General features: G+C 42.1%; 1 protein-coding gene across 1 annotated transcript; it reads left to right on the top strand.

Moving 5' to 3' along the window:
• The first annotated feature begins 40,135 nt into the window (after nt 1-40,135).
• On the top strand, nt 40,136-141,474 carry LOC8032439 (potassium voltage-gated channel subfamily KQT member 1). The gene is made up of 16 exons (XM_042291554.1): nt 40,136-40,248; nt 40,678-40,804; nt 44,991-45,117; nt 49,031-49,206; nt 59,209-59,337; nt 61,579-61,689; nt 70,347-70,531; nt 86,576-86,650; nt 89,964-90,187; nt 92,489-92,605; nt 112,942-113,015; nt 113,829-113,956; nt 121,947-122,043; nt 140,752-141,192; nt 141,241-141,301; nt 141,386-141,474. The coding sequence occupies exons 1-16, from the start codon at nt 40,136-40,138 to the stop codon at nt 141,472-141,474; spliced, it is 2,274 nt and encodes a 757-aa protein (XP_042147488.1).
• The last annotated feature ends 2,705 nt before the right edge of the window (nt 141,475-144,179 follow it).

Here is a 144,179-nt window from a genome sequence, read left to right as displayed (position 1 = left end):
GTATACTATAACATCATATGAGGCATACCATAATCCCAAAGCAGTTTGTAACTGCGATCATCACGCATAAACATTTCCATGTGCTGCTTGATTCAGTCAGGATTTTCTATACAGATTTTTTTTTTTTATGTTCTTCATAAAGGTTTTTTTTATTGATAGGGTGATCAACATTTTAAAGTTACAGCGCACCACAAGAGAAACACTCACAAGCATAGACACACTACAAAAATATACACTCACTCGCACTGACTCACAACACGTCGGTTGTATTGTCTTCTTCTATGCGCAAAGAACAACCTCCTCTTTTTCTATGTTCTAAGATCGAGATGACGACGTCAAATGCAATTACAAAAAAAACATAAACAAAAAGAAATAAAAAAGTAATATTAAAAATAAAGAATAATAAAGGATTCTCACTGCTGGTGCCTAAGAGACCTTTCGGTCGAATACTCAAGCTCCCTCTGTGAGAGAGTTAAAGAAGGCCTGCTGACGCACTTGTCATTGTGTCCCTCGATACTTGCTGCCTCAATGATCTCCTTGGTGAGCTGATTGGGGCTCCTCCTTCCCAGCACAGTGCAGTTGCTCAAAAGCGCAGAACAACCACAGTCCCTACAGTGTAGTCCCAAATGTCCAGAGTTGGCGTTGACGACGTTGTTGGCATGCTCACGAAGACGGTCATTCAGACACCGACCAGTCTGTCCTATGTACACTTCCCCAAAAGAAAGTGGGAAGGAATAAAGTTCCCCTTCTACACAGGAAAAAAAGTTTGATCTTTGTTCCCTGTTCTTTGTTTTTTGTGCATAGAAGGTTTTTCTTTTTGCATAGAAGAAGAAGACAATATAAGCCATGAGTTGTGAGTCAGCGCCGAGTGAGTGTATGTATTTTGTGGTGCGCTGTAACGTTAATCGACATGAACTACCAACTCACCCAGTCAGGAGTATAATCAAATTACTCACAAATGTCAGTATGAGCTAAGCCTAAGAAAGAGGGTAGGGTAGGTGTGTGATTCTGGTTTGTTTAGAAAGTTTCTGGCTGAGGTATGAAAGACTGCAGGACTTCTGCCTTTTTAGCAGATTTTATGATAACGCGTGTACTGATGAGCGAAGTTTCACGGGTCTGACTTTTTGCTTTTCATTTCATTTCATTTCGTTTATTATTCCCTCAGGGCCCGAAGGCATTACAGAGGGGAGTGGGCGGTCGACACATAAAGTAACATAGTTGAACGAGGCAAAAAATACAAACACACACACACACACACACACACACACACACACACACACACACACACACAGCAAAAAAACACGCGCTACGCATCATCTGTTAAAACGTTGGTAATAACATTTTTAAAATCAACAGTGTTAGTTATTGAGACTATATGTGCGGGAAGGCGATTCCAATCAATGGAGGTTTGGGGTAGAAAAGAAGCATTAAAAGTGGATGTGCTACAATGGGGAATCCCTACCTTTAGGGCATGGTCTACACGTGATGATATGTACGATGGTTCTAAAAACAATGCTTGACGGAGAGCGGGGTTAGAGTAATAAATCTTGTGAAATAAACATAGACGAGATATTTGTCTTCGTAAAGAGAGATCAGGTAAGGAGAGGGACGATTTCATGGAAGTTGCACTGGCTGTACGATGATAGTTTGAGAGTATGAAACGGGCAGAACGATTCTGAATAGATTCGACAGCTGACGCAAGGGTGATACCGGGGCTCCAGATAGAAGCTGCATATTCCAGTTTAGGACGAACTAGGGTTTTATAGAGAAGTTTTAACGAAAGAGGAGCAAGCGAAAAGTTACGTTTGAGATAGCCCAAAAGCCTATTTGCGTTGTTAGTGACATATTGGGTGGATAATCCTGGAGAGGTCGTTGGTTAGCTGAATGCCGAGATATTTATAGGAGGACACAGAAACTAGAGTAGAATTGTTGATAGAGTAGGAAAGACAAGTGTTGTTATGACGAGATACTCTCATAGATGTACATTTAGTGATGTTAAGCTCCATGAGCGATTCCTTGCACCATTTGCAGATGTTGTTAATATCAACCTGAAGGGTGGAAATGTTCAAAGTCGTTAACTATCTCTTTATAAAAAACACAATCGTCAGCGAATAAACTAATAGAGGAAGAAACATGCACAGGAAGGTCATTGATATAAATAAGAAATAAGAGTGGTCCGAGTACGGGGCCCTGAGGGACACCGGAGTTAGCAGGTGAGGGCGAAGAATTAGTGTCATTAGTTCGAACAAATTGGAAGCGATTCGTTAGGAATGATTTTATCCATGTGAGGACATTGGGATCTATATTAAGGTTACTAAGTTTATGAAGAAGTAGCTGGTGAGAAACCTTGTCAAAAGCTTTTGAGAAATCCAGGAATATGCAGTCAGTCGTAGAACCCCGGTCTAGAGTGAGGTGAAGATGATGAGTTAATGTTAGCAGTTGGGTATCACAGGAATAAAACTTTCGAAAACCATGTTGAGCTGTGTTGAAAAAAGAGTTGGAGTCAAGAAAATTAACAAGATGTGAATATATTACGTGTTCAAGAATTTTGCAAGGGATGCTCGTTAGAGAGATCGGGCGGAAATTAATAGGATTATGTTTATCGCCGCCTTTATGAATTGGAATCACCTTCCCCACCTTCCGGTCACTGGGTAATATTCCTTGTTCGAGAGACTGGAAAAAACGATAAGATAGAATAATGCTTGAATACGTTTTAGTGTTCTTTAGAAACTTAACAGTTACATTGTCGATGCCGGCTGCCGAAGAGGTTTTAAGATTTTCAATTATGTTAGCAATCCCTTCAGATTCTATAATGACAGGATACATTAGCAAAAAGTTACAAACTGGAGCTGCGGTAAAGTTGGAGGTAACAGGGCACGAAAACGCTTTGACAAAAACATCATTTAAAACAAAAGAACACTGATCATTTGGTACATCTACTCCGTCAGCTATTCTAAGCGCAACATCGGAGCTGTCAGTGGGGTTAACAACTTTCCAAAATTGACGGGGGTTGTTTATTGGCATATATGGTAACAGAATATCAAAAAATGAGCTTTTTGCCTCTACAACAGCATTTTTGTACACGCCCGCAGCTAGATGATACACTGCCCAATGCTGTACGTCATCCTTCAGCTTGGCAGCACGAAACAAACGCTTCTTTTTATTTGAGAGCCTTTTCAAAGTCACGGTATACCATGGCGATTTAGGTGACGACGTTATGTTGCGAAGAGGTACATGTGCCTTCATCAGTGATACCACCTTATCTTTGAATAAACGCCAGTTGTCTGCGACTGAGCGCTCGGCCAAACAGTGCATATAACGATCTAAAAAGAGACTCATTTCATTGTTAATCACATCAAAGTCCGCTCTAGCATAATCGTGTATTTGCTTTATTTGTTTTGATTTGCGGGAACTCGGAATGTTTAATATAAAATGCAACAAGGAATGATCACTAATGCCAGGCATGTAAGTCAATGAAGTAATAAGCTCGGGCGATGTTGTTAATATAAGGTCTAAAACAGAGGCAGTTGTAGTTGTAATACGAGTCGGTTGCGTAACAATTTGTGAAAAGCTAAAGTCCAAGCACAAGTTCAAAAATTCACTACTCTCTGAAGAAAAGGGACTCAGGCTAGCACCCATATCTGACCATACTATGGCGGGGTAGTTAAAATCACCCAGCAGCATTATTGGCGTATTGGGAAAACGGACCATGACTCCGTTAATGGCGTCGTGTAGGCTTGTAACAAAAGTGGCACTTTTAGAAGGAGGACGATAACAAACGCCTAAAATATATTTTTTTGTTTTTAACCGAAGTCAAACCCATAGAAGCTCCAGTTCAGAAACAATACTGATTTGAAATGATAATACGTTTTCCGCCACCGCGAGCAATACGCCACCGCCATTTTTTTTCGCCTCTGTCATGACGGTAAAAATTGAAACGTTTATGACAGTTTAAGATTTCATCGTTACGTATTTTGCTTCACAACCAGGTCTCGGTGAGAACAACAACATCCGCGTCTGACGAGTCCACAATGGACGTCAAGTCATCGCGGTTACGCATAACGCTTCTAATGTTAGTAAAAATAACAGAAATTTTTGCAAGGGGTGACTCACTAATGTCATCCGAACGCTATGACAGAGCAGGTGCTAGGTTAGTACGCCGGTTTTTCTGAGCACCATGACGGGGTCATGAAGTCCGGAAGGAGTCCCGTCTGGCTCCAAGTTCATCTCAGGTGGGTTTAGTTCGCGAACGGAGTCTGTGCCAGGCGTGTAGATGTAACATTTGTTGTCAACAAGTAGTTTGTCGAAACGCAATTTGATGGGCTTTCCATGCGACCTGGCGAACTCTATCAGTTTCCGCCTAGCAAGGCGGACAGACGGTATATAATCTTGGCTAACGGAAAAAGTGGTGCCCTTAAGCTTGAAAGCGTTTGAAAGCACCGTCTCCTTTTCTTTATAGACCATTTTTACAATAATGGGGCGATGCTTTTGGTGACTGAACCTGCCAAGACGATGCGCTCTTTCGATAGCTGATGTTGAAAGTTGGATGCCCAATTTTTCGCGACACACGTCCAGAACAGCTTTTTCCGATTGTGCCCAAGTTTCCCTTTCCCCGTCGGGGACGCCAAAAAAAAGAAGATTCGACCTGCGCGCTCTGCTTTCTGTGTCATCGCAGCGCGTCCTAAGTTCTGATATCTCGGAAACCGTGGATGTTATCTGGGGATCCGATATTATGCAGTTACTTGCACTTGCTTCTTTTATTGTGGAAAGTTCGTTTTCTAAGTGGCAAACTCGTGTGGTGAGGGCATTCAACGATTCATCAGTACTGCTCTGTTTTTCTTTTAACTCTCTAACCTCCTGAAGTATGCTAGTCTGGCCAGTCTGCAATGACGTGACGATGGTGAAAACTTGGTTAAGTAGGTCCTCTTGCGCTTTCGTCATAGGACCAGGGTTAGTCTCAATGTCGCCTCCGAGGAGTAAAAGTGACATATATCTAACACTTTCGACGTAGGCAGCCACACAAGCACTACCAACGCCGACACAGTTCACAACATTCAAGGTACAACACTGAGCGTGCCTTGGGGCCCGGCAGCAAAAAAAGACACACATTGTTGCTCTTTAAACCAAGGTGTTTGAAACTACTGACCTGTAACGATATGACGAAAAACTTAATCATCCTGCTCGGATGGAAGCTGTCGGGCCCACTGGCGATGTTGAATGATGCCGCCGCTTGTCTACCCAGTGGCGCTGAGCTCGCGGAGGTGGCTGATGGTGACTGGTTGGGGCCAAGCAGGGGCAGAACCGTAGGAAACACGTGCTCAAGACCGATCCACAAAGAATAGGCCGGCTATGACGGGTGCAGTTTAGTTGTATCTGTAGATATCGCTGATGTGAAGTTGCCTCCGATGATGATTTTGCCGTTCCCAGATAGTAGTGACCAGACTTGTACGTACGCATTACAAGTAATCAAATTACCTGTAATCAATTACTTTTTGGAGTAATTTTGTAATCAGTTGATTACTTTTATTAGGCAGTAATGGCAAGAGTAATCTGATTACTATTTGAAGTAATAAAATTACTTGTAACCATTACAATTTTTCCACAGGACACCCCCCCCCCCCCCCCCCCCCCGGGCACACGCCTTTTTTTTTTATGAAATGACAAAAATAAAATTTGCTTTTTTTTTTTCGAACGGAAAAATGAAAGATTTTTGCGGCGCTGTAGGAAGCGAGGTCAATCTCTTTCTATGTACAGTTTCTGTGGAATGTCCGTTTTTTTTTTTCGAGCTGGGACTGGGAGTGGGAAGCCCCAGGGAGGCCACAGTGCGTGACAAAGGCCATTTAGGGCGAAGTTTGAGGAAGCAGCATTTAGCTTTGTGAGTCCTTCGTTCAAACTAGCCCCCTCACGTACACACGCACACAAATAAAAAACCTACTCGCAGCCCGTAGGAGAACCAGAACCGAAGAATGCCTAAAGAGGATGCAAAATATAACAAAGGCAGTTGAAATATTTACCCATTTCCCCCCCGTGGACTTTGTGACAAGCAATGGTTCGAGTTGAGAAGTGGTCGGGGCGACCTCTTCCGCTAACGGATACTACACGTGATCCGTTTCAAATCCTGGAGCTGCTGCTCTTTTGTACAACATGCGAGCTCACCCACGTGTGAATAATAAAATGAGTGGCACAAACTTTGAGCGACAACCCTTGCTCAAGCTTAACAAGATCTAGAACCCCCTCCGCCCCCCCCCCCCCCCCCCCCACACACACACACTGGCGAACGCCCAAATCATTAAACGTCTTCAAACGAATTTTATGCTTGTGTTCGCATTCGGAAGGTACAACGACCACGAAGAGGGAGCCAGTTTTTCTTCTTCAATACTTGTGCAAATGTGACATATAGGTTGGAAGTAGTTCATTGTTATGAGCGCTAAAGATGTGTCTTCACACAATAAAGTAATCGGAAAAGTAACGATTACTTCTTTAAGTAATGTCCAATTACGTTTGCCGTCGAGTAATCAAGTAATCTAATCGAATACTTTTTAGCCAAGAGTAATAGTAATTGTAATCGATTACTCTTTGTTAGTAACGTGTACAAGACTGGTAGTGACCATGACGGTACCAGGACGATAGACAGCAACTGTAACGATATGACAAAAAACTTAAGCATCCTGCTCGGATGGCAGCTGTCGGGCCCACTTAATGCAGTATGGATTATCGAACCTGGGGCTTCGTGCTTGTCTTTTGTCTGCAGCTTCTGTGACTGTATCAGGAATGAAAAGCTATTTTAAACAGCTGATTCCTGATTTAATTTGTGTTTATTTTCAGCGATACAAAGTGTCATACTATACGTAAATAATTGTTGAAATAAATGTTAACTACCGTTTTATACTAAAAGATACAATGAGTGCTTTAAACAAACATTGAAAACACCCGGAAATTACACACTTTAGGAGAGCCGGGAAATATCGGTCCATGGAATTGGCTCTACTCGTAAAATGTGGTACCACAAAATAATTCCTTGAAGTGGTCATTCCTGCCGCGCCCATGAATCTGCAGCGAATGCCAATAGCAACGCTCTCTTTTCTCTGCGATTTGCTTACAGGATCGAGTTCTCTAAATCCGACACCACTTTTACAACCGCAACTCGAATAAAGCACGAAAAAAAAATGAAGAGCGGGAAAACAACGGAACTCCCCTCCTCACCGAAAAAAAAATATATGAAAGAAAGCTTCACAGCGGTGTACGAATGCAAACGGTGAAGTTAAGATGCTAAACGAACAGAGAAAAAGTAAGGCAGGACGACAGCAACGTCGGCGGATCAATTTAGTTAAGTGCAGGAGGGCAACTTTCCAGGGCACGCGTTTGAGTGCACTTTTATTCGGTCAGTTCCGTGTTTCCATGGGGTAGCGCGGAAGCCACCGTCGAAATTCTACGCACATGGCCCCCCTCTATGCACCAGCATAACCTTATTCGTAGCGGATGCCACTCTTAAACTTCGTGCTCTGAGCGTCGACCGTGACCGCTCCGTGGTGTCCAGGCGAAGATTGCTGACAAGAGGGTGAGACAAAAAACGGCACGACGCTCCTAGGTCAGGGTGAAAGGGAATAGAGAACACATCCTGAAGATCTTTTGCTATTGATGAAAGGCCCGTTGCGAATGTGGATGATTTGTGCAAGATCAGCCGCGTTTCTTGCACCGATCGGATGATTTGTCCAAAAAACGCGACTGCGCCCTTTGCACAAACAACTCTAGGTAGGCCAAAAGAAACATCGGACCACTAGTTTCTGCTTTTAAATACTTTACTTTAAACAGGCAAGAAGCTTTAAACGAATGGCGTAGCCGGCGCTATATGCAGCGCTCGACAACCATCTATAATCCGTTGCAACTCAAGAAGGTAGGGAGAGTGAAAAGAAGGCCGGAGAGAAGGAAGCAGGCGGAACGCTAGATAGAAGAGGAAGTTTCCCCCTCTCCTCTCCTGCGTTCCGTCTGCTACCTCCTCCTCGGCCTTCCTTTCTCTCGCCCTACCTTCTTGAGTTGCAACGGACTATAGATTCTAGATGGTTGTTGAGCGTTGCTTATAGCGCCGGCTACACAATTAGTTCTAAACTTCGTTACATCAGTAATGTACTTGCCTGAAACTAACAGTATTTAAAAGCATAAACTAATAGTCCGATGTTCCTTTTGGCCAAGAGTTGTACGTACAGAAGCGCAGTCGCGAAAAAGCACGTTTCTTGCATTACAGATAATCAAACGATAGCTTTCTAATGTTTACAAGCTACAAAATCTACTGACGTCCTCAATCGCTAAAATATTCCTCTTGAAAATGAGGGCTCAGAGCTTGCAGTCATGTTCTCGCGCGACGAAAACGATTCGCAATTTCACGGGCCATGATTTCTCCTTGTTTATCTGTCGCGGTTATATCTGTATGCATTGAAGCGTGAATTGAAGAATGGTGCGCCATCAAAGCTTTCACCAAATAGAAACACGCAAGGCCCAGTGGTAGTAAGAGCGGATATTTAATTTTAGCGCAAGCATAAGCTTCCTGCGCTGGAACATTTATCTAACTGTGGCGCCCTCTCTTTGGATAGCACAAACTTACTGGATCGGGCTTGGCCAGCACCTCCTAGAATGGGAAGGCCTCAGCGCTCTTTACGCATGGCCGAAAGAGAAGGGCATCGGGGCTGCTCGAGAGCGCGAAACAGAAGGCAACGCGTGTGGCTTTACCGTCATAGCAACGAGTTATTATTGACGCAAGTGTGTTAATTTCCTTAAATGCCAACTGCGCCCTACTTTTGGGTTAGAAAGCTGATTATTTTTAAACTGGCAAACTATTGTAGCATAAAATCATAGATTAAAAACTTAAGAACAGAGTAGGTGTCTAACGCGGTTTCGAGATAGGTACGAAATTCTACGCACATGACGTAATTATCACCGGAACATTGATAGTATATAAAAATACTGGACAAAATTACATGATCAAGAAATACTGAAAACGGCATTACACATTACAGTACCAACATGATTCATATAGTGAATCATTGTAATAACTGCATTCTTACCTGATACTAACACAGTAGTGTATTTAAAGGCAGAAACTAGTGGTCCGTGGTTCCTTTTCGCCAAGAGTGTTTTTTTGTGGAAGAAAGTTTGACAGTGTTCGTGATTTATTTTGAAGGCGAGTTTACCTTTTTTGTTTGCAGGTAGATATACTCAAAATCTACTCATATCTTCCAAGTTAAGGGTAGGATATTTATGTTCCAATCAACATTTTTGAGCTTACACGTCAACATTAACATGATAAAACTGTTGTGCCCTTCGTCCCATGCCTGCAACAAAGTCTGAAGATTCCTGATAAGCCAGTAATGTAGTCATGACAAAACTGCGTCGTAGATACATTAGCGTGGCAAATTAATTCCGTTTGCTTTATACAGGTCACATCACATCAAGTTATCTGTCTGGCAGCAATCAGTTCAACGAAGACAATAAGCATATCTCCTAGTACAAAACATAGTGATCTCCAATGGCATCTGCTTTAAGTAAATACGGGAAACAACGCAACCTCTGAAATAAACTTTCAGTGTGAATACAAGCAGGTTGGAGGACTTCTTTTGAAGAGGTATTTGCATTTACAGCATAAATCAAGCTGAAATTATGGTATACTGTATCTCACCTATGAATGCTACGAATGAAATCATCCTGTGTATCGATACAGAACAATCTTGACACGAAGACACACCACGTGCACGGCACGTCGACTTGATGTTAAAGCACAAACATAGCAATTACCAGACGGTACAAATGCTTCCGATGAAATCTACCACATATCCCGGCACGTGCACACTCGTGTGTTCATCTTTACAAGCGTCGAGAAGCCATTCTTAACGAATAGATCCACCCTAAGAACCTCCATCGGTGAACGAAATTCGCCGATGCGGGCGCCGGTGTCTTTGTCGGCCACCACCACCGGCCGGGGAGATTTTGCTGATGCAAAAAAAAAAAAAAAAAAGAAAAGGCGGAGAGGGAAAGCCATGGCCTTCCCTCTTTGCCATCTTTGCATCCCGACTCGCAAGGGCTGAGGCCTTCCATTCTAGGTGTTGGCTTGGCACCGCTGCTGGTGCCCTTGTTGGGGTCGCACTTTTAGGAGGCGCAATGGGGGACAGCGGGGTTTTAGCCGCCGGAGGGGCGCCGCGAAACGCCGTGCGCGGGTGGGCCAGTTGGGCTAATATCTTTTAATGAGCCATCCGCAGACTGCCACCGCGAAGCGGCGTAAAAAAGAGGGGAGGGGGGGGGGGGAGTTAACACGCGAACCAGTGATACAAACGCTGTCCCCCATTGCGCCTCAAAAAGTGCGACCTCCTCCCCCTGTTAGGGTAGTACAAGCTCAGTTTATTCGGCTACATGAAACCTTCGCATACCGACCCCATCGCTTAGTGTTCCTTTCTCCGTCGAAGTGCTGAAGAACAGTAAAACTAATTTCACGACAAAATCAGCTAGATTTCAAGTGGAAAAACACTCGAAAGTGCGGGACTCATGGCACCACCACTAGGGTACGCGTCTCCCATCTTTGGGTGGTGACGTGAGCCCACCTGACGTCGCGCTGCTTTTGTTGTCCTTTTTGCCTGGAGCCCGTGAAACGACATCTCCCGACTTGGACCCTGCCGCATTTCCCACTAGCGGCTAAATGGCATTCGAAGAGGGGTTGCGAACGCGGTGGCTTAAAGATGAAAGGGCCCATGAAACGAATTTTAGGTTGGAGTAAATCAATTTATATTGGGATTTTACTAATAGCACATCGTTCAGTGGGCCAAAAGAAAAAAGGTAGAAAGTCAAAAGCCTGACTTTCGGTACGAACATTTTGAAAACACAGCGGACTATTTCGTACCTCCTTCCCTCCGTAATCTCTCTGCCTTATTACTGTGATACATCCGCGGACCCCGCAGCGCGTCACCGGGCCCAAACGCACGTCACACGGCACCGGACCTCACTTATTCCCTTCACCCCTAAACTGACATTGTGGTGGAAGCTACGCGCTTGCCGGACCTATCAGCCGCCTCCCTCTCATCACCTGACCTCATTCTCTGCGCGTCGGTATGCGCGAGAAAGCGTGATTACGTGGCAAAAGTGTGGCTGGCCCAACGAGTACGTAGCTTCCACCGTACTGCCAGCTTCAGGGTGAACGGGGTGTGGAAAGCTACTTTTGTCTGAATTTTGAGCAACGGGATTATCTTCTATACCCGTTTTCACCTCAAGAATCGAAGTAAAAAAAGTCCGGCTCCTCGCAGAGCATTACTAATTTTTCCTTTTACGAGGAGAATTAATATATATGCAGGTGCATTTTAGATTATATATATGTTATCTAATCAAGACGTATACGTTTCAAACGCCAAAAAGATCGCTTCTTCCTCCGACAACCAAATTTTGTAAGAACTACTTCGCCCGGCGTAAGAACAATGCGCAAAACGTCATTTTTTTCTTGAGGTGAAAACGAGTATAGGGGTAGGATAGCTGTGTCCGGCTACAAAAACGAGATTCCGAGCAAGAGGGACTTCCCCTTTCCGTCTTGTTGAACTGTTTGGTAGAATGCGCGATTTATGAGTTGAGGAGGAAAGCTAAAACAGAAAAAATTTGGAAAAGCCTTTCATGACTCCTTTAAGTACAAATTCACGCTCATTTGATGGTGAAAACGAGTAGATCCGGTTCGGGGTTGCGACTCAAACGCCAGTGTGGATGCAGCTTTAGCGTCTTTGCTCTCGCCTGTATTTGGGCGGCCTTTTTGTTTTCTTTTGTGAGTTTTTTATAATGGCGTGCGGCTTTGGAGCCCGTACTACGCTTCTCATGCGCTGAAAGTCTTTTTGAAAATGACTGATTCAGTGGTTTTCGATAACGCTGAGCAAGTTTTTATTTGGAACCATATGTCTATTTTCACTAATAAAAAAGTTAATCAACGAATTTTAATTAATTAGCCGGCTTATCGCAAAGATTAGCCGCTTACATAATGTTCCCCTGGGTGTATAACTCACTCGCACAAACCGCATAAGTGTAGCTTTCATGACTTTTTTAAAACAAATATCTGAAAAATAAAACAAAACACACTGTATATATACATAGATATACAGGTCCAAGATTCATACTTTCGGAGTTGCTATACTAGGAAGTTTATTGTATATATTACGACGATTTCGCCGAGAGGCTCGGCTTCGTCAGGAGATTGCATACATGCGAGGACATCAAACTGCGCAGAGTTGTAAGCGGACAATTGGGCGAGAAGGACGTGACGTCAGAAAAAAATAAAAAGTAAATATATATATACAAAAAAGCAAACATATAGAAGCAGAATCAAGTGTCCAGCATAAAAAAAAGACAACTTGATTTGAGCGCGTTTCTATGGTAGGGTGGCGGGTTTCAAAGCTAAAGAGACATCGAGGAGATCCATTTTATTCCACGTAATTTGAGCCAAGGTTTAAAAATGTTTGATGTGTTTTTGGAAGACGAAACCAAGCGAATAAGCTTGTTCATTGCTTGGAGCAAGTCAGGTTATTTTTTCTAAAATTTGCCCAATTATTAGTTAATTAAAATTAATGAATTAACTTTTGAAATATTCAATTTTGAGCTGAAGTTCCGGAGGCAAAGTTGTACAGCGTCCCCGGAAACATCGAATTCAGTGGTATTTATCAAGACACTTTAACACCTTTTTTATTTTGTGGGGTTCGAAAAATGTTTGCGAATTATGAACAAAACGTGTGACTTTGCTCATACGGACCTTCTATTGCAGCGCTCTCAGCCGTGGCTTGAATAAACTAGGCCTGCATGCTAACAGAACACTCTTGACTGGGTGCTGACAAGTTTGCGTGTCTTTTTTTTTTTTTTTTTTTTGCGTGTTTTCGCATAATTCGGGCACTTTTTTTTAAGTCCGGAAAAACAAACCGTGTTAAAAGTTTCTCTATAAAAACCACTGAATTTGATGTTTCTGAGGCCGCTCTACCACTTTGCCGTTGGAAATTTTTTCTCTAAATTGAATATTTGAAAAGTTAATTAAATAATTTGTATTAATTAGGTAATTGGGCAAAATACAAACATATAAAGTCCCAACACAGGGTCATACACACTTCGATCGATTATCGCATGCACATGTGGGACACTAGAGGGGATAAGGTCCCACTGAATTAAGCCACCATCAACGTAACTCGAAAATGGACTTTTTTTAATGAAATCTTATGGGGAAACGCGTATAATTATTTAGGTATTACACCTCTGCCAAAAAGGGCGTTCGAAATTTCAATTAGTAGACACTCATTTTCGAGTGGTTAAGGGTATAATTAAGAGTCCGTCAGACATTCTCAAAACAAAAATAATTTGGCGCCAGTCAAACTCGTGTCAACAAAGAAGCCGTACTGTAATGAGATTACCTCACACCGTGACTTCACGCGGTGGAAGGTCAAAGATCAAGCGAGACGTTACATTTCTCTTCAGATTGTCCTTCCGGCACAAAAAAAAAACAACATAATTACCGTAAAAAGTCCGAACGATCATTATTGTTTGTCACAGTAGCCCTGTTGCCCAATATTTTTGTGTCCAGTGAAATGCGAAGTTTCTGAATAAGAAGCAACCCAAACAATATGGAACATGTGATCGACAGACCAGAAATCCATATATATGGACTGACTATATTTTTGCGAGCTCTGGAGGCCTGTCAACCCCACCCACATACACTAAAAAGTGAACTCTGATCAGAAAGTCCGTTTAACGACGAAAGATCACCCCAATTAGCGGCACATCCTTTACAGTCACTGAACCACATCACCATCAAATGTAGATCTACGAAGAGTACACCCAACTTCAGCAACACGGCAAGATGAAAGGCAAACCCATCAGGCCTATCCGGAAGTCAACAATTAGCGCACCCCCTTGTTGAACAAGCAGGGTAAGACTGATCTGGTGTCCATCTACCGAGCGTGTCTAACAAGGTCCACACAAGTGGAACGACGATAATTCGTCAAGGAAGCCAGTAAACAGACGGGTTCCATCCCCGTGTCGCAGAGAGGTCTACGAGCAGAGTTCATTTGGCCATCCCCGCGGGAGCACGATCATTACCGAATCGTCTGCCGTCTCAACCTCATTGCCCGCTCCTCGAGCGGTCAATCAGAGAGAGCTCTCCTCGATTGAATTCAGCTGGATCGCGTGACCCAAATGACCGTCCTGGGAGTGGAAGCCAAGTTTTTGTGCCTCGGATTGGTTCCCGTCTTAAGAGATGCGCTTTGGGAATGCACGCGGAGATCAGCGTCTTGTAGAGTGACCCGCGCTTCCCAGAACGCTTGACGTCTACAGACCGACGTTCCGGTGGCTTATTGAGGATGCTGTCACGTGGTTCTTTTACTTTCTGCACTAATGATCGGAAGTTCAATGTCTGTTTGCGGAAGAAATAAGTCATGCCTAATAAAAGCAACAGCATTTTTTGTGATGTAACGATGTTTCGTTTTACAGAAATCAGCGAAGTCTGGTAAACAAAATAAATGTTGAAATTTTGTTGTACTTCAACCTAGTCGGCAGTCAAGCCCCACAGAAACAGCGCCGTTCTTTATGGATATGTAGCTCCAAGGTTCCCATCATACAAAAAGTAACTACGTGAATTTCGGGTGGCCGACAACTAAAATAACGTGTTTGGGATTTTAAATTTAAGCTATCGGTGGGATATTTGCATATTTCAATTATATATTTCTCGCTTTTCAAGCATAGCCGAAAATTGCAGCGGCATGCGTTACGAAATAGCGTGGGAATAAGTGTGAAACGACTTCACACGCAAACTTGACAAAATTCTCCAGGCAATTGCGCATAAAGCCAATATAGCTCCGACCAACATGCATAACCAGCAGTACGTGGAGATATAAATTACAAGTTTTGCTCGCCTAACTTGGGTCATTCTATCCCTATTAGATATCACAACGTTATCCGACACTGCCGGAAACACACACTTTAGCGATTTGAGGCATTAACTCGCCTTTTATGGTCAAGCTCCACAATTCGGAAGAGAAAGGGGTAGATTTCATTAGTACGGCATAAATCGCCCTATCAACAACAAAAAAAGAAAAAACGCGTTCGATTATAATACTTAAGCTTCGTACCGAAATTATGATGACTAAACAGGCCGAAAGGTCCTATTATATATATATACATATTATATACGTATAAAGAACACATGGGAGTGCGCATTGCATTATCTTAGATCTTCTTGGTTCTTGTTATTTTCCGGGCTTTATATATTTTAATTTATTGTTGCGTCCCCACTACAGCACGCTCTAAGTCACGAAATTTAGTGTGCTTTAGCGTCGTGCGAAAGGATAATCGAGCGGCACGAGGCACAACAGCTCGGTTCATAGGCAAAGCCTGGCAGTTCGACGACGGAGCCATAGAGCACCCGGTCGCAGACTTGGAGAGCAAGGATCTGGAAGCACAGAGCATCAAAGAGCCATTTCTCAGGAAAGCTGGACGTCAGCGCAAAGCTTTTGCAACGGCGATGACCCGAAACACACTTGTTCGCTCGGGAGAAGTGTGTTTCGGTGTCTCGCCGCAGCGGGGCGCCAGTCACGTGGCTCTCCTCTCATCGGTTGTCTGCCGCTCCACCTTTTCCATTTCGGCGGCCGCTTTTGGTGGTGATCTGCCAGGCAATGTCAGTATTTAGGAGGCTATGCTCGTGTATTCGGCCACTCAACGGCCAACGCTGGCCGGCTCCTTCCCCAACGCTTCGTGCTTTGTAAATCGTATTTATAAATATGTGATTTGCCAATGAACTGGCCCCCACACTATATGCAATCTATTCCAGTTAACACTTCTTCGGTCGGAAAATACCATTGAAGTGGCTACGGCGTTTTGGTTCAATATTGTGCGGTCTAGAAATCACCTAAATTTGGTATACTTTCTCGTCAACATACTTTGTAAAGCGGGGTTTTTCTACTCAAACATATTGAGCCAGGCTGTTGCTGTTGCGTGTGACATAAAATCTCGTACATACCCCTATCAAATTGAGATACTTTCGTGGGCAAGGATATTGACATTGATAATAACATTCTTTCTCGGCGGTTAGCTCCGTAAATTAGGCTAAGAATCGGATAGTGAACAGTTCTATACTTATCTCGTAAGAATTTAACACCTCCTCTTTTATATATTAAATGGTGTGTGATGAATCAGGTATTAGTGCGAGTGACAAAATGCTGTATGAGGAGAAGGGGAAGAGGAGGCCCCAGCAAAATGGAAGATTTCGGGGGTAGGGGGGGCCGGGAGTCACCCCTTTCCCCCCCCCCCCCCCCCCCCCCGCCCCCCTGCATACGTGCTCGGAACGGAGTGTCTATTATCGCTCTAGCGCGGCGTCCAGCACACCTCCTGAACAGCTCAGAGTGTGCAGTCGAGACTATAATAAAGTGATTTGCTCGCTATAGCGTAATGCAGTGGTTCTTTAATGGGGGTTCGCGAGTGCATTCTAGGCTCCGTGAAGCCCTGCCTCATCAGTCAAGCCCGGCAATAAAAGTTGTCTTTTTTCAGTTTGAGAAGAATCGTTCTAATTTTCGGGTGACTTTTCTCGTGCGTATGTTAATGAGAGAAATCTACTTCACACAGCCCTTAGTTACATTTATTTATGAAATAATTAACATAATTAACCTCTACCTGTCCCTTCCCTTCACCACGAACGGGGTCCTCCAGCATCTCCGCCGATCCACAAGGGGTCCGCGAAACATCAGTGGGTGAAAACCACCGGCGTAATATATAACTTGTGGCGCTGCTTTCGAGGAAGATATGGTACTCGTTCAGTAGGCTGAATCGGAGGGACCCACTGTCACCCGTTGAAGAAGCGAGTGATTGTCATAGTTCATGGACAGGTCATGTCAAGTTACGTGGTCATTGATCTCACATAAGTAAAAACCGTCATAACTGGTTTATAACATCACGAGACTTTCGCGATGATTGTGGTGGCCTTACTTAAAAAAATGGGACCTCGGAGGTCGTCAAGCGCTATAAAAATTACCGACATTGGCGATTACCTCTTCCTAAGGTACTAACTGCACCACAGAGAGAAAATGTCCCTGGTATAATCAAGCGGGGTGCAGAAGTCAGCTTAAATAAGCGCGGTACGCACGAGCTGAAAAAGAGTGGCGTGCGTTTTCAGAGAAAGCCTCGAGGCATGCCGGAAGGCGTTGCGCTTGATGTACGAATCAATAATCCTATTTTAATGAGCGTAGCAAGTCATGTGAGCGACCTTTATTATGTCAGAATAACAATGATAAACGTCGTTTATCCGCTTTTTAAGCTTGGCTATTAGAGTTCATTAGCGTACACGCACCTCAACGTTTAAGCCGATTAAATAAAAATTAACGATTAGTGCCACGAGCACGTCGCTGGGAAGTACCTGTTCAAGCATTTTAAAGAAATTTGATTGCTCGTTAGGTATAATCGTGTTGTCTGGAAGGCGCATAACTTGATGATTGAATTCGCGCCATAATATTCACGAAGGCATGCATTTTACAGTATCAAAACCTGAACGCTTGGCGCTTCACTGCCATAGGTTGATTTTGCCTGCGTATACTTTCTGCGATGTTCTGAAGCTCAAATAAATATTCTATCATTTATCAGGTTGCACAGTCTGGATGTAAAGCTTTATCGCATGTCTGGTGTGAAAGGGTCTAAGTGTCCCAGAGGACGGACGACTTCCAGCAGATGGTTCGGCATCAAAATTCATAGGTAAAACCGCTATCTTTTTCGTGACATAGTTGCTTGTGGGAGTGAAAATATTTGGTTTTCGGGCAGCAGCACTATGCTGCGTTCCTGCAGATACGTTGATAAATGTTATAGATGGTGGCAGACTCTAAGATCCGCCTTTGACTACAGCCAGCAGAGTAGTTTCGAAAAAAATTAAAGCAATGCAGAGAGAGAACAGTCAAAACCGCCGACCGCTAACAGTGAAGAATAAAAATTAAGTTTTTATTGTCACATTAAGTGAGGGTCTTTACATAATTACGAAAACTCCCATGGCTATGATACTTTTTCTTATAGAGCCTTCATATCTATACGTCCCGCTCAAGGTCACATCACAGACTTCATTTTTTGACTCAAAGCTTTTTTTTTTTTTTGCTAAGTCATTTACCGTATATTTCAGTAATCGTATCTTCTTGTGATGTGCAAGGGAGTATATAAACTAGCATTTTCCGAGTGCATATCATCTAATGGCGCTTCACATTCGCATGCACATTTGCACTGCTACCACAACTTATGGGCTAATTTCTCAGATGCATCATTATATAAATCTTACGTGCAGCTTTCAGAGGCGCCTATGTGTTCCCATATTTGTCTTTGCACAAGCAGTCGAGAAAGGAAATGACTTTGTAAGTCAAGTGAACGAGTCTGTACCCTCTGCAACGCTGCCTGCAACTTTTGAGAGGGAGTATATTGAGATGGCCCGGAGGGGGGGGAGACGGAATGCCCGATGACGACATTCTCGCAAACAGAATCCAAACATGAGTTTACCAAATACGCCTCCGAGCATACGAACGTTGCGATCTGTCAGCTCCAGATGCACAAAACTTATCGATTGGTTGACTAGCTCAACGTTTGTAAATATCCACATTTCTGAAATGCAAACTTGTTCCTTCTGCCCTTCAAATGTTTGCTTTCAAGTGAATATCAGCATCAAAATCTTGGACTGCAGTGAACTCAGAAATCTTTTAAGATATCTTGTACCGTATTTTCGAAGCGCTAGTATTGAAATTCTACACAAAAAAAATAAAATAACATCGCTTCATTGCTATGCGTGTGAGCATTGCGTCATGCTTTTTACTCAATTAGAGCGACTAGTGCTTTATAAAAAACATTTGACTAGGTGTCCTTCCTTCTGTAAGCATAGATTAATTTAATTTCGGCTAGAAACTTCATCAGAATCTTTGGAAAACAAAGTGCAATAGTTCGGTTTTAGGACCAGCCTAACTGGAAAAGGGTAGGAGTCTTCTGAACGAAAGTCCTGCATGAAAGAATAACGTTTTCAGTGGCGAATTTATAGATCAGGCTGGGCCGGGAAGGGGGGGGGGGGGGGGGGGGGAGGTTGCAGAGATTTGCGCACGATGAGGAGAAGAGCTGCGGAAGTATGTTTCGTGGATTTAACATTTTCCACTTCACCGAAAACTGAGACTTTACTTCTAAATGCATCTGGTGCAGATTCTTTTTTTCATAAAAACGTTGCCCTCAAAGACTCAGGTGGGATCTCGCCCCCTCTACCCCCCCCCCCCCCCCCTCCCACTCCCACAAACACAGATACACAGACCTAGCGCCCCTTTGAATCCACCCCTGGATATTTATGCATTTGTCCACAGCACAATTGGCTCCGCAAAATTACTCCTAATAAAGCACACTAAGAAAACATATGAATCGGGGTTGAATGCCAAAGTGATCAGGTTTCATATGTGCGTATCCCACAAGGAAACTCATTTAGGCACCTACAAATGTTCACACCGGAAGCTACAAAATTTTTCTAATCTTGATATATTTTATATTTTTTTCACAAATGTAAAGCAGCTAGAGCTACGGCTAATCGAAGCACTTGTTGAACATTATATGCACCTTGGACCTCTTTTCTGAATATGTTTTTCACTTATTAAAGTCACAGCATTAACCAATGAATTACTTAGTGTGAAAGTGCGAACAAGCGAAACAAAATATCTTATATCTGTAGTTCCACGAGTTTAGCGTATATTACGTGCGCATCAAGAGTTCAATATGTGTGCTTCTTTCAGAGCTATTTATTGGTTGTGTACTACACAGAAGCCCGTGAGCTGTTTCTGAACACGTAAACTAAATATTATTATTCAGCGTCTCACGCCGGTAGCTACATTGCAGAAAGATTTTCAACAGTTTAGCTCTCCAAAATACACCAGCTTCTTGACGCGTTAAATGTTAAGCTGATGTAAATATATTTCATACAGCTGAAAGTTGAAATTTACGCTTAAAATTAAATATTTATCAAGTGCTGAGCAACTTTTAAGCTGGAGTCTCTAACTTGCCTCACTCTGAGTGATACGCAATCGCACTGTGTTACGATGATCATCTATATCGAAGCGGGCAGTGCAAACTTTCGTTTCAGGTACGCTCTAGCATACGCGTCCACCGGGCTCACCCGTCTTTTTTTTTTCGACGTGTGTTGGCCTAAAAGCCGTTTCGGTGAGGTTTCATTTTCGTTTTTTGGTTGTAGATAAAGAGCACTTTTTTTAATCATAAGCGGGAACTGTGTTTAGAACAGAAGGGGAAGCGATCCTTTTGTTCAAGTTTAAAGGAGGATGGATGTTGCCTTATCGCGTCGACCTGTGAGGTTGTTAACATTTTTTTATTGTGCAATGGAGACTGTAGCGCTTGAACTTTATAGACTTTGCACTTTTGAGTTGGTGGAGATGAACTTGGGACTGAGACTATATAAGGAGGTGGACTAAATACACGAGTTAGCTGAGTTTGAGACATCGTTCTGTCTATTTCCTGTCTCTTCTACGTTTCGTTGTTTTTTCTCTACACTAGTCTCAGGTTAATTCAACATGGCTAATATTCACCAGCCCGCCTGCACCATTACGATGTTTTCTCTGATCACCTGAGGCGTTAACAAAAGTTAATTATTTGAAATTGCGAAATAATGGTTTATCCGGCATGATATATTCTAAATCATAAACCAATATATATATATATATATATATATATATATATATATATATAATGTTTTTTTACGAAAATGTTGAGATCTTAGTTAAGATACACTATGCGCCACAGTACTAACAAACAAAACAAAACACCTCCCACTTCAAATTATTCTTGATCTGTATGCGCAGTTCTTCCTTACTGCCCGGTCATACTCCTTAACGGATATCACACACTTCGTCGGCATTTCACGAGAAAGCACCGGGACACCAGCAAAGCTCTCTTCCCCAAAGCTGTCATACATTTCGTAACTGTCTATGGTTCCCCCGCTTATGCATTCAGCAGCAGTCCCAGTTACTGTCCCATTCAGGGGCAGGATGCAACGGCAGCTCAATCGAGCCCCTTTGTTATACCCGGCGCGTATTTTGTGCATTTTCTGTTTTATCACTGTGCTTTCCACACGGATCGACGGCTCCCCTTCCTTATTATGTTCAGTTGAACCTTACGATGAGCAGCGACAGACAGTACCAGCCAGGGCCGTACCCAGAAAAAAATTTCGGGGGGGGGTTTCGGGGACAACGGCGGCCATTTTGTCTTATCTTATTTTCGCCTATGAATCATGTGCATCGGTGGCATATAATGGAGAGTTATAGCAAACCGAAGAACCGGTCCCGGTTTGGTACCCGGTAGCCGACCGGTGCCACTGCGCGTGCGCAGAGGTGGAGATTAAAATCGGCTGGCTGTAAGTGCACCGACCAGGGCCGTACCCAGAAAAAAATTTCGGGGGGGCGCATCGGCGCATGGGGCGCCTAGTCACGTGATATTTTTGCAATGCTGGATTGCCTAGGATGGTTCATAGCGTCCAACTGCGGTCCCTCGTGAGGCAAGTTGAAGTTCGTGTCCCTGGGCACGTCTCGGATGTCCGCGTCATCAGCACTCCGTGTGGCTGTCCCCGAGCGTCGGCATATCGCTTTCGGAGGGAATCCTTAGGTACATAAACACGCAGAGGAGAGCGGATAGAAGCAAGGGCCGGGCTTCGATTGCAGTTCCGTACCACAAAACGTGCACGCTACGTTTCCTTTTTCTTTTTTTTTTTTTTCGTTTTTTGGGCCAGCCTTTTGAGATATCTTTTTTTGTCGCACGTTCGGGAGAAGGAAGACTGGGTCGAACGTTACTGGTTAGCTAGTCATGTTTAAAAGGTTTTGCAATGTGCGAGAGTATACATGTTTGTTTTAAAAGAGCTCCTAGATCTACGTGGGAAGAAACAAGTGCCCGTTTTAATAGCTTCAAATATACTACAATGTGCGTTTTTTATGTAGATTATTTTTTAAAGGGTCACTCGTAAGGTGCTCTTGATAAGTTTGGAGGACATTTAATTAAACGTATTCGCCATTATATGAAGACTAAATAAGATGTGCTTATTAACATAAGTAATAGTTTTCTAGCCGTTATGCGATTTCATCATTGAAGACAGTTTTTTTAGAGGTTAAAGCAGGCGTCTCTAAACATTTTTTCTTAGTGGCTGGATCAGGGATATGTCACTGTCTCTAGGACCGGTAAATAAATTAGTAAATATAAACAAGTAAAATAATAGAAATAATTTTACACGGATTTAAACAAATCAATTAAAGTTAGAGTAAAAATAATGAAGTATATAAAATAGATGAATATATCTAAATTCAAGCAAGTGTGCAGGCGAGCTGTGTAATTACTGACGTGGTAACCCAGGAACGTGGGAAAACGGGACGCAAAACACAAAGCTCAAAAAACTTGGGGTTGTCTGTTCTGTTTTTCCCCGCTCCTGGTTTACCGCGTTAGGAATGTAACTACTTTATTTTGAAATTTCATATTTAGGGACCCAGAAAGATTACCGGGCATAAATAAAAGTACATAGGAACTTTGTGATGTTACAAAAGGGCAGAATACTAATGAGAATGAACGTACTGGTGCAGACAATATTCAATAGACAAGTCATAGGACATTGAGCTGAATATACACGGCAACGCAAAGTAATTTTAACATACGTATTTATACAGATGTGAAACAAGGGGCAAAGCAGAATAATGCTGTTGATGACATTGATGACAATGTCTAGTGAATAATATAACCAGAAGATGCTCCTTTCATGGTATCTTCGCTTACGCGATTGGTGCGCGTTGCGGCGCAGTTTCATTATGCGTGCTGATTTTTCGCACCGCTAGCAGCGGGCCTGCTGGAAGTAGGCCGCGTGCCCGGTTTCAATTGAAAGGACCGCGGCCAACCATTGGCCGATCGGAAGACCTCCAGAAGCCTCATCTGGCCCGCGGGTCGGGGTCCGGAGTCCCCGGGCTAAAGTAATTACCAAAATGGCCAACTGGCTTAAGGAATTCAGTCGATCAATTGTTACGTTTTTGTTACCTGACTGTAATTGGGAGAAGGAGAGGCGCAGGCTTGTCGTAAGTGTTCGGGAAATGGGAGAGAGGATCGGATTACACTCAGAGATACCAATAATGTGTCATCGGATATGGTGACGCACTTCGCTGTCTTAAGAAATCAGTTGAGGACGACCAGAAAAAAAAAACACGGAGTAAGCAAACCATATATCGACAGCTTAAGAGCAAAAGATTCGGCAGATCCAGTAAAAGACGATGGCTCGCGAGACGCTTACCTTGGATACAGCGAGTGCTGCACCCCCCATTCCGAGCTGCTACATTTTATTTTCCTAGGTCCTCGTCACTTATAGTAATTGCCCTAAACTTTCAGAAAATGCGTTTGGGATAATGACGCACATTTAACACCACAGGTGCAGCAAGGAATTAAGGCATTCACCCAAGATGCGAACAGCGATACGGTGGGAGTGTCTAACGGTTATTGTTTGATAAGGAATTACGCCAGGGTGACAAATTATTTTCACTCAAAACCGCCTTATCAAAGAGGAGCTGTTGTCCACATTTCTCAACAGACGTACAGGAGAACCAAATCGAATTGAACTAATGAGCAAAAACGAAATGAGGGCAAACTTGCGCATACTTGTTGCAAAATCATTGCCGTTCGAGCCAGTTCTGGTTTTCGCAGCACTATCACCGTGCTGCGATTAGAGTTCACGTAATGTTATATGAGCTGGGATCAAAAGGCCGGGCTTTTTTATGTCATGACTTTGTTTTCAGGTTGATGCAATTTTAAGTTTTCTGCTGTTAGGTATTATTTGCATGTTTCGAATTTCGCGTCTTCAAACATAATATACTCTACGAACATGTGGCTCACATGGCCATTAACTTCCTGCCAATTTCTATGAACTTCAGGGTGTGTCAGTGTTAATATAAACAGCATAAATATGTTCAGAAAAGGAAAAGTGCAACGGTTAGGATGCTTGGTCAAGTAACTTTTTTTTTACTCAACAAAATATTGACTCGAGCGCGGTCGCAGTTTTTTTTCATATAACTTTTTGTAAATTTTGTTTTTCTAAACTGATCAGCACTCTGCTGCGGTCGTAGTTTCCGAACCTTGCTGTTACACTCTCCCGAAAATAATAAAATATAAAACAAAAGTAACGTTGGTCATTTTCAAGAGCCACCTACTGAGAGTACGTCCGTGGACGCAGGCAAGTCTTTGAAGTTCACCATGACAGCGCTCTATTTCCGGCAGGACAGAAAGCTTATTTATACGGAAAGGAATAAACGTGCCCGTTAAAGAAGGCTCTGATCTAAAATGACAGACACACTAAAACAATAAACGTTAGAATTCATATAACACCACGTCTGCACTTACTACATGGGAACACCGTATACATAAATTGCTAATGTAACACTTAAAACATCCCTAGAGCATCGGTGTTTATTTACAACGTGGTTGTCTGAAATTAGGTACACAGCGCGGCAGCGTTAGCGCAAACAAGTAGTCATATGCTTTTTTTTTTAAGTAAAAGGTTGTCATGGAGAGAAGTACATTTTACTAGTAAAGTGCGTCTCGAGGGAGCAAATCCTTGCAGCAAAATTATGTTGCTCGTAATTACCCTGTATTAGTAAAACATTTATTCCAATAAATTGCTAGACAATTGTCTTGAATATACATGAAATGTTCTCAGCATCACCAACATTTAGATATGCCCTGAGTTTCCAGACGCCAGACGCCTACGTACACGGAGCTCTTCATCGAATAGTTCAACCCGTACTATGTGTACACTTGATTGATCTGTTCCTAGAATGAAGCGATACCACCGCATATCGGACTGATAAACATTGCGATCTTCCAGAACCTTCCATACTCTCGAGCTCCTCTCGCTCAGTGCTCACAGGTGGTCGAGCTCTTGCTCTTCTACCTTATTGCTCCGCGCCCATTCCTCTGGTCACATGACCTCACCGTTAACCTGTCAGCGTCGAGCACCTAACTGCTCCTCTCCCAGCCGTCTACCAATCATTGTCGAGTCTCACGGTCACGCTTTTATCCAGCCTTCCCTTCTTCCTGGGCTTCACGAAATTACGAAAACCTGGGAAAGGAACGTTTTACGTTAATAAGAAAAGGCGTGGATTTTGTTTTGCGCTAAAATTGTAGCGAGGTGTTTGCACTTGATTTATGCTAAGCAATTGCAGTCGGGGCTTATAAGTGCATCAGGCGATTACATATTTTAAAAGCACATCGCACATAATTGAGCGAATATCACTGCCTAATAAAACATTCTGAAATTTCTAAGTGCATCTTTGTATGATTTTTGTTGCTAACATTAAAATTTCCGAAGCTTGTCAATAAAAGAGATTGATAGCCGAAAATCAGTAAATTATGTTGTAAAACTCGGCGAATGACGTGGAGCGAATGACTATATGATCAAACACTGGGATTCGGTTTTAAAGAGAACAATATTCTTCCATGTGCCATGAGGCTGTAAATGAAATCTTCGGGTGACCCTTGTAGTTCGTCTCAAAAGGGAAGGTCGTTAGTCTTTGTGGGCTTCATAACTCCACGAAAGGTTAGCCGCTTTCGTGAAAGGCGGTCTATCAACAGAAATGTCAAAACTGTTTGTTGAACTCTGTCTAATTATTTTATGACACATTGGATCAAAAAGGACAATAAGATGCTCAGGTGTCACTCCGCGACCTCGGAAATTTCCTGCATGCTTAAATATATACTTTATTTTCCCGGGTAATAGCCGCGCTGTTCATAAACATTGCCTCTAGGTCTGCTCTCTCTCGCGGATTACGAAGATAGGCAATCCTTACGATCGGTAGGAAAATTGCAGCGATTCACCGGAGAGAGATGATACCTTCACGCGCAAATGCTATCTGCTCAGATAGCAGTTCTCGACCCTGTTATTCGCTAAATGTTTTATGCAGAACGCAATAACTGGCTGCGTGGGAGCTCTGCAGGAAAGTAGACTCAAAGAGTTGAACATAAGAAGTGCGGCTATTGCATGAGGTTTTTTTTAAGCTCTCAATGGAAGCTTGAACTAGACAAGGTTCGTCATTAAATGCACCCCTATCTGTTTGGGGTTATTTGTGCCCTGACAATAGATTCGACAAGTGTTCTCCCGACATATATTCCGTTAGAGCGATATATTGTTATCTGTCTAATAGCTGCTGCAAGGCAATAGTTAATAAGACGAAGCTCTGTCGGCGTAGGTGGGTTCAATAGAGTTAAAATAATTTTTCTCGTGCTCCCCCTCCACCCTCCACCCCCTTCCCCCCCCCCCCCCCCCCCAAACAAAAAAGGAAAAAAAAAGGGTCCCTTGTTGCGTGTCTTATCATACACCCGCGAATTTTATAATCAATCCGTGTTATGTAAAAACAGATAATAAAACACACGCTTTATTTTGATTGTTTACTTCTGATTACCACTGAATGTGACACAGAGGGGAGTAAGAAGTCAATTTATAAGGTAAGCCGCACCATGAACTTCAGTAAGGAATGTGTTATGGCCAACTAAACTATGTTAACTTGTGTCCGGCTTATTTGGATCAGCTTTTCACCGAATCCCCTCAAAGCCTAGATTATATAACGTTACGATTTGAACGACGTTGACGAACACCTGTTTTTCCAATCGAGTTATTCAAGAACGAACGAGACGCTTTCAATGATAATGACTGTATTTAAAAAAAAAAAAACTATCGTTTCGCACAGCCTTAAAAAAAGGGAGGGGGGAAGGCGGGGCCCGGATTATTTTGACGACGCATCTTCCTTCGTACTTGGTTGTTTGCCGGTATCATCAGCTGATTCTGCGATCTCATAGGCTGCAAAGGGACGAAACTTTATCGGGGGCTCGCCACCCCCTACGTGTCAGCTGACGGTGGCTGTGAAAGGCTGTCGTGTTCCGCTACGTCGGAAGGAAGGACGCCTGTCCGGAACGGCAAAACACGCAGGGGGAGCGATCGACAAATGTCCGACGGAGGGAAGGCCGCCACCATGAGCGCCGGCGCTGGCCTCCGAACGGGAGCGGCGCTAGACGGCGCGACACCGGAGAAAGCATTCCGCTGTCGGGGACGACGGTGAAACATTCGACGACTACGGAAGCCCCTTGCCCTGCCGTCGCAGTGTCTGCACTCGCCCCCGCTTTGCTCACGACGGCCGCTGCTAAGCCGGATATATTGGAGACAAGCGGCAGTCAGTCTGACATGTCCTGTCGGAACGCTCCAACCTAATCGTGTCGAGGTAAAAAGATATTAATAATAATAATAATAAAAATGGTACATGAGGAAAACCAAAAAGCAAAAATACGAGACGCAATACATGTGCACACACCTTCTACTTTGTTGTGTGGGATTTCTATCTGATATATGTATTATTGACAAGAGTGAGTTTCTGAACGTATGAAATACTTCAGTAAATAAAAGTGTCGCTTAGTATAACTTAAATATGTTTAGTACGTAGCAGTTTCACTAAGAGGACACGAGTAAAGGGACGAGAGTATTTACAGTATATAGGTAAATATTAAAATACAATTATAAGTACGCCAATATGTTAAAAAAGTTGCAGGACTGAGCGATGACGGTTCCTCCCTTTACTAGCTTCGCTTTATGTAATATTTCAACAGTTTCTTTTTTTTTTTTTTTTTTCTTCGCGTCACGACAAGTTTTGCTACGTGTCATGTCTACGTGTCGTAGTCATAGCACGTTTTGCGATTGAAATATGCCTGCAAAGGTTTCCAAAAAACAGTAGAATTGAATTCGAAGAATTCGAAACTAAAATACAGACTTAATATTGGATTCCCAGATACCGGCATGTTTTAGGTTTTACACTGGTGAGTGCACTAGATTCATGTTTCAGCTTGGCAGGTTTTAAATTCTTGGAAGCGAATATCGATACCCATTTAAAAAAATAATTAGGTTTTTCATAAACCAATCAAGTAAACCACCGGTTGCTAAGGTATATATGTCGATCAGCAAATGTTCTTAATATTTATATAATAAATGCAATCATTTTTAATCTGGAACAAAAGAAAATTGTGAAAACTCTTCCTAGTGGGAGAACGTAAAATACGGATTCTTAACGTGACTTCTGATATTCATAATATTACCGTGATATGAAGCGCGAGACGGATATACAAGTGGCCTCCAGTTGTTTGATTCTCTCCTACTTAATGAACCTCTTGAAAACAATTTACGTGGTAAAATTTGCTGATCTCGAACACCACTTTGGGCTGGAGCTCAGTTCGTAGAAACAAAACGAATAACGCATACAATTTGTCTCAGGTAAATATCGTTTCATAATTTCGAAAGTAAAGAATGAGGTGATGTATTAATTACTGCTAGAAAAGCGATAGTATAGTTTCATTCATTCTTATATTTATTTATTTATTTTATGTGGTGAAGAACAGCCGAATCCTTGATAATGATGCACAGCCAATAAATAAAGTAGAGCTAAAGAACGACCTAAACGGCACAAAATGTGGGCAAAAAACATCAAATTCTGCAACACGAAGGTTATTCAAGCGTCGGAGAAGATCACAAAGCTCGCCTCGGAAGTCGGATATTGATATATAATCTGAGATGACAGGAATCAATTATCCCATGCAAGCACTTATAAAGAAAAAAAAAATCGGTTACAGCACCCGGAGTGCGAAGGAATGTAACCGCATTTGTTCAAGAGTCTTCAATATTTATAGTACTCACAAACTCAACTATGTTACGTCACGGCGCGGTGGTGGCGCGTCGATCGCACTTCCGGTCTGGGGCTGTGGGCGGAAGTAACCATGCGAGAAGTGCATCCCTGCGTTTGTTTTGAAAGAAACCAGACAAAAACCTGCCTTCTCGTCAAAACGCCGCAACTGGGGCTGTACTAAAAGAATCGAGAATGGTTTGAAGGTCAGTATTCATGTGCTCAGTTCGTCCGAGAACGTGGATATTTGCCGTGAAAAGGAAAAACCAGTCGCCGTTGGACCACGTTTGCTCGGGCGGGAAGCATTTTGGGTTGAATTTGCCGATACTTGTGGTCATCATATTTATTTTTTTTGTTCCAACATGAGCGCGAGAAAACCGTCAATTTTTCCGGACTAGCTGCGGACTACGTTCAGCGCGTCTTCAAGCTCAAACGGCCACCTGATCGTTCGAACTGTCGACCGCTCTTTCAAACGTTTCTGCTTGTCGTCTGCTCTTTAAGACGACACCGTCCTGTAGACCGAACGTTGGCCTGGTAATTGCGATAAGAAGTAAGTGCAGGCCTCAAGAGACTTTTAAGTTAGCAAGCTTAGTTCGCGTAAGCAGGCTCGGCGTTAACATTAGATACAAGGAAATGATCATTGTTACCGGTGGCCATAATCGACTTGTTATTCCTGCTTCATTTGGTCCGATCCTGCTTGCGATTTTCAGTATCGACGTTGACCATCTCAGCTAAGGTTCACGCTTTTGCAGCCCGAGCGACGTCGCGACTGAAAATTGCGAGCGGAATCTCATCACGCGAATCAGGCTTTGGCGTCCATTCTACGGCGTACACGCGGAATGAATCACCGCATTTCACATTATTTTCGCGAAGCTTTGCGGTGTAGCGACCCTCGGAAATTTTGCTGAGGCCGCTCAAGTAGTCAGACATTGCCAGGAAGACATAGAATGAATAATTACTACGCAAACACGAGCACGGAGACTCATACCGACATGAGTTGCTGGCGAGTTGGGCGAGTTTCGTCCTTTCTTACCTTAATTGCGCTTTTTAAGTCTACTTGTACCGAGGCCGACAACTTCACCTTTAAATGGTTCATTTATGGGCGATGGCAAGCTTGTTGCGCCTCACTCCATCGCGCATGCGCCGCGCTGGTGGCGTCCGGTAAAAGCGATCCGTTTTTTTTTTTTGTAAACATGAATTGGTCAATAATATATAACCAATAACACGAACGTAAAATATACGAAAGAAGCGCTTCTGAATATTTTATTTCCTCTCTTGCCTCGTACGCCCTCAACTATTCGATACAACAGAGGAACACTTTTGCCTGTTTCGTATTAGCGAAGAATATAGCCGAAATATACAGGAGGACGTAGAAAAAAATACCGTATTTTTTCTAGAGATGATTTCTAATGTACGGAATGAGACATTGATAATGTTATTAACATATCGATTGAAAGACAAAGCAGCGCTCAGGCACGTAGCCAAGGGGGGAGGCATGCCCGCCCCCCCCCCCCCCCGAAATCTTCCATTTTGCTGGGGCCTCCTCTCCCCCTCCCCCTCATACAGCATTTTGTCATGGGCGCCACCCCCCCCCCCCCCCCCCCCTCCCCCCGAAAGAAAATCATGGCTACGTGCCCTGGCAACGTTCATATACGCACCAATGTTACGCGTACTCTCGACTCGTAGCAACGGATCATCGTCAAGCTTATAACAAAAAGGAATGGGTGCTTTTTTTTAGGCGGTGTGCTTTGCAGACAAGACACCTTCCTGCTTTCGTCGTACTCTATGGGCAGGATTATGGCGGTAGCTTGAAAAGGTGGTGTGCCGTCTCCGTAATATGCCTCCTTCCGAATTCCACCTTCCGCTTTAGGTCATGAAATAAGCCACTGAAGCCTCTGTTGCGAACCGTCACTGCGAAGTGTGCAGTCTCCTCGAATATTTCCACACGGAAGTTGTGTATCCTTGCGTCTGCACATCTGCACGATTTCAAGAAACGTCCATATTGAACGATGGTGCAGTCCTAACGTTAATATGACAACAGAAAGGAGAGTGGCTGTAGAGAAGGAAAAGCCCTTGGAAATCTCGGGTAACGTCGGCAATCATCAACGAGGAAACAATAATCTGCAGCAAGGAAACGCCTAAAAACCCGAGAAATCTGGTAGGCACTGATTCGCATATATACTGTAAAAATAAAAATGATTTCCCCTGTTATGAAGGCCCGGGTGCATGTTTTTCGAACATCATTCTAAAACAGAATGGAAATGTCAGTTTTATCATTCAAAAATTGTGGGTAAAAATGTAGAGCCTTTCCACTTCACGTGAAGACGGAGGACCAGCGAAGCTGTTATCTTTACAACGTCTAGGACGATCCCTAGAGGACGACTCTAGGACTACCTCAAGGACGACTTCTAGAACGATCTCAAGGACGACTTCTAGGCCAACCTTAAGGACAATGTCTGGGATGACCTGAAGAACGACGTCTATGACGACCTCAAAGACGACTTCTAGGACAACCTCGAGAACGACGCTTAGAGAAATTAGCCTTTCCACTCTGGTGAAAACCAGAGTAGAAAAGCTGGAAACGTTGCCGCCATCTATGAGCGACGGCGACAAACAGACACCCGGCAGACCATTGTCTGTTTGCCGTTGGCGCTAATACATGGCGGTAGCTGTGTGGAGTTTTGTGTCGACAGGCCGCTTGTCCGCGGACACGAAACTGGGGAAACTAGCCCTGGATAGCCCCGCTGTAAAAAAAAATAATATTGGTACGTGTGTGGGGGAGGGGGAAGAAGGGTGGGGGCTATTTCATTTCGCTCCCGCCCCTTTATCCTTGGAAAGAAAATTTGCCTTCGCCGCTGTTTTGATTGCCCTGAAAAGGGGATAACAACAATTTTAAAAGTATTAAGTTTCAACATGACGGCACAATTACACACAGAATCGACATCATTCATTAGCTTTACACAGTCCTCCAAAGATGAGATCTGACTAAACAGCTCAATATCGTCGCATATATCAGGATAACTAAATTGCAAGCACAGAATATTAAAACATTTTTGAACATGTTAAAAAGAACCGGTCCAGGCATGGACCCTCCGGCAAACCTGAAGATGAAGTATGAGGTGGATAGTGGTGCCCAAGAAATCGTACTAAAAGAAGTCTATTAGATGTGTAATAAAGCAGCAAGGTGCAATATGGAGTGCTCATGCCGTAAGACTGTAATATATGTAGAAGTAGCGAATGATCGACTAAATCAAAGGCTTTGGATGTATAGAATTATACGCTGTTCATTTGTCCCTTCTTACACACAGTAAGTAAAATATAATAAACGAAAAAACTTTTCGAAATGAGCCTCAACAAGCCTACCGCGCACAAATACACGTCGATAAACGCATCGTTTCAATTTGCATGGTATAAATGCATACGAGGGGGTTCCTTCTTTGTGGAAAAAACGACGTAGAAATATTTTATCGCGTTCGATCCTTCGTGCGATTTTCAGGTAGCTTCCAAATTGTGCGCCTCATTTATGATGCTGTAAATTTGGAAGCATGCCAATTTCATTCGAAAGTAAGGCTCAATAGCGTTCAAGCCCTGTTTATTTTAACAATGCCGTGTGGTGTGCAGGTTCCAAATTATCGGAAATTGTTTGATAACTTAGGGAGTTTTTCGGAGGCAGTGTGCTCATATCCCAGGATCAGTGACTTGCTAGCATGTCGGACTCGTTAGGTAACATTTAGTCTCTTGTTTCAAATTATAATGTGATTATTCCTTTAAAAGGAATATAGTTGTGTGAACCAGTGTGGTACACTGATCCCAAGAATCTTAGGCTAGCTGCTTTAATTTTGATTAAAACTACTATTACCAAATACGTGCAAAACACATTGAAGGTTAAAGTAGACATCCTGATAGGTCACACTTTCTAGTGATATCCTGTTTAACTTTCCATTTAATATCTTTTGAAAATAGTAGTATAAATAGATTTAAGCATTATAGTTCTACCTTGACATTTGTTTTTGTTGCATTACAGATGATAGAATGGGTAAAATTAACCTTCGATGTGGAGTTTGGAAAGTCTCCTTACGAAGCGGTTTGTATAAATTAATTTGTATGGCAAAGTAACAAAAAAATTAATCTCGCAGTTTTATTAATTTCTTTCTAAACAAATAGTTTGAGGATGGCTACACAATATGTCTGATCATAATAAGCTAGCGGAAACCCTCATGTTAGCTACATGAGTAGCGTTAATTTGTTGTTTCTCTTTTTTTCGTCAAAAATTTAGAAAGCGTCGCAGGCAGCAGAAGTGCGTATGTTTGTCGAAAGCAGCCAAAAATTATGACTGCAGTGGAGTTTATAACATAAGCAACTTTCTCATGACAAACTTATTTTTTAGTGTGCAAGAAAACAAAAAGAGCGGCAAAGGTCTGGGGATTATGGATATAACGGTGTTTAACGGAACGCTGACCAGGAAAACTTGTCCGTCCATCCGTTCTTATATTTTCCCGGCAAATTTACCGAGGAAATTCCGTCATGTTACATTATGATATCACGTGGCACAACGGAAACACCGGGATGTCATGCAACGCAAAGTTTCTGCTAAATTTAGCTGGGAATGTTTTTCGTCAGCAATAATAATCGTGGTCTGACATCATGGTGTGAGAACAGGTGTGGTCACGTGACCTCAAAAGTTCGTGTTATACACACAGAAAAAACAAAACAGCACTATGATGTCACTTGACGTCAGGTAAGGTGACGGTAATTTCGCTGCTAAATTTAGCTGGAACGAGGACGTCGCGTGACGTGAGGTCACGTGACGTCACCCTTTCACATTGCATTAGGACTTGACACTAATAAATTTAGCAGAGGAAATAAAACGATATGTTCCTCACTCCGTGGACCGACTGTATAATAATGTCCAAGACAAAATTGTACCATGGGTCCCTTAAGGCGCTGTCACATTAAGGAAAGAGTTGACAGCTCTAACCGTCAACACGACGGCAACGTGTTTCCGGTGACCCTGTCACACTGAGACGTCAACTGTTGGGAGTCATGTTTCTTTCGCCCCACATCCGTATTGGCCGATTTCTTCTCCGACAGTTGGAGAACACCTTATCACACAGTGCTGACGACACGGCCAACACGGGGAACATTCCGCAATCTTGCTTGTTCAGATGTTTTTCGTGTGTGCTGCGGCGTCGCTGAAAATGTGCCACTACAACATTCCAGCACTTTTGATGGACCAAAAAGTATTACGATACAGCATCCACCAGTGACACTGATAGCAAAAATTGGCATTAAATTTATTTTTCAACCTTTTTTTTAGAAATGTTCTTTATTAGCTTACAAGGCGGCTAGCCCTAACCGAGAAAGACGATATCACTGCTAACTTCATGATATCTGTTAGCCTATGAATCCGTTCTACGTTTTATAAAATTCCCATTTCTAATGTAAAAGACGCTATCGTCCACTGTACCTCAAAGCGTTTTGTGTAGCCTTGCACTCAGAAGTAATAATTACAAGAAGTGCAACTGTCGATTTGGCCGTCCCAACGATCGGTATAATAAATAGTTTCCAATGCTGTCAATTGTGCTTTCTTGTTTGCTTTGTGATCGCTTTATTCGCGAATACTACCAGGGATTCTAAACAATTTTACGCGTCTCGAGCCGCCGTTAGGGAAGCTCAAAATATTCATTATCACTTCCGGCAGCTGTCGCTTCGAGCTCAGATTTTTGTATCGTTCACTCTCGCGAATGTTTTTTTACATTATTTTGAACGAGAAAGTACGCGTGCTATTTTTGTTTTAGTCGAGGGATACGGAGGCTGACCATTGCCGGCAATTCAACTGCACTGACTGTTAGAATGCTTAAGGGAGCAGCTGTGATATTTTCGATGATCGCTTTTCGTAATACATACACATTTTTAAAATTTTTCTCAGCTGCACACCAGGCTTGAATATTGTTAAGTAACATTTACCAACCCTTTATTTGGGTAAATTCTTTATATGAAACAGGTTACTGATGGTGTGCTTCAAGCTCGAAGCAGTGTGTGTTGTCGTGTTGTTGGTACAATATTCGCTCATCCATTGAACCGGGCAACACGCGTTGTCCAACACAACTTGTTGCTGTTTTGGTTGCAGAAAAAAGTCACACCAAGGCAACATTGTCGGTGTCGTCTATGTAGTGCTTATGTTTCCGGAATGTGACATGTTTCTTTGGTAAGAGAGCCAACAACCAACATGTTGCTCGGCAGCTCATCAACATGTTGGTTGATGCTGCTGGCTTGTTTCCTCGAAGTGACAGGGCCTTTTTATACTGCACTCCGTACGTTATAGATCTTTGGAGATAGATGTCAATGGCAACTATTAAAAAAAATACAAGCCTTTAAAATAATATATTTTTTTTCTAGTTTCTAATCAATATGCCGTATTTCCTGGGCTAGAGGCCGCGGACTATCGACCTTTAAAAATTAAAATTTTACCCGATGCGGACTATAGAATAATTTGTTGTTTTTCTATGTGGCTCACTGTGACAAGACGTGTTTAGGATTTTATGTGTAACGGAGAATATTAACGTTGATTTATGTATGATACAATCTTCTTTGTTAGTTGATACAGGAGGCCTTTGTCAAGGTGTTCTTTGTACGATAATGTTTACGCTCAGACTAGGTACAAATAGCGGGCGATGCACGTCGGGCGGAATATTGACGGCGTGCGGACTGTGCACCGTGTGGAGACTATGGGACGGAAAATACGGTGCAGTGTGTTGCTCGAAGTGCAGGCCAAATCGTTCCTGCGAAAAGCACTTATCGCAATAAAAAAAAAAGGTATAGGTCGTGTTGGTTTCTGCCGAAGGGCCATATTGGGAAAATGAATAACGTTTGGAATAACTGGTGAATAATGATTTTCAAAGTATTAACTTTTTAATACTCCATTTATAGGCATGGGTTTAAATAAAAACTTGCTCAGGATCATCGAAAATTACCGAATCAAGTTATTCTAGAACTATGAAATGCATATAGAGAATTTTACTGCGTTCCGAATGAAAACTCCCGCTTTGGACTTATTTCTAGGTTTCGGTTATTTATCGGAGCGTGTCTTTGCGCTAGCAGTCTTGTCCCCCGTGCCCGAGGCACGCAGCAACGTGCGCCACGCACCTTTCCCTCCTACGAAGGTGAAGGAAGCGGTTGGTTGTCGCCCGGGCAACGGGGGACGAGACCGCTGGCGCAAAGATGCGCTCCAATAATTAACCGAAACCTAGAAACGCTTCCTAAATGAACTTTTGGTTTTTGGAACGCAATGAAATGCTGTACGTGTCCAGTGGCGAAGCCGCGAGGCGGTTGGGGAGGGGGGGGGGGGGGGGGGGGGTGCGGAGGGGGTGGGGGTGTCTAATGCGGTTTCAGCCCCTCCACCCTAAGATCCAGCCGACTCCATGATATAAACATGCATTTCGACACCCCTCTTCCCTTCCGCACCCCAAGTAATGACCATCCCGGCCACCTTTTCCCGGAAAAAAATTCCTGGCTTGGCCACTGGACGCGTCTTCTATCTACCTAGAATAGGTTGATATAGTGGCTTTTGATTATCCTCAGCAAGTTTCTAATTGAAATCGAATCGATAAATTCACTAATTAAATTGTCAATTACTTGAAAGTTCTTAGTAACCTAACTATACATAACGGCAGGGATGGGCAAAATACATGCAAATATGTATCAAAATACAAATACAAAATACTTCGTCAAAAGTGTATTTAATTACAAATCTAATTACATTTCCAAAAAAGCATTTAAGTATAAGATACAAATACAACCCCAAAGTATTTGGTCTCCTTCAAATACTTTTCCAAATACATTCCTCAAAATTTGTGTCAGCGACTTCAGGGCACCTGCAACGGGTTTCTGGGTATCTCATTTTAATTTTGCATCGCACACTCGGGAGTTAGTGTGCGATGCTCTAGTAACGTAATAGAAATATAATCACAAAAAAATTCAATCAGCTTGGATGCAATAGGTGAAAAAAGTACAGAGCTTCAAGCAGCTTTTTTGTCAATTACATGTTGGTATAGACCAACAAAGAACCGAGACAACCAAGACGCGCAGCACTAGCTAGAGAATTTTTTATTGTTGCAACTCGCACCAGTTACAAAAATCTGGACGACTCGCGCATTTAGTATGTTTCAGGCAAAAATATGGATGAAAATCAGGCTGGAAAGCATCATAAGATGTCACAGGAACTTATTTAGCCAGTCTGCTTGTGAACGTCGATTTCGTCACTATTCTTGCCCTGGACAAGCACCGTAATCACAAAGTCACTAAGCGCTTGTGCTTGATTGAGAGACACTGCATTCGGTGCGGCACGTAGGCTTCTTCCTGCTCTGGACAGTGACAATAAATTCGAGGGATGTATTTTCGCCCAAAAAATTGTATTTAATTACAATTGTATTTGAAATACCCACGTTTTAGTATTTAAATACACATGTCAAATACATTACCCAATTTGTAAATAAATACAAATGCAAAATACACAAAGTATTTGAAATACGTATTTCAAATACTTGTATTTGAAATACTGCCCATCCCTGCATAACGGCAATAATTTTCCGAAATGAGCGCTTTGCCGAGATAACTACGACATTTTAGCGTCATGGGTACTTGGTACAATAAAGATTGGGCCCGCGTTTCGAGGAACAAGCTGGATATTGGGAAATGGGTTTGTTCATAAAATTCTAATACACATAATTGGCTGTTTCAATGGTAATCTTAATTAAATACTATTTTGGGCACTCTTAATGGCGGTGTGAGTCACGTCAGGTGCATACATTTTGTTACGGCTCCAGCACAATTCGCAACAGGTTGAAGTTAAGATAAAAGCAAGAAATGCACGAGCGCTGTTTAAGTATTTATTTTTGATTGAGCTGCTTTTAATTTTGTTTTCTAAAAGAAATTCGGATCGACGCCAGGTATTTGTAATGACTTTCTTGCTTATGTGATACTACAACTTTTTAGAGCGCAGCTCTTAGGCGCCTTTTTTCGACATGAACGACATCGCCGTCGCCGTCGCTTTAGGTTTCCGACAATGGCGTTACACGTGGCATTGCGTGTGACGTCACGAAGGTCACTCGTGATGGTCACGACAAAGGTCATGACCTTCACGAGGCCCTCACGAGTGACCTTCGTGACGTCATGAAGTTCAGTCGTGAAGGCCTCGACGGAGGTTACAAGTGACGTCACGAGGCTCACAAATGACGGAAGGAGGGTCACTAGGGTCACGAGTGACGTCACGAAGGAGGTAGGGCGAGGAGGAGGGGAGAACGAGAAGGAGGAGGGAGGAGGAGAGGGTACGAAGGAGTAGGAGAAGATACCCTTCTCTCCGTACCCTCCCCTCCCACTCCTCAAGAGCTGCTCTCTAATTCGGCATTACAGGGAATTGTAAACGTCTTTCCTTTCTAATCCTTTCATGAACTAGCACTAAACTTAAAAAAAAAAAACAATGCATTGCTTCTGCTGTTTTTCTTTACGGATATTGCACCTGCCTAAGATACTCTATAGGAAGTGCACTACTGAAACTTCCATTTTCTTTTGAAACCCTTGAATGCCGTAACGTGAAGCATGAGTGGTGAAACTAAAACCGGATATATTTCCAAAAGGTATTCAAAGTGATCAAATGCCTCTGTGTATAATTGGTTCTTACTTCAATATTTTTTAGAAAGTGTAATTGAATTTGGAAATATACAGTAGATATTTTGGAAGGCGTATTCCCAATTTCGCATAATTTCAAAGAGCAGCTTCTACAGAAGTAATATAAAGTCGACCATCATATCGCACATAGAATACGCTTAATTGCTTATAACGTTCAAATCGAGTTCTGAGACAGGACGAGGACTGCGGCTTGTAATTTTACGCCTGAGCCGCGCGTCCTAAAGAATACGCTTCTGGTAATAAACGCACGCTTTCAACCTCTTTTTCCTTTCTGCGGGAACGTCATAATAAAAGAGGTCTGTGGATTAAACGATATCCTAGAACCTCATTTCTGCTGGAAGTGCTTCTACTGTTTTCGATAGAGTAGTAGAGGCAAGGTTGTCTGCTCCAGTACGTTTGAGTATTTTCTTCAATAAACAAAACCCAACTTTTAAATTGAGCATGCTTGATGCGATCAAACCCGATAGTATAGTTTTGTTTTGAAACGGTAGTTCACAATAGATAGTTCACTATTAAGATACAAAGAAGATATACATCGTACTTCCCTCGTTTTCGGTGAATGGATGGTTACGATTGCATCTTTGTCAATACGGTACTAAGAAAGTGAAAGTTGTATCTAACTTCTGAAAGTCGCTACCGTGTTCTTACTCTGCGAAGACAAAATCGGAAATGTTGTGGGAAGGCGTTCTTGAATTCAAATGAGCCTCTCAACCGGAGAGTGTGGGCGAGTTCGTGATCAAGAGAGGCCGCATTCAAAAACTTGATGGCGATTTCGGCATTCCGCCAATGACGTTTTTGTAAACATCTTTTGATTTCATGCGCGCAGATCTTCTGAAAACAAGTCTTTCCTGAAGCATGTGAATAGAGTGTGTTTGAGTGATTGACATTTCGTCGACAGAAGCGTGGCTTTAAACAATTGAGTTTGCATTTAAATGTTCTATAAGTGTTTTTTTTTGCTAAATCCCATTAAATGTATACAAAAGAGGACATGATTTTTTATATTTACGAAATACTGTAGCTAAGATTCCCCGTAATCACCCCGCAAATTGAGGCACCTACGATGAAATGACAAAATTGTTTTGGGTTCGTTCCTCCAGCCTGAGGTTTTGGTCAATACAACGTGCATCAAAAGCCCCATTTGTCGCCACAGAGACACAGTGTGTATGTATAAACTGCACGAAGTTTCGGGAAGGACGAAGAGACGTCCATGACAATGAGGGTCAGGGAAGAAGGACTCTGATAACTCGCGGTCTTGTTGAACGCGTGCTTGAATAATGAGAATGCAGGTGGTGACCGTCTTTGAGGCTGATACCCAAAAACTTGTGCAAGGTCATAATAGTTCACTCAATCTGTGCGGTGAATATGGGAAGTTCGCTACGTATGTATCTAAATGTCGTAAATATTCAAATATCTTTCATTATTAATACATTAGTTGTAACCAGTTTATCAAAGGGTAAAAAAGCAGCCCACGAATATATTTGAAACCCGCCATGAAAAAAACAAAAAAACAGAAACTAAATAAAGCGTGTGTGCATTATGTCGCGCTCGTTATGATTTTATGTTGGACAGTTAGTTATAATTCCAAAAAAGTGTATTTAAAAAAAATGTTACAACCAAAAATGATTTAGGGGTCACCCCTTCCACAAGTTTAGATGGTACGTTAGTTTTCTACAAAAACATTTAAAAATGTGGCTGGAAGGTAGGCTCATAAGTACAAACACGTAGACAATATGGTAATTGCGGAAATCGAATTCATCATACAATATAAGATAGGCAACCAAGGAAGTATAAGTAAAAGGTCAAAACGGGAACATTCTTTCAGTGATAAAGTGAAGAAAGTTGTGTCAGTTAAGTGATCTTTTTCGCAGACGACACCCTGTTCTACGTTTTTCCCAGGAAATATTTTTATTACCTTTTTTAAGGGAAATAAGAAATTACATACATATTGAAAAACAATGCGCTGCTGTTAAACCCGCTCTAAATCCAAAGAATGAGTAATTTAAAATTTAGACGGTATTCAGTACTGTCTAATTTATGTTGATCATATAATTGGAGCGCAGCAACTTTATGTGGAAAGTGGGGTCAGTGAGTTCAAACGCGGATTTTTTTAGTGCAATCGCTAATATTCTAGCTGCGTTCATATAATTGTACTGTTTTTGGTGTAAATAAAAACAATTAATCCCTGGTCACAGAGAGAGGCTGCCTATATAAATTACCATGCGGTCGAGTAATTTTAAGAAAGAGGAATATTGCATGTAAACTATTAAAATAGACAGTATCTAATAAATTCTATTTTTTATCTTTTCAGATTTTGTATGGTTTTCACGTGTCTGGTGCTCAGTGTTTTTTCAACAATCAAGGATTTCGAAGATATAGCTGGTGCCATATTACTAAGAATGGTAAGTAGTTGTTTTTAATATTTTTATTGACGTCGTGCAGCCTTCGAACTATGGCAAACATAGATTTTGCAAAAAAAAAAAAATTAACGTGAGATTGCTAACATTAAAAGCGTTTTGAACATGACCTTATAAAGCAGTTCATACATTCCAGATACATATTGCATTGAAGTTATGTTTTAGAACATGTAAAATAAACGCATATTCTGAACTAAAACTTACGTGTCTGTCTTATGCTGTGCACCTGCATTTGTATAAGCGTGACTTGTGTTTGTATCATAATAAGCTTAGAATGCTTTAGCAGAGATTTTAATAGTATATAATGTATTATAGAAATTGTAATACAAAGCGATATTAGCAAGGTCTGCTTGGCATTGTACTACTTTTTGTACTGAAAGCCTTTTTTAGACAACCAAATATTGGCCTAACCGGTTTTGATGTTTAATAGCTTTTATATCTTTAAAATAGTTTTGTAGGGTGTCCTGGGGGGGGGGAGCATGACAGCTTATAGCTTAAGAGTATTTAAAATATTGCCCCTTTCCAGCGATTCGGCTTAAAAGTGTGATGTAAGATACCAAGCAGCACAGAGATGGCCAAGCATTGGCCAATGGCTGGCAATGGTCTTTTGACCAGTTGCCAGAGAGTGGCCAGAGGTTGGCCGATGACTGACCTTTCTCTGGCCATTGGCCAATGGCCACTGGCCATAAGCCATTGGCCAAGCATTGGCCAAAGAATAGCTACTCTTAGGCCACTGGCCACAAGACCATCCCCAGCCATTGTCCATTGCTTGGCCAAAATCTGTGCTGCTAGGGATATCTTTAAAACTCTCAAATCTTGAAGCTAACACCTGTAACAAGTGTGTTATTATTTTTCCTGTTCAATATTAACATTGAGATTGGTTTGCCGTAAAAACAGTTATTTTGTTAAATTTAACAGTTTTAATTTTGTCACTGATCCATGGCAAGATATGTCACATGAATGTTATACCTGATTAATATTTGTCTTTCAAATAAAGATCTGTTCTTTTTAAAAGCAAAAAGAACATGCACCGTTTTTTAGGATCTCGCGTGTCTCTAGAACAACAGAATGGTGCACTACTTTGCATTATTCATAGCTTATCGTAGACTGATGTTTTTTTTTATTTAGAAGCATCTCATTTTTGCAGCATATCATGTAGCGTGGTTATTTCATTGTTCTTGATACTGAGCATATGGAAAAGGTCAAATATCATGTATAATTCCAATAGTAAAAAAATGACAAGGTGTATATTGTTTCATAGTGCTTGCAGAATAAGACCGATCAGAGCAAGGATTCAGCAAATGCAATCCTTCGTAGCCGAGCAAAGTTTAAAGTCCGTTGACCCGTTCTGTGCCAGAACCGAAACCCTTGAGGTAGCCGTATTTTTAGCAGCGCCTGACGTAAATGTCACAACAATAGGCCCCCTCTTGAGTTCCGGGGGCGGTTTGTTTTTTTATATGGCTTTGTGAATTTGTTTCCCGCTTTTAAGCATCATGTTTTAAAGCACAATCCTAAATTTTCAGAGCATTTTGTTTGTATATTCATAAAATGACAATCATAACCTCATTTACTTATTTAAGTAACAGAAAAATTCTTACGCATTTAATAGAGATTGTGACAAGCAAGATATCAAAAAATGTTGATGGAGTCAGAATAACATAGTGTATGAAATCCGACGTTAGAAAGACATTCTACCTAATCAATATTTTTATTCAGGACATTGATACCGAAGTAGGCTGATTCCATTCGTATGATACATAATTTACCTAAAACTAAAAAGGATATCAATGTTTTGTGTATATCCTCCTAACTTTTATTCGCCTGGGATTCATATCTAGTTAACTGGTAAATTTAACCTTGCTAAGGTTGGATGTTCAAACTAAGGTTTTAATTACCACCAGGGCCTGTCACATGGCAGTTGAACTGGGGTGAATGTTTGGTATGTGTAGGTACATAGAAACGCTTGCTTTCAGCAAGGAGTAGTGATGTTGTTTTGTGGCGTCAAAACACATTGTATGTTTTGTAACTAGAAAATTAGATGACGATGCCCTGAAGTATGTTTGTGGGAAAACCGCTACCCTTCGGGTGTCTCGGAAGCATAAGCGGATCATTTCAGCTCAAGTAGCCTTTCGCACTTAAAACAATATCTGGCAGGCTTGATTTCTTTTTGCTACACACACAAATTCGAGTAAATACTACCGTCCTGAACCATATATTTTAGATCATTTACATTTAATCAAATGCGGCTTGTTTATATCTTAGTCACATATCATAGCCCCGACAGCTTCAACGTCATCTTAGTAAAATTTTCAACATTTGTGCACATCCTTGTTGCGCAACAAAGCTAGCCATTGAAAACACAATAAAAGCTTTATATGATATTCAAGTATGCACTGTAATGAAGGTAAACATAAATGCCTAATTAAGGCTACTTAAAACCGCACATAGCAAGCGTTGCAAGAGGCAAGAATGTGATACCTTAGTAGTACTGGCCACGCGTTTTTAACAATTATTTTAGAAAATTATAGTAAACATGGTAGGCGCGATTAACCAAATGAAGATTAAGCCCACTCAAATCTGCATAGCTGATAATATTTAACTGTACTACGATTAATCAAAGCTGCAACATATCTTAAACTAGATTGCTCGGGGGGGGGGGGGGGGGGTAGTGTTATTTTGTTTAAATACACCAACCACACCGAAATCACTGTTCTATGTCAATGGCGGCAACCTTCCAGGGTACAAATATAACAGACTGGTTCAGGGCTCTTTGGAACCTAACATCGAATTGACGATTTAAACTCTAGCAAAACTGGAACGTGGCCGAGAACTCATAATAAATATCTCCCAGCAGCATATCTGCTATCGTGTGGAAATCTCCTTACCCATTTATTTTTGACATCTTTCTTTTAATGACTGAATATTTTCCCCGTCCCTAAGTAGAAACTCGCTTTGATTTCTATTTATATGTATTTTTGCTGTTTTTACCAAGGAGTTGAACCGAAGATGCTAAGAAAGAAATGAAATGCATATAAAGCAGGAGAAAGGAAACTAATTTCGACACGCACGAGAACAACTTTAATGCGTCGGAAAAAAAACACTTCTAAGCGTTTGTTTGCTTTCTCTCCGTGTTTTTGTGTTGTTCTTTTTCTTGATACTTTGAGGAGGTACTCGATATCAGCGCTCAAAGGCCGACGACCAGACACGCGACTCTGCAAGGCAGAATATCCTCCTCACCCTAGGGAAGGAGGAAACAGGCAACCGCGGACAAGGTAGAAGGGGGGAGAGGAGGAAGCGGGGGAAAAGTGGAAAGCGCGAACTGGTCGTTCGTTTTTAAGAAATTTCGTGTTCCACTTGCGTCTATACTTCTCTGTTTTCCGACAAAGTTGGTGTATTTAAAATAAAAATATAACTGCCGCGAGAGCATTTGTGTTGGTAGAGTCCTAATATTTTATACTGGTAACTCTTTAGGAATATTAACATCTTCAGAATTAGTGTTTTATACATGGCAGCCGATTGTATTTTTGCGCAATGTTACGGATTTTCAATTTTCCCTGTCTGATTGTCATAACCGGCAGTGACTCTTCCGTTGATGTGTGGTCTTATCTAAGGGGGCGTTAACATTTCGCCGATACCTTTTTTGTGCTGTGCAGGACCCAGCGCAGTAGACTTATTTTCTTCCTCTATTAGTTGAGGAGTGCAGAATAACGAGAGGAAAATCATAACATTAACAAGAAATCCTACGCATCTCTACGTTCCAAAATGGTTTTCATAGGCGGAATGAACTTAAGCTTAATATCCAAAAAGAAAGCCAGACACATGACTTGAGCAGTGACAATACGGGCCAAAAACCTACCCAAGTACCACTGCGCCCATTCACTAACCAGCCGAAAACATAATTTAACTAGAACATATGTATTTTGTTTTTTGTGGGGAGGTTATTACGTCGAATGGCACAACATCGATTACGCAGATTTTGCCGTAATTGCTCTCACTTTCAACCATTTTGGAGGACAACGATTCATTGACTATTTTATCACCTAGCCAAGGAGTCCGTTGTAGACTCGGTAGAAACTCAAGTGAAAGAGCGAGAGTTGTTAACATTTGACAACCCCGGTCAGAGCGCGCGTCTGGAACTGTCATTCTTACGTTTTCATTTTATTTTGTGCAGGAAATAGTGATGGTAATCTGGTTTACCATCGAGTTCTTCTGTCGCCTGTGGTCGGCAGGGTGCCGGTCCAGGTACCAGGGTTGGATGGGAAGGCTCCGGTTTCTCCGGAGCCCGTTTTGTGTGATAGGTGAGTGACCCTTGGCTCCTTCTGGGGCTCTGACGCGATGACCCAAAACAATTCCTGAATTTATTTTCCGAACGGTACTTGGAGCCACATAACTTGCGTGAGAGAAGAGCAGGTACGTGAGCATGATTCTGTGGTTCTCGTTTGTGAATTTTCGTGGTAGCGAATGTAACATCGAGCACGAACGCTAGCCTTTGATTGCGTATCGTTCATGAACATTCAGTTGTTCGACGTTCATAAATTAAGAGCTTCACGCTTTTTGTGGTAAAATCTCCCCATGATGGATGATTGTTATGTTCTTACGTTTTAGTTATTGTTTATTTAAGGCCTGCTTTTTCAGGTGGGAATTACACCAAGAAAGAACGAGCGTTAATGAAGCCAAATAAAGAAACAAAAAAACAATACACTTTTAAGCCGTAACTTTCATCACATTTATGAAGGTGGAGTTTAATTGGCAACTGATACTTTTTAAACCTTAGTAATTTACGCACACGCTGCAATTCAATCAAAATATAGCACGGCCTTTTTTCCTTGACGTTGTTCTCTGCTTCAAAGAAACGGTAGTTCTACACCGGCGAATATTAAAGCGAAGTTTGGCTTATTATTGCTACCACGAATGAGAGGGTAAAAACCATGATGTAAACATATCGCTGCACGTAACTGTCTGACAATGCCAGTATGTGGTTCAAATCGCGAAGGGCCAGCAGCTCAAACTGCGCCTTCCACTTCATCTTTATCTAGCTTGGTTTAATTTTGTTGTGGGTTGTGAAATTGTCGATAGGTAGAAGTCGAGAACTGTATGCTTGGTATATTTACGAAGCCAGCAGGAGTAAACATAAACCGGGTTTTTAGCAAATTTCTTTCCTCTAAATAAACCAACCATTTCATTCCTTGTATAGGGAGAAGGGAGAGCGTACAAGAGAAAGATTGATATAGTAGACATATGTGTAAATAACTACATCAGAGTGCAAATTATGCCTTCTGACACCTTGTTATTCGTAAAAAAGTACACAGGAAGTAGGTTCCATATTCTGACATTTCTGGTGAGTTAGAGTACTTACTGCAAATTCAGGGGAAGTCTTTGACCCAATCGGAATAATACTTCTTGCAGTTGCTTGTACACTCGTTACTTAAATGACATGTAACTAATATTTTAGAAACATTCTTTGAAAAACCCGTGTTCGGAGGAAGTAACCGATCCTTATAAAGTGAATATAGTATTGAGAAATCTAACAAACTTTCGCTGCTGAAATTTTGTGATGTCTGCAACACAAACACTAGAAGTTTTCGAAATGAAGACCATGCTTTTGATAAATATGGCTATTTTTACAGATGATGACAACATTGACACTTTAATCTCCCCGCTGTTTCAAATTTAAACAATATACTATAAAAAAACTCAGTCACAACTACTTCATTCTTGTCACAAAACGTATGTGAGCCAGAACTCATAGATTAAACCTGAGAACATTTGCCACGCATGAGATCCCTTACGTTATAAATAAAGAACGCAATGAAAACTTCTATGGCATACTGTCAGAAATTACACTTGATCGAGCGGTAAATATTGAAAGTAACCAAACGTTTAATTTGGAGAACTGGTGCCGAGAAAACAAAGGAGAAACAGTAGCGTCACCAGCATCGAAGTCGGCGTAAACCCAGGGCTCGAGCGCTGAAGCGAGACTGCCTTGTACGGCGCGGCACACCCTCTTTTAAGGCTTCCCTGGGAGCCTAGAATATTCTGCCTCGATCCTTCTTGAACTATACGTTCTCCAAAGGAATAGTCTAGACGGTCGTTCAACCTTCTCGAATCTTCTACTTTTACAAAGAAAAATAAAACGTCACGCTGTGCCGGGAATCGACACCGAGCGACCTGCGTGTGAGCCAAACGTGTTGCCGCCTCGGCTACGTAAGCGCGCGGCAATATTACTTTTCATCTAGTAGCTTACACCAAAAACTTTATTTTACGCGGATAATGTTTCAACAAAGTACAAAGTTTGTTTTGCAGCGCTTATTCAAATTTTACTGCCAGTATTTGTTATTTTTCGAATAAAATATTTGTAGAAGATTATCATTTTTTTTTACTAATCAGTAACGCAGATTTGCTTGGAAATTAAGGGACACTGGAATTGACAAGCAAGCTAGTTTGAACTGTAAAAGTAAGTATCCACAGGCGTAAGCCGTTATGCGCGTGATGAAAAACTAAGCGTTATAAAGGATGATATTGAATTACCCTTGGGGTTTCCGTACCCTCTCATTTTCAACACAATAACGCTGCTTAGGAAGTACGAGTGCAACTAAAATTAGTTTATTGAAAAATAATTCTGCACACAATGTTATTTTGTTTATATTGTTTGCCTCGAAAAAAAGCTGTATATATTCAATCAAAATCTCCAACAAATTGGCCTGTCTTCTCGCTCCCTCTCAGTACTAAACAGTCTCTGGAAATTAGTTCACCAATAGTTAAATTATATTTTCTCCAAGCGAATGTTTTTTTCATGGAGAGTATTCGAACGACGCTGCGTCTTTATAACAAAATTCATCTGAAAAAACGAAAGTACGCACGCAGCTTCTTTTCTGAGTGTCGCAGTTTTGAGGTATTACCTCTTTTTTATCCCAGAGAATCATTCAGTGAGTACCGCAATTTTAAGGGAGAATGTTTTTGCTACAAATGTTGTGAATTACATTTATATCCGGTAAGCAGTATTATTGTGTTGTTTTCGGGTTGTGAACTACAGGCCCAAAAGGCAATATGAAACTACTGCCTTTTTGTTATGGCAATATGAAACTAAATAAGCGTATGTGTACTTTCTTGCAGAACGCCAAAGACTCAATCACTGCAACCTACGTAAGTAGGTTGCAGTGATTGGCCAAAAGTGTTCTCGAATCTCACGGGAAATGTGCAATTCAAGTAACACGATCAGAGTGAAGCTTCACATGGCACAGGACTCCGTCGCAAATCTAATTTTCAGGTCTAAATATATTTTCGACCTTCTAACTTTGCAAGAGATCGCTCAGTAGGTGGTAGCGACTGTGTGACTGGAAGCTTTATGGGAGACACAGAGCAGCATTTTAGAAAGTGTAAAATGAACTTCAAACTTTCACTGTCTCCCTCGATATCAAAGACCCCTACCCCGAGGCAGTTCATGCGGTTGTGCTACGTAGATTTTGACCACACTTAAAGAGAGGGAATATTAGATAGGTGCATATGCAGTTCCTATCCCCAGGAAATGTGCGCCTAGCTCAAACGAATCCCGCACAGATGCCAGAAACGGCGTTGTTGAATATATCTTTCGTGTCAGTGGAAACAATAAGTAGTAAGCTCTAAATAAAAAAAAACACATGAAAGTCGTTTAGAATTCCCTGTAATATTGAATTAGAGCGCAGCTCTTGAGGAGGAGGATGGAAGGGTACGGAGGGGAGGGTATGCCCTCCTTCCCCACCGTACGCTTCCCTCCTCCTTTCCTTTTACCCTCCCATTTAGCGGGAAATTATCTCTAAATTTCACGCTAAATTAAGCGGGCAAATTTTCCGCTAAATTTAGCGGGGTAATCTTTCCGCTAGCGGGGAAATTTTTCCGGTAAATATAGCGAGAAATCTTTTCTATTAAATTTAACGGGGAATTTTTTTCCTCTAATCTTAGCGGGAATTTTTACTCCGGTAACTTTAGGGGGATTAGCGGAAACTTTTTACCGTTAAATATGGTGGGGAAATTAGCCCATAATGCAACGCGTGGTTACGCCGGCGGCGACAGCGACGGCGACGGCGACGCCGCTCAAGCCGGAAGTGGGCGCCTAAAACTGGGCCCTAAAAAAAAAGAGAAAACAAGAGAGGATGCAACATGAGATATAGGAACATAATTGAAGAACACCATGTGCCTTGGTTGTGTTTATGTGCCCGGTGTGCTGTTCGACAGATGTGATCGTCATCGTGGCTTCGGTCGTGGTGCTGGCTATGGGGAGCAGCGGCCAGATGTTCGCGGCTTCGGCCTTGCGAGGCCTTCGGTTCTTCCAAATCCTCCGAATGGTGCGCATGGACAGGCGAGGGGGCACCTGGAAGCTGCTCGGATCTGTCGTCTACGCGCACCGACAGGTGAGCCCTTTTTCATGTTGGTTTATACCAGTCTGCTAGCAAAAATGTTCGTTAACGCTATATTATATATTATATAATATTGTATTACTATTTATGTCTTATATTATGTTTCGATCAAGTTCTTCCGTTTTACAAAATTTATTCGCGCACGGAATGGTGCTGCTTTTTTACTTATTTGAGGTTCATTAGTAGGTGTGGTGGAATTGAAAATGTTTCTTATTAACAGTGTTCATTTATAATCTAGTTTGATGTCCATTTTCTTTCTGAAAATGTATTCCGACTGCCTAATGCAAGAAAGGAATCGGGAATGGAGTAACTTGTTTGTATAAGATTTTTTTTTTCGGGATGTGTAATTTGGAATACGTGAGGTTCGCCCTTTTATAAGTGCCTAGACGATCAAGTATGGTCCATTCATCTGGATATTTTCGAATATATTATTTTTAGAGATCACATAAGACAATAAAAGTGCCCCGTGATATATTAAAAAACATGACTCGTGACTCTCGCATGTTATTATACCGCGTTTCTGAAGCACATTGAAATCAATAGATATAAACATGACAGGACTAACAGTGAGACGAATTATGGAACCTACCGAGCACCTTTTACTTACCAGCAAGCGTCGGACCGCGTTCCACGTGGCAGCATTTGTTTTCAGAACACTTTGCATTGGCTGTGTTTCGTTTTGGTGGAATGTCAAGACCAATTGGAAACACAAAAAAAAACTACAAGACAGTGTCCTGTCGTGTAGTGCTTAATATGTCTGACCGAAAATTGGGAGGCACGGTTTTCGAATGTTGGTGCCGTGAAATTTTTGTCTTTCCGAGGCTTCCTAACATTAATCTTTTTTTTATTATTAGATGAAGTACGGTTTATTCATCTGCGTACTTTGGAATAATACCTTAGGGAGTTATAGATAACAGGTATAATTTATTACATAATATTAGTATTCTTGAATTTTATAAATAAAACCAACATATCTGCGATATTTGACGCATAACAATTTTTTTCTTATCGCGTCCGACTGATTTTTTCCAAGGTACGGATGAGGTGCGAATGCCGATGCAAATACAATTATTAGAATTGATTTGAAAATCGCGATTAAAAGACATACACAAATATAAAAAAATATATAAAATCTTCTAGTGTTTTTTGTCACTAAACCTACCGTATACTAAAATGCAGCCTGTCTGAGTCATTTATTTCACCTATTTGTCCAAGGGGTGTTTGGTTCATCAGAAAACACTTGAGGAGCCAGAAAGACAACAACGTCCAGTTACCGATGGCCGAGACCAATATAATTGTTCTCCCGGCCGCTTCTGCCAACATTATATTGAGTTCAATAAGATTTGCTCCTGTTCTTAGAGCTGCGTGTTTTTTTTTATTATTGATTGAGAATACCAATAACTAAAATCAAATTTTGGCATCAAACTTCAACATTACCTGCTTTGTTAGTAAGAAATCAATTTTAACACAGCGAAGTCCTCTATTCGGTACTTGATAATGTTTGTAAGGTACATAGTGTTATATATATTTTCACGCGCCTTCGCATGGATGCTGCCATCCTAAAATCACGAGATGCAGACATTAATAATAATAATAATAATAAATCATTAATTTCCATTCATTGATGGCACAAACCGAGGGGGAAAGGCTACCCACATGCAGCTAGACAAGCCCTCGGCCCCCTTACAGTAGCAGCAATGAAAATAACACTAACATGTCAGAGAAAGCATGTTACAAAGTTCAAATATCCAGAGATTTCTAAAACATGAACTTAGTTTCTTAATGTGGTAGCAAAACAATAACAGAAGCAGAACGAAAAAACTCCAAAGACTGCTTTGTCACAGAATATAGATATGTAAATTGTTTCTAATGATTTGTATCAGTGATATTTCGATCGCAAACATGCTACATCAAGCACCAAAAAAGCAAGTAAACACAAATATTCGCCTCTTTGAAATACAGAAAATATCTCTTTCATGTTGAAGGATGTAAACACTATCTTAGCAAGCATAACCTTACAGGACTACAAGTTGTATAGTGTGGTGTTAATCAAATCAGTTTTGTTCCCAATATGATCGTTCACAATTTTTGGAAGCAATTAATTCAGCATTTGGTTTCCATAATTAGTTCTACATATATCCACCTTACAGTATTCGCTTTGACGGGTTGAGTAAGCGTGTTCATTTCTAGTTAATGAAGCCAGTGATTGAAGATTTTGCGTGTAAAGTTTTAATTCCGATCGAAAGTTTGGACTTAACCTATAGGCATACAGATCAAAAATGTTTATAATTGAATGTCTCTCAAACAACGGCGAAGCATGGCAATCGTAAGAGGCATTGCAAATATAGTGCAACATCGTTTTCTGCAATACATAAATTCTTTCTAGGTTGATAATCGTGGTTGTGCCTTACACGTCAGCAATAACTAATATGCGAGTTAAACAATGAATTGTACAGTAATGAATTAACCTTCGCAGAAATTATGGGGTTGTGACGTCGTACTATACCGACTGTCTGCACTAATCTAGATGTAGCAGAATTTATCTGCTTATTAGAAGTCATGTACTCCATAAACAACACTCCAAGGATTTTAAACGAGTTTGTTAATTCAATAATGCATGAGTTGTATGAAACCTGTTTCGAAATATATATATTACTTTACTTTTCAGACAAAAAGGACTGCCTTGGTTTTCGTAGTATTAATTTAAAAAAAATTCTTGACGCACATTTGTGCAGTTTTAACAATGTATGATTTGCTATAGTTATAATATCATCGGGATGTTCACCAGGGAAAAAACAGGCTAGTATCATCTGCCCATGTAACAAACTTTGCGTTCAAATTAATGCTGGCTTCAGTGCTTTGCTACAAAAAAGTAACTTGCAACTTTGTTAATATTCTCTAGCTTTGGTTTTTGTGGCGTGTTGCGGGTTTTTTCGCCTTGTTTTATAAACTATCGTCCAACACTAGTGTTTAGTACCTGAAAGCTATCGAACATTATGTGCTCGGCTCGTACAGTTGACTTTGTAAAGCATCTCCTTGTATTTCCTGCCGCTACGGACTAAAGTCAGGTGCCGTGGTGCAAGCGTTGCTATTAGCAGTGATCTAGGTAGAAAACCGTATAATAACCTAACGCAGGAGTGTCCAGGCTGACCCGGCCTAAGAGCCGCAAAAATCACGAAACTTCCAGCGTCTTTCGGCATCTGGCCACGCGAGCTAACAGAGCGTTTAGATAAATAAAAAACTTAATCTTAAAATAAAAATAATTATGCTGCTCGCGGGCCTCACCGTCCCATCCGACATTCCTCTCGGCTTTATTATTTGTATTGCTTTCTTTGATAACCTCGGTGAGCAGGTATGTTTCACTTCACTTCAGGTGATATCGAAGCCAAAGCTACTAGCAAAAGCATCTTCCCCTGAACGATGCTCGTACTCCACAAGGGCGTTCTTGGCAGGGACACTGAAAGCTCGGAGCTCGCTCTTATTAGTCACCCTCGTGACGTCACACGGGGATACCTTCGCCTCCTCTCCTCCTCCTCAAGAGCTGCACTCTAATTCGCCATTTCATAGAAGGGCAAACGTCTTTCATTTTTTTACTCTTCATTATTTTATCGTAAGTGTAATTTCAGTCTATGAGTGCTATAAATGGCTATTTACTAATGATAGCGTGTATATTTCCGTTCGCAAATACTGCAAAACAAGCCAACTTATTAAGAACCGGAAGTGGTTGATGGCGTTTTGCACACTGGTGCCACCATGTTTCAACTCACACGAGAAAGAGCAATTAGCCTCTCCTACGCTGGCACCTTAATGAAACAGGGTGTAGAAAAGCGCACTGGGGCAGCGTAAAGACGCGTGTTCTAAACGCGACCCACAAATATTTTATCTTGCTCGCCTGGAGCGCTGCTCAAAGCCTGAGAGCTACGGACCTATGCCGAGAATGTAGGTACACGCGCTGCTCGCGCTGGCGTCTTCGGAAGTAACCTGTTTGGAAGAACAAAACCTAAAACAAACCGCGCATTGGACGTGCGTTCCACAACGCTCTAGCTTAATAACTTATTACTAGTCGATTATATTGGGAAGGCAAGTGCGTGGAGTTCATGTACCTTCGTTTGTTTATCGAAAAGCATATTAACTGCCTAATTCGCATTTTTACGGCCACAGTTAGAATACGTGAGAACCGTTTGACACCCCTGGGAAAAAAACCAACTAAACAAATTAGAAATGTTGCGAAGAAAAGCCGCAAGATACCGAAGGAACAAGAGCCGTTAAGGTACCGAAGGACAGACACAGTCACAGCAATGCTGAATGAACTCAACATTTACCCATTAGCACCATATAGGAAAACTGCTAGGCTAAAGAAACTTTACTTGCTACACACATATCTGCTGAACATACAGTCACAGCCCTTGTTAAAACCGCGTTTGACTCGCAATATTCGAGGCGCCCCCGCGAAAATGACCACGCCACGAAAAGTCCGCATTTGACTTTTCAAATAAGTTTTTTTCCCGCGATTTATAACCGAGTAGAAAAGTCTTCCCCATGGTATCATTGAATGTATTTTTTTCTGCACGTTTTGAGGCCAAACATAAAAAAATTTGTCTGGACAAAATAATATTTAAATAATTCAATGATGTTTGTTACTTTTGTTTTTTGCTTTAATCAAGATTATCCGCCTTTGTATGCTAACAATGTCATGCTTTATAGTTGCTTGTGGGTATGCCTGTATACAATATCTATACGTCCTTAAACCCCACCCATGTAACGATCAGTAGGCCAACAGTATCAATAAATAAATAAAAAAATGCACTTAGTGCTCATTAAAACCAGGGCAATGTGTTTCAATAATATCCAAGGTTACACTTTACTTTCCACAGTTTTCGTTCGGATTCTTTGGATAGTTTGTTTCCTTTCAGTTAGATATATTTTTTAGAATCGTATGGTGTTGTACCGCGGAGCTTGTATTTTTAAGTTAATTGGGGATACATCTTTTCCTCCTTCAATATAATATTATTATATTACGTCTATCCCCTTTGCACCTTCCAAATTGTTTATATCGAGCGTTGATTAGTTTGTAAAAACTTAATCCTGTGGTAGAATAACAAACAACCATCCCATAACTAATATTTCAGTAAAATAGTGAGTAGCATAAATTCATGATTAGCTAAGTGGTTTTCGCATATCTTATCTTATAGTAGCTAGTACTGAAACAGAAACTCTCTGTTTTAATATCATTGACATCGGCAGGCCATGAGAGTTGTTTGCTTAATTCGACTCACAAACATTTGTTAAGGAAAAATAACATATTGTCTTATTTTTCTTCCGGCCCGTTGAAATGAAGGACTGCTCACCTGGTTGCAGAGCCATTCGTTATTCACACATTCAGAATACCTGAAATGAAGACCACAAAGATCCACGGCCTATGAAATCACCATGTGCGATTGCTTAAAAGCGTTGAGGTTTGGTATTCAAACAAACCAAAGGCAGTTGGTTTTGCGTATATGGAACTCCCGAATAACATGGGTCATGAAGGTGTAATTCGCCTTTTGTCAAATACTTCGAAATATTCATAGCATCGTGATTCTGGAGTTCGATTGTTCGAAACACTACTCTTTGCATGACATGGGCGCCCACAATATCTGTTCGCGATAGCAACTTTATTGCTGCATTTTCGATGCAGAGGAAACAAAACTGTCCCATGTTTGAGTCACTCATATAAAATAGTAAGTTTAGGTCTCATGTATACTCAATGCCAGCAAAAGAATAACAGCCTACATGAAAATCCTTTGAATGCTGTCCTGAAGTTGACTTCAACGCACGGTCGAGTAGGAATCTACTTTCAATCGTTTCACGACGAGGATATCAGCTAAGCCTCTATGATAAAATAAATTAAAAAAAAGGCTAGATATGTCCAGGTGTAGCGGTGTCTGGCATTTTGCTTCAGTCAAACTGGTCGTGGGTCACTATTCTCGGAGTATTGTAATCTTACCTAGCAAGTTTGACTAGGATTGGGTACCGGGCTCCACTTGACGGACCACAACGCGAGGTCCGTAATATTAGCATAGTTTCATCTTATATTCGTAGAAATATGTTACAAAGAGCCCACATTGTGAACGAATGTTAATCAGTTACTTGGCCTGGACTGCAATTCACGTGGTTTCCATGCTTGACTCATATTTTTGACAGCTCACGTTCTTATAAAAAAAGAGGCCAAGGCAGCAATACGTTTTCTTCAATTCGGTAAACCGATCTCGGAGACTCGCCTAGTCTCAAAGTCAATAAAATGTTTGTTGTTTGGGAAAGTTAAGCAGTTCACTAAAATATATATGTGTTCATTTGCTCGTCACCACACATTTGCAAAACGGGTTTGACCTGTTATTTCATTTGTGCGCTTGTCTGTGCACTCTTTTCTTGATCATAAAACGTCTGTACACGCGAGCATAAGCCGGAGACATGTGTAATGTTCCTTGAGCAAAGGTTCATAGTCAACGACGCCGATTTATGTACACGGCCAGCTACATCACGGGGTGTACAAAAAAGAAATTCCACAATTTAGTCTGAATTCCACATGGGAGCTCTCCGTGTGGGTAGCTATACTTCATTTTACTTTACGTCCGGACGCAGCCGACGCTTCGAGCTGATGGGATTAATGAAACAGTGCCGAAAACGCAAGTCACTGGGCCTTTCGTATACATGATTGCTTGAATAATAATATAACACGTACATAAACATGACAAATACAATGATGCTGTTGGTCATGGTCGTAGCGTCGACTGCGTTTGGACTCAATGTGAAACAAACTATGACTCCTTTTGAATTATTGCTTTCTGCAAAGGGGATGTTTGCATGGTGACATTAAAATAAATATGATTTAAAACTTTAACACAAATGAACGCACCACTAGCCCCTAACCAAACTATTGAAAACTGCGCAGTGGCTGCCGGTGGGCCAGCGCCTTCTATACGACATTCAGGCATTGCAACTACACGGATAAAAACTTGCCGTGAAAAGGTCAACTAGGTAAGATAGGATCACGCGCCTTTTATAGAAGCAGGGTTAGGCTTCTGGAGGTTCCGCGCAATGTTATATCTTAAGGTTATGTAATGGCGCATTGGTAATGTCCTTTACGTAACTATCCTCTTATGGCTTTTAGCTTACGAAAAACGTGCCGCATTTGTCACTTCACTATGAATAAAGCAGTCAGAAACTTCAGGTACTGCAGAGCATGATTTTGTTTGCTGATGCCGTGTTCGTAAGGGCTCTCATATATTTAACACAGTAAGAAATACCAGTGTTTTCACTTTGATGTTTTTTGTTGTCGGCAAGCGTGCGAGCGTCGGCAACTTTATTTTGCTTTGCGTTTTGTTGTTAAGCTCTAACGTTTTAGCAGAATTTATAACAAATTGGAGATACATAATTTAGCTTCATTGGATTTGGTATTTTCGACAGAATATTGAGTTGCGCGCTCGGGTATTTACAGCTTTGTATGCCCTCTCTGCTGAAATTGCTTCCTCTATTACAATGACGGTTCCCAAACTTGAAATAAAAGGCTGTTGTTATAAACAAACTAAAACAAATATATGGCAACCTAAAAAGCAGGTGATCCGGATACGCTGTAAGCGACTTTATCTTCGCATGCTCAATATCTAGCGAAACTTGGGAAGTGCAACTTTCGGGAAGACTTTTATAAACACACAACTTTGCGACTCGGAGCTAGAGGTGTGCTTTGATATCGTCTCATTGTCGTGGAATATTTCTCCAGACAGTTTCTTGCAATATTTTTGAACTCGCAAAATTCGCTCAATTTAGGTCATTGGAAGTTAATCGTTTAATATACGTAATTTTTTCTTTCTCATATTAAATCAGAATTACAACTTTCAAATCACGAATATGTATGTCGAACACCAAGGCATATCATTTTATGTAAAATCAAGTTACCATATACTTTACTTAGCCAACGTCTGAACCAATTAACACAACGAAAACGCAAAACATCGGCTTCATACTAACACTATTATTACACTTGCGGTCATCGGTATTGTCGTACTTCATGATATTTCGTTAACTGTGGGTGCTGTTTGGGTGATCAGGCACAAGCATGACTCTAACTCCACCAGTAATTTCAGATTGGGCTAGAGTGTTTGGCGTCATGAAAATAAACACATTGAAAAAGCATTGCTTGGAGTAAAACCTCCGGTCAATTTTTGTCCGACGAGTTTGAAATCGTCGAGCAGGCATAGTAAGCAAACTAGAAGACAGTGCTAGAATATATTCCCTTTAAACATTGTATTAAATTTGAAAGAATCTCCGAGTAACACAGTCCGCATCAAGCCATTTAAACCGACTTGTGACAAGTAATTCAAACCAACGTAAAAACAAGACTATCTGTAAACGTGGAAGTAGGTCAAATAGACCAGGGAGAAAATTGGTTTTATAATTTTGTGAGTGACAGGTTCTAATTCCAAAGCACAACAGCATGGACGTAAAAAAGAAAGAAACATTTGGGGAGCATAAGCAGCAGTTAAAGCTTAAAATTAACAGTAATTGGCAATTTATCAAGCTTCTAGGACGGAAAAGCTCTAGTCAGCATTTCTCGTGCATATCACAAATAACATTCGTGACCAGCTGCCCCGTTCTGTTTTCCGGTAGTCGACGACCCGTGGCATGTTTAATCAGCACTCGAGCTGAAATAGCGAAAATTTTAAATTGCGTTGTCGTAACTGTGATTACCTAAAGTCTTTCGGCACACCGGCATCGTCTGCCGAGTGCCTCAGAAGGCGCTCTGTGACTACAACAGAAGTGATCTACCGATAGCGTCGCAGGCCTGCCGTATGTTCTAAATGGAAAATAATTTATAAATGTCTAGATTTCTTTACGACTCTCCGTCACTCACAAGATCCCACGGGCCTGTGTCCCAAGTTAGACAAGAAAAAAAAAGAGATGGTCTGAAGAAATAGGCAATGTTTTTTTTTAAACAGTACAACTTCTCTGTAGTACCACTTCGTCACACTTTTTTATTTCAGTCATTGGTTAGGCACCGCTATAAAATATATTGCTGAAAACGTGTCCTTGACATAGAAGGGAGTAGAGTTTGTTGTCCTTAGCGTAGTTACGTGAGAGCCCTAAAGGTTTTGTTTTCGCAAAAAGAGCTATAGATTGGCTGGATATTACGTGAGATTGATTATACACTTTTGTTGAAGAACGTTTTCCTGCGAGTGGCTGCTTTGCAGGGTGAGAAGTGTTATTGAAAGAAACTCACAAAAACTCTCTTTCGCTTTTTCTTAGCTTGGTACCTTTTTCAATCTTTTGAAAATCAGTTACAATGACAATAAGACTTTTTTGAACACTTATGACTGTCTTTAAACGTAACTAAAACAGAATCTATGTGTTAAACAATTTCAGTTCATATATGCACATAAACACAAACACAACCAGAATAACGGGCTAAATTTGATTAAAACAGAGATCCTACTTTGCGAAGGTTCTTTTGAAAATAAATAAAGTAGTTTTTGATTTGTATACATTAAACGCATGGGTGCGTCGTCCCATCGCAGACACGATTTTGTTTGAACATTGGCAATAGATATGCACGTTTTGAATTATCCAATACTTTAAAGTGTGTTATTATTGTTTTTTTATGTAATGAAGGGTTTTGTGAATAACGAAACGTAAAATAATTAATTACACTAGTAGGTTATATGCATTCTAGTGCTCGGCTAGAGCCTCCACAATTCCCACCTTTTGGTTTCGAATATTAAACTGACCCTCGTGTCTTCTCACGCCCTCGAGACTGAGTTAATCAATCCAAAATCATTTTTTAGCGGTTGGCCCGAGAGTAAAATAATTCGTAATTAGTTCACCTAGACATTAACGTTCTTTTGACGTAGTGATTTTGATACCTTAATTTTAAGATAAAAAAAGACGGTCGTATGCAAATGTCTGGTGAGCGTCAGCTGTTTCTTGTTAACTTGTTTTTGTTATTGTTTCTTCTCTTTTCAGGAGCTCATCACAACTTTGTACATTGGATTTCTAGGACTTATTTTTTCTTCATTTCTTGTATTTCTCGCCGAGAAAGATGTCAACCCTGTAAAGTTTGGTAATTTTGCTGACGCCCTTTGGTGGGGTGTGGTAAGTACATGCAGTGACTTCCTACAACGTGCAAATTTATTTCACACTATGCGTGTTTTTTTTTTTAGAAATTGATGATGCTGCACTGTTTACATTGGCTAATTAGACGAATTGTAGAAATGTAACAAAATCAGATGACTTCTGTTCACTGCGACTGTAGGTTAACCTTGTTCGTTCTCTTGATGTAGGCTTCGTGGCAATAAAAAAACAGTGTATTGGATGATTCGATAAAGGTTGCTATTCATGGGTCGGACTGTTTAACGCGTCCTGTTTCTCGTTAATAAAACAAAATTTTTACACATCTAGCGATGCTTAAAAGGCTACTGACAGCTCCAACATTCATATATTAGTTGTATAAAAGCAATGTTAAGAATCCCTGGGTTAAATCATAAAATTGATTAGCTTAGGAAGGGCGTATTTTGCGGAAACACCTTTTTTCAACTCGCTAGGTTTCCGAACTTTCGCTCGAACCAATGAAGCAAAAACTGCCAAAATGCAGCCCTCCTCACTTTTCTGAATGACTGAAAACCGTAAGTGTCGAGTAAACGTATTTCTTCTCTCCTTCTCATCAATTACGCCAATCACGGGCGCGTGCAAATTTTCCTCTGAGCTTGCCATGTGAACATTCTGCGTAAGGAGGCGACGTGTTACGCCACAGTTTCACTTTATTTTTTTTTTCTTGGTGTGTGTGTGTGTTTTTGGGGGTGGGGGGGGGGGGGGGGAGCGCCTTACTTATTGTGCCGAAATTAGTTCTAGAAGTTAAAGAGAAAAACGATGTCTTGCTGACCTTGGTGCGATATGTGAGGGCTTTTACCCAATTTTTTTTTATTGCTCGCGATTGCTCTGTCGAAGCCCAAATAATTATACAGCACCGCAAAAATAAAATTGATTCAGTTGTTGCAGTTTTCCGAATCGTTTGCATCCAACTCAATGACACTAGAGCACCCTCCAGGCGTCGTCATGTTGAGGCTCAGAAAGTAGGAGGCAGCCAATGCATCGTCAGTAACATTTGGGTGTCTTCCGATTTCTTTTTTTCCTTTTTTGGAAGTAGCCACGTTGTGCGATAGAAATCGCCTTAAAATTATATTTGATGTCATTACAAATTGGTACAGACGGGCTGAATTTGACACCTCCAAATGCGCCATCGCAAATAAAGCAAACAAAACCCCGGCTTGAGCACAAAAATAATTTGTTTTTTTGCCGATCTATTTTTTTGTTGTATTTTTCATTTTAGTTGCATTACGTGCTCCTAGAGCGTTTGATACAATAAAACCACATGGATGTTGGGACTGTCAGTGGCCCTTTAGGTGCCAAGATGTACGAATAAACTCACTTTTCCTCCATGTGAACGCTTCACAATTTGGCGCTCGCGTTCTTCCAGGAACCACTGCACATTACTCTTCTGATTATTAAAACAGACGGCGTATATATATATATACTTGTGCGGGAGACAACGTCAAGTTTCTCGCAGTGATTTATTTTATAGATTGAGAACACGCTGCCGGAGGGCTTAAAAATAGGTAATAAAAGAGAGGGAAAGAGGAAAACAGAAGAAACATGTAAAGCTCCTCTCAAGCTGTATTTTTGTTTTCTTATTTTTTAAAAATAAAGCTATTTAGATGTACTTAACCCTAAATCATTATATATGTATTGAACAGGCAAAATGAGGACCTTGTTTTTTGTTTCTTGCAAAAAATGCTTATTCAGGCTGATAAATCATTCAGCCAAATCCTTTATCTCTGTATGTTTCAAGTACAAATATTATACGGTAAGCTTTGCTATGCCATATTCGAGCGAGCGTAGCACACTGCAAAAACAAACAATAACTTCAGGAAGCAAACGAAAACTAGAATGAATTATATTACACACGAGGGCTTGGTCCATTAAAAAAACAGTCGTTAATATTGCAGTATCTTTTTCAAAATAAGTAATGAACGACGCTCTGCGCGTGGTTTATTTCAAAGCTAGTCAATTTATGACTGATGCGGTAAAGTTACCGAAATGTTTGTTCTTTCTGAGAGACCAAAAATAATAATAAACTTGATCATCGTATATATAGGTTTTCTACTCTTAAAGTTTCTTTGAATAGTGCTGAGAGTTTTTTACGGCGCCTTTCTTAACTTAAAAAATATCATTGTAACACACATTTATGTGGATTTAAATATTATATAATTTAGATTCTCCAAACTCGATATAAAATATTACAAAAGGAACTCACTCCCCTCGTAACTTCTGTTTCAGATCACCTTATGTACAGTAGGTTATGGTGATACAGTGCCTGTCACGTGGCCCGGGAAGTTGATTGCCTCTTTCTGCGCTCTCATGGGAATCTCCTTCTTTGCTCTACCAGCTGTGAGTATACCTGGTTTAAAAAAAAACAAAAAAACAATCGTGTAGTTAAAACTATGTTTCTGCGATATGTATACTATATAGCCCTTAACATCAGGCATGCTTTCATCCGTGCTAAAATTTGAAATACTTCATTTTAACTGACACTGTATTAGAAATGTCTAAAGACTATTACGAATTCCGGCAAACTTTGTCGCAAGGGTCGGTGTAATAATTTATAGCGGACTCATTGGTTATCAGAAAAGATAACTGAACAGACATGCCTGTGCCTGTAGTGACTCGGTGGCTAATGGACACATACACTCTTGATGTTTGTCACGATCCACCACAAAAGATAAAAAAGTCAGTTTTCCCATCAATGCTTTCAGCACAAAAAGGAAAAATATCTAATGACTGCTAGTTGCAAAAATGGCCTAAAAAGTAAATCTTTAGGCTCTTCCAATGTTATTTGCCCTGGCGTAAACGATGTCGCGTCCCATGCACAAGCCAGTATTGGTTAATGTGGGAGTTACATTTGAACTCTATTTTTGAGAAGCAAATAAATATTGCATTGTATTGTATTGTTTAAAAAAGTTTTACATTGTTTTGTGGGCAGTAATACTACACAGGCGAATGGGTTGAAAGAAATAGGGGTCAAACCCGTAAACGCATTTGATTAATATACATCTATCGTTATTTGAATTGTACAGCAATAACTGAATCATGAAAACATATATTGACCACTATGCATTTAAGGAAATTTCTTCCAAAATGTATATATGCTGTTTAGTGCTATAAGAGCTGACGACGTTCATCTTTTGCATATCAACTTTTATTTTTCATAAACGGGGCTAATGAACATTTGATTGGAACCGCTTGCGAGAGCATTCCGCTATATTTCTTGACATCGCGTTAATCAGAAATTACACGCCGAGAAACCTATTTTAGTGAAGTACTCATTTTAGTGTCATTGAATAAAAACAGAGAGATGTTCTAAAATTGTTGGCTTATATTTACCTATTTCTGTAACTTCAAGATCGATCAAAAAGGAACCAATGTTCGTACAAATGTGGTGTTATACAGATTAATGGGCAGATTTCCGAACGTAGTATAGGTATTAAATATACATGAATTCTCGCAAACTCAGGACGTCGTCCTATCGTTGATGCCATTGTATCCTTAGTATGAACGTCTGTGCCATTTGTATTGTTGTTACTAAATAATTAATTTGAATGCGCTCGAACCTTTTTATTTTTTAAGAGTTAGATATGCCCACTTCAATCAAATAGACTTCTGTCAAATATGCTTAAGTTAAAGAATTAGATGTACGCGTGGAGAACTGCTTTGACAAGTCGATGGAAGAGGGCGAGAACATGCACCAAAATTATAGAATCATGTAAGCTTTCATGTGGAACCTATATCAAAGTTCAAATATTCCTAACCCCCCCCCCCCCCGCCTACCCCACCTCCTCCCACAAGAAAAAAAATTAAAAGAATAAAATAAAAGGGAAATTAATAAACTTCTACTTTGTAGGCATGATAGAATTAATTTGTCCCTTGGTAAAATATCTAGAATTGAAAGAAAAACCTAGTGTTGCAACTTCATAACAAACTTATGAGTTAGGGAAAGCGCAAATGAAAAGGAAGTGGAAAAGTTAGATAGTGACAGGAAACGGCAGTTAGAGAACAGCCATATTTAGTCATTTTGCGGTCATTATAAATACCCCCGGCACCTATGACAACTTAATGTACCATAGGTTTACAATCTGGCGGCAGCAGTTAACCAACAGCAGCAAAAAAGGGATGCACAGTGCCGTGGTTTAACCAGCGTCGCTGAGGAGCCTTAGTTTTGAAGTAATTAAATACGTAACACACCTTTATACTGGTAAAAAACGTTTTTTTTAACTTATTGTCAAAGTAAACACAAATGTATTACAACTAATTAATCTTTGCCTTAGGGGTATGGTTTTAGACAATTCTTGAACGCTAATGAGAACTATTTTAAATCTTTCCACAAAGTAATACTTCAAAGGAAACATATTTCCAGAGAGTCAGGAATAAAGCTTTCTTTTTAAACTAATTTCTTAAGTGGATTTGCTTGCAGTATTTTCATTATACTATTAAGAGATAAAATCTCGCTCAGTGCCCAGTCTCCTGTTTCCCTATGCATTTTAGTTTTTATTGCCACTGTTTTAGCTCCGTAGCGAGAAACTTAATACGAGAAAGCACCCGAAGGTAACCGGATCATTAACATGGCAGGGCGCACCTTATAATGTCCACGCCTCGTGTTCCGAGATTCGTTCTATGATGTCCTTATCATACTATGCCCAAATCTAATTGACTATGAAAATATAATAAGGTGCCCACGACCTGTCGCTCCTAACGTTTTCTTTTTTTTTTGTTTTTTTATCCTGAGAGTAATTATAGTATAGATTTTTTAGGGTCGATTATACCAAACGCCATAGCCCTAAGGAGGGTATATCCTTCGTTACGCTGTCTTTAGTACATGCGTACAAGCAACGTTTCATAGGAATCTGACTTCTGTGCACCAATGTCAAAACCATTATGGTGTTTTTGGGCACGCCATAAATAAATATCAATATCAAAATAGCGGTCGGAGATTTTGTGATAGCTAACAAGAGGGTACGGAGAGTGCAAGAAACTTCGTTTTCTTGCAGAAAGAAGTAAAAATAATAACAACAATTACAGCTGGATTGATGTAAGTAATTCGGAAGTGACTGAGAAATGTTCACGGAGATTTCGCTTTTAATTGCTACCGCTATAAAACAGAAGAAATTAGTTTCCCCATTTTACCTTTACGTACCCTGATCCTTTCTTTAATATAAAAGAGTATTTCACTCCTTTCCCATTTTTTTCTATTGTCCATAATATTACGTTTTGGGGTATATTGATCCGCTTTATTTTTCTTACGGTTAATCATTTAGAGAGCATCATTATTATTGGGCTTGTACAACATATTTATTTTTTACAAACACAGAATGAACGTGATGCATCGAAGGTGTACATTTCTCGTGTAGTTTAGGACTCAAAATCTGTAGACTTTTGCGACGAACTCTAGTCTATGTATGTAATTCTGAACTTACGTACGTTGTTTTCTTGTGATAGCGTCAGTCAGAATGACTGAACGCTGTTTCACAATTTGTGACGAAGCTTTCCTGAAGAGGCACCTTCACGCGTGCTGATAAAGAAGGGATGGGAGAAACCTGGATTTGACCTTACCGAACACGAGCCCGGCAAAGACGACGAACTGAAGGAATCATGGGTCATCCCCTCCCCCATCTTAAACGGACGCGAGCGAAAGTTGGTACCGTCAGTTTATGTGTTTCCCCGTTTTGATAGAAGCAAAATTAAGACAAGGAACGATGGGGTAGTTAGAAATGAAAATATGAATGCATGAATGACTATCACGCAGCGCCTTAAAGCTTCGTTTTAAATGTTTGTTATTTCATGCCATCGATTTAGCCATTAAAGAAAGAGTGAGCAAATTGTTTCATTGACGGAGTTTCACAATTCAAGAGCCCGAACCTAGAGGGACGTTTTTCATAAAGTTACAAACACTAACACCAGGAGAGACATTAAAAGAGCACTGAAGTAGATTTTGATTTTTTTCTGAAATAAAAAAAAAAAAGTTATATAAAACCTAAAACAACAACAACAAAAAAACTTTCAGCCTTTCCACTTTGGTGACGAAGGAAGAGCAGCGGAGATATACTTTTGCCGCCATCTATGAGCGACAGTAACAACCAGACAACCGGCAAGCCGGTTTTCCGGTTGCCGCCGTCACTCATAGATGGCGGTAGCTTTTTAGGTTTTTTTTTTCGAGATTTATTTGTCCACGGACACAAAGCCCTTAAGAGCCCTTAAGAGCTCCGCTGTAAAATTCAATATCCTAGAATATAGTCATGCATCGACTTTTAGCCTATTATAAACGCGACCAAATGTCGTGATATGCTTTTTGGGGGAATATTCTTAAGAAAACGGGCATGTGCAAATTAATGGGGGAGTGTTTATTCAAGGGTAACTGCAAAGAAAAAAAGTCTATTTTTAAACAGCCTAATTGGGACAAGCATGTCACAAAGCAATTTTTCCGCCAAAAACAAATTTTTTTACAGCAATATTTATTGCGCGAGACTGATTTTAGTTTGCGGCTATTTCGTCCGATATACGCCACGTAGTGGCTGCTATATGTCACGGAGTGACGTATTCCAGCCACTCCGCGCGCGTTGCAACAGCAGGAGTTTCAAATGTGGAGAAGTTGACTCTGACTAAATTACGTCCTGTGGCGTAAATTTTACTAGAAAAGGTTTGTTTTTTCGCGGAATATTTGTTTTGTTACAAGCTTGTCCCAAATAGGCTGTTAAAAAAAAACATTTTTGTTCTTTGCAGCTAACCTTTAAAGGAACCATGAAGGCAATTTAATTTTTTTTTTTTTTAAGAAGGTGTTTACGGAAGCATTGGTGTCCTGGCATGCCACACAATTTTTTCTATAACGTTGTGTCTCTTATTTCTGTACCTGCAAATAAATTTGCGAAACCAAAACAAGCATTCATATTTCTTCCCTTTTTCGTCTCAGGAAAGAGAAGTGACGTCAGGGAGCACTGTCGGCATCGGTAGGACTTAGTGCACAATCATTGTGGTTCCCGTGGTCCGCTCTAGTGCATGGCGGTCTGTGAAGAAAACCTGGAAGAAATGGACGACAACGCCGCGCTCGCAAGCGAGTTTGAGCTCCCGTTCGGCGACCTCACGCCGACTGAACGGGAGATGCTGCTAAGGACGCAGAACCCAGGATTGGCGACTGATGCAGGAATGCTGCGCATTGCTGCATCGGTCGGCAGTTTATGCAAACTGACGTCGCCCGATCGACCGCACGTCTTTAGCCGACCTTTCGCGCAACCTACTACTGCACAAAAACGCGGCATGATTGGTGAGACACCAGTTCGCAAAGCGAACTCGAGACGACGCACGAAACCAAAACCAAAAGTCCGCCGCCCCCGGCGCTCGTACCTTCTTCATTTTTTTTTTTTTTTTTGTCCATGGTTGCTCGATGCTTTTTACGCGCCCAAGGTAGCAGTGCGGGATGCGTTCAACCAGTGACAAACGAAGGGATCGCTTCAGATTATGCTTTTATACACGGTATGAAACCTATTAATTCCCAACTACAACTTCAAAAGATTATCCAACGTTCAAATAAAAATTTTTCATCACATCTCACCACCGAAATCAAAACCAAGAGCGCGTCTATCGTTTGAACCAATCGCCAGACGAGGAGCCCGTTGTCGTCACGCTTCGGCGCACTTTAGTTCACCTTTCTGCCGCCTCCTCGGTGGGGTCTCAGGCATCGTTCCCGGCGCTATTATTACCGCGCATGTTTGCTCGATTGGTGCGTCGGGCTAGAACTTGGTCAACAGTATCTGAGACGTGCCTGATATTCATTTCAATCGTCGAATAAAACTTCGAAACTGCCTTCATGGTCCCTTTAAGAAAGAACACATATGGATAATTATATTCTTGATTTTTGAGGATGCATGCGACGAGAAAACTGCCTCTGTGCGATAAAAAGCTTATCTAAATATAATTGAATTCCTTATTACGTGAATGTGTAACATTGTATCTAGAAGCACGATTCATGTGCATGTAAGGATAAAATAATCCTGCAGCGCTTGGTTAAATCCACGACACTCTAAAAGAACGTAAAGTGGGAACGTGCCCTCATAAGGACGGACTTTTTAGAATCATGTACTCACTAAAACCCCTTTAATTGCTCGATCGGAAAGTAAGGGACTGATCTAAAACAGATATATACAACCAACCTCTAATCGGTAGGGTCAGAGTTGGGGTTAGAACACGAGAGTTTGTGCAAAGTAATTTATTCACTATTTTTTCTCAAAGTCATAAAACAACAGTTTACTACTTCCGTATTGGAAACATCCGATACCCGCCGCACTGATATTTTGAAGTCTTGATATGGCATTCAGATGTTCGGAGAAAAAGATTTCTGCCTTGTTCAATCATGCACCTAAACTCGTACCCTGCCAGCAATTATGGGCGTACCAGCCGGAACGGCAAGAGGGGCGCCCTGCCCCCCCCCCCCCCCCGCTAAATGTAGCGGGGGGGGGGGGGGGGCAGGGCGCTAAATTTCCCGCTAAATTTAGCGAAAAATTGAGCAAAAATTTTCCGCTAAATAGGAGAGGAGCAGGAGAGGAGGGTACGGACCCTATTGAAAATTCCATCAAGCTACGTAATTTGGGACATTGACTGCCAGTCAGCAGCCTTGGTGGAACGTGATGGACCATCAGACGTCATCTGATGGTCCATCGGATGACGTCTGACTGCCACTGTCAAGGGAATTTCATCATCAAGGGCAGCATTTATATAAGAGTAAAGCTATACGCACTCATAAATATCGCCAAATGCCCCGATAAAACAAAATGTTCCAGGAAAAAAAAAAAAAAGCAGGATTACCCCGGATCGAATCCGCGACCGCTTGCGTACAAATCGGAGACCTTAACCGCTATGCTACGCCACCGCTACAGAAACTCGATTTGACTATTCGTTTCATACGAGATGCTTCGGCTGCAAATGCAGTTAAGCCGTCAGCATGTTATGAAAGCACTCGTACATCACTCGCCGTACTTCAGTTCTACTCACCTGCCATGTAGAGTACTTTCGCGTCGTAGAATGATCCTTTTGTTCGCGCGTCATCGGCCCAGTAGACCTGGTACACCTTGTCGTCTTCAACTACACCGCTAAAGTCCCTTACATCGTCGGAACTCACAAGAGGCTGGGTCTTGTCGAGTAGAAATTCTACTAAAACATAAGACATTGTAGAGCCCGGGCAGGATCGACAGGTTGGAGCAAGCGGGCAAACAAAACGAGTCGAGAGCGATCGTTCATGAAAGCTCGGCGAAGCCTCTATGGGCGAAGCGAAGTGCGAAGTGTCGTGTTCGACGCTTCGGCGGCTTCGGCGGGCTTCTGATCATGGTTGTCGGTCGGTTGCGTGTCACATCTCTAACGTCAGCGGTTTTATGGGCTCACGTCCCGAAACCGTTTTCTCGTGCATAGATTACTTTTTGTATTCATAGATTTGACAAAATAGTGGTATCCGAACGAACTTTACGTCCTTTGACCGTACTTCTGTCTGCACGTCAAAGCTTTCTGACGTACAGTCAGAGACAATCGATGTACAGTCAGAATCACCACCAGGACATCCTGATGGCATTTCGCCGCGGCCGACTGCCACCAGGAAACCATCAGAAAGCCGACCAGCGGGGTCTGACTGGAGTTTGACTGTCGGTCAGAGTAACTTGTTGGCCAATCAGACATGCTTGACGTACAGTCAGGCACAGTCAGCGGTCCACTAGAAAACATTGACTGCCAAACAGCGTTACATTGATGGATTTTTCCTTCGGGGATAAGGAGGAGCCGCATACCCTCCTGTCCATACCTTCCCCTCCTCCTGCTCAATAGCTGCGCTCTAATTCGACCTTACAGGGGATTGCAAACAACTTTCACTTTTTTTTCTTCAATGAAATACATTCTCTGTGTCTGGTCCAAGGCAGCTGTCAATGGAAAGAGGTTAGTTGGGAAGAATGCAAAGCCCGTTCTCAGTCTAAAGTTCATTGCTTACTGGCATCAGTCACCCGACAGGTAATGATAACGGTGTGTCGTATTCGTAATTCTAAGTGCGTGTATTTACCCCCTTCCCCCTCCCCCCCCGCTTGCCTGTTTTTAATGCGAAAGCATTAGCTGTCCCATGGAGCGGAGCCGGCGTTGTCCGTAACCGCGAAAAACGACAAGGAAATTCCCTCTGCGCCAAATCGGCTCTTAAAATGGCTGCGGCACAGCCCGCGCGGCGGATAGTTCTAAGGAACGCCACCCCGCACTCCTGGCGCTGCTCCCGCGAGCCGCCGCAGCAGCGTACAGCCGTCTCTTCCCAGAGCCCGCGGCCGGCATCTGCAGAGAATAGCGGAGCGCGCAGCTTGAAAGAATACGCTACGTATACGAAAGCTTTCGCAATCCTACACGTTAGCAGGCTTAAGTGTACTCCTGTAATATTTTGTTTTCCTTTCCCATTTCCGCTACTAGGTCTCGCGTGTTTTCTCTGCGCATTTCACTAAGCCGTAGGTACCCGCTTCTATTTCTTGGGTCTTTTTTTGACGGACTTTATCGTCTGCTCTGAAGCGTTGAACGGCATCTAGAGAGCGATGTCTGGAACGCATCTTCAACTCGCGTCTTTGTTTGCCGTCCTTCCCAGCCCATGCAGCAAAAGTGGGCCCGAAAGGGCAATACATTACGTCGCTGAAGGCGGTTTGTCATTCTGTCGAACGCCGCGAGCCAGGCAATTGGTCGTAGAAATGCTGGCGAAAAAACGAGCGAAGCAAAGGTCGCTGTCGTCGTGGCTTCTTAACGTGCGCCTACTTTGATGTTCATCGACTGTCTGAGCAGAGATCGTCCTGCAGCAGCACAGGCGTACGCCGCACTCACTTCCACCTGCAGGATTATGATAAAAAGCAACGTGACATTAAATGATGTCATGAGGCGAGAATCGAGGGACCACTTCTTAGGACGCGGTGAAAACAACCGGTCACAGAGGCGCTCCAGGCACAGTAGCGGGGGTTTCCTGAGCAGCGTCTGAGGTCAGTCCTGTTTTTTTCCTGCAGGGCATCCTGGGTTCTGGATTTGCGCTCAAGGTCCAACAGCAGCAGCGTCAAAAGCACATGATCCGACGGCGTGTGCCGGCTGCTACTCTGATCCAGTGCCTGTGGAGGTGCTATGCCGCCGATGAGAACTCAATGTCCGTGGCCACTTGGAAGATACACCAAGTTCCCTTACCCAGTCCTCCCACGTGAGTACGGCTTCACGACGGCTCTGGTTGTACGAAACGTTCTATTCAATCCCTTGAGGTGCACTGTGATGAGGCGTTGCATCCGCTGGTCTAAGAAAAGTCAGAAAACCGGAAATTTCATGTGATACATGTACCTGGAAGACCGCTCTTGTAACTTGTAATAAGAAGCACGTTCCCCTTACAAAACGTTCTTCGTGTCTCACTTTGTGAAAAAAAAGTGTTTATAAATAATTTTAGTAACAACAAAAATGTGAAGCCACATGCTAAACTCAAAATGATTGCTGTAGAAATACTATGGCAAATAATTCCTGTTGAGTGTCCGTTTATAATGATACATTTATATGGCATCTATACCAACTGCGTGTGTATTTTTTTAGCGTGACCAATGCCTTTAAAAGTAGTTTTTTTAATACTGTTGATTTTGTATGGAACTGGTGTAAAAGAATATTAAAGTTGCTGCCAAAACCTACCATTGCATATACGAGAATTTTAATATTAATTCGATCAGATTTTTTTACAAATAAGGGGAATGAAAATCACGACTTTTGTCTTCGTGTCTCTATCATGCTCGGAGGACATTAGATGAGGAGATAATCGTCACTATAAGTCGCATTATGAACTAATAGCTTATAATTATCGTTTGAATTATTTTTTTTTAATATCTTGGAATTGCAGCATTCCCTGCTTTACAATTAGAGGCCAGACCAATTTATAGAATATAAGAAAGTGCAACGGTTTTTTAGATTTTATTTGCTCGATTTTCGCGTTCCTTAATAAAAAGGAAAACATTTAAAAGGAACGTCGCAAGCCCTACCTACCACGATGTCTGGAACAGTGACATCGTCATTTCAGTCATATCACTTTCTGGGCAGCATGTCTTTGTTGCGTGCGCCGACGACACAAGTGACGACGTGACTTAAGCGATTACGCCATTGTTCCAAGCGTCATTGTAGGTCGGGCGTGATGCTTTCTTTAAGCGGGAAATTTTTAAACCGCGCGAAAATCGATGAATAACTAAAAATGATATCACCTTTTCGCAGAAGTTTTATATTGGTCTGGCCTATATTGATACATGTCGTAGAAAATGCAATTACAATATGACCACCCCAATCAATCAATAAAAAAAATAAGCGAATCTTCGGTAATTAGTAAATTTAGCAACACGATTATCCCATCATCTAATATCCGCCGAGACGGATAAATGTGTGGCGAAGACGGCACTCGCCTAAGTCTCATCGCCTTTTTTTTAAAATAATGTGTTCGAATAAAATCACACTCAGTGTATAGTTAATTAGTTTCAGGCATATTCGAGAAAAAAAATACTGACAGCCGGAACCGACCGGGGAGTTTGTTCACCGGTTCAGCGGCAAATCAAACAGCGCGATTTTCACTTAGAACAAATTTTACAACATCAGGTCTGCACCACATTGAGAATTGCCCAATTAAGAATAATTAGTTATACTAAATTTGGTAGCTTTCCGCCTCTTCGGATAATTTTTAATTAGGATAAAAAACACTTGGTCATGCGTGGCGAATTTCACCCGTTTTGTGCGGTAAGCAATATTCATTCTCGGGACTCTGTAAGCACCGAATAATTGAACGGCCGACTGCCAGGATAAACATATTTTACTGGCTTCTGTGGCGGTGCCCTGGACGAGGCTCGTAGCCCGAGCGCCATCAGCTTGAGCTGAAGCTTCTGCTTCTTTGGTGCCGTTATTTTTGTCCCGAAGTCACGTTCCAATTTTAACAGTAAAGTATGTATATCAACAATTAGCATTTTCACAGATATTAAAGTACGTCGAGAGAATAAAAATGAATAAAGAACGGCGAAAAGCCTTTTCAGTAATCTCTCGAAACAATTTTTCGGCAACAACCTCTATGTTTCTTTATTTGTGAAAAACGGCATAGTAATTAACGTGTACATTCGTTTGAAATAAAAAAAAGAAAGTCACTGTTTAGTGCCCCGTAAATAAACATGGACAGGAGGGAACCGCATGCCAAAACATAGCATACACGTCACGTAATTTAAAACCCTATAGACTTTCAAAATGTTTGAAGATGCACATGACATCCTGCGCCACCAGCAAATGCACTGAGCGAAAAATCACTTACTGTCCTAAATGTCTCTCATGAAAATGTAGAAAAAAAACAAAACCAATTTATTTATTCGATCAATGTGTGAAGCCACTCTTTCAAGCTCTAATGAACTAAATAAAAATTAAGAAAATACACGTGAAGCATGTTTTTTTTTTCGTACGCAAAATCCAAGCACATAACCCAGTGACACGTTACACCTCAAAGAAGGTTCCCGCCAGGGTTCTTAGTCAATCCGAATCCTACCAATAAACTGGGAAAAAAACAAAATCACGTGAGGTTTTTTTTTTTATGTACACGAAGTGTTGATACATGTCCTAGCTCCTTCTTTACGTAATCATGGCACAGATTTAGGCAGTTATTATTAGGTGTCAAGAGCTTTTGGATTAGCCCCTTAATAAAGGTGGCCACCTGAGTTCTATTTCATGCAGTTTCAGCCATAAATTTTACCCATCTGTGGCGAGTGACGGTCTTCCCTCGGGCGGATTCAATGAGGCGGGTGGAGAGGGGGGGGATTGCACTCTCTAAACCCCCCGAGGTGAACTTTTATTCTAAAAAAAGTTACATATACCTGCGGTTTTCGGAGAAAAATGGTGAGCTCCTGATAACATAGCAAATATCAGGTAGGCCAAATGAACCTAAGCAACGCCTCGCCCCCACCCCTCCCACCCCTTCAGCCAAATGTATTCCCCCCCCCCCTGAAAGCCTTCCCCAGAAATCCGCGCCTGAGTCTTGCTGAGGCAAGATGTAATGACTAACTCCGGTGGCAATCCTCTTTGAGGAAAACTTCAAAAAGCCTCTGCCTCGATAAAATGACGTTGTTAATATGAACGGTACTCGTGTAAAAAAAAATTGCTGGGGTATGTATCTCCATTCTGCGTATGATCAAATTCACAATTTTTGTTATTACCCAGTTTATCGGACTAAAAATACAAAAATACGTGTATTTTTATCTTCACTTTTAGGTCTATACTCTGGCAGAAGCTGAACTTTCTGTGTTGCCTAGATTTTTTTGTGTGGTAAATGAAATTTGTTTCTAAATGTTGTTTAGGAACTCGCGATAAATGTTATCCCATTAGAGGCAGGAGGACTTCGCAGAGAAGACGCGGAGGCAATCCCGGTTACCAGTATTCATCCTACGATTCATCTGAGGGTACACTTCTTTTTGTGAGGGAAGCAGGTGCACTTTTCGAGCCGGATTTCAACACGCCTTCTTGACTCCTGAAGGGGTGGTTGATGTACTTTTGGTGAACGCACTTCGGTGGTGTTCCAAGTTTAACCCCATGCGGCTGCGTTAGATTCGGCAGATCGGTGTTTCTCCCACTACTCTTTGAATAAAGGAATCCTAGAGCGACACCGTACGCAGTGGTTTCTAATTGAATACGAGCAATTCGATGGCGGCTTGGTAGTTGCTTGCGTTATTTATTCGTCAAAATTTGTTCAAAAGATTCGTAAAACAGATAGATTGCAACGTTAAGTGTTTTAAAAATGTCTGTTCTCCTTAAACGAGGCTGGGTGAACTGAGTGGTTGTGAAAACAATAAATGCACTAGCGCGACGTGCGAAAGACATGTGTTTTTAAGATGCATATACTTACATCGTAACGTTTGGAATGACACAAATGGACTGCGTCTTTACTGCGATACTGCGAGAACAAGAGCTATAGTTCCGCAGAAACTAAAACGTGAACCCATACGCATGAAATATTCGCCTTGAACTGTATCTAGGATAAGCTACTTTGCCAAAGCACGAGCGCAAGAAAGCAGGGTCATTCCGTGTCAAACGTCCCAGACGTTGCGCTCGACCCCTTCCGATTTCTAAAACAGAAAACAAACAAAAATTCATGGCCTTTTGCCGTAATGTCCGTAGCCATGCCTTAAAATATTTTTGGCGAAAATATTTTTTTTTTTATGGCGTGAGCGCGGTTTTTTGTTTAAAAACAGCATGAAACTAGGCATCACTCAATAATTGATGAAAAATCAGCTTTTTAGTCAAACACCCAACAATATTTTTTCTTAAATTTGCACGGCTTTCGGCTTACAATGTGGTTGGGCCTGTAAAGTTTTCTTTAATTTAAATATTAAAAAAAAACTAAGAAAATTAGGAAGTTTAAACATTTTTGTTATTTTACTAAAAATATATAACTGCTCCGGCACTTAATAGAGCTCTTTACCTGCTGCCCTGCAGGTATATATTCTATAATAAATGTTTAAAACCGCTCAATTAGATATTTCGCAGTAAACAAAAATCCTGAAGTTGGAAAAAAAGTGCGTCTTGACGCATAAACAGCCGTTTATTTGACCATGAGGTGGTCCAAGCAAAAATACAAAATATAGTGGGTTTGGAAGAATAATCGATAGTCTTTTGATTCTGAAAGTTTGTTCAAAGTAATGTGCGTTTAAAGCGAGAAAATAATTTTTGAAGTTGAACTCTCGCGCCACAATCCTGTGTCGCTGCATAACGCCTCTTCACCACACAGCACGCCGTCTGCGACGATACCTTACAATACTAGGTCCTAAGAAAAAGTGGAGTTTTCTGCCGCTTCCCCTTGCACGTCTTCCCGGCCGCAAACGAAGAAACGGCGGGTATCCTGTAATAAACGAGGTGCCGCAAGCGCGTAGCAATAGCACGCCCATTGTGCCCTTTGTACCCTAGGGCGGCTCGAAACGCGAGGCCTAATACGGGCGGCATCAGCTGACATGGACTTCTTCTAAAATGGAAACGCAATAAAATTGCCGCGAAATCTAGCTTTCACGCATACTTCGGTAAAAAGCGAAACTATTCAGCGACGCAAGAATTTGCCGTTTCAAAACCGATTTAAACACAATCGAGGCGTGCGCCTCCAACCGCGCGTATTCGCTAACACCACATCGCCTCGTCGTATGAGATTGTCCGTTTACAGGGCTTTTGTGTTCCTGTCTACATCTGTCCTGACGTCTAGAAGAGAGTGATTGCGAGGTGTACGTAAAAAAACAGCTAGGTTACTCGTGGATGCTCTTACCTGGCAGCGCTAAGCATTTGCTCGTATCAGGACGGTGGAAGACCACAGGAGGACACAGCCGCGCAAAACGAGTAGAAAAAAGCCTCTTTCCACCAAGGTGTACCCGACAACTCGAAGTCCTGCTTTCTACCTGCGTGCGCACACCGTGACACCGTCGCACGCTTTGCCGGGCTCGACGGTGGTGTGCTGTGCAGAGAAGAGGCGCAAGGAACGACGCCCGGTTGCGGCACGAAAGCACAACTTCAAAATGTGTTTTTCCTTTTTGAAACAAAATAATTTTAATTAAACGTATAAGGACAAAAGGAAATAAACTCTTTTGTAGAAGTCACCATGTTACGTATTTTTCTTTGGGCCACCTCAAGGCAGAACTGACGGCTCTTTAAACAGCAAAACGCACTTTTGCACATTTTTTTTTTTCTGCAAGATATTTAGTTGTACGGCCTGAAACCTTCTTTGTGTACAGCATACCTACGGGGCTGTCAATAAGAGTATTTACAGTCTCATGCTGCAAAGCCATAGTTTGTAACAAAACTAAAAATATGCTAAAATGCCCATATATACCTTATTTTTAAAACTGCTTCGAGCATACCAAATTCCATAACCATGATCCTTATTACATATAAATCTAAAATCCGTATGGCTTTTTAGGCAAAAATATACCAGTGTTTCGTCAAAAAGTCTTACTTTTCATCAATTATTGAATGACTTCCTAGTTCCACCCCCTTTTACTAGTTCAAACAGCCATCACCCCATGAAATTTGTTTTTCGTCAAAAAATATGTTAGAGAGGCACCACGAACGTTACGGTGAAGGGCCATCAATTTTATTTTAGGAATCGGAGGTGACCGTGGGACCTTTGGCCTGGCATGGAGAAGTCCTCGGGCACAAAGGGCACAACGGGCCTGCTATTGCTACGCGCTGGCGGCACTTCCGATTATTACACGATACCCGCCGTTTCTTCCCTTGCAGCCGGAAAGACGGACAAGGGGAAGCGGCAGAAAACTCCGTTCTTTCTTTGGCCCTAATCGTGTCAGCTATCGTCCCAGGTGGCGTGCTGTGCGGCGAAGAGGCCGGGTTGTGGTGCGAGAGTTCAACTTCAAACTTTGTTTTCTCGCTTTAAACAAAAATTAATTCGGTTAAACTTTCAGAATCAAAAGATTATAGATTGTTCTTCCAAACCCACCATATTTTCTATTGTTACTTGAACCAACTCAGGGTGAAATATACGGCTGTTTACACGTCAAAACGCACTTTTTTGCAACTTCAGGATTTTTGTTTACTCCCGAGATATTTAATTGAGCGGTTTTAAACATTTTTTATAGATTATATACCTGCAGGGGCAGCCGGTAAAAAGTTTAATTAAGTCCCGGGAGCAATTATATATTTTTAATAAAATAACAAATATGTTAAAATTTTCAAAAATGTTTTTTTTTTTAATTTTTAAACTAAACAAAACTTTACAAGCCCAACCACATTGTAAGCCTTTCAGCTTACAATGTGGTTGGGCTTGTGAAGTGCAAATTTAAGTAAAAATATTGTTAGGTGTTTCATTTGAGTGATGCCTAGTTTAACGCTGTTCTTAAAAGTTATAACCGCGCTCACGTCATCAAAAAAATATTTTTCGCCAAAAATATTTTAAGGCGTAGCTTCAGACATTGCGACAAGAGACCATGAATATTTTTTTTTTTAGAAATTGGAAGGGGTCGAGCTCGACGGGACGTTTGACAGGGAATAACCCAGCACTCAAATTCAAGTAGACGTACCTGCGCATGAAGCACTATTCTAATATAGGCACAACTAAGTCTCTAATACTTTACTGTTATTGTTTTTCCCTTTCGTGCTTTAGAAATTTCATAAAAAAAAAACAAAAAACAGAGTCCATCGCAGAGTACACACTCTGGAAGCAACGATAGGAAGACTATCGTTCGATTGCTTGGCGATTCTTAATTCAAAGCTAGTAGCTGTACTGAATCGTTCAACCCCTGAACCACTGAACAGTTTTGTATTTGCGCTGGTGCAAGGAGCCTTAGGGTCTCAATATAGACAAGAAACAATCATGAGAACGATATTTGTACCCAGTGCCTTTATTCCGACGACAGCCCGGGCCGACATTGAGTGAATGGCCATGCTTCTGCGCCTGAACGACTGAAACCCAGGACCTTCGAAAAAAAATTAAGCTGCCTGCGAATTGAGACTAAGCAAAAACACGCTAATACAGACATAAGCGGTTGCTTTTCCATGATATACCCTGCTTTAAAAAGGTAATCTAGTATACAGCGGTTCGTAATGCGTGTTTCGCAAGTAAATAAGTCTGCAGTCCACCAGGTTCCCCCCTTTTTTTTTTGCTCGCTCGGTTCGTGTAGGTCCTGTCTGAAATATTCGTAATCCAATAAACCAGGCGCGTAGGTCTTCTGCCCAGTTTCAAAGCTACCTACATCTTATGCCTCAAGGGCGGACATGAGGCTCAGTCACGTCAGGTTTCCCGAGGTTCGAGTCCACAGTAAAGAAGCGAACCAATAGACGTACTTCGTGTATTTCCAACCTTGCAAAGACTTGGGTGGAGGTAAGAGGCTGGGTCTATCTTGCTCATTGCGAACTTTCGTGATAGACAACGTGATCACAATGAGTATACCACCAGAAATCTTAATTTTATTGAAAACTGGATCTTTCAAAATTAAACGCATTATCAATTCCCAGAGAAAAGATTGATTTTGTTTTTATACTATCGAGTCCCGGTTCCCCAAACCCAGGCGTCCTGATTTCAACACTGCTCGGGATTGGGCTGTTTGGTAGTTAGTTGCTTTAGTTGAATAGAACCGCGAAGAAATATACATCAGAGAGACGGCAAAGGCAACGCGACGAACATAAATATCTCTTTGTCGTCTTTTGCAATTCTTTGCAGCGCATTTCAACGAAAGCGTTCCGTAATTCAGATCCCTCTCCGCCGCCACATGATACGGATTACAAACAGAGGACTAGCAGGATTACTGCACAAAACGTTTTCCATTTATAGAGCGGACTCGTGGCACCATACTATGGCAGACCGCGCTTACGCCGTCGCTGTCTGAATATCTAATATCAAATTTCACCCATAGTCCCCCCCCCCCCCCCATACACACACGCTCACACACACAAATTTGAAGTTTGTCTTCCAATCTCTAAGTTTTATCACCGGTCGGGCAACGCGCACGTCCATTGTCATGACAGCAGAGCGAAACCCGCCCGAAACACCGAAACAGCTATGCTTTTGGTTTAAAATGTGTTTTATATTTGTGAGAAAGAACAAACAAACTAGTTCAAGACGAAACGTTGGATGTTTTGCGCGATTGGTACTTTAAATCGAATGTTTAGAGCGAATACTCACAGAAAACTTGCAGAGAAAAACGGCGCTTCAAGACGTCACACAACTAAACAAGTTTAACAGAAAAAAACGCTTTCTGTTCACATTACCTCCTGCCCGCGCCTTTTAGTGGAGTTTTCTTCAAGTATGATCTATAAACTGTACACTACGTTTCCACCATGCGTACAAGTGAGATTTCATGTAAGATAAAACCCCGAGACTGGAAAAAAACGAAGGACGACACAATGCAAAAAGTCTCAAACACAGAACCCTGTTTGAGAATTTGTGTGTCGTTTCGTTTTTCGTCATTTTCCAGTCTCGTGGTTTTGTGATAAATTATGCTTTGTTATACACAACTAGTTTGCAAGTCAACTTTTCGAGACTTCCTTTTCGCTCTACAAAATCTAAAAAATACCATAAAAATACCTTTCCAGCCTTTTTTCAATATGAAAACCCCATTAATATCCAATATTTCTGAAACCCGAAGCAGGAACCTGTTTTCGTTTTATTGCCTCCAGTTTTACACAAAAAAAGGTAAAAACTTACGTCTGCTTTGATCCTCGACTCGATCGGAGTCGGCCACCGACATTTAATACGTGGCCTTGACGTAAAGTATGCTTTTCTACCGGAAACGGAAGTTCTCCAAGCCGAGCGAAGGAGCCGCGTAAGTCAATCATCGTGTTGCGTCTAAACGAGGTTTTTGCGTCAACGTTTCGACGCCAGGACGTTGAAACGACGTCACCTACTGAGATTTTCATGAACGCCGATTGCTTGTTAGGACTCGTTGGTACGCGACGCTTTTATGATCAACGCCATTGCTATGTTTACGTCGCAGCGGAGTAAAGTGCAGCTTAAAATATTTTCGTATAGTGAAAGTATGGGTCTTGTTCCGTACGCCGGTACGCCCACGCGACAAAACGTGAACTCGCCTGACAAAGGGTGTAGCAGTTCGGCGCCGGAAAGAGCCCGGGAGAAGTGGCGATTGCTCTGTACATAATGCTAAATGGATATCTTAAGCTGCGAACGAAAAACGCTAGAAACAAAGTAATAGGAATTTCCAATGAAATTCCTCGTGGAGAAACCTTTCATGATCTCGTTGAGGCTGTGGTTTATGCAACCAGATATTAAACTCGGTCATTTTCGTCGATGGTATTCATCTACAATTTCATCGTTTGCTAGCACATTTTGATTTACACACTACGCGTATCGAATAAGGATGCTAAACTCTACTGAATTGCTCGTAAAAGAGGGGAAAACAAACAAACTCCGACACTGTGAATGTTGGAGTTACTTGGCTACGCGGTGCCAGCTACCTCCCATTACAGAAAGTTTCGCCAAAACTCATTTATTAGTCCACCAACTTACACACTTAGCCTAGCTGTGATCGTTCAAGGGAAATAGTATAAGATATACTCCGCTTTTATTTGCCAAATTTTGCGTGACGAAAGTTAGGGCTAAGCCTTCCTATTTTGTGTGCTAGTTTTCTTTTAATCCTATAAACGATATACATTCAGTAAAATTCTGTCTAAAATTGTTTCATTGTTCTTTCAATAGCCGTTACGAGGCGGCAGTTGTTGTACGAGGCCCCTGCCTTCTGAAATGTCAGAAATCGCGCGAGCTTAGCATCCGATTATACGTCATTCCCCCCCCCCCCCCCCCCCCCCCCCCCCCCAGTGTGAGCAAAAAAGATAAACCCTTCGAGTATTCTGAGCCGGACGGAATAAATTAGATTCTGAATACCCCATCGCAAGTGCATACGGTAAAAAAAAAAAATGAAAACGACGGCTATTGAACGGTTTGGTGGCACCCTCTGACGGCGGTGTGCTCAACCTCTGGTGCTGTTTAGTTGCCGTCTCCTTCACATGGTGGCGCCTGAGATACGAAACTTTTTTTGTTCTCCGTGGAATGATTACGACACTATTTAGCCTATGCGCGATGGGTATTAGGAGATATTGGAATATCGGAGGTCTTTCCTGGATGTCTCTAATTCGAGCGAGTCGCAAATAAACTCGAAATTGTAGGTTTGTAAGAAAAAAGAAACTCGGTGTTGCGGCCAACCACTGCGCGCACAAAACCGTAATCAATTAACGCTGAAATCAAACATCAAGCAAAATCAGCTGAGAATGGGTTTAAATAAGCCGGTAATGTGCAAGAGTGCAACGAACAATGAAAAGCAAAGAGACAGCATCTCGAAGGAAACATTTGACTAAAACCCTTGGGGGTCGGACGAGAAGGGAGGGACAAACACAAAGTCTCAACTGCGACAGGTCCAAGTCTCGGGGTTTTTAGCCAAATGTTTAACCCCTACCAGCTCGTTTGCGCCCTAACCTTTGGCTTATTACATCTCGAACTAAGCTTTCTTTTACTATTTTCAGATTATTGATAATTGTAACATTGATTTCATTTTCCCCTGAGATCCAGTTTTGCTGTTTTCAACATTCAAAGCTCTTTTTTTTTTTTTGAGGGGGGGGGGGGGAGGAGGGGGGGGGTAAGGGATCTAGTACGCTGCCATATTTCTTCGCCCAATTTTATTTCGTGATTTCGCTGCCGAACGTATCCTGAGAATATATGCGAGGCACAAACACAGATTTGTCTAAATCATCTCATTTCTCTTTGCGAAGGTAGCGAAAGTAAGTGCCGTTTCTACTGTCCGGCGCAAAAGGTTCGATTGGTAAGTCACCGAGAGCCTAATAAACGCAGGGCGTGGTTCAGCGCGTTCACGCTTCTAGCCTTCCGATTCGATATTAAGCGTTCTCATCAGCTGACGCCGCCTCGACATTGCCAGCGGAGCAATGACGTAGAGCTCGGCACTCCCAAAGTCCTTTGTTTTGTTAAGCTTTCAGTGACAATAGGTCCGACAAAATGATGTAGGGCAGTGAGCGCGCAGTAGGTGATACTTGTGGCCATACTGAGAGAAATACATAGGCAGCCATATCAGTTATTAGTGTGTTTTAGTATTGTGTATCCGAGTGAACGCAAGCGCTACGCGTTTGCGTTAGCGTTGCGTATTCCACATTGCGCGTTCGCGAAGCCCAAACCGCGGCCTTAGATTGGCGCATGGCGACTTCGCACATGCGCAGCGTGGAACACGCAACGCTAATTCAAACGCATAGCGCTTGCGTTTGGTCGTATACGCAATACAAAACTCACTAATATCGCGGTACGACGACGAATAATGCAGTGTTAGGTGAAACGTCTGGGCTTCCGTCCACTGGTCTGTCGCTGGATACTTCACTGCTCGAGGAACCCTGATCCGTTTTGTCATAAGAAGATAACTCCCCTCATAATCTCGGCCGAGCGACCGTGTTGTTTAAGTTTCCCCAAATAAGGACGCCCACCGTCCGTCCACGAATAGACTACAGTGGACGTTCCCTTTTAAGTTCCTTTCTGGGGATAGGACATAAAGTGAAAAATTAGTGCCACGGACAAGAGCTCCATGAAAGGAAAGCTCACAAAAGAAGCGACTTCTTCGCGTGCATTGCGTCCAATGGCAGTCTTTGTAAACTCGTAATGTCTGCACGGATAGGGAGTCAAAGTTGTCCAAATGTGCACCTTGCAGTCTGGAGCACCGATTTAATGTGGTATCGCAGTTAAGCGAATCATATCTTCGAAACATTTTAGACACAAGTATACACTATTGAAAAAAAATTGTGTGAGTTGGTTTTCTTCTTTTAGAAGTTGGAGACAATCAATCACGGCTAAGGATAGAGGAATCTCAGGTAATAACGTCAAGCTCGGAATATGACTGGACGAAAACGGGCGATGTATGCATTGATACTACGCATAATATTTCATTGGCTTGCTGTGCCTGGGCACATCGCCTTATTTAGAATAAATCCTATTTCTAGCTTTGTGATTCGAAGGGCTCACTATATTGTTTGCCGTGAACCGCTCTCTCTCTCTCTCTCTCTCTGTGTGTGTTCTGAAGGAAAGGGACCTTACGGACTTCTTTCAGGGCGTATCTTTGCGCCATGCTCCACTCAATGTACGCGAGACTAAACACTTCAGTGCCGCTCAATGTTTAATATAAGTGTATAGTTTTCTACTGAGACTTCTTTGCAAAACGTTCCATTCTCATGCATTTAAACCAAATAGGCTACGATTAATGTTTTAGACCTTAGCAACCGTCCAAAACAGGTGAAACAAATATCGAAAATCGGTACCATTGTGTCATGGTTACTTATAGCCTAAAGTCATGGAACACCATGTACAGTCGTTTAAAAATTTGACCCATTGATGCTTACTTGTACTTCTTAACATTAGGTTCAACAACGCAGAGTAAAAAAAGTGAAGTTTACATCTTCATGAATATTTCCACTAAGAAAAACATATTGTTAACACAGCATGGTATTGTTAGCGGAAACACGGCAACGGCGCCGTTTTACACTTCACCCTGCGAGGGTACCGGTGGGCGTAAAAGTTTGTCGTTTATTTTTAGCGGTTCAAATCAGTACTTTCAATACATCGGTAGTTTTTATAATATCCAATCAATTCAAATTGAAAAAAAAAGAAATGCACGAATGATTGTTTGAGTTACCGTCCAATATACAAGGATTAAGAACACACATAGTACCGAGTGGTCTCCAGACGCTCTACTCATCTGAAAGGCCGTTATAAGAGTGCATATAGTAATTTGTATTCTCAATTGGTTTAACGCTCTATATGAAGCGTGTGATCTGGCCACCTCAATTTACGCATATTAGTTTTATTTAGATCCTGGGAAATATTGGAACTGTTGTAATTTGAAGTTTTTTATCTCTCCTATTTAGTTAAACGTGGACATTGAATATTGAGATGAACTGCAGTTTCTTAAAAAAAAAAAGAACTAGAGACTTTGGAGGCATAGGTGTCGTAAAACGTGTCGGCACCGTAGAACTCGTTTTATCACCAGAGCTCCGAATATTTTCAAAATGTTGAAAAACAAAAAAAGAATGGTAACGTGCATTAGCTAATGTAAGTTTAAATAATCGTGTTTAAAAATAAATAATCAGATAGATTAAATATACCAATGTGTGTTGTATGATATAAGACCTCGTGCAGAGCATCTCAAGAGAATGGTGCATTAAATTTTTTTTTATCGATTCAACGGTGCACTTTTGTAGACCGAAGTCTCAGATAAAGTGCTTTCAGAATGCAGCCGTGGCTCAAGATGTTGAATTATTTTAGATTTCCGGGCTCACTGTACAATTGGTCTATCATGATGACTTTAACCTGAGACTGGGGCGGAAAAAAAAGTATAAAGGAGGGTACAGTCATCATAAAGAAGGATGTTAAAATTGTGTTAATAAACTTCTAGCAGCTCGCCTGCGCAGTGACTGAGTGTACTTACTAAACTTTGCTAGACGCCCCCCCCCCTGCCCCCCTCCCCATCTCAAATTGGTACACTTTAATGGTGCATCCAATTTGACATGGGAAAGTGATTGTGTTAAAGTTTAATGTGTGAAATTGGGACCGACATTTGGCAGACGACGACGTAAATGACCGAGTTAGCGAGGATCATACGTGTGGCGCCACACCCCGGTAGGTGCAGCGAGCAGACAACGCTGTCGTCTGCTTTCGATTTAGTGTGTCGTTTGTCCTCTGCTCTTATCAGAAGATGGCGCAACGTGACCCACCCTAACTAACTGGACCCCCTGGATCATAGTACGCCGTTGACACTAGAATTCATGTTACTTTTTTTGTTTTTTTTCAGAGGAAAGTACTTATGCCTCGAATCTTTATACGCTAAACAGTACCACTAAATTACAAAATTATATCCTTTTTAATCCTTTGAGACCGCTACGTGTTGGCGCCGATTTTTCAGGCGGGTTTGAAAGAGGGCCTGGCGATTAAAAACAACTATATAAGTTTGAGCGATATCACTTCAAGTTTTGCATTGAAATCAATTACCTGTCAATGCATAATGACAATAGCGTTCAATTTATGTATGCATTAAAGTGTGTTGGCATGAATACTATTGAAATTTTTACCACAGCTGCACAAACAGAATTTGATCACAATCCACCTTCCGCTGGTCGGCATGTTCACCAACGTGAGAGTGTTGCCATTATGTATGGGGATTCCCGTAAGAACTGCGAACAGAGCTTTACTAGCTTTAATAACCAGATATGTTGTCAAAACTCGGCAATCAATGCTTTTGAGAACTGCAAAACTGATCTACAAGAAACATATACACGCCGCGAAGATCTAAGTTGGGGACGGTTCAGTGAGTTTTATGTGGAGAACAATATTGATCATTCCATGTGTAGCAAGCTTATGTTACCTCGTTAAATGTAGCATTCTGACAGAATGTTGAATAAACCTGAGACTGGGGCAGAAATCAGCATATAAGGGGAAGGAACAGAAAAGGACAGGACGTCCTTGTTTCTTCGACATATCTGTTAATTTCTGCTTTAGTCTCAGGTTTATTCAACATGGTTAACATTCACCAGCTCACCAACACCCCTACTATATTATTCTGGCTCTCTTTTTCTATATCAACCACAATGAGCAGAGCATAAAAAGTGTAGTACGAGTCAAACTACTTTCGTCCCGCTTTATTGGATTACTGACATATTCATCCCATTTATTTTATGTTTTGCTAACTGTGTTTGCTTTTGCATGAACAATTTGAAGTAATTTTTAAAGTCAGAAATATTGTTCATCGACAATTCGACAGTACGAAAAACATGTTTTTTTATGTTAGCACGAATTTAAATATCTGGGGATGGATCTGGCCGGTTGCGGTCCGCTGGTAACCGAGCAATAAATAGGGTAAAACAAAACTATCCTACTCTTTTTAACTTCAGCCCACACGCTTTTCATTCTTACCTTAAGTCGAGCTCTGAAATTTTATTGAATGAAAATCAGAAGTCTTTCGTATTCTGTTATAGATAACAAAACGACATCGAATAGCCTATTTCATAAAACTTATTCTTAAAGAATGAGCAAGGATATCAATGAGTAAGAAATAATGCATGGTTGTTTGCCATTCTTGAATGCTTAACAATTTAATACGCACAAAGTACAGAAATTACTAGTTTGGCGAGGAGCATTACGACGCTCCAAATGGATATAGATATTCTCGAAAATGCAATATAGCTGGTGCCGCTGTCAAAAGCGAACTTAAATAAAAGCTCGACGACGGTTGCAGGTAGCACATGAACACTCATCGAGCGGCCTCACCCCGGGATGCGTTAGTTTCGCGGATTATGGTCAGTAGATAAGTCCTGACAGTTGTGCGAGTTGGTATTGTGCATTAGAAAACTTGTTTGTCCTTTAGGGCAAGAACAGTGGAAGAGCAGACAACACAGAGCGCTTCCATTGCTCCTTTCCTAAAGCGCAATCATGCTTTCTGCGTTGAGTGAGTGTTATAATCTGTACCGTACATGTATGGCGTACTTTTTAACACTGCCTGCGCCATGACAATGTTACCTATCCTGTAACAGGATGTGCAGGTATGATGTTTGTGTGTTTTTTCTGAACATTTGAACCTGCCACATGCTTCACTTATATGCTTGACAGCGTGTTGCACTCGCCACACGTGTGTGTGTGTGTGTTTGTGTTGAAGTGTTGTTGTTGGAATGTAGCACACTTTGCACCATTTGCTTCTGTTTTGCACTGTTCCTCTAGCTATGCCTCCGGGTCATTCACGAGCACAAAGAGAAAAGATAGACTGGACCTGCCTGCGACTGGAGGAGGCATTTTGTGAGTACCAACGTGGCACATCACCCCTCGCACCATGTTCTCATGGGATCACGCATCTTGGTGTGCATCATGGTGTGGCATTCAACGTGACTTTGTGTTTCAACATCTACACATTTCGGCTAACTGGACAAACCCAGGTTCCGCGTCCTGGAAACCAATTTTAAGTTGAAGTAGTTATAAGCGCTTTTCTCATAACCTGACAATCGGGCAGCGCAAACCCCGATTTTCTGTTTCTGTTTGGTCTTCAATTGAGTAACTTGCACATTCCTGGCGTCAAAATGTGTGACTTGTTTTACTAAACAGCTACAAAAGGAGTTTGGGATTTTTTTTTATGTAACTCTACACCCTAGGAAATCAGGAGCGCTTACTTCCCCGCAAAGTTACTGGCTGCTGAGATTTCTATGCATTTATTAGCATTGGGGACATTAGATGACGGGTTAACCATCGTGGTAAGCAGCATAATTAGCTAAAATCTGTAATTCATTTTAGTTTTGTTTTAGAGGTTATGTCGTAATAGCACTATTGAACGCCAATTACCAATAGAGGTAAGACCGATTGCAAAAAAAAGCCAAATGTATTTTTAATCAATAGATTAACGTTTGTGCTATCTCGCCCGATTTAAATATATCGTCCAAGAAAGAGAGTCGCAGATCATCACCACAAAGACGCTTGGAAGAGTAAAATGTCGCTTCAATCATGCCACTTTCTCGGCAGCGTGACTTCGTTGGGCATGCTGGCGACACAAGTAACGACGTGATTGAAATGACTACGTCACTCTTCTAAGCACTACTCTGGGCAGCCATGCGGAGCTTTTTTCCTTTGAACTTTCTATACTGAGCGAAATAACGCTCAGTATAGAAATTATATATCGAAAAGGATTACATTTTTTTCCAATTATTTAAACTAATCTCCCCTACATTAGTAATGTCCGTCACTGCTGCAGTCGCAAACCTACTCCTAAAACCATAATGTAAAAAAAGTTAATTATAAGATATTAGTTCATTGGTCAACTTACACCAATGATTCTCTCCTCATCTCATATCCGCCGAGACTGATAAATGCGTCATAAAGACGGCACTTGTCTTAATCTCTCCCCTAAAAAAATATTTTTGAAGTAAAATAAACATGCTGTATAGCGTAAGGCAATATCGCATACACCAGAGCTCCGCAGTGATGGCGTCCCGTAGGTGTTAAAAGGCCTCCGGTCAAGCAGGCGGAATGAGCGATATTCGATATACCCGCAGAGCTTCTGCAGCTCGGGGCATGCGTTTGTGCCGTTTGCTTTCATCCATTACTCTTAATCTAAAATGACAGCATTTCGTCAACCTGGAACTGCCTGAAAGCCGTAGAGCAGCTCACCTTCTGCTCTTCATGTGCACTGGACTTGACACTGCCATCTGACATTGCCAAGTACCGAATGGGAGCCCATGCAGGACCTTGGGAGATACCGCTAAATACCGGCGATGTTTTCAAATGATCTTTATGCGGCACATACAAAACCGCAATATAGGCATCCTCAAATTCGAACCTGAACTTAGTGCGTAAGTAAAAGAGTCACTCGGACAAAATATAAATATTTACGGCGTCCCAAATAATTGAATTCACTCGGCACTAATGACTAAAATAAAGAAGAAAAAAATGTTCGTTTCAGGTTGTTGAGCTCCAACTGTTAAAATATAACCAAGTGAATTTATTCGAAGTTCTCGTTAGAAAAGGCGCCATGCTCAGGAGAAATTTCTCCTGCGGCGCATACTTTCATATACCGTAACGTTTTTCTTTTTTTCCTGTGTGTGTGTGTTTTTTAAGTTGATTGGGGTCATGTGGACGTCTCCAGTATTTGCCATCTTATCATTTATACCAGAATCATGCTCGCACAATCTCTCGGCTTTCTGCGGACACTGGAGTTCTGATAGAAAGCTTGAAATCATATTTTCCGTGAATGTAGCAAAGTTAACACACGAAAGCTACAAGATAATAATGTCTAGTTGCTTCATCTGCAAATACAAAAGGCAAGCGATTTTATTTTCTGCGTTAGAAGCACAACGGTGTTTTTACATCACAATACGTGTTTGGTCATGCGACCAATGCACTAACCGCTGCGGGGGGGAGGAGAAATTGTATTTAAAATATTTTAACAATATAGCAATGTCAATTTTAGGAGCTACAATCTGGGATTCTATAGGTGCAATATTTGTAGGGCTTCCAGTCAAACCGTCCCCCAAACCCAATCCGACAAATTAAAATATTCATGGGAAACGTTTAATTAAAAAATATATATTAAGGTTGTTCAGTGCTCACTTTCTGACAGTGTTTTGTGTGAGCTCCTAATATTACAGAATGCAGCCTGGTTTTCCGCCCTCAGCGGCAAACTTTAAAGGTTGATAACAATTATTCTCCGACAAAATGCAACGAAGCACGCACACACCTTTAAGAGTGGCTTGTCGGTGATTTCGAAATCGGTGAACACATTATGGAGAAAGGGAATCATTTGTTTTTTGCGCCACTTTGCGGCGTCATCCCTCTACCCGATTTTACTCGGGCATATAGGATAACAAAATTAGTTTGAAACTAAAAAAAAAAGAAAATCCTATGTATTCATTTTTAGTCACAGGTTTATACAAACGTTCTACTTGTCGTACGGACGCGGTAAAAGATATTTCACAATATTTTGCCCTTGGCTGATAGGTATTTTTAGACCAGAAATTTACTAGATGTAAAGGTATTCACTGGATTCTCAGGTCCTGATGGACTCCCCCGTTAAGCTTCTATACTACTATTCTTTCAAGGAAAAAAAAGAATGTGATTTATGCCAATTGAGAATAGCAATACCTACAAGATAACAAGGTTGAATTGCTGCGTATCCTACGACGCCTGGAAACGGCCAGTGCGGGACACAGTTTGGACACGAATGCTGCCTCAGTGTACGGCTGGAACACGTCTTATCCAAGAATGAACACTTGTCCATGCCGAACACTGTCTCAGCTTTTGTGTCTCTCTCTGACCAGCACTGGTCGCTTCCAGGCGAAGGAGGGAAAATTCGGCGCTACAGCCTAGCTATTTGCGGTCCCTCCCAGCTTGAGAAGGGTAGGCTGGGGCTCATATCTATCGGTTTGTCATCGCTTCGCAGTCGATCAAATTGCGGCATTATTTGCTAAGGTTGTCGAGGTAAGAAACTTGGGCGTACTGAGCCGCCCGCTGCGCCTTTCTTTGAACTGTCAGTGCACATAGTAAGTGATGTAAGAGGCGATGATGGTTGACCTGGAGCGCTGGAAGTCTCAGAGCATCCGCTCGTCTCGCTCTCTTGGCCCCCCAGGTTCAAGCACAATACGTCTTTCGTGAGCAGGCTGTCCACGATCCGTCGGCACCGGCAGCCCGCCACTCCCTCCCATCTGCATTCCCCGATGTCCCGAAGCCGCTACCACTGCGACTCCAACGCAAGCGCGGACAACGTCGTCCATTCGGGGAGGCTTCCGGCCAGCTTCAGCGAGGACAGCGTCACCAGGGACATCTCTGATGCCTCAAAGCGAAATTCGGACGGTGAGAGGCGCGGGTGGCTGACAATCCCCCAAGGAAACAAACCACGTCCTTCGGAGATAGCCCTTCTGTTGCTAAACGCCGATAGGGTGTAGCCAGGCAGATACAACCTAGGAGACCAAAACTGCGATATTTGCTTCGTCTAGCGTCCTCCCTACTGGATCCAGGTGACGTGGCCTCGCTCGCGTGTGGGTTGCGCTCCTAGCAGCATCTCACGACGAGATTGGTGCTCCTAGTGAGATACAAGTCTCAATATGCCCGTGTCTGATGCTTTGCCGTCAATTGTTTCCAAGGTTTCGTGGGCTTCCTGTTGGAAGCGGGCCCGGAATCCACTTATTATAAAACAATGAGCGATACTTCCCTTCTAGGTTGTATCGGCCACGTGAACTGGGCAATTGAGAGCAGCATGGCTCCTGCCCATAGGTATTCCGTCACGCGCATCTGGCTAAATTGTTGAGCAAGTGCCGAAATTTATCTAAAGTTTTGAACACACGTGAGCTTAAACTAAGAAGCGGCCTGCTTTGTGTACAGATTCAAATATATTCCACTAGAAAATCACGGTTAATAGTCTGCCGATTTTTTTTTTAAGTGAGATTTTATAACATTTTAGGGTATGGCCAGATTAACTACCTATATCTTATTCAAGACATTCGATCGGCTTTTCTTAGACATATTTGTATAATAGCGGTGTGTTCAGCGGACAATCCTTATAATTTATAAGGGCAGGATTTAGGGAATTCTATTTTATTACGCACATGATGCAATTAAGTAGTATCCTCTAGCATTCTGTATAACCGAATATATAAGTATACCCAACGGCTTGGTGAACAGCAGCCTAGCGAATTTGAAGGAGAGGAATGTTTCGCGATTATTTGGTCTCAAATCGCCTGAGTGGAGAAAAGCAAACCTTTAAACAAGCTGGCTTTAATGTACGGCTTCGTCTCTGCTGCATTGGTAAAAAATGAAATAACCTTAAAATGGACTTTCTGAACGAAAGGGTTTCCACTGTATTATTTTCATTCGAGTTCTTCTGTTCGGTATTGGCGTGTTCGAGGGAAGGAAAATAGAAACGTCAGTTATCGTCATAGACATAAACTGTGACGTGCCTACATAACTATGTCTAGTAAATACGGCTACTCTCAAATAGAACACCGCAGTGTTTCCTATCGCAGTCCAGCTATTCCACGTCGAGGCAGGTATGAAGCAATGTAAACACCGAACGGTTTTACCTTTGTTTGTTTTGTTTGTTCCTTGAATGTTTGGTAGTACACTCGTCAAATCATTCAAATATGATTAACATACACACTAATTAATATGTTGGATTCTTGGTCTCTACAGCTAGACACTCGTACGTGGTACGAATGTGAATAGATGGGCGTCTTTTTTGCTTGTCGTACCGTATCGTGCTTTGTAGTGCAGTGTGACTGTAGGTAGTGTATGCATGAAGCTGGGCGCTTCTCTGCTGCGCTGTAAGTCTTGTCTTGTGCTGTGCTGCTGAAGGCCTAGGGCTGCTTTTTCATGCGTAGTCTTGATGTCGGCCTCTTTTCTGCTGCTACCTCTAGGGCGCTGTTTTCTTCCAACTATAGTGGTATATCCGTGCCGTTAAACATCAAGTGCGAGAGTCGTTGTTTTATAATGGACTATCACTTCTTGTCATGAGTACTGACAAAAACCTTATTGAGTTGTCGTTACACTTATAATGACAAGTGAGCCGAATGTAAAAGCTCTCTTGATTTTTCTAAACTTACAAGACTTAACATATAAAGTTGATAAAAAAATGGTTTACCTGATTCAGATATTTATTTGAAAATAGGTTATTTTTGAACTGTAACTTGAATTTGACGAAAACTCGACGAGTCCAGCTAATGAACATTGTTCCCTGCCAACAGCTGCCAGATCGAAAATAAGTGCCTCCTAATAAAACAAAACAGATATTGGCACACGTCGTACAGCTAACGTAGAAGACGCGTGTTAAAGACATTAATTAGATCGTCGCTTCCGAACCTTAATAGTAAGAATATCAGCGATATCCTCAAGAATTAATCATTCGACGAGAGGCAAACGTTATGGTATGCTACATGATATACATTGAGTGGTCCTATTTCTGGCTGACCTTAGTGACTGTGTATTCCTTTCTAGGTGTCTGGTTTATTTGCCACCCACGTGGGGAGCAGTTTTACGTATTTGCCTTGTGACTTCCCGCATGTGTGTTGTCTTATTCATGATTGTGTGACCGTGTCTATGGTGTCTCGGCGCTCTGGACGACGCCACCCTTCTGTGTGACGTGTTTCCTGCTCCGAGCAGATTGCTGTGCCGAAGACGGGACCACTCCTTTTGGCCTCTGCGTGTTGCTCCAGAAAGAATTCACCAACCCACCGTTCCTAGCCCTGTCGCCTGGCTTTAGGTCGGCTCCTGACACAGGTTGGACACGGAAACACTCTCGAATACGCACCACGGATCTCGTTCCTATCATCTGCATCGCGATTCGGGGAGGGATAGATACAACTAGAGGCGCTATGGATGCGAGGGCGGAATAAATCTATTGTTTGCTTTATTCATAGCCATATGGGCCACAATTTTTGTTTTCTAGTGATTAAACAAACCTCCGATCCTGTGGTCGCCTGACATACGTCAGCCGGCTGTACCACCAACGTTGCAATGCATGAAAAATAAGTGCGTTGTTAAAATTAAAGTATGCATATATGAAAGTTCATTACGATATGTGTCCAATTTTACAAATTTTTACAAACTGACTTTTAAAAATAACGTAGCTTATCGGCGCCTTATTGCATACAGCCTTACGATATATAAGTTAATTCCTCGGTATGGCCATGAAATTGGAAACGATTGCCTACTTTGACAGTTTCTAAAGTCATACATGTTTATTTCAACTAACCCTGAAACATTTGAACTATGGAGCCACTGCCATTATACTGGTGCAAACTTATGTATATATACATTTTTTATGTCGATGACTTTTCGATGGAAAGACAATATAACCGTGACGCGACCCAGCAGTAAGAGTGAGGTGCTGCAGCCAGTTCCTGGTGCTTTTTCTTTTTGTTTGTATGTTTATTTCTTTTCAAACAAGGGGAGGAAGGGAGGTAAAAAGTAAAGAGTTCTATTTAACTGAAGGTGGTTTAGAATTATGGGAAGGCCTCTGCGAATTTAGCACAGAACTACCGAAGACCGAAGCAGATGATAAGTTGAGATCAGTGATCCGCACCCCGAAAAACATAAAACGCCATACAAGTGGCAGAGAGATTGAAACGGCGAACATCATGCTTCGAAACATGACACATCAAAAACAAAACCGAAATCGCTCTACGATGCAGACGTGAGAGAGTGTTTTCTGTGTATGTTACGCAATTGATAAAAAAGTGGGTGATATCATTTTTATCTCTCTCATTTTTTCCATTTTTCCCGAGCTTAAATTAACACATGACACGATTCAAAACTATAAAATAGGCACAAATGTAACATTATATCACAATTAGGACGTTTGGAGGGACAATTGAAATGTGACATTTTGGTTGATGCCCTTATATATCATTGTGTAAAGTTGATTTATAGCTTTTCTTTGCCTAATGAGTAGACACATTATCCGAGTGCATAAAACATTTCAATAGAAACACAATATCGGAGTATTTTGCTTTAATTTGTATTAGTCATTGTGATATAAATACATTCTCAATTCTGTCACGCGTTTGTGCCTTTTCCATGGCTATACCTTATAAGCTTGCACAGTTAAAACAATAGCAGTATCCTTTTGATCGTTTTAAAATCAGTTTTTTTTACCTTGTTTCCATGAAATGGAATGAATAGACAATACTTTCAAACTAGTAATACTACCTAGGTAAAGGCTTCTGAGCTTATGTTCACGCTTACGTAGTGTGAAATGCAATAGTTTATATTTAACATTACGCACAAAGAATTTTTTATACAATAAACAATTTTGACAGAACCAAGGTTCCTCGCAGGGGTGTTTTGGGAAATAATTGGTCCTGATCTATTTTATCAATGTGTTTATATGAATGAAAAATCTGGTAGATTGCGATTTCTCAAAATGTTTATGTATTAGAATAAGCACGTAGAAATTACAGTACGGCATTTTCGCTAGCGTATGCAGATGGAGATTTATTATTTGAGATGTAGCAGTCAGGAGGAACAATCTGACAAAAAGAAAAAATATGATTTGCATCTGTAGATTGCGTGCTTCTGGCCGTGTGTGTAGAAATACAGCTATTTAGTTTTCCTTTTTGCATTATTATAGCAATATATGTTTGCATTTTTATCTAGTTTGACTTAAAAATATATGTAACATATTTGGGTAAATAACACACATTTTCAAGTCGGAACCCTTCCTAAAAGTGTCTTTACTGAACTGTCTGTTTTGAGAGAAAATAAGTGTCAGTGTGTCAAACTAAGTATCAGTGTCAAATAGACCACTTTTGCTGCTGTAAAGAGAATATTACTGAAATTTTATGCAGTCCTATATTTAAATTTCTAAATACGAACGGCGCGATCACGGTTTTGTTACGAGAGTAGTATGTTTCGAAGTTGTTTCGCTCAATGCCACTTGAAAACGCACCTTAGCGCGAGTAATGGCTATCTTTTGTAGAAGTATATCAAAAATATGGTAGCGACATTGCTATCATACATGCTAAACTTGTTTCATGTATCAAACGTCGAAACAAGCAATGTCCCTAACGACATGCTACAACCGTACTGTATGTTTCATGAAAAATGTACACAATCTCGCAATGATGTCATATGCTACAATCTATGTACATTTGTCCCGAGCACACCACCAGTCTTGTGGCAAAATATAATGCCGTTTGTGAAATACTGAGTAGACCTTCAAATTAGATCAGATGTAAAAATATCGTGATGCTATTGAATTACATGATATAAATGCGAGGTTGCGGAAATTTCCCGTTAGGTCAGTTGGTAAAAACCTACACTTGACTCTGCCCTGTTTGAAGTTTTAGGCTCGATGACTCCCAACCTCTAGCGATAGACCTTCCCATCACGTAGTGCAACACATACGCGTCAAGCAAACAAACAAACCAACTCTGCAAGATTGTCTTGCATATTCCTCTTGACATTCGCACCTGCACCCTCACTCCTTGGTCACAATACAATACTACGGTTATGTTAGATTCAGTGCGCGTCCTAATGATTCGCAGCTGACGTGGAAAAAAAGGATGCGACGAATATTTCTCCCGCATTTTTTCTATTGATGCACCTTAAATTCAAAACATTTCACGCACGCAAAGGAGGCGCTAACTTATTCAAACTTTGGCAATAAACAGTGCCCATAAGGCCACGCATGTATTGTATGATAGTTGCGCAATGCATGTCCCTGACGTCATTTTGTTTCGTTATGTCTTTTTCTAGTCATTTCTTAAATATAAAGATGAAAACCACACTTCCGCATGTCCTTTGATTTTTACACGCCCACCAGGATGCAGATTTCTGAGGCAGTCTTCCAGGCACATTCAGGCTCCGGCGTTATTTCTTTTGGATCGCAATGTTCAAGTGTGCTTTAAAACGCAAATCAGACGTTGAAGTTTTTTTTTTTTTTTATTAAGGGTTCGGTAAATTTTTTAGATTGAATCCAAAATGAACGGCGCTCAGAACTTTCCAGACTGAAATGGTTATGAGTGAAATAACTTCTTCCCGATATGAAGTATTCCACTCAAAAAGATGATAGATAACACTGCTCGACTATGTTTACTTTATCACTAAAATATATTATTTTGGGACAGGCTAAAATGTTTTAAAATATTATTCATTAAGATAGTGTGAAGACCATATTGTAACGTGTGACGTATTGACTTTAGTCTTGTAGAAATTAGCGTCCTAGTATGCACAATGTTTTTAATGATTACTAAAATAGTTTTCGAGGAGTTGCAGCTAAACGGTAAAGCATAATCACTGGTAGCTTAAAAAATGTTGAGCGTCGCATTGCTTCTTCTTATATTTTGATAAAATCATTACTTATCGTAGTTACCTTGCTCGTCGCGGGCCCCTCCATGAGGCTCTCAACATTTTCGCGTTCACCGCCGCCGTTTTTCGTTCACCGCCGCCGTTTTTCGTTTCTTTCGTTTTGGCTGCTCTAAGTTGAGTTCTACAAAATGGACATGAAACTTGTTAAAAAACGACGATCGCGTGCCATGTGTCAGTTATCCAAGTTTGGTATTCCAATATTTCAAGACATGCCAAATGTGCTGGTCCTTACGGCCGCACCCTGCAGGTAATTATGTGAACTTTAGGGGTAAGTGCCTCGTCAGGCATCTTAGCATTTTGAACAGGCTCCTCCTACGAACCATGTCTGAAAACACGAAATTAAAAAAAAGCTTTTCCCGCCTCCAATATTGTTCATGAAAAATGACTGAATAATATGATGAATGAGTAAGATATGTTTCTAGACTTTAGGTCCTTAAAAAGTAATAGAGCAGGCTATTAGAAAAATTAATGTGCTGCCATATCCGGCTATTTGAAACTTTAATGATTAAGGATACCAATAAATTGTAACGCCAATAATACCGTTCTGAATACAGTTTTGAACCAATCAAGTTATAAATATATTACTAGATGTTACAGTAGGCAAAAAGGAACAGCATCACACATAGTCATTTTCAGAATGTTTATTCTATTATTTAAAGGTAGAGTAGGGTCGTCACAGAAAGGCCCCAAAACACGCGGAGCCATTTTATCTTAGATTACGCCCATCAATTATTCGCAACTAACGCTTAGCTCCATCTTTAGAAAGCACACCATACAAGCTGCAATATCTAAACGTCTCTGGTTTATTTAGCTTTGTCGGATGCCTCACTTGCTTATGAAAGAAAATACCGTGGATAACATTCTATAGAAATGGGCGGCGGTTCAGTTGACCATGCCACGCCTTAAAAATACATACTTTTTGTATAACGTAATACGCAATTGAGTGATAGGAAATGGGGGCATGTAGATTGAACTGGTTCTGTGATGTATTTCGCCATTTTTTACAGTAAAAAATTGGGGATTGGGATTGCACTTGGAGACAATATTAATCGCGTGTGGAATAAAAGTATACTATACACCTTTCGTGATTGGCGTATATCGCAATGTTCACACCAAATCAAGTACCTGCACATGGAATGTCTAAATTTTTCAAAACAGGCCACTCTGCTCATTTGTTTTATTTAAATGACCAAAATAGCATTATTTCTGCAAAAGTATATCAGTACCTGCAGCAATAGTACGTCAGGACGGCTACTTTGGACATTTATATCTACGTTTTAAAATGTCACGGAAGTGACGTAATGATATATGATTGGTGGAACTGATTATCTCCACCAATCAGACGCAATCACGTCAGTCCGTGAACTTTTAAAACATACATGTAAGTGTCCAACCTAGCCATCCAGCACTATTGTTTCCATTTCAATAATATGATGTTTATGCTTCTAGAGGCAAAATTGAATAAATGTACATGTTTATACTGTTTATACATTTTCAATGCATGAGTGGGGACACAACCAGCATATCTTTCTACGTATCTAGTTGTGCGCGCTTGATAAATGTTCAAAAGTTTTTAACAAAGCCAATCCAGAACCTTCCCACTTAAGTAGCTCTACGTTGATGTTAGACATGTTTTTGTTTCGTGGACGGAAATTTCTTTATTGAAGTTTGCTCTGATATATAAACATTCAATGGCTAGAGGGGGAAACAAAATCAGTACTTACTTATGGCGGGTTAAAAGACAAATGATCTGTGGTGAAGTAGCTTTCAGTTACGGAATTAATTATAAATAAATAAATAAATATATATATATATATATATATATATATATATATATAGATAGATAGATATATAACAGTCGTTATCAACACACATAAACATGAATTTGAGCCTTCCAGCACACTCGATAATACTTCTAACAGTTGCTAGTTTGTTTTGGTGAAGATCGACGGATGGTTTCATTTGTTGACCAGCACTCGTCCAACGGGAAAAGAAAAAAAGTGAAAAAAATGTAGTACTATCTCGTGGTGCTCTGGTGCAGCCAACATGAAAATGCGATTAATTTCGACATCTTTTTTAATACATAGACAAGTACGCTTATTAAATTGCGAAAAACCTTTTTTTCTCTTTCACTCTGCCCTTGGTCGTGTCTGAACGAGAAAGCCTTGCTTCATTATCTCTAGCCAAAGGTCTTCTACGTCGTCTTATGGCACCTCGAGCAAGCCTCAGTGAGCCGCGGCGTCTCTTCAGCGATTCCCTCTTCTGTCTCTTACTTCTTTGGGGAATCATCTGAAGATGTCCGCAGCGCTGCCAGCGAGTAACTGGATTATATCCTAGACGGGAGCCAAATGCGGCACCAACGTATTTGCCTCTGCATGGAAACTGCTTATCGCATTACCAGTAGCTCGATGATACACACATGGGGTGTTTCACGAACCGCGCAGGCGTGTTATGGCAATGGGTGAGGCGATATGAAGCAGTGGAGTCAACATTATTTTGTGCTGCAGATCATATTTTTTTCTGGGTGACTCCCGAAAGAAATGCTGTCGCATTTAATAAGTGTATGTAACTTGCAAACCCATCAAATTATGACTGGAGCTGTGTGGGACAAGATAAACATATTGAGTAATTTATGAAAGCGAATTTCGGACGTCTTAAGTTACTGACGTATTTTTGTGATTTAAACTAAACTGTCGCAAATATCCGTGTCTAAGTAGTTCAGTTAATAAATAGTGTTGGTTGTCTGCATTCAAGATAATAGGTATTCTACCTAGCATTATATGTCCAAAAACAGTCCATTGTGTTTTAGATGCACTAACCATTTGGTACTTCTAAAGTATGTAAACGGTATTTCTTACTTGTTTGAAGAATAGTGCAACAAGGTCAAAGTTTGTATAGCGAACAAACTGCTTTGCGTCTACGCAAGGCGATAAAGTATTTTAAATAAACATTAGGCAAGAACGGCCAAATATATGTTTCGGCCGAAATGTTTTTACTTTTTCGACAAAGAAAATACACCATGCAGCAGAAATACAATAGCATAGAAAGCCTTAACAGGGTTAGTCTTTTTACAACGAAATCACTAAGGTAAGCTTAGGTCATCAGTACTCGAGAGCCACTATAAGATAGTTATTTTTTATATAGTGGCCCCTGAGTGCTGGTGAACTAAGCTACTGCTACTAAATCGGGTTATTCTTATACTTTCATACTGACTGTAGTTTTCAAGTATATACACGCAGTTAGTCATAGTGCATATAGTACCACTTATTAAGTTGAATATCTACGGTCGTCTTACAACCCGACATCTCACATTACACAAGCGTTTTTCTAGGTTGATCTTGCATTGCATGTATTAACATGCGTACTAATCATGATATATTATTTTTAAAGAAAAGACCCGGACAATTGTTTCATTTATTCCACCAATACTTATAAAGCAATATTTTACATTTTCATCTTGTGGATAGAGCTAATTATACAGTATCAGTCAAGAATGATACCATGTGCCAATTTTGTGGTGCATCCTCTAAAACCTGTGTTATACATTCATACTAATGCGTTCAAAATGTTTGACTTACGCTCCGGGTAAAAATACATTCGATCAGTTTCGACGCATATGACACATTGAATTCAGCAGCTGGCCTAAATAATCTCGATTTATGACATTAATTAGCAGCAGGGAAACAAGTCCAGACAATGCTGAATAAATAAAAAAATCCTGGAAAGCTGTGACTTGCCGTCGAACTAGTATAACATTACTTAAAAGACTTCTGACATATTCTGTCGTTTAATAGACCACTAAAATGCAATAGCCTCTCTCTCTCTCTCTCTCTCTCTATATATATATATATATATATATATATATATATATATATTGTTTTGCGTTTTGTGACCAAAAAGTCAACTTTCAGCGACGAAAAATGTTGCTAACACGAAATAGAGCCGGTAATAGTGCTTCATTTTACAGTCCATTAAATTCATCTACGTTTGCTGCATCGAACCTAGCAACAAGAGCTATGTTAACAACTAACTGTTAACAAGTGAAATGTCCGCATAAATGTAATCCGTGATTTGGTGTTTATGGTCCTGTTGAGATCTTAGCAGAGAAATTAAGGTTTTCGAGACGCCGCTTTAAGGAGATAGCGCAAGGCACAACATGTGTAAAGACCACATTGTCACTTTTTAGAGCGCAGCTCTTAGGGGCCCGTTTCTGGCTTGAGCGGCGTCGCCGTCGCCGTCGGCGTAACCGCGCGGTGCATCATGGGAAATGTCCCATAATGCACCGCGCGAGCCCCCCACCGGGGTCACGTGACCTCGTGGGGGGGGCACGTGACCCCCCCGAAGTCACGTGACCCCCAAGTTCACGTGACCCCCGCCGATGTCGCGTGACCCCCGATAACGTCATCGTCACTGATGACGTCACCGGCATCCACATCGTCATCGTCACCGATGACGTCATCATCACTGATGACGTCACCGGCATTCACATCGTCATCGTCATCATCACTGATGACGTCACCGGCATCCACATCGTCATCGTCATCATCACTGATGACGTCACCGGCGTCCGCATCGTCATCGTCATCATCACTGATGACGTTACCTACATCCGCATCGTCATCGTCATCAACACTGATGACGTCAACAGTGACGTCACTGATGTCGTCACCAGTATCCGCATCGTCATCGTCATCATCACTGATGACGTCATCAGCGACGTCACTGATGACGTCACCGACATTCGCATCGTCATCGTCATCATCACGGGTGAAGTCATCAGTGACGTCACTAATGACGTCATCGGTACCCGCATCGTCATCGTCACTGATGACGTCATCAGTGACGTCAATGATGACATCATCGGCATTGGGGGTCACGTGACCCTTAAGGTCACGTGACCCCCCTGGTTAGTTACACCCCCCCTCCAGTGCCCTTCCCTCCTCCTCCTCAAGAGCTGCGCTCTAATTCGGCGTTGCAGGGAGTTCTAAGCGGCTTTCACTTTTTTGCTTTAAGCAATATCAAGATTTCCTCTAGCACTCTGTTTAGTACTTTAGACAAAATAAGCCTAACTCACTTTAAATGAACCACAGAAGCGTTTTGCATCATGTCGCATGCAATTTGTCACAAAAGTGCACTAAGATTGGATATTTGCGTTGAGAAATATTGAAAACAAATATCCGTAAAGGAGTTTGAACAACAACGTTTTGCCATTTACGCCTGCTTTCTGTGAACACAAAATTTACTAATTTAGTGAGTCATTACCTTGCATGACATGACAAAACAAGGAACACAATCAAAGTCGCAATTCTTGCTTATTTCTCGACTTTCTAGATTTAAGTTCAGCAACATCATATTCCAAAAGGAATAATGTTTTTTTTAATTGATAAAACAATTTAGGATTCCAATTTCTGACAGAACATTTTAATTGCCTGTTATTCTTTTTCTTGAAGGAAGTTGTTTTTGAACGGTATTTTCACATTACAAATGAATTCCGTCTTGGTGCCATCTCACACTAATTCAAAAATATGCATTTGAAATTATGATTCGTTTTAATGAATTTATTGAACAAATCGAAATAATCAAAAACAATGCAGCGAGATAGATTTTTATCAAACGTGCATGGTTACGGCAAGAATAAAGAAATATATATATTTGTTTTATTTTTTTGAGTCCAAGGCATTATTATAGAGCATATTTTTGTTTACAATGGCTGCATAACATTCATTCGACACACATCATATAAAATCTAATTAAGGTTTTGGATCCCTTTAGTTTATTTCAGAAGACCAGATGAGGTTTGCGACATTCAGAAATACGGTTGTAAGAGTGGCACTTTCATATACTTCCTTTTACAATGTGCAGCCAAAAAACACAAACACATAATTACAAAAATATTGTGATGCTTCAAAAATATTTTTTACACCTTGAAGAACGAAGTTATTATTCACGTTTTTGAAGTCATGAGTAGTTTATATGCCTATGTAAGGTAACAAATATACCTTGGTCACTTTCCTTCGATGAAGACCCCTCGGCGGTACCAATAAACTCTGGAAATAATACAGAAACTTCAGTAGCATGTAATATTAGATGTTTTTCTTGCGGAACATCAAAGTCTTCGTAGTGCAATTAAAATTACTCTCCATCAACGTGGAGGACTGGTATCGATTGAAACGTCAAGCCACTCTAGTTTGTTTTGAGTGCACACTGCTTGAAAGATTTTAAATTTACGGACGCATGAATAACGTTTTGGCTTAATAAAAAAAATAATCGCATATGACTATTTTTAAAAACATTATCAGGAATAAAATTGTTTTTTTTTTCAGGTTTCTGTTTGCGTATATAGTGGTATACGTTTTATCTTCGGAGACAAACAAATTATATCGGAGTTTTGCGCGCTTGAAATGGAGCCGGGCACAATGCCATGATATAGCAGAACTTAAAAATTATTCTTCATGCGTTTTTATTGATCGTTGCTTTTCGCACACAAACTGCAGGCTCGCACAGCATTTGCAATTGCTTTGTTGCTTTTCGGCAAAACACATCAGACAAGAAAGAAACCGCATGCAGACATTGGCCGTTCAAAGAATTTTATATCAATCCTTTCATTTGGCTCAGTTTTATTATTAAAACACTGTTGCGCACCCGCACTCACATCATAAACATTGCAGACATACTACTCACCAATCATGCTGCGACGTAGGTCAAGACGCCAAAAATAAATTTAGTCGATTGCTTAGATCACAAATAATTATTGAGCCATACTGCCCCATGTTTGATCATGTAATTTTCACATTTTGATTTAGATTTTTTTTAAAGTTACTGTTGCCTTCACAGACAGGTAAAGTTTAGTGTTCCCTTCACAGAAAATGTTTCATATTAATTATTAGGACATAAATTTATTGAGTAGTGTTTCGAGATATTACTACGCGATTTATAATTAAATGGCCATGTATGCCTCTACGGCACCAATAAATTCAAACGCATTCACACTGACCTTGAATCTTGACAAATGTACATTTTTCAACAGTAATCATAGGTAGAACTAAGTTCGCATTAATTTAAATATATGTTAACGCACGCAATTGATATAGATCTGTTTCAAAAGAAATATAAATCGCCACGACACACAATAACTATAAAGTTCGCAAGGCTGAATTCAAATATTCCTAAACTATGCTTTACAATGTGCCCAAAGTGTCCAACCTTAAAACAAAGTATGAAAACACATAACACAATCTCGATTGCAAAAAAAATTAATTAAAAACTTTATGTGCTAAAGCCGTATTCTTCTTTCGAGAACAGGGTCCCATCGTTCCACTACACTATGCGGAGGCTTTTTTCATAGGCTCAGGAAGCAAGATATTTTTATTGGTAAGCAGCGGGAAAGTGTTCAGACACGCGTTATATTGTTTCATTGATAACAACTTGTTTGTGTATGAGTACATTGGACAAGTTGAATGTATCTTTAAAATTCCATGATGCAATTTACCAGCGATGCTCTCCTTATCGCTACACTGGAATGTGATTCACTGGTTCTAATCTTAAGCAGCAGGCTAAGAAATCGTGCTTTTAAGTTGTCACAACTTTTGCCTTCTATACCGCACGTTTTGCATTTAGTGCGACCTCAATTTATTGCATCCTATAAACTCTGGTAATCACCAACTAAATTGAAAAAGAGGTAAAGCAAGAAACTGCACGTTTTCGGAACCTTTCCTTCTCCTACAATGGCTACAATGGCTTTCTCTCATTCACGGCAGCATTCGCATATATTTCTTTATTAAATCCGCACCCACGCACAGAATAGCACGTTACAAATCCTCTGAGATATTTTTGACAAAAAAAAACTGTTCTCTCACCTCACATTGGGATCTGTATTAAGGTGGCATGCAAAAATGTGGGAAGTATAATTATTATTTTATATTTACATATTTTTACGTATCATGTTAATTTTCTATGTGAACTATACAGGTGAATCCATAGTCATAAAATATGTTAGCATTATACATTATTCAATTAGTTTTGTAGGAAATGATAAATTATACATTCAAAATAAAATTTTAAGTTTACATGAGAAGAATATGTAAAATACTAAAAGACGTAGAAATAGCCGATAAATTTAGAAAAAAAATGAGACATGTGCACCTTACATTTCTTTATGAAAACGCCGCAAACCAAAACATCTGCAAATATTGGTGAGCTTATGCGTCATTGGAAGCAATGCTATTCATGGAGCATACAATAATATAACATGCCAGATTATGGCATACAAGAGCATGAGGCAACTTTTAAGTTTAGTCGATCTAAGTGTATCTGCATAGGAGTGGTATGATATTTCAAATAGTGCATGATGATACAATTTAGTAGGACATAAGATTCATTGATTATATTTTAGCATTACAAAAATATATATCAAACAGTATTGTATTCACAGTCATCAGGTATTAGAGTATTACAATCCATACAGCAATACTTTTTTGTGGATGGCAGTACAACTCTGAGCACATTTTACTCCCCTTTATGCTTGACATTTTGCAAACCCCACAAGTTACATGTTTTCCTGATTTTTTTTCAACTTGAGTGATTGCTCCCAAACGCCTCAAAGGTTAATATTAAAACAGCACTCTATTATTTTATAGGATGCCCACAATTTGCAGGATGTGTGGGCTAATACATTTGGCGTCTCTATTTTAATTGTTTCGATGTAATTTCTTATTTAAAAAGTCTAATTGATGTCGTTCTCTTTAAACAGCAGATATTTGTTGTATTGAGGAAATATATACCACATGCGATACCCTTCATATTTAGTATATATAAGGTTCTTTGTAATAATTAATTGGCACTTACTGTTTACCATTACTTATTCAATATTATATTTAATTAATATTAATACTTGTTGTCCCTTTCATATCTTATAAATCTTTTTTGTACATAGACATTATTACAAAAATATTTTGGTATTGAAATGTTCGTACTTCTATCAATTTATGCTTGTCTCATCTTTGTATGCACAAAATGCCCAGGTGACAATTGAGCAAGAACCTCACTCATCTCGACTACGAATTATTAGCAATGTCCTTTTCGGAACACTTGAAATGTCGGTGAATTACACACTGATTCACTCAAATTGATCTTCAAAGGAACCCGTAAAAATTATTCATTATAAATATATAAGTTAAGTTATGATATAATGATAAACTTTTAGAGCGCTCATTGAGCTAAAAGCCTCTATTATAAATTAAAGATTAGGTGACAGGTTTCCTTTTATAACATAACTGCGTGATTACAAGAGCTTCATTCAAAACAAATACGTGCCATTCAGCTTATAAACCGTCTCCCAGTTTGGTATGAAGCAGTCTTTTCAAATCAGACTAGATTAGCTACTCGTACTAGCGACAATAACTCTACATAACACTGTCATTTTAAAATTCTATATAGCAATTATATGTAAAGGGTTTGTTTTGTTTAGCCTACTTCTCGAGAACTAAGATAGTATTAGGTTCTCGAACATATTCAGAAATTGTTGAAGTGTAGAATTTTAGTTAACCTCATCGGAACATTTTGTCTTCAATTAGAATGTCTCGTGTTTATCATAAGAATCGGAAGAAAACAAGTTCCGAGGACACCTAAGCACTTCTTAGGAGTTGTGAATGCGAAAGCAAGAATGTCGGTCTTCCGCTCCCTTAGTTCGTCTGTGGTGTATTGGAGTGGACGACCGCGTTTCGCTACTGTTGAGGTTGCGGCCGCCGACGATATAGACACCTCAGGCGCCGCCATGTTCCTCGGCGCCGAGAGGAGCAGAAGCGGCCGCAGACCCACACCTCCTTCCGGCAACGCCTGACACAAGAGCGGCGGCCGAGAGCGGGCTCTCTCGTGAAGCGGTCCTGCCTCCCTTTCCCCCTCCTGCAACTTGCCACGAGAGCTGCGGCGCTTGCCACGAGAGCTGCGGCCAAGCGTGCGTTTTTTTTGAAGCGGCCGCAGCCCCTCCTCCCCCTCCGGCAACGCTTTGCACGAGACGGCTACTGAGTGCGCGCTCTCGTGAGGCAGCCGCCAATGATTATCTAGGAGCAGTTTCGCTCCGCCTATGAGGGACTGGCCATTTCTTTCCATTTTTTTTTTTTGCGGTTACAGACGTTACCGGCTTTACTCCAAGCTAATGCTTTCGTCAAAGATTGCTGCCTATGATTTTCTTTTTTTGAGTGTGTGAAGGTATGCATTTAAGATACAATTACCTGCGTTTTCAAAAGAGCAATTTTTTCTCATGAGAAGCCGATGTCACCTGATTTAGAGGGGATTTATTTGCATGATGAAATAAGTTATTTGCACTTAATGTTAAAATAACCATGGTTTGTTCAAATTTTATGAGTGGGGAGCGAGTCTACCTTGAAGTATGAGATAATGTGACACTATAGTTGAGCCATTTTGTTTTTTCTGGATTTGTACGACAAGTATCCATAGCTTTTCAATATTCAAAATTCTACAGATACTAATCGAATCCGTTATCACGCACGCCCCCGTAAATCGGGAACGGTAGGTGTTGGAATAGTGTGAGTATCGTATGCATCCAGAGTATGATTTGCTATATGTGCTCACAAACTGAGGCGTTTTAAGGAACTCGGCTTCCCGACGGCCTACTACATCTTCAATATGTAAAAAATACCATTGTGCAAGGTCTCCTTTAAAACAAAAATTAGTGTTATTTTCACCGAAAAAAAAACTATGCAACGCCGAACGCTCAATATTTACCCAAAGGTAGCACCAGCGGTATCAAGCAGATGCCAAAGTTTCAAAACCAACCGTTTTTTTTTCATTCAAGAGTTGTAAGGGATTTTCTAAACACTTCGATAGAAATATGAGGCCCGTTTTTGCCTATTTTCCCTAACTTGCGCCATTCAGCTCTGTTTATACGAGAGCTCTGACCACCACCATTCTCCCTTTGAAAAGTTCAAAAATTCTTGATAACTTGGTAAGGTAACGGCCAGTTCCGAATCTTTGACTTCTGTTTCGGACCGCCATCGCTATATTTAGGGGGAGAATGAAAGTTACGCAATGTGCAGTTTATTTTTGCGACAGAAAAGCAAAACAAAAAATAGAAACTCATTTTTGGAACATTACATGCACTTGTATATTATTATATATTCATCACTAACATTTGATTCAAATAATCAGTTCCAATTCACCATAAATGCTCCAAGTATCAGTCTCAGCGAAAATTGTCATCAGCGACCCATTTGTGGCTAAATGAGCTATCCTTTTTATTTGTAAGGAACTAGTTCGTTTAAGACATTTAAATACAAGAATTTCCGGGGAGAAAACTTGTTTCGCTATTTAATAACCGTTGACGGCTTAAATGAAGTCGTGAACAAAAACATATTTTGAACTTATACCCCCTACTCTGCTAGTCAAAGCTTCATTTCAAGTACTTCATTGGACACTGCATTGTATATAATAAAAATATATCCTAATCTATAAGTATAGGTGTGACCGCTCCGTACATTTAAGTAATGAGGGGGAATATACAGAAAAAAGAAATACACACCTAATAATTCTAAGAAACATTTATTTCTTTATTTAAATCAGCATGCCATATTTTCATAGTCTTTTAGAGTACCAATTCTCAAAATTATTGCCGCGTGTATTAATGAGTTGTGCGTAATTTATTAAAAAATGGCACGCAAGTTTTTTGATAAGCATGCATATTACCGTTAAAATTGTTAAACGGTAGCAGAAAGTGTGCTGAAGCGTTTCGTTTGAATTGTTTTTAACTGTTAGATTCTCCGTACTGTTTACCGCGCACATAGGCGCCTTTAGGACCCCCGCAACTGCTCTACATGGAGTTTAAGGCCATATGAACAAGATTTGATAGTTATCAATGCTTTTATTGATTAGATCATTGATTTATTTTCACACCAGCTATTTACATGTTCTGATATTACTTTCGCGGGTTTTTCTTATCTTATGCTTTAATCAAGTCTTTCTAATTAGTTTTTTGTCCCAACATAATATCTGCATTAGTGTTTCGGAGCCATGCGCATTGACCTTTTTACCGTTTATTTTGTAACATTTAAGGGTTTTCAAACTTATATCTAATCTCATTGTCCATTATTACAAATGCATGAGCTCTTGCCGAGCACAGTATAATAATGTATGAATTAAAGAATAAATTACCAAAAAGGTACGCCAGTCATTTCGAATTGTTTTATATAACGTCAAGTTATATTGCAATCGGTACGATTTTATCTGAAGTATCCTAATTACAGTGGTTAGTACCCGCAACGAGCGACATGTTTCATCTTGTGAGCATTATCATCATCATCGGCATCATCTTATTTTATGTGTTCATGTACACCGAGATTGCCTTGATTATGATGCACAAAAAAATATTAGAATTAGAGATGCTGATGTTCGCTCAAATGGTGTATTTATGCAGTATTCTATGCTGGTCATGAAGCTATCAATGATGGTGTAGCCTGTGGACCTCAAAGCAGCTTGCTTTGAGGTCTACCCATCATCCCTCAATCAGAGCCAATGACAGCTCGGTGTTCTGACGTCACCACAATACGTGCAAAAGACGCAGATGAACTTTCCCTCCGAATTCGTTCAATATATGGGTTTTTTGCAGCTTTTTGAATAGCCGCTTTACTTAATTGTCCATATAAAATTACATTACTTTCGCCGAGCGATACTTCCGTGATGAGATATTGGCCCCATGTGTGCTTTCGGTGTGCTTCAAAAATGCGTTTCACCAATGAAATCACGAAAATAATATTTTGACAGCGCACAAAGAAAATTAACATAAAAAGTAGCAAGGTTGCAAAAGAAATTTCGACCGACTAGAGGCTAGGCGTCGATCCAAGAATGCTTAGGCAGGTTTGGTTTGAACTCATCGCTTTAAGCTCAATATTTCATTTTCAGAGGTGCACTTCATGTGGTAGCTCCGGCATGAATTTTGCGAGTTCGCCATTATTTAGTCACGTGGTTTCAGCATGCATTTGACATGTGGGCCGCGTCACCGTTCGGTGTGAACTCGGCTCCTCTCGTGTTGAAAACGAAGGCCACCTCTACGATAGGCGAGGCTTCGGATCCAACGACACGCTTCGTGTCGAAAAGGGTAATTACTGCCAATGTTGTATGATGAATTCTTGTAAACTGTCGATGGATGGCCATCGTCTAACGAAGCTTGAATTCCGTCATTATTCATCGTGTAACTATTAAAATATAATTTAAAAAAACGGGCAAGGAACTATTCCTTTAAGAATATTGCAACATTTATTTAAAACGATCAAAATGCACCTCGTCGCATATGGTTTCGAGCATTCGAGCTCAACATCGTGTGCTTAGCAGAAATTTTCGATGGGCTCAGTTTGAGCACGTTTGTTAAAATTACGCGTAACATCACTGAGGCTAGGCGAAGTTTGGAGATTGTGTATAACAAGACGAGCTTCTGATGATTAAAGGGAAACTGGCAGGGTGTTTATGCTTGTACTATTTGAGCGTGTTGGTGCGTTTAAAACATTTAGAAAGTGGAGACACATAAGGGACGATACAGACACATAAGGGACGATACGATCGTCTCTTAGCTGGCTCCACTTTCTAAATGTTTATGCTCACCAAGGATTTTATTTGTACATGACATATGAGAGCCGAACTACCCAGAATACTATTTCTGGCTCGAAATTCGTTCTCTTTCAGCCCGAAAACAGCCGATCGAGAACTGGCCGTTTTTAGTCGCGCTCACTCTCTTCTCCATGGTCACGTGCCGTTTTCTATGGTTTAAACACAACCACCAAATGATAATCGAAGTCGTGAGTTATTGAATGCACACATTCAATAGTAAAAATCGACTGAAAACATGACGGCCACTATTTGTGGCTTCTAAAAAATGCAATTACGCTGATTGAAAAAAACAAATTGCACCACGACGTCACTTCCGGTAACTTTCACCTCCTCTAGAGTCTCTCTTCCTCCCCAGTCCAGTTTCGATTTCGATTTCATGCAGTTACGTTTCTTTTTTTTTTAGTAAAATATGCGTCACGCTGTAAAAAAATATTGGTTGGGCTCCCTTCTCACACCATAACGCATCGTCTTACAAAAAAAAAGTGGAGTGGGGGGGCGGGTTAATTTTATAAAATATTGTACAGTGCATGTTCATAATCATCACTGAACCTCAATTTGTAAGAAAAAATAAAGTGAACATTCTTACCACACCAGGCCATAGGCCTCCCATGTAAGTCCACTTGTCGCACTTCATTTTAATTAATCATATTTTGAGACGTTTTCTTTACCCAGGAATGTAAAGAAAAACTATTAGAACCTCGTGACTGTTTTTGATAAGGTGTGAAATAACCTTTAAACTTTAAACAGAGGTCGAAAGTCTCGTGCAATCAAACATACACTGCGTAGCTTGTGTGAAAGCAGAAAATAAAATAAAAATGACTGGCAGAAATGCCTCTTCTTCCTCATTGCTAGGAGGTATTTAGGTTGAGACGTCATTCCCTTGGAATAAACAAAATATGAAATGGGGGAATGAATGTTCTCACTCGTCCTCATTTACGACTCTGGCGAGGGTGATACAACTCTGAAATGAAAATAAATTACGAAAATATCAAATCATCTTGCAATGCTGATGCTTCACTTCCTATTTCAAGCACCGCAAAAAACTGTTTTGCACTTACACGGGTCCTAGACCTTAGGAGCTCCTTTCGGATACTAAAACACAAGTTGCTTGGCATTGCAATTTAAGACGCCGTGTCGAGTAATATATAGCACCTGAATCGAATCTGTTATTACATTTACGACCATACTTTTTTTTAAGCGGCAGCTTTACAAATTTAAGAAATAGTATATTCAATGCGCAGACACATATTTCGTTGGAGGTCAGGCATTTGCTACAAATCAGTCCATACCTTTGTCCACACACTTTCTTAGAGCTATTGGGCGCGTGTCTACAGCTACTAACAATTCCAACAGAATGTTCTACCCAACATTTTGTTTTATCCAACTGCCCACCTCGTAGCGAGAAAGAGCGCCCGCTGGTTTCTGGCCTGTTGTGTTCTTCATTCTCGCTTTTTTTTTTTTGTTCATATACATCGCAAGTTACGTGTATGCCATTGTCCCAAAGTGAGACGTAGGGGCGAAAGCTTGACATTCCTTGGTGTACTAATGGAAGGGTTCCTGTTAGAAATAATGCGATTGAGGCTCAGACTTTCCTAGGTTTGCATGATAATGTCGAGTAAAGAAAACTTATCTTGATTAAGAAACCTAACTATCCAGGTACTCAAAGCTCAGAGCATTTAAGCAATGACAAGCGGACTACTCAATGTTGACCTGATTGGGAACATATCATTGCTGGTTAGAAGATATGAGCTACTCTGCTTCTCCTTGGAACGTTCTCATACGACCGCCGACCGCTGCATGGTGACCCCAATGGCGTACTGTTTGTCCTTGCAAGGCACGAAGCATGAAGCACGTACTCAGGAATGGCCTGCGACTGCTGCGTCGATGCATTGGTCTGGCTTTGCATATTCCCATGAGCACCAAAAGTCGGGAATCCTTTCTTTATAGCTTCGTGGAAAACGTGATTGAAGATTCTGTCAGAAATGTTTATCGCAACCCGCCTTTGGTACAACATTTAGAGGAGACAGAGCTTGTTGATGTTGTCACGTGCTAGGTTAATGTGATTTGTTCATATTGTCAAATTTACTCGTGAGTGAGTCACTAAACATTAAAATTAAAGTGTTAATTCTTATTTACTTGTATCACATTTAATTGTATCACTTATGTTTGCAAGAAATAAATGATCGTGAGTAACTAAGAAACACTCCAGTGAAACGTGGGAAGATGGCTTCTCAGTTGTTGAGGGTTTTGATACGTCTACGCAACCGGAAACATAGAATCGTTAAAAAATTATTTTAGGCGACTGTTTATAATCCTGGGATGCTGATTTTTAAGAAAAAAAAGAGGTATAATGAGATACCGGAAAACTATATTGAAGGTGGTTGAAAAAATGTAAAGTATCAACATCGGAGCTTTACCATACCATAGAAATGATAAAGGTTGACTTCTTCGTAGAGTCAGTGCCACTTTATGGCAGTTACAGGACATTAAATACTGATACTGCATTTACTAAAGAGACAATGGAAGCGCTTTTTCCCCAAAATATCCTGTACCTTTGCGTGTATTATGAGGGCGGAACGGACTCTCCGCAAACTTCTATGCTGGTTTCTAGATTTTAAGTTGGTGGCGTGCAAGAACCTTTTACACCTCGAGAAAAGCGTAAGTCTGGCCTTATAAAAGAAACTTGTATGATAACTTCGTAAATAAATGCATTATATTGATGCATCCTACCATGATGTCCCCCCATATTGTAATATGATTTTATGGCGGATGTCACTAAACACAGCATTCTAATGATGGGTTCGAAAGTAATTTAGCATCTGTAACCCTCTATAAAGTGAGTGGTTTATCGCGTGCACAAATGCTATATATCCAGCAGCTTAGGAGCCATCCAGTCACGTCAGTTGTGAAAGCATTGGTTTCCATTGAATTGAAGATACAATATCAGACTGGAGTAGAATACAACATTTCTTGAGTGTTTATGGTAAACATAAAGTATTCATCCTGAAATGCATGGAAACTTGCATGAATTTTCCAGTGGCGTAGCTTTTCGTTTATGTGATCTATAATTAGTGCTGCACTCCTATTCTCAAATAAAATAAGTTTGTTTTCGGAAATAATTTTTTTTTCAGACGAGGAACCTGAAGAACCTAGGCTTACCGTACTGACGAAACAGCATAAAAACGCTATTCGTTCACTTCGGAAGGTAAGTGTATTGACGACACGCCACTTTATGGGTTCTGGTGTTTCTCATTCTGGTCAATTTATTTTTGTAGTCTTTGTTTTGCAATGTACAACGTTCGTTTTGTGATACCGTTATTTCTGTGTCTCCTAAGCAAAAGCCACGTTTCTCTGCATGTGGTTTTGAGATAATAAGACAAATAATAAAATTATAACTGCATTTCCATATACAGAGTACAATTCAAAATTATACATTTTTTATCGATTTCAAAATAGTTTATGTGGATGCCAAGCATAGTGCCTGCATGAGGCGAAGAGGAACAGATTTATCATTAAAATTGTCGCCACGTGACGTCAATTTCCTCAAAACAAATTAGCCGGAAAACTGACGTCAGGTGACCTAAAGTGCCATGACGACGTCACGTCAGATAACGTCACTGAGTCAAGTGCCCATGAGCGATATGATGTAGAATCTGCTACCTGAGGTCAAATAATGTGGCCATGGTATGCTACATCAGGGTGCCACGGGATTTAAAGTCGTTATCGCTACATTAAGAGAACAAATTGACATCACGTGATCTGATGTCACGGGACGGGGTCACATGACATGCATCACCGGGTGAAGTCGAATTTCACTTCAAGCCTTGGCGACAGGTGAGGTCGAAACTCCTCCCTACGCTTACCGGGGAAATACGCGGACGGAAGGATAGCAGTAGTTCTGGGGTTGGGTCTCACTTAAAAAGCTTTCCATTGCGTAAAATATTAGAGTACCCATATGATAGAATACTCTTCAACGTTTTAGTATGCAGATTTACACGCCAATGCTTCTTTTTTTCAGATAAAGTATTTTGTAGCGCGGAGGAAATTTAAGGAGGCCCTGAAGCCTTACGATGTGAAAGACGTCATCGAACAATACTCAGCGGGCCACGTTGATCTCCTGGGTCGAACAAAAAACATTCAATGCAGGTAAGTTGTAAGCCTCAACTAAATTATCTATTTGCACGCTTAATGCCAAAAACTATAAAAATTCGGCAGTGCTGTTTTTAGTACAATACTGTATACAAAATTGGGTTGATAAATTGTCTATTCAATCACCCCTAAACATAAGTGATCGGTTAGTCCGTTTTATATTACAAAATTATGTGCTATCGTTTTCCGGACACGATGCGTGACATATATTTAAATCCCCGTGTATATCAGTCTGTTTAATAAGCAGATTGTTCAAAGCATACTCAAACTTGTTTTTATGCGGCAAGACACCACTAGATTTCAGCGCACTTAAAAGAACACTGAACAATATAAAAAAAAGAAAGTGGCCGACAGGGCAGGTATGTCACAAAGCGAACTTTCCTCAAGAACATTATTATAATATTTACCTCGCAATCACGTCTGGAGTTAAGAGCTACTACAAAACAAGCTTATTTTTTAAATATCGACCACGAATAGGAAAACATGTTTAGGAATTTCTCCACACTCAAAAAAAGAGGCTTTGCTAGATAAATGTGGTACTAACATTGAGTTTCTCCTGGAAATTACGGTTATTCACTGGTGTGTCAAATCCAGAAAAGGCAATGTTTTGGGGAGTTCAGCTTCTCTTTAAGGACTCTTACAGAGTGTGTTGGTATGCCATATCGGAACGTGTGCAGGGGTATAAAAGACTAACCAATAGTTAATTAGCCTCAATTCGCTGGCACCTTTTAGAAAAAGTGATAAGTTATAGTTATCCACATCCATATTAATCCATATCCATATCCACATCCATATTAAAACTAAAATTTAATTCGTTAATTGCTTTAATAAAATGATATAAGCTGTCAAAGATCAGCTTGTTACATTGAGTTACAGAAATATTCTACAGTGTGTTTAAACCTGCACTGTAATGCAACAATAGGAAGCCACCTCGTAAATGTATTCATATTTAGTTAGTCTTCATTCAGCATTGGAAAATAATATTTCAATATTTAAATCCTGGCACAGCATTTATAAAATATTTGAATGCTTATCCCTTCTATATATATCTGAAATATACTTGCAGCGAACTTCCTGGGACATATGGAGACTCTTACACTCATAAATTCCTCTGGCAATGCCTGGTTATTCTTGTGGCTTTTGACAACAAAAGGAAACTTAAAATGAGCTTAATTATTTCAAGCTCAATCTCCAAACAGTCTCCTGCATACGTGTGCAAGTACTTGGACACGTGTACACACATTTTCTTGCGCCCTGGTGCAGTGAGAAAACGTCTTCAAGCACCTTACGAGGGCTTTTTTTAAAGTGATCCGTGCATTCCAATGCATCAAGAATATTATTTGATTTAGGTGCACAATAGCGAGTTTGACATGTGTGGGCGAACTTGGTGCGGACGCGTCACCTCTTTGCTTCGCCCTCGCCCTCCAGTATCATACCGAGGCCAACACTGGTTGCCAGCTGCCGAAGGGTAAATTAAGATGTAGCTTGCGTGATTTACGATAAGGAAAGAGGGTCATTGACGTTTTCTTCCATCTCCCCCTTTCCTTATCGTAAATTAGAAACCAACACGCTCAACTATCTACATTACAGCTTGTGTGATATCCTCAATAACTTATAATATTACACTCCCTGCTGAGAGTATATCCTGTTAAGTGAACGAAATCTCCATTCTTTATTATAAATGATCTTCCATAATAAGTTCAACACTCTACCATCTCTAACAAATATGTTATTAATATTCATAGCCTTTGTTATAGAGATTGACAACACGCGAGCTCCAATATCTTGCCCGCTCTTGGGAATGGCTGCAAACGACGGCTTGCGCGATGACAGATTAAAAACATCAATTGTCACTGTTTAACCCTGGAGAGTGGAGACGCGGAAGGACAAGACAACACAAATCTTCAAACACAGCTGAGGATTATTTAACAAAACACAGCCTTATATACACAGCCAAGACAAATATCCCGAACAGACCAACGAAGACACTTATGGCAATATCACCATCACGCGTATCTAAAGAGGGTACCCCATCAACCCCCAAACCAGGATAAAGGAACCTTAAGGGTTTACACATCAACCCCCAACCATGTCTAAGCAACTCGGAGCGGTAAATTTCCCCGTGATACGGATTAGACTAATTAAGCAGATAGTCATGCTGAACAACTGAAAACCGCTAAGCAAAATAAGGAAGGGGTCAACAATGCAATAAGAGAACCACAAATAGACAACCAAAACTACCCTTCCCCCTCCCCCCCCCCCAAAAAAAAACGAAAACGAGGAGAGAACATTAAACTCACGCGACCTCAAGCTCAATGTTGGTAAGACGGCTAGGTGTCTTAATGATAGATTAATTAATTAATACATTTTATTTATTTATTGAAATACCTTAATGATCCTTCTGCGAAGGACATTACATAAGGGGGGAGTTAAGTACATGCTATCTGGAACACACAAAAAATAATTGAGCACAAAAGAGCGGTGAAAATCAAATCAGATGGTTCACAATTGGGAAATCATCTCTCTTCGTGTACTAATTGTGTCGTTGTTCGGGAAAGTATTAAGGCGTAAGGAATTGTTAGAAGCACAATAATATAGTCGATGATTCGTAGGCACGCTAATAGACATGAAGCAATACGTGCAGCGCCACGACGGCAGGGAATTTCGGAGAACCCAAAGTGCAGATCACGAGCTTTCTCGTTGCGCCTCCGCGATTGCGCGTGAGTCGCGGAAGCTACCGCCAGCAGCCGTCGCAGACGCCCGCCGGAACATCGTTGGCGACGTACCGTGCTTGTACCGTGTCTGTGCTGTCTGTCTTCACGTCTTGCGGTATCACCGAATCCAGTTTGTGTAATGTGGTGTGGAGGCTGCTTCTTCAATAGTTATTTTCGCTTCCCAACTGTGGAAGGCTACGACAAAGCGTTGGTGTGGCAGACGACGGAGACGGTTGAAAGAGGAAGGCTGAGAAAGAGCCAGCCTGGCCAGCCAGACAACGCGAGAATCCTTCCCCATTTACGTGTGCTCGCCTGACTCTGCACTGACGTTTCCTTCTCTCTTGAACGCCGCTCTTCCCTCTCTCTGCTCGAGCGGTGCGATCCAGTACTGGTAACATGCGCTCGCTCGTGTACGTTTCGTGGTAGCTGGAGGAAACATGAAGGGAGGAGCGTACCCAGGGCTCCCATAATTCGTCGCGCGTCGCGCGCATTTTTCAAGGATTTTTGCAGGAGTCTACTATTTTAGCAACATGTCCGTTTATCTAGGCAATAGCATATAGGTGTTTCTTGATGTATACCCTTTTTGTTGCTATTTGCATTTGCTCTTTTGGCGCTTAGTGGTTGTTTGTTTTCACTTCGACTTTCATCTCAGTTCCTATCGATATCAACCCAAGCAGCACAGTCAAAGGCCCGCAGTCGGCCAGTTTACTTTGGCGAACCATTTTTCCATTGGCCAGTGATTGGACAAATTGCTTGGCAAGTCATGTGTTTGGTCCTTGTCCTGTGACCGGCCATTTTCATATGGCGGGCCACCGGCCATCCACTTTGTTCGGCCACTGGCCTCTTACTTTGTCCAGCTGCTTGCCGGTCACTTCTGTCGCGCCGCTGGCCACCCACTTTTGGCCCGGTCATTTGCCCTAATTGTTTACTAATTGTCAGTTGCCGACTTCACAAATGCTTCGTTAACAAATTTCAGGAAATGTTTAACGATTTATAAAGAGCGCCCGGGGTTTTAGGCATTTGCCTATAAATGCCTGAATGCATTATTATAAAGTGTGCCTGCCTTTTTCATAAATCCCTTCGAAAGTCGACATTTTTATATTATTGCCTAGAAAGTGCCAGTTTTAAGTGTTTTCTTACCATTTTATGCTTTCCTGGCGTTCCGCTATATTGAATAATTTTCTCCTGCCTACGCCCATGAGAGGTGACCGTCACCGTAACCTCCGCTATCGAGCGGTGGTTGCAAGAGACTTCAAAATGAAAAAGCAGGGCACAGCTGCATGCCCTTGGTAAAAACCAGTACAGAATCAGAATGCTGAAAGCTTACTGAGTGCGTACTTAAAGGATGTATTAATAACATACTCATTTCACACTTTCACGAAACAAGAAAATATACTTTTTCTACTTATAGCACACTGCTTGTATACTTCCAGTACATTACAAGCACAGTACATGTGTAAATTTATGAGACTCAAGTGCATTCCTAATAGACTAAGAGCGCACTTCATGTAGACCGTAAGGATACCTTCAGTGTACTATCAGCATTTATGGGCAGCACAAGTTCCTAAGCTTCTCGCGAAGTGGATGCGATGACAAGAGAACGTCGAGTTTTGATTTACTTTGAGTGTAAATATAGTGCGTTGACCTCAATGCTAGCTACCCTGCGGTCCAGCCACTATCCTTCCAATTGATCCAATCAGAGCTCGGCGTTCTGACGTCACCGCAACCCCTGCGCAAGAAGCAACCGGACTGGCGCTCCGCATTGTCAACCATGTGTCTAGTGTGTTTATGATGCGTGTATTTTGTTTAATGATTCACAAAAGGTGAAACATTATATGGTGAAGCTTTAACACAAGGAACCAGGGTAACAGGGTCACAAACCTAGAGCCTGTATTTGCTTACCCATTGGAATTATCCACTTCTGATAATTTCGCGAATGCCTAAGATGTCTGTTAAACACGGCGTAGAAGAGAAGCATCGAGGTATGGACATTCTGTAGTAAAGAAACAAGGCAAAATATCGGAATAAAAAATTTATTTGCAACGACCGTTGCAATCAGCATGTGAAACTAAGAAATCAACACAATTTCCAGAAGTTGCTTCCAGGCGCAACACAGCGCACGGATTTTGATCACGCAACGCGCGAACGAACGTGATACGTACATAAAACTTGAGGGCGTCCTTACGATATAAACAGCCCACTCCAAATGCAGGCGTCGCACAGCTTAATCGCAAGTAAATGTTTTCGAAAGACACTCGTCAGCGCTTGAGACGAAACGCGTCAGAGTTGATACACAGGGCCCATCCCGCTGCTCCGCAGTTTCGAACAGGACGTCTGCCAGGGTCTCCGTTAAACGAGGGCCAAAAAAAGCTGGAGGATTTCTGTCTGTAGGCAGCTGGTCCGGCGACCACCACCGAATCCGGGCCTGCTCTTTGTGTCAGCCGGATTGCCACTTTATCGTCCTCGGCCCACTCCGAATTCCTCAGGCGAAGGTCAGCGCTGCTTCATCGGCCCCGTCGGGCTGTCTTGGCCCTGGAAGCAGGTGCCTGCATGCTGAACAACCGCTTTCACCCTAACTGTTGCTGCGAACCAGTAAGGTCCGCGTAACTAGTTAAGGCCGCGTAACAGCCAGCCCAGCCGCCCAGCAGCCAGGCCCGGTTTGTCAGAGCGAGACCTCTTCCGCTTACCGTCGTATCGGAGCGGCCATGAAGGCGGGTTTCGCGAACCTCGCTGATTTCCTCGAACACAGATGATTCTCGGCTCAATCGTAATCACAGAGGTCTGACCAAAATCACTAATTCAAGCACATCAGCGCTGAAGAATGATCACTGCATTTCCTAAGCAGCTCCGCAGGCAACGTCTCGTTTACAAAATGGCGCGCGTTTACCGCTGCGTCCTTAGCTCCCACCCAGCGGTCAAAACGGCCAAAACCGTTAGCGTGAGGAAAGCAGTAAAGTGAGATGGTGAGGAGGTTGAGGAAGCGTTGATGCTTAGGCCACCCAAGAGATAGATCGTGCTATGCGTTGCCGAATAGAGAGCCAAGCTAAAAACCTGTACAGTTGTAAAGACACTCGCCGGTCGTTTAAATGTCACCTGTGTCAAAGCAGAAAACGAACGGTCGATGTCCGCCCACTTGCCTGCCATGACTTTTATTTCTGGCGGTCAGGCTAAGAAACAGCACCGTTGGCCACGTGTTTTTCGGTCGTTTATATGTTATTTGAGGCCATGCAGAAAACGCACAGTAGGTGTACGGTCACTTGCCAGCCATGATTTTGTCTATGTCGGCCAAGCTGAAAAAGGATACTCGGTGGCCGGACAATTGCTGGCTACGCTTTTGCCTCTGTTGGCCAACAACTTGCTGGTGGTCAAGCTGGCCAGACTATGACCAACACTTGGCCGATCGGAGGACACACGTTTGGTGCTGCTTGGGAATGTGCATTCTACTATCTCTTTTTTGCGATGTCTTTCTGGCTGGCTTACGTAAAAGACGACCAACGTAGTCCTCCTTGTCTTCTCTTTTTAGGGGGGGGGGGGGGGGGGGGGGATGGGGGAAGGGTGTTGTGGTTGTGAATTTTAGGTGCAGCTTTACCTTTTCGTTATAGTGCATAGCTGTCTTCGGTTGTTCACCTTGACTATGTTCTCAGCTGTCTTTAGAATTATCGCAGTGAAATCTACCTCTCTTAGCTACGGAGTCTTGGTTTGGCGGTTAAAGTGTACCCTCTCTAGATACGCGTATCCTGGTTTAGGTACGCGTGAGTCAGCATTCTTATTAGTGCTTTCTTTGGTCTCATGGCGTTCTTTGTCTGGGTTGTCTATATAAGGTTGTGTTTTGTGAAATAAACCTAAGTTGTGTTTGGAGATTTCTGTCGTCCTGTCCTTCAGTTTTCTCACAGGTTAAAAAATGTCAGTACTTAACCAGCTCGCCTCCCTCCTCCCATTAACTTCGTTGAACATTCGTTCTTGTTTCCGCCGAAACCTGAGTGCTTCGTAAACTCGTTCGCGAGGCGCCGTACTCTTATCCGACCTATATAGTTTTAATAAACGATACCTCGTTTACACGAGGTATCGTTTAACGAGGTTGAGGTAATAGACGACACCTCGCGTCTTACTCTGGTACAAACATCTGGCCGCGTGTGCCTTTCGAGGAATACGTCTAATAACGTGACAGTATTCATGACGAAACACAGTGGATTGAAACCAGCTAAGTTACTTCCAAAGCCACAAAAGAACTCGATCAATCGCCACCGCGTTATTAAAAGCAAAGCGATTTTAGCTCACGTTTCATCGTGAAAGCCAAGATGCGTTTTAACAATATTCGTGCACGCTTTTTGCATGAGCCAACTGTCGATAAAATATATAATTAGCCTTTCTTAGCACTCAATGGAGTATATTTTTCTTCTAAACCATGCTTCTATGCAACTTGATTTTTTTTCAGCGTTTCGAAAAACACGTTGTATCAGAACCAAGTGTATACTTCAGAAAAAAATTAATGAGCTGTAACTTGAGCTTCTGGAGGACATGCTCCACTGCGTGTTTGAAGAATAAGGAGAAATACTATGCACTCCTAATGAATTCACATAACTCTCTCGCATAAAATGAAGAGTCACTTTGAGACAGCATTATTAATCGGTCACATTGCGCAAACAGCAATGTACTCATTGTTTGAAGGCCATTAAATTATTTATGTTTGGTGTTAGAATTCCAGTCTATTTGTGTGTGTGTTCTATTTAACGGATTCGCTTGTGTTTTAATTATTTTACACAATAAGTCAAACCCTACATGAAAGCGAATAACGATTGAGTAAGGCAACTTTACTATACAAAATTACACTTAAGCAAGAACACAAAAGTGAGAGCCTATTCGCGCTTTTGCTACTTTATTTCCCTGTTTAACCGGGCATATGCACTGTGAAACCCACATAACTTTTTTTACTGACGCGATTACAGCTTGTGCTGATAAATATCCACATTTGACGCGAATAATTAAATAAATAAATGAATAGGTTGCTATCGTGAATCACGCTTTTTTATGGACCTAACTTCATCTTAGCTTGGCACTAGGACGTTTTAGTAGATCTTTTTCAGTTACTAAACGGCTCCAAGCATGCCCGACAGCGCATGCAGGGCCGGCTACGCTCAAACTCAGCACGGCCGCGCATGCACCGTGACGGCTGTGCCGTTCCGTAGAGTGGAGCGGCCGTACGGATGCAGTTTACTGAAACTCGCGAATGATGTACGCCGGTTAGACGTCATCTGCGCTTTCTTTCTTTGCAGGCTCGACCAAATTCTTGGAAAAGTAGGATCCAAAGCCAAGGACGTTTATGAATCTAAAATAAGCCTCGCATCCAGAATTGTCAAAGTGGAAAGGGCGGTAAGTGAGAGTTTATTGATCACAGATGTTTGGTGATACGCATGCTGAACCTACTGATTGAGACTTCTGACTATTAAAATCTCAGCAATCATAAAAAAAAACGAAGCTTTTAAAACTATCATCCACGCAGTTAAAACAACCCTCACCATGAGTTTCTTGCACCTGCCGTCGCTTACGGTTAGCCTCAAAATGAAAACCAACGTTGTCGTCTGCCATTAGAGCCTTGGCGCTAAGTTGGAGGCGTTGGAAGCAAAGCTAGTGGTACTCTGCGCAGCTAAGTAAAAAGCTAAGCAAAAACATCCCTCCCCTGTTGTTTTCCTCGCTCGTGTTTGGTAATGAAACGAAGTGGTGGTGAGCAGCTGCCGAGAGAACACAGGTCACAATAAGCGTGGCTTGTGTTTTGACATTCTCGGACGGCACTTGGATGCCTCTCAAGAACGCCGTCGGACGAGAAGCAATGCGTCATCCGGTACTTATTTGCGTTAACTGACGAGGACATTTTTACTTCAACCTAAACGGGAAATCATTGGAAAATATTGTTCAAAACTTGTCAGGCCTCTAGCCAGTCCTCGCAACCTTTTGACTGGTTACACACATGATGACTGGAGTTCCGGCACAAATAAAATTCGTCTGCTTTGCTTGTTCTAATCAATCGCGAAAAGGTTGCTCACCTGACACGAAGGTCAGTCCACAAACCCTTAGTTGGTACGACGCTTTACTGTCGAGACTCTGCCGGCGTATCCGTCGGAGCCATTCATGACGCCGGCGACCGATTGCTCTAACAGCGCCTTGCCCTACTTCCTAATAAGTGCCTTAATAAAAAAGAAAGATACTGCTGATTGTGGTTTTATTTTGTTGTGACTTTAACGGCTGGAACAATTGATTACGGCGCAACTGTCCATTTTAAAACACGAGTGAGCGGACAGACTACAGCGCGAAATTGGCCCCAAATCATACAAAGCATAAAAAAGCAACAAATGCCTCCAGAATTAATTCGGGTCGATTACGGCGAGATATTCGAATCAGGAGTAGAATTACATCAGGGTCTTGTAAGAGAACCCTAGAGGGTTCTGAAGTGTAAATATACACTTCAGAATAATCGAGATTGATTTCATATAGAAACTGTAAAGTAGCTGTACATAAGCGCCGCCATCACCGACCTTGAATTTTTGTTCCTTTTTATTCCATTTACTTCACTTCAACGGTATCACAGCAGGCCAGGCTTTTTGCCATTTTAGATTTTACTGTCTCTTCCCCAGCATTGGTTTTTGTGGAGGTTCGTCAACGTCCGTTTTAATGGATCGGTATCTTGGTAAGACAAGAGAAGGTCGGCAATGGCGGCCGCAATCTGGCGCGTGTTTAAAACCACTTTGGTGGGATGTCTTTTACTGTACAGTAGGTTACAGCTTTGAAGTAGTTCTGACCCATCGAACTTTAATTAAGGACAGAAATTGGATACAGCGAGGCTATTACTTCGTGAAACAGACATGGCTCCGAGAGTTTACTTAAAAGCTCGATGGAACTTCGCTATTGTCTGTGTTCATGTACGTTTGTGCGTGTGATTATACGTGGGCGTGCGCACGTTTGTATGTGTTTACGCGCTAGTTCGTGTGTGTGTACCCGTGCACGTCCTGCTCGTGTACTTGGATGTGTCTTTAAGTGTTCCTATGCGAGCGCGCGTGCGTGAGTGTGCGGTTCTTTATGTGTTTGTGCGTAAGCGTTTGCGTCTATGTGCGTGTGCACGCGCGCGTGGGTGTGTCTGTGTAATAATTTAAACGTTCAATGTTGATAATTAAATGAAGGGAGCGAGACCGTTTGAAACATAGAGAAATTAAACACACTCTATCTACAACCAGAAGCCCACGAAATACACGTGCTCTGACACATACTCAACAAATTACGCATTCAAAACACGTTACCCCCCTGAGAAGTTGCACACAAAATTGAATCACGAGAACGAACTTGTTAGTTCAACAAGCTCACTTAACCGTTCTTTTTCTCTGGGTGCGTTTCGTGCTGGTTGTTCGAGTGATAAGGTGCCGGCGGGCTGAAGGTTGTGCCCTCGGCTCGTAGTCCGGTAGACTTTAGGTGGTGTGTTGGATCGGCGTCAGCGTTGGGGGTGGCGTGTTCGGAAGACGTCGTTGCCGTGGCCTTGCAATGTGCTACGAGAGCACGCGCACCAGTCTTCAGTGGGGTTAGCTGCTTGGCTGGGACCGGAGGTCAGGCCAGGTGTATGCGTCGCAGCGTTCGGGCCAGTAGCATGACAGTCTCTAGGTCGCGTGTCCTGCTGCCTGCGGTGTGGTCTGGCGTTCTGAACTATTCGAACGACGCTCCTTCACACTCCACGTCCTTGCACCTGCCCGAAGCCGCGCAGATAACACGAGTTTGTGTGTGCCTGTCAGGTTTACATGCCGTATATTGTCACGAATGACAGAAAAAGAAGCTGCGGATATCCCGTTTTGAACAACGTTTAATGGATTCCCCGTGAAAAACAAAACAAAGAACGAGCGTTGAGACAGCAGGAAAGCGGGCTACGGTTTGGTGGCGTAACAGTAAGCGAGAGCGAGACTGACTCGAGAAGTTCACGCTGAGCTCCTTGACGAGCGTGAGCCGGCATCTAAAAAATTCGGTCCAGAAGGTTCGAGCGCGGAACGTTTGGGTTGACAACGAACAGGCACATTCGAGAACAAGGAAGTAAGACGAAATGGTAAAAGGTACATCCCCAGTAAGAATAAACACGAATTTTCTAGAAGTCCCTGACCGAGCGTTGCTTGCTCGGTCCCACGCGCGGCATTATCCCTCCCCCCCCCCCCCCCCCCCAAACCACAAGCTTTGAAGGCGCATCGTTCCGATGCAGCTCGAAAGGTAATCAAAAATTGGTAAGAAAATACGATGAGACGAAATAAACATGCAGCGTCACAGTCCTAACGCGCGGAGAATGGCTTCAGTCGAACGACGTGGACGACTTCAATTCGTAGTCGTCGGCGTCCTGATGGTCGGGTTTCGTTTGGGAGCACCACGTTGTTCAAGTCCCCAAGGCGACGAATGACAATGTGGGGTCCGAAGTAATGTTTTAATAGTTTTTCGCTGAGGCCGCGGCGGCGAATGGGCGTCCAGAGCCACACCTTGTTGCCGGGATCGAACTCCACGTCGCGACGACTAAGGTTGTACCGGCCAGCATCAACACATTGTTGGTTATTCTCCAAACGTAAGCTAGCTTACGTACCTCTTCTGCCCGTTGGGCGACCAGCTGGGCGTCATCGGTGCCGTTGTACGTCGGATCGTGGGTCAGCATGGCGTCGAGCATAGTTGTCACCTTTCCGCTGTGCACCGACTGAAAAGCTGCAATCCCAGTGCTCTCTTGAACCACTGAGTTGTACGTAAACGTGACGTAGGGCAATAGCTCCTTCCACGTCTTGTGTTCCACGCCCACGTACATCACGATCATGTTGGCAATACTCTTGTTTACTCGCTTCTTCGGTCCGTTTGTATGCGGGTGGTATGCCGTGGTTGGACGGTGGTTGGACGGTGGTCGGCGTGGTTAAGGCGGAGTATGGCTTGTGTCAGTTGCGCCACGAACGATGAGCCTCGGTCCGTAATCAGGACTTGGGGAGCGCCGTGTCCGACGACGACGGACTCGAAGAACTTGTCTATTTCCACCGCGGTTCCCGACGGGAGTGCTTCTGTTTCGGCGTAGCGGGTGAGGTAATCTGTTATGACGATTATCGAGCGGCTTACCTGCTTTGACGGCGGGAAAATCTAAACTAATATATGCCAGTGATGGATGAGGAAAGAATAAACAATTAACACTGGGACAACACAGCCACATCTTTCAACTAGCAACAGACGATTAAAAATTCCCACAGCGAGCAGCCAACTAAACCCTGGAGGGAAAGGGGTAGAAGAAGAGAGAAGGGGAAATAGAAAAAAAAAACGAAAAAAAAAACGCGAAGGGCAAGTCAGGGAGGCGAATTTATCGCGGATTTTAGGAATTCAACCTCAGTTTTTGTCAGCTTTCCATATGTTTCGGCTGATTAGTCGAAGTGTCCAAGAATCGGTGTCGATTGGAGTCGTCGCTTTAGCTGGTCGAATGCCTGTTGATGATCTTGTCCCCATTCGAAGTTCACGGCGTCATTCGTGAGGTACGTGAGCGTCACAAAAAGCTTCGTTAAATCCCGAAAGAACCGCTTGTAGTACGCGCAAAGTCCCAGGAATGTTTGGACGGCTTTCTTTTTGGTGGGCGGCGGAAATGCCGCTACAGAACGACTCTTCTCACAGACAGGACGAACACCTTCGTTGCTCACAGCATGGCCTAAGAACTTCAGTTCGCCGTAGGCGAAACGGCAATTCGTCGGCTTGAGGGTGAGTCAGGCGGTCCTGACTGCTTGAAGAACGGCCCGAAGGCGTTGCAAGTGTTCATCGAAGTTGGCTGGGAATATCAAAACCTCGCCGAGGTAAACGACGCAGCTCTGCCATTTGAGGCCACCCAGTACGGTGTCCATGACACTCTTGAAAGTTGCCGGCGCCATGCACAGTCTGAAGGGCATCACCTTGACTTCGTGCCGTCCATTGGGCATGACGAAGGTACTCTTTTTTTCGGTCCCGTTCGTCAAGTTCTATCTGTCAGTGGCCTATCTTCAGGTCCATCTACAAGAATTATTGGGAGTGGCGCAGCCGGTCCAGTGTGTTGTCGATGCGGGGGAGCGGATACATGTTCTTCTTCGCCACCGCGCAGAGTCACCGATAGTCTACACAGAATCGAAGCGTTCCGTCCTTTTAGAGCTCAGCTCTTAGGCGCCCGTTTACGGCTTGAGCGGCGTCGCAGTCGCCGTCGGCATGCCGGCCCCTTGCATTATGGGAAACGTCCCATAATGCGACGCGCGGGTCTCACTCGCGACACAAGCGTTGCACTGTGGGACGTTTCCCATAATGACACCACACGTGACGTCACGCGTGACGTCTCGAGGCTGACGAGACGTCACGTACGAGCGTTCCGCGCGTTGCATTATGGGAAACGTCCCATAATGCAACGCGCGAGTCTCAGTCCGTGAGCCGCGTGCTGCATTTTTGGGATGTTTCCTATAATGACGTCACAGGTGACGTCACGCGTGACGTCAGGAGGGTCAGTTTTGAAGGTCGCGACCTTCACAGCGAAGGTCACAACTTTCACGACGCCTTCACAAAGGACCTCACGAGGGTCACGACTGACGTCACGAGCAGGGAGGAAAAGAGGTTGAGGAGGAGAGGGTACGGAGGAGGAAGAGGGGCATAACCTCCCCTCCTCCTTTCAAGAGCTGCGCACTAATGGGCATTACAAAGAGTTGTAAACATCTTTCATTTATTCTCCATCAGTACGTTTGGAGAGGCCCACGGGCTGCTTGGAGGCTGGATGATGTCGTCGTTGAGCATTTCTTGCGCTTGTTCATGAATGGCTTCGCTTTCCTTTAGGGGTACTCGTTACGGCGGCCGATGCACAGGGAGCGCAGCGTCGTTGGTAAAGATGCGAAGTTTTGCACCTGGTGTTTGGCGGTCTTTCGACGTCGTCGCAAATCAGTCGCTGAATTCGACCTAGAGGTCTCTGAGCTGTCATCGCTAGGTGTGAATGAGCTTGTGGTTAACGTCGAGCTGTGGCGGCGGTGTACTCTACTGCTCAGATTGCGAGGGCTCATCGGAGATCGCTGCGTTTTCGGCGGTGTCCTGGAGTTTTTTGACCTAGCCTACAGCTTTACGTTTTTTGAGATGCTCCGCGTCCTGTCGAAAGTTCGTCACGAGGACCACAGTGCGCCCATCCTGTTGCTTGGTTAGGCCCCGTGTGACGCTTATTCCTCTTCCGAGAAGCAGTTGGACCTTGCCTTCCAGTAGAACTTCCCCGCAGGCGACCGAATCAAGGGGTGTCCAAACAGGATTCTACAAAACACACGACTCCGACAAATCGCATGGCACTCCGCTCCCGGCCAGTTTTCTTTGCCGGCGGGAAACTTCCCCTTGTCAAATGTGCCGGGGGGAAAACTTCCCACCGTCAAATCTACCCCTCGCTTCCTCCACGGCGGCCTTGTTCTGCTTATCACGTGAGTCCGGAGAGCCACTCACACGCTCTATTGGCTGTCGGTCAGTCGCTCAAGGCCTCCACCGTTTTTCAAGTCCCAAAAACGGGAGAGGGAACAACACGAAGGTGAGGTACGCGAGGTCGTTGGCGAGGTTAGCCAGACGCAGGTGGCGTGTGACGTGAAATCTGAGGTGCACCGTTGTCAAAGAAAAGTGAAGAAGGCGAGGAAAAAAGTCGTGATGTTGACTTGACCACAAAGATCGTCGGGCGACACGACTCCTGCCAAAAATAGTCAACACTGAAACGTCCGCTTCAACTTTCACGATTTGTCGGAGTCGTGCGTTTTGTAGTATCCTGTTTGGACACCCCTTAAGTTGCGACGGGCGCAAGGACACTCGACCGCGGCGTCAGGTTCACGTAATCTGCAGTGACTCGGACGACGGCTGGCGTCGTTGTGAATTCCTCCGGAGGTAAGACGGGCTTTCGCAGCGTAAACCTGTTTGCTCCAAGGTCGATCACGCCCCTGTCTTCACACAGAAAGTCCATGAAAAGGATGGCCACTCTCGCACAGTCCCGAAGGTCGACGAACTTGACTGGACAGGTATCCCCGTGAAATTTCGGCGCGAGCAGTGCACTTCCCAACAGGCTTGATAAGGTGTCCTCCGGCAGTGCGTATTTAGAGCCGTTCCAGGGCATCGTGCCTTTCCGATAGCGGCCAGATAGCCTCCCACTCAAAACAGGGTAATCTGCTCCGGTGTCCAAGGGTGCCGACGCGTCATGGCCGTTGATGACAACGTTGAGGCTGTTGGACACCGTGCCAGAGTCGTCATTTCAATGCTTGTCGTCGCTAGACTGGGAACCCTCCGACGTTGTTGGGGGATCTTTCCGACGGTCGTGTTCGGCAAATCGAGCTCCAAGGGTTGCCGCGCTTAGTTTTTCCGATGAGGGGCGAGGGGCGACAAGGTTACACAGCCTGGCCTATGCATCGGCGAAGCTAGACGTCGTGGTCAAGGCGACCGGGACCTACATCGAGGCGCAGGCATCGATGAGTGGACGTCGTAGGTAGCCGTCTATCTCCCGAGGTCGCTCACAGTAGCGGTGGGGCGAGTCGCCGTGCTGGAAGACGCGTAGCCCCAGCGGCTGGTACGGGCAACGGCGGTAGATGTAATCGGCGCAGTGGTAGCATAGCGGGCTTCAATCAGCCGTGGAAGACGTCCATTTACCTTAGTCCCAAAGGTTCGGCTCGAGCGCACTGGGCTTGTTCTTCAGTGCGCCGAGCGTATAGCGGCGTAGGGTCTTCTCGTCGAGTGTGCGCCTGGGTGATAATACTGGCGGGTTGCTGGCGGCGGTCGTCAGGTCATGGCGGCGTAGCTCAGAGGCGGTTCTTCAGGCACGGTGGTGCTGACGGAGCATCTGGTTGGAGTGCCCGTTGATTCTTCTGTAGGACTGCTTATGTGATGGAGAGCGAAGTGGGGTGTTCGGGCAGCCGGCAGCAATTCCTTCAGCTCCTGCCTGATGACGTCGCGGATAATCTCTCGGATACCCACAAGGCTGGAACTGACGTCGAGGCTGCAGAGCACTGGAACAGCGACGTTGGGCAGTCGCTGGTAGTGAACGGCACGGGCCGCCCACTCGATGTTCGTTGTCTCCTTATGAAACAATCGACGGTAGTAGACCGGTTTCGTACAGGGCCACCAAGAATCGCGTCTCTTTGACGCCACGCATAAGGATCTTCAGTTTCTTTTTTTCTGCGGTATGGGGATCCGTGCGGTTTAATATCCGAAGAACGTCCTCGACAAAGCTCACCATGCATTCGTTTGGTCCTTTATCTCTCGACGGTAGTTGGTTTTTGGCGCGTTCCGGTCGCTGCTGGTTTGCGAAGCTTTGAAGCAGCTCTGCCTTGAGGGGCTCCCAGTTGGTAAGTGACGCTTCATGATTTTCGAACCACCGTCGGGCGGTTTTCACGAGGAAAAAGTAGACATTCTGTAGCCGGTGGTTCGTCATTTACTGGTTATGCAGGGCCACCCGTTCGTATTTCTGAAACTAGTCTTCAACATCCTCGTAAATATCGCCCTGGACAGGCGTTGGAGTTCAAGGGGCGACGGGCAGGTAACCGACGGTGGAGACAGCGGCGAGGGTTTCAGTTTGCAAGCCCTTGGAAATCCTAATTGGTTCCATCGACTTCTTTCTGCGGGGGTCCGGTAGAAATCCGAGTTCCGGAGGATTGCCTTGTTTTGCGACGGCTCGATCGGGCTTCGGCGGTTTCAACAGGAGGGAGTGTTCCGGGATTTGAAGCCGATCGGCTCCTGGTGTTCTCTGGGCGCGCACAAGGGAGGGGCATGAGGTGCTAGCCCACACATCCATCAGAAGTGTTGCGAATGACAGCGGCGGAAGCTGCGAGAATCCCGTTTCAAACTCACAGTTTAATGGGATAAGATATGCCAAACTAAATAAAGAACGAGCGTCGCCGTAGCAGAAAAACGGGCGGCGATTTGGCGACGTCACAGCAAGCGAGGGCTAGACTGACTCGTCAAGGTCATGCGCCACTCCCTATATAGTGCGAGTCACCATCTAGAATATTCGACCAAGAAGTTTCGAGCGTCGAGCATTCGGGGTGATAATGAACAGACACTTTTGAGAACAAGATTAGAACGAAATGATAAAAGTTACGTTCCGAGTCAGAATAAACATGAATCTTATGGTATTCCGTGACCAGACGTTGTTTGATCGACCGTGCGCGCGGCAATATTTAATAAAAAATATATCCGGCTATATTGCCATCCTGACTTGACTCGAAGTTAACAATCTGAATAGCTAAAGTCCAAAGGAGCAAAACAGTTTCTTTTTGATATCAAACTATTTCAGATATATCGTTGAAATAAATCAGCTGCTTTGACTGCCCTGCGACAATGGTGATACTTTGCTACTCCACATTTTTATCATTTTCAAGTGTACACAGAAATTCAGATAGAACAGAGGCTTACCTTTCGTTCGTTGATATTGAACGCTTGACTGCGAATTTTCAAGAATTACCGCGCCATTTTGCACAGCAGATTGAGTGGCGATGACGCGAGTTTATATTTATTGAGGTATTTTAAAAACAGGTTTGATATAGAGACCAATATAGTGACAGACAGGTGGATCACCTAGCGCTCCGTCCGCAGCAGACGATGATGATGCTGCTGCTGATGATGATCTTTTGACTGCTCCATTTGTTCGGGCGTGCTCCAAAATTCGCGCCTTAGTCAAAATTAGAAAACAAAATTAAAGGAAAGAAGAAACACGCACACACATATCAGCACTTGCTGTCACATATCTTGTGCCACCAATGCTCAAGTCTTGCCTTCCTCCTCGGAACACACTACATGCACGAGTATGTGTTCTACCTAGCTGTTGATGACCCGGCTTAGCTGGCCATGTTTGAGTTTCCCCACACGTTCCGCCTTCTCCGCTTGTGAACGCATTGCCCGTATCTGACTTTAATCGTAACCTCAGTGTCCCCGGTAGCGTCCTCCCGGCGGGGGGTCGGCGATGTCCCAACAGAGGTGGCACGAGACACTCGCAGAATGCCACCAGGTGCTCCACTATCTCGGCTCCCTTCCCGCACGCGCGGCGCTCTGTAGGCTCAAATTTCGGGTCATAGCGCTTTCTATTGTCGAGCGTTCGCAAGGCCCCCATTCGAGCCTCGAACAGTAGACGTCTGCCGAAGCTGATGTCATAGAGCCGCGTTTCAGCCGAGATGTTTGATTTGTGCTCTTTCCAAAGTGTCATAGTTGACTTTGTCTGGGCCGCTTCTACCCACAGAAGGACTTGTTTTTCCCGCACACTTCTCCTCACATCTGCCTCTTACATTTATCCCGTGACCGCATTCACAGGCTCTCTTGCGCAAGTTAGTTCTGTCATACAGGCATGGGTAAATCACTCCCAAAGTGTAATTTTATTACAATTACAATTAATTTCTGTAGAATTAGTTTAATTACAATTAGAATTACTAAAAAAGTTGGAAGAAGGAGATGGATGCCCCGCAGAAGGCACGTTCGCATGTGCAGATGTAGTCTATCAGTTCCAGCCGATGCTGATAGGTAGCGCAGTGATGCAGTTTGGCCGCTACTCCGGTGCTCTGTTTTACTTTGAGCGAACCTGTGCTTTCCTTTTATGAATTTAATTAAATTAATGATTGAACTTGACAGTTAGGGGCAATAAAGTCCTACGTTTGTTTCAATAAATAATCATAAATTAGTTCATATACTCGAAGGCGTCAGATCGCCAAAGAAAAAATTGGGTTGACACACTTTTGTTAACCACGCACATAAAAATCCTACAATTTGTCACTTCTAAATATTTTAACAATGTTATTATAAAACTACAATCCACACGCGCTAATACGACTACATTCAACTACAAATATTATGTTATTGTAAATTTATTTTGACATTGAGTTGAAATTATAATGGCATGGATATATCTTACAACCGAAAGGGGGCTCCCGAATCAATCGTGACAATATTCACAAGTCCGAGGTCAGTCCTCCAAATGTTTATGCACATAATATCCGAAGTAAAACTGAAACTTTGGAATAATACAGATACAAATATGCGACAGTAGTGGAAGATGGACGTAATAAACTGACAAAAAATATCTTCATATACAATTAAAATCTCCAACCTCGGCTGAAAGCTGAAGCAGTTTTTTTGTTTTTTTTCCTTTCAATATTTTCGAATTATTTACGCTGTTGTTTTCTGCTCGCTCCGTAGACCGCGTCATACGGCGCCGTTGAGCAGAGCCGTATATTGAGAGAGTTTGGTCATTGGGAGGAGCCGGCGGGAACCGGGGCGGAGTGGCGAAAGCGTCGCCGCCGCCAGCGTCGCATATTTCCCCCGTGATGAGCTTGCGAAGAAAGAATGAGCTGGGATGACCTTGAATGATTCGCGTAGCGCGGCGCAGGCATCTCTTGTTTCTGGGTGAGACTGAAAGTATGTGAATGTATAATTGGAAAAGGTTGGTGGAAACGGGGAGTCGCAAGGTGCTGAGTGCGTTTATTGAGTGCTCGTTCCGTGTTTGGATAAAAACTCCCACTTAGCAGAATCTGCAGTTTTTACCGTCCACTCGCTTGTGGCCGCGGCCGCGAGTGCAATCGAAAGAGAGATATAGTGCGTTCTGAATGACGCCGTGACGACAACATCACGTGCGTTGCCCTTTCACTGGCGAAGAGTCGCAAATTTCAACTCTAGCGTGCTGAAATAAAATACTTGAGAACATCCTTACCCAGAAACTCTGATTGGAGGGTATATGTTCCGCTCATTCCCTTCGCTAGGGGTATGTTTGTGGCTAGTGGTTGGTCACGAGAGCTGCCAATCATCGTGCCCAAGATCATTCACGCACTTTCGGTCAATGTCGTCCCCTTATTTTTACCATTATCTTACCGATTAATGACCAAACTCTCTAAATATGCGGCTCTACCGATGAGGCTGGCTCCAAAAAGGACTGGCTTTCAGGCCGCAATATAAGCAACAACAACAGCTAAGAGGAAACAGAAAAAAAAAAAAACTTTTTTTTTTTTTTGTACGTGTGCGTGCGAGTGGTGTCACCGGGCGCTAGGCCGCTTTTGCGAGCGCTCAGGCATTCAGAGAGGTTTCGTTGTCGTAGCAGTCTTGCCAAAATAATCGTTAATGTGACTGAAATTTCGCAATTACTTACGCTAGAAAATAATTTAATTATAATTATAATTCATTTTAGCCGAAATTATTTGATTCCAATTCCAAATTATAAAAAGTAACTAAATTACAGTAATTTAATTACTGTAATAGAATTACTGCCCAAATATGCTGTCAATTGAGTTCCCAGCGCCCGTCAGGCGACAAGGCGACGCACAGTTATACAGACAGTGAAAAACGGAAAAAAGGAAAACTGGAAGATTACTATTCCGCGGCACTTGCTAGGGTTATAGCTTCAAAATAGCTCTATATTAATTATTGATCACAGCGTGTACGTCAAACCATATATTTTCTTATAAAATAAAATTATCCACCCTCTGGTAGGGAACGATAATGATGATAACTAGTGAAGAATTTCGCGGCGCTTCGAACTTTTGACACGAAAACAATGCTGGATGCACCCCAGTTCGTGAAATACATCTGAAGACAGTTAATGCAAATTGAAATACAAGTCAAATGTGAGAAATCTGCCCGGAACACTGTTACCTTAAAATATACATTGTGGAGGCGAAAACACTGTGATGAAGGAAAAAAAATCATAAAGTGCAACCACTTCATTCAACGCCGGATTAAACCGTGTCTCTTTCACATCCCATTACCTTCTTTAAAAGAGTAGTATCAAGCGCACAATATATTATTACATTTACACTTCCACTTTCATATCTGCACTACATCATACAGTTTGATGCGTTGTGGACAAGTACTCATTGGAAGTGACTTGTGGGCGTTTTCAGATGAGATCGAACAACCATGTCCGGTGATCATTTTTAATTTTGATGAAAATATATGTTTTTGTTTCCTCCATACCCAGAAGGGTATAACCAATCCTTGTTGTGGTGTGTGTGTGTCAAACTTTATTAGCAATATGACGCCCTGTCCGGCGCTAAGAAGGGACCTGGTGGTCGGGTCCCTTCACTGTCGCCTGGAAGTGATCGACCAGGGCCCGCTGGTACGGAAGAATAAGGGGGTCCGGTGGAGTGAGCCACTTCACCAGCGTCCCGGGGCGTTGCTGTGAGGAGAGGAGTGTAAGAGCTTTAGAGCGTGAGGGGAGAGAGGAGGGGCACTCCCATAGAACATGAGGGGTATTTGGGAAGCCCCCGCAATCGGGGCAAATGGGGCGCCCAGGAAGGGACCTGTAATTGTGAAGGAGATGGAGGGGGGGGGGGGGAGAGGTTTGAGCTTGGCGCCATAAGGCGCCTTCTAACCTAGATAAGGAGGGGTGGGGAGGGGGGGGGGGGGATAATGGTTCCGCGAGACTTGCGTAAAGAAACCAAGACTTCTCGTCGTTGATCCCGTTTTAAGAGCAAATCCTCCAGCGGGTCATACAGACTCACTCCGGCACAAGGGGTCCTGGTTACTCGTCACAGGCCAAGGCGTGGGCTGCCTCATTCTCCTGAATGCCGGAGCGACTCGGAACCCACTGGAGGGTCTCCTCGAGGGCGGGATTGTTGGTCAGAAATTCTTGGAGGTCATCAAAGATTTCGGGGGGTGGGTGACGTCTTGGAAAGCCCGACAGACCGCCTGACTGTCTGTTCGAATGAGGATTTTCTCCGTGGGTTGGGTGGGTATTGAGATAGTTTAGGCTCTAGCTAAAGTTTCAACATATGTAAAAGTCTTGATATTAATATGGGAATTATAAAAGATAGGTGATTACGTGTGATGAATGACTGCGGCTGTTCTGGCCGGGGGATAGAAGAGGGGAGCATCCACGTAATATTTGGTGGTAGAGGAAGGGGAGGGAGTAAAAAACAAATTTGTCTTTGTGAAAAACTTTTGTAAGCTCCTTCTCGGCCGCGTGCGCGTTGTGCGTAGCGCGCGATGTCACTTGGATCGGATTCTCAAAAAAAAAAAAAAAAAATGTACTCCGGTTACGGGGCTGGAATTATTTACTGACAAATTAGGCATGAAACGGATTTACAAAAAGTATTAATAAACGAGTATTAGGGTCGTTATTTTGACAAACAAAATACCAAACACGGCACATTGCGCAGTAACGCTCTGGATTAAAGATATTGTTTCTCTGTCTATATAAAACCTAAAGATTTCAAACTTTGCTAGTGTGTTGCCTTGTATATAGTTAATCTTTGCATTCAAAATTGTTGTCCTGGTTAGCCGGAAAAAGTTACAAGAATTGGTCACGCGGGGACATTTAACCAAATATGCTTTGTTTTGAAAATCATTTTAAAAAAAGGCCATCTTTAATATTCTTTAGACTCTCCGAAATTAATGTTTATATTATTTACTAACAGAGTCTGCAAAAACATCTTGCGTGGCTTTGAACTTTTAAAGAGAGAAGTATGGCCAAATTGTCGCTAACGCGGTTATCATAAATGGGGCATGCATTTACCCGTTCTTCACAATTTTATTATTATTAAAAAGCGTAAAAATGCTACGGAGTACTCAGGAAAAGACAAATTGACAGCACAGAGGTGGACGGCAGTTTTGAAGGGAAACTTCCTAATACATTTTCGTACAACCGACCCAAAACTGCCCATGGGCCGGAGCGATCGAGGTCCGCCACCCTGTAACATGCTTCGCGATGCCTGTTTCAACAAGCGGCGTGTAGCGTCTCCGTCTACGCGACGTAAAGGAGGCAACCGGAGCGACTTTTCAAACAGATCAGCCTACATCCTTGGCGGTAGTATGATATAGGAGGTAGGGCGCGGTAGAACCTGACCCAGCGCCGCCTGTCTGCATGAATAGATCCGCCGCCGTAATTAACAGCACAGCGCAAAAAAAAAAGCAATTGCAAAAAGAAAAAAAAAGAAAAAAAAACTAACTCAATTAAATGAGATTGTTTCAAACTTAATTTATCTGACAACGGCTTGGAGAATCGTGAAATCTAATTTGGGTATGCTCATGTAACCTACGTCAGTAATGGTGCAGCAGGCCGCTTTAAGAACAATTACCAACTACAGGATCTGCAGAGCAACAAGTGCACGTCAGCGAAGTGTATTTTTTCCGCAACTGGGCATAGTAAGAGTGCCTGCGATTGAATGGGGAATCATGTGAAGCACCAGGCAACGTTGTACAACCTCCGAAGGCCCACCACGTCTGGGATCAAGTCGGCGTCAAAGGTGGTTGCCCCACTGAACACTAAACTGCCAAACTTGAAACTAATCCACCACCCGATAGCTGACGTCAAAGCGTTCAGGGATATGAAAGCAAAGAACTGGGACTCTGTTCCTGTTGTGCGTGGAATTCAGTTTTGTCACTTGTGGCAGTGTACGCGGTACGACACTTCGCAGCCACAGCCTTGTTAGTGAGAACAGTAGACGCAGAAAAGATAAATTTTAGAAAGTAAAGTCTCCTTCGTCTGCGAAAAGCAGGTGGAGGGCGCGAGCTTGCGGTGCCACTGAGAAGAAACGAACAGTGATCGCTACAGGTAAAACGGGACGAAAATGTTTCTCCTCAAAGTGCCAGGAGAGCGCCGTGACCAGCTCGGGTCGGCGTCCGGTAAAATTTAATCCACGCGACAAGCGCCGAATATGCGCACAGGATCTTGATTCATTAAACTCGTTTCACTTGTACCACTTCAAACGTGTGTTCTTTCTTAACACTATTTAAACCTGGTCGTCAGCAGCCCAGCCTCCATACAGAGGGTAGGTTCCGTAATTCGCTGATCCGAGAAATCTGTATTCAAATTGTTGACTTATGCTTCAAACTCGCCTGGAATCTTTTGTGTGAATTCTTATTTTTCAGGAACTCCTTGCCCTTGTTTGAAATCGGCAACGTCCTATCTTTCCCTACTCCCGATACGGCAATTCTGTATCTTTAGCACTCTGTAACATTATAAAATACAAAAATATTGCAAAGCATTCTTGAAGGGCCTAATAGAACAAATTATGAGCCTTGATCTGTGAAAAGTAGAAGACAGATCAAGATGGCCTTCATTTTAAACTGATTTTCCAATTATTGCAAAATCGGTACTTACTGTGTACATTGCGGTGTATGTTTCTAGAAAGGTTATCGTTTTTAATTTAAATAAAAATGTATGCAAATATTGAACAAATGCGCCCAAATCATGTTACAATTAAGAAAAAAAGATTAAATTTCTTGTTTCTTAAAATCGGGATTTATAAAGCTCTGAATTGCTTGGTAAACGATAATGCATGTTTACCTCCTTTTATCTTATGTACAGTTTCTGCACAAAAATATTAAACCTCAGGCGACGAGAGTTTTTCATTCACAAATATCTGAAGGGATGGTTTCACGCCAGTCGAAAAAACGTGCGCGTATACCGACATTGATTTTATGATTTTTGTTTCGCAAGATAAATTTTATTTTCCGCAAAAAAATGTTCGAATATTTTCTTGCCATTGCACAAGTAAAATATTGGTTAAAAACGCTAAAAACGCGTTTAATCAATACGAATCACCAACTTGACGAACTTTCTACCTTCGACAAGTAGAATATATCTTTTGGCGAAAATAAAAAGATGTCGACCGGATATGGTCTTTCAATCCTACCTGAGAACGCCAATACAGACAATCTCAGTCAATCTGAATTCTTTTTTTTTGCATAGCTTTATTTCTTACGTTATGTGCGGCTCTCCACAGCGGCTGAACTATTGGCGCTGACAGGCGGCGCAGATTTAAGTTCTGCTGCGCCCTACCTCCTATATCAAGTTACCGCCAAGGTTGTAGGCTTATCTGTTTGAAAGTCGCTCCAGTTCCTTCCTTTTCGTCGTGTAGACGGAGACGCTACACGCCGGCTGTTGAAACAGACACCGCGAAGCCAGGGGCGGATCCAGAACTCTGTTTTGGTGGGGGGGGGGGGGGGGGGGGATTTTTAAGGATACTATTCTCCCATTCTTTCTTGTGCACGGGGGGTCCACCCATGTCAAATTGCCCTCCGAGAAGGTGAGAAGGAGGGGGGTCAGCTTTGCTGGGGGGGGGGGGGGGGGGGGGGCGGCGGCCGCCCCATCGCTCCCCCCCCCCCCCCCTTGTATCCGCCCCTGCGCGAAGCATGTTACAGAATGGCGGCTCTCGATCGCTCCGGCCCATTGCCATTTTGGGGTCGGTTGTACATAAATGTAACTACCATCCACCTCCGTGCTGTCAAATTGTCTCTTCCTTACCACCCCATAGCCTTTTTACGCTTTTTAATAATTATGAAACTATGAAGAACGTGTATGCGCACGTTTCATTGATGGCAACTGCGTTAGCGTCAATTTGGCCATATTTCTCGCTGTACAACTTCAAAGCCACAAAATATTGGATAATGTTTTTGCTGACTCTGTTAGCACATATTATGAGCGTTCGTTTCGGAGAGTGTAACATATTAAAGACGGCCTTTTCTTTTAATGGTTTTCAAAATAATGTGTGAGCACTTGTAAATTTTTCGCGCTAACCAGAACAACAATATTTTATGCAAAGATATACAGAGAGAAACACACTGACAAAGCTTGAAGACTTTAGTTTTTATATAAACGGAGAAAAATAAATCTTCAATCCAGAGCGTTATTGCGCGATGTGCCGTGTTTGCGAATTTGTCTCTGAAAAAAACGACCATAATACTCGGTGACTAATACCTTTGTCGATCATTCCTTTGCCTCATTTGTCAATAAATATTTCTAGACCAGTAGCCAAAACAGTTTGTTTGGGGAAGCCGCCCGAAACGCCAACATCGCGTGATGCGCAAAACGCGCACGTGACTGAGAGGGTGCTTACAATTTTATTTTTCGCAAAGATAAACTTTTTTTCCAAAACAAAAGATTGGTTTTCTTTTTCTTTTTTGTTTTGCATGGAGCCAGCAAAATATATTTTTTTTATCAAAATTAAAAATGGTCACCGGATATGGTTGTTCGATCTTACCTTAAAACGCCCTTGTTTAGAAACCCGACTTCTGATTCTGATTATTAGCTGCATTATGTCGAGTTCATAATGGCTGAATTAGTGTAGATTCACCACTGGAATGTGGAAATGGTCTGGTGTGCGGGAATATTAGATGTGATGAATCGGCCTCAGAAGGAGGCGAAGCACACCTGTAAAACCCGAGACGAGTTAGGGGTATGACAAAAGAACTATGCCCTTGAAGGTGAAGTTCGAAGGATAAAGGTAATCTAGGGATAGCTTCCTGACACCAAATATGTGACTGAGGAGTCAACCCAAGGTAGGGAGGGCGACAGAATAAGCAATGTTAATCTAGAACATATTGATCGGGAATGTAATATACCGGTGCATGAAAACCTAGTAGTAAATATAAACTCTGAGCTCTGTAAGAAATATTACAAGTAAAATGCTTTTCGGTAAGAAGAGGACAATGCCCATCCGCAAACCACGATCGCCTTGACTTGGTATACGAATGATACAGAGTTCTGTACCACTTCTGGGAGCATTCAGCTTGTTGTTTTCGCCGGGTATTTATTGGACTTGGTCTATTTTTCTGCGGATTACTTCTGCAGTAGATGTTTCGCTAGAGAGCTATTGTCGATGCCCTAGCTTGGACGCCTTCGCCTCATGATTGGTAAAGAAATCCAAGATGACGACGCAAGAACATCTCAAATATTTATTCAGCCTCTGCTGATCCAACTTCAATCTTGTCAGGCATTCCTATATAATCAAAAACCGGAAATGTCTGAGATTTCGCCGTTCTCCCATGGAAACTTAGTTTATAACGTTGTTGGCGACCATGTGGGTGAAAAGCGAGTATCGTTTCGGTTGCAACAAAACGATTCCTGCTATGTACTACTCGGCTTTTTGTGAATATTTACAGTCCCTAGATCAGCTACTTTTGCTGGAGGCAGACGGGGATAGTACGCAAAGCTATTGTTTCCTTATTCTGATATATGTATCAGAGCTTCACAGACAATGGCACCAAAATTTCCAGATAAGCCAGTTGCATAGCTTCGTTTTCACAAATAGACGTCCCTGGGGGGGGGGGGGGGGGGGGGGGGGTTACGGCACTGGGCACTTGTTGACGAGAAGTTTCCAACGGCGGTCACAGGTGGAGGACATCGAGTCTAAGCTGGACCAGCTGATGGAGATGTACATGGAGGACCGTGCCCGGCTGTTGGCCGTGCCCACGGTGCCCCCCGCGGGACTCAACCTGCGCCACCACCCTCCGCCACCCCCTCCGCCCTCGGCGGCCCCGTCCCTGGCCCCGTCGCCGCCCCTGCCCCCGCCGGCTCCCGCGCCGACTTCCACGACCCCGCCTTCGGTACACCCGCAGAGCGCGCTCGCCCGTGCCTCTCTGCTGGACAAGCAGTGCAGCGAGCCCAACACGCCCGTGGCCAAGACCTTCGAGCGCCCCACCGTAATGCAGAGGGGAAACTCGGACCTGGGCTCCAGGCTCCGCCGGAAGGTGGCCCTCAGACACACGGCAGCAGCGACGGCGGACAGCGACCCGACGCTGTCCGGCACGGGAGGTTGCCCCCCGTGCATCCGCGTCGAACAGGACCACACGAGGGCCTCGTCGGTGGCGGCCGACAGCGAGGCCAGCACGCTGGCGACCGAGATGGAGAGCCTGGCGGCCAGCGACGACGACGACGATGGCAACTCTAGCGGCGAGCGGCAGCGAGGTGCCGCTGGTCTGGACGACAGTTCGGTGGGCGGAGATTGCTCGACTGCACTGCTTCGACCCGACGACGACGACGTCAGTGTTGTGACTGTGTCCGTCACGGAGACGGCGGCACTTCTCAGACCCACGTTCCACAATTTCACAGCCTGAGGGGGGAAGGTGGGTGGGGGACGGGGCGAGATGCGGCTGCTTCTTCCGCGGGTGGCGCGTCTCTTTTATCCTTCTCGCGCGCGCACACAAACACACATTCCATCCATGTTAATATTGCTTTGGCCTCGATCGCACAGAGATCGAACGCGTCGGACGGGTAGAACATAGATGGGCAGCGGTCTTTTTGCACTGATCGGTTTCTCGAGGTTCCGCTGGGCCTCGATTCACGCGGAATGGATTTACGTTCGCATCCTTCACACTTCGACGAGGACAGGGAAATGCTTTTAATGAAAATTCGGCTTACTGTCCTGCAAATATCTTAACGTATATGTTCTACGTATCCTTGATATTGCATATTTGAAGTTCGGCAGCAGCGCGTTTGTATTCTTTAATGTAGACTTCTTTGAGGGAAAGAATTGAAAGCAAAGCTCATGAAACAGTAGAAAGCCAAGACCCAACGAAGAGCACGTACCCAATAATTGCATTTGGCTTTCTACTTCAATAATCACGAGCTTAAACAAGGTGCTTCGAGATACCGTGGTGCGATGTCTTTGAAATTTCTGTTTCTTCAGCTATGAATTGCGGAATACTTTAGAACTAGTTAAACGAGACCGTTGGAAAGAAGCATCAATAGGACAATAGCAGACTTAGATCTCCCATGTAAATTGCACGTTTTACTGACACGTACTTTGAATTGTTTCTAGCATTTTTTATATTCCTTGTACAAATCTCGTTGTTGAGTGGGTCACTCCATGGCACTACTTAGATTATACCCGATGCGATTTGCGCGAATCCCGTGACAACGCAATGGTGGCTAGGCGCACCACTATTCACGTGTTCATTGTATTTCAATTCTTTTTATCTGCATTGGGTGAAGGGTTTCGGGCTTAACGTACTGAAGGGCTGCTGCTAACATAGCAATAAATTAGTGGTTTGGCACTCGTGTATATGTTTTTTGTTGTAATTTACTGACGCTGCCATTATGCTAGAGATGAACCTTTTGCGAATTGAATGAGAAGACTGGAGAGCTTCTTCGGTCATAATAAAATCTTTCAAATATTTCTAGACCACTAAATTTCTACAGCGATTATAACATCTTTTTTTAATGTAAAACTTAATGACAATTTCTTTATTTTGGTTTTTTTCTCGATGGGTGTTTAATTTAGTGTGTTCTTGTTTGACAAACATAAATCTCAAGAGACTTTGAGTCAGAGGTGGTAATAACGTGAGTATAAGCTACCCGCGGCGTATTTCACTGAACATTCAGCTAAAAATACACGTGACTAATATTTATATTCTGAACGAAGTGTAATTTACTCATATACAATCTTTTGACAGCATTGTTTCTGTGTCATCATACCTTCAAATCCTCTACTACAACTTGACGACGCGATACTTCCCTACCATTCTCACACCTAGTAGTGTACGAGACAGCATAGTGTTCTCAAATACAACTGACATCATCACCCATATTGGACCCTTCTCCCGTATATTTTGACATGTGAGTTATAAGAAGTGACGTTGCCAGTTAGACGAACGACCAATGTTGAGTCTTCAACTTCTTCCTTGAGTCATCGCCGTGCAACTCTTGACGCTGCGCACAGGGTACCTGAACTGACGCTCTTACCTCAGTTGCATTTTAATGTCGCCTACATTACATTTGCTTTCCTGAATGAACATCCTGCTGATACTGTTTTGAAAGAGGAATAGGCCAGTCCGTTTTATGTGACTATCGAGTGATGTAAACGCAGGCATTCAGCAAGCAGTTGATCTTTGTGAAGTGGTTCCTCCTCTCATAACAAGTGTGTCACTGGTCGAATGGGTATGCACGTCACGATCATTTCGCAAATTACAAGAACCCACACTATTTGAGAAAAAAAAAGAAATTTAGCTCTTCATTATTTTATATATAAATATTATTTTAATGATTGTGCCAGTCTCTTTTACAAAAAATAAATAAAATGTGATTTTTTGAAAAATTCATATTTAAAGTAACGTATAATCTTCAATAACTTTTCCACCCCTTATGGACCTGGTATAGTTCGCTAAGTAAATTTATACTCAGCGTTAAATAATTTTTATTACGTGGGTGGGACTTTATAATTGCTCACAATCCTTAAATAACTTGGACAAGCTACTATATTGTCCTGATGTATGCTCTAGACGCGTTTTATGAATCTATCAAAAATCTTATTTTATGTGTTTTTATCAATCTGTCTAAAACATTTTTATAAATAGACTTGCGTACGCGAGAACTAAAGTCATTCGTATTGCTATTTATGACTTATGTATCAAGATATCTAAATTTCAGATTTGTTTGACTTAAGCCGCGTAGTTTTTAGAATACCGCACCCCTGGTTCTATCTTTCCGCTCAATGTTTTCCGAATATCGAAAATTCTTGGAAGGGTCAATTGTAATGTACTCGTGGGTTTTGAAAATAGCGTGAAAACATAATCTTTTGCCAATCGTTAACATAAATTACATACGCCTAGTTTCCTAACTTATATTTTTTCTCCATTATGCTGTATGACAACGATACAACCAATACTAATTATGATGCCACTAATTTATGTTGAAGCCAGTAAAGCAATTTCACGTTTCTATACTGAATACCAATGTGGAACACTAATAATTCCTTCTAAAACAAAAAAAATTACAATTCAAGGCTGTTCAAAAATTAACTACTTCTCTACAAATCAAATTA

Source organism: Ixodes scapularis, unplaced genomic scaffold (genome assembly GCF_016920785.2).
Source record: "Ixodes scapularis isolate PalLabHiFi unplaced genomic scaffold, ASM1692078v2 PGA_scaffold2__306_contigs__length_199485367, whole genome shotgun sequence".
NCBI classification, from domain to species: Eukaryota; Metazoa; Arthropoda; class Arachnida; order Ixodida; family Ixodidae; genus Ixodes; species Ixodes scapularis.
This window is presented reverse-complemented; position numbering and strand designations above follow the sequence as displayed.

What these genes read in the sequence shown, in the direction of transcription:
- LOC8032439 (XM_042291554.1), top strand. Translation starts at nt 40,136, where the DNA reads ATGGTAATTGCGGAAATCGAATTCATCATACAATATAAGATAGGCAAC. An exon ending in ACGCCCTTTGGTGGGGTGTG is followed by an intron (nt 59,338 to 61,578) that starts GTAAGTACATGC and finishes CTTCTGTTTCAG; the next exon opens with ATCACCTTATGTACAGTAGG. An exon ending in CCTTCTTTGCTCTACCAGCT is followed by an intron (nt 61,690 to 70,346) that starts GTGAGTATACCT and finishes TTTTTCCTGCAG; the next exon opens with GGCATCCTGGGTTCTGGATT.